The sequence below is a fragment of the Bacillus rossius genome, chromosome 1 (genome assembly GCF_032445375.1).
Source record: "Bacillus rossius redtenbacheri isolate Brsri chromosome 1, Brsri_v3, whole genome shotgun sequence".
NCBI classification, from domain to species: domain Eukaryota; kingdom Metazoa; phylum Arthropoda; class Insecta; order Phasmatodea; family Bacillidae; genus Bacillus; species Bacillus rossius.
Window position 1 is genome coordinate 123,760,764 of NC_086330.1, and position 144,179 is coordinate 123,904,942.

Consider the following 144,179-nt stretch of genomic DNA (forward strand, 5'->3'; position numbering starts at 1 on the left):
CCCCCCCCCCCCCCCCCCCCAAAAAAAAAAATTTCCTGGGTGCGCCTCTGCAACTAACACGCAAAGAGAATATAACGCTACGCTAGAATTATGCGATCTTTGTAAACGATATTGGCGATGTGCGATCTGTCTGAACAACTGACAGACAACTGTCAAACAACTCACAGTTATTTTTAACGTGCTTAGCAAAGAGTATATAACGTTGGGGCTAAAGTTACATTAAAAAAGTTTATAATAAAGGCAGTCGTTAAGTTTTCTTAAATTTTATGTTTCTGCGCAATTGTCTTAATTTATTTTTAATGTAAGAACCTTCTACGAAGTATTAGAAAACATAAAAAAAAAAAAGACGAATGAAATCGGTAAAGCCCTTATCAAGTTATAGCTTGACCAGGAAAAGTTTCATTTTTATATATATAGATGTAACAAAACTGGAAGAAATTATTGCTGAATTTAATAACGTAAAACCATTGATATTTTTTATAAAAATAAATTATTATTAATTTGGAAGTAGGGTTGTAACAACTATTCAAATGGCTTATACTTATTTTCACTTCATTAAAATTACGTTTTTAAAAAGTAGGAAAGACACTGACAACAAAACTGTTGCCAACACAGACTGCACGCGCACTCTTACAGGGACTTTTGTACTACTCGACAGCGAGGTTCGACTCTCCGTGATATCGACCACGGTCGTCGGTGAGAGTGCTGCTGCTAGTTCCGACAGCGGGCGCTAGATGTCACAGCGAGCGCTGCGGCGCGTATTGACGCGAAAATCGAATGTCGCAAGGCGCGCATGTGCGCGTCCCTGACCGCGCAGGCGTTGGGGAGGCTAGGGTCGGCCCTTCCTTCTCCCAGTAGCTCGCTACCCCGGCGGCTACTCCTAGCGTTCCGAGGCCGTTTCGAAACAAAGCGAAGAAGGGACCGCCGACCATGTCGGAGAAGAAAGTCGAGCAGTACTACACGCGGCCCCCGACGCTGGGCGCATGGGAGGGCTTCCGCATCTTCCTGTGGAACTCGGAGACGCACCAGTTCCTGGGGCGGACCGGGAGCAGCTGGGGTGAGCATCTGCCTGCCCTCGCTACTTCAACCGCACCGAGCACGAGTCCACTGTCGCATGAATCCCAAGCACGTTGCCATTCCTACTGAAATGCATGCAGGTACATGTTGACGTCTATGCGGGGGTGGTTTGCCGCATATACGACACCCCTCCTCCCCCCTTCCTGCACCACTGCACTCCCCCCCCCCCCCCCCTTTATTTCCCTCCCGACCAAAGCTGCTGACGATAGCGCTGGTCGATCGATAAACGCACGGCACCAAAGCAAAGTCAATACATCTGCAGGAACACTCCTGTGGATAAAACCAAACGTCACGTACCTACAACCTACAACCAGTGCAAAATAATTTACACAGAGATACCAACATAAATAGATCACATTTAGTTTTTTGTAACACGTACTGTCATGAAACCAAAGCGACAGATAATACAGTTCCTCGTAACAGCAACTTACCTTTTAGAAATCTCTTTCTTAAATATTTAAGTTAATCAATATGCTCATTAAATAAAATAAGTAGATTTGTTTTGTAACAAATAATTTACTGATAACAATACATAGTATTGGTGTAATGTGTCAAAACCTTAAAATATAAACGTATTGTAATTTACCTTAATGAACAGAAATTTTAGTTTAAACTTTCAAGCAAATGATATGAGCAAAGATGAACCAAACTATAACTTTTATTGTGCAGGATTTGATAAAAATGTAAGAGAATTGTTAAAAAACGCCGCACTTACAGCAACTACAGGGGCGTAGATGTACTTATATAGGGGGATAGACACTCAACCGAATAACGGGGGACCGTGATTGGCAGGGTTTGGGCCCTCTGAGAGCCAGACTTCGCAATTGATTGCTAGGGCGTAATTTTCTTTATATCGGCCAGCTTCACCGGACAGATATAGGCAGGAACTGAAAAAATTCGCGGTTTCAATGACCTCTAGGGTAGACTTCAGGATCCTCTAACATACTCGGGCAAATGTCATATGATGAGACCTGTCAACTGGGACGCTTCCGATTGTATACTTCTTTCGGCTGAAGTTTTTTTTCATTGGCTCATAACCCTTCAGATAAACAGTGAGCCAATCACAGAAGCAATATATGAAGTTACGAATGTTTGTATTATAGCCTATGGCGAAATGAGTCTGCGAATTTTTCCGGTCTCTACCCATAGGTGATGATTGGCCAGGTATTTATATGACAGTCTATCCTTCAAACGCGCGACGAAAAAAAAAAATATAAATACAAAATTAACATAGAATTTTTCAATTTTTATTGAATTTTTTTTATAAATAAAACATTTTAATTTGCAAGTGGTTAAGGCTGGACCCCAAAGTAGCAGTTGCGTGATCGGTGTCGCCATGATGCACGAAAAATAACTATCATATGTATTTGATTCACTTCACGTATCCACATAGGAAGAAAACCGTACAATGTTTTTTAATAGAAATATTCACTGCAGTTGCAAATACGAATAAAAATCTACGTGAACTATACCCGAATCGTACGCATTAATTAATGTCATTTGTTACACGTTTTATTTCAAGCTCTAGGCTCTCATGGTTAGTAAACGCGTAATTTCTTTAACTAGTAAATCCATGGGAAATAACTTTCCACACAGGTCCAAAACGCGTGTTCAGTGCACTTATTTTATAGGATAGGGTGGAAAAAGCGATACGCCCACGGCTTATAAAAGTATTGAGTGTATTTTTTTGGTCATTTGAAGTAGGTACACACATACAAAGCATCACTCTATTTCTCTATAATTCTCCATCTCTTTATCTATCGCTTTATGTATATCTCTGTAGCTCTATCTACATATTTATCTACCTCTATATCTTCATCTCTCTATATGTATATATATATCTCCCTCTCTCTCTCTCTCTCTCCTCTATATACCTATATCTATATTTCTCTCTGTATGAAAATATTAGTAATATTAAAAAAAAAACTTTATGCCTATCTGTATTTTATTTATTTTTTTACCTGTAACAGGTGTGACATAAGTATATAAAAACATGCGCGTATTCGAATGGAACGTTACAAAATTTCAAAGCAGTCGGTGAAGAACTTTCGGAGATTTAAGATTTTTTAAAGAACGAACATATATTTTTTATTTATATAAATAATAATAAATAACGAACAGTTCCTACGGAATTTAGTTCAATAAGCGTCGATTAACAGTATATAAAAAATCACTGCATGTAAAACATAATATGTCTCGGGGAGGAATTACTACAGTACAAAAAAAACCCTTTCGGCACAGCCTACAGGCGTAGGTAGATTTCGAAGTACCTACATATTTATGCTGGAAATATTTTGGAAACTTCTATAAACTTCAGGAAAATTTTAAGAACTCAATGTACATAACATATTTATGTAGGCTATATATATTAAAACGTTATCATTATTTTTACTTTCAAACCTTGTTTGCAGTACCTAAGGGTTGGTTAGATAAAACATTATTTGAACAGTATTTTTAGACAATATTTAAAAGGTTAAACAAAAATGTGAGTGGATTCGATAGTGCACATGGTCGGGAGGTTTTATTTATTTTCTTATTCCAACCGCTTGCAATAATTGTTTGTATTATCAAAAATTGTTTTAGACAAAAGTTATTGATAAAAATTATAAACTTTGAAAACAATTCGAACGGATTTGATAGTGTGCTTATTAAGGGATTTATGCATTTTTTTATTCAACCCCTGTTTATTACACCCCTTGCAGTCATGATATGTCGTTAAAAAAATTATTTCCATTTTTTTAGATAATAATTTAAGGATTTTCAATAAATTAGAACGAATTTGATAGTGTACATGGTAAGGAAACGATGAATTTTTTTTAAATTCTACCCTTTTTTCTTTAAACCTTCTATAGCAATGGCTCGTCTTAACAAAAATTGTTTCAGACAAAATTTTAAGATACAAATTATAAGATTTACAAACAATTTGAACGGATTCGATTGTGTCCTTACTAAGGGAATTATAATTTTTTTTTACTTCCAACCTTTTTTTCCCCCACTCTTTGCAGTTATGGTTGGTCGTATGAAAAATTATTTCCAAGAAAGTTTTAGATACTATTTGTAAGGTTTACAAACAATTCTTACGGATTAACTAGTGTCCCTATTAAGTGACTTATGACATTTTTTGTCATTCAACCCTTGTTATTTTCCACCTCTTACAGTAAAGGTTAGTCATATAAAAAATAATTTCGGACGAAATTTGTAGGTAGTATTTTTACGTTTTACAATAAAAAGGAATGGATTTAATTGTGTAAAAGGTACGGATTTTATGATTTTTTTTTTTATTTCCACCTACTTTTTTAAAACTCCTCGCAGCAATGGTTTTTCTGATCAAAAAATTGTTTCAGATAAACGTTTTAGATAAAAGTTATGAGATTTACAATTTGAACGAATTTGATAGTGTACCTATGGAAATTATTATTTTTTTTTAAATTCTATCCCTCATTTTTTTAACCCCTTGCAGCAATGTTTCGTTTAATCGAAAATGTTTTCAGAAAAAGGTTTTAAAATAAAAATTATAAGATTTACAAAATATTCAAACGAATTCAATGTTGTGCCTGCGAAGGGAGTTATGATTTTTTTTGTCCACCAACCCTTGTTTATTTTACCCCTTGCAGTAATGGTTGGTCGAATAAAAAATTATCTCAGACGAAAGTTGTAGATAATAATTTAAGGATTTACAATAAAAACTAAAAGGAATTAACTGTGTACATGGTATGTAAATTATGACTTCTTTTAAAATTGCACCCCTTTATTTTTTCAACCCCCTCCAACAATGGTTCATCTAATCAAAAATTGTTTCAGACAAAAGTTTTGGATAAAAATTACTAGATTAATACACAAGTCGTACGAATTCGATGTTGTGTCTAAGAAGAGAGTTATAATTTTTTTTTGCCCACCAACTCTTGTTTTTTTCAACCCCTTGCAGTTATAGTTGGTCGTATCAAAATCTTGTTCAGACATAAAATTTCAGTATTACTCCTACGAGCTGTAATACGTTCAAAGGATGTGATGTTTTCCATATTATGGTAGTTAAAGCGATTTTTATGTTTTTTTTTTAAAAAAACCTTCCCTGTTTCTACCCCTTTGGTTGGTTGTTGCCCATTAACGAACTCGACCGAGATTTTCCACTACAAGATTTTATGTATCAGTTTGGAAGTGATTTGTGAAAAACTGCGACAATTATCGTGCCCACAAAATTGTGATATATATATGTATATATGTATGTATATATATATATAAACTTTTGAGATGACGATGGTTTTTGGACATGAAACGAACAACTATATAAAATTTTCCGAAAGTCGCACCATGGTAACGGCTACAATAGGTAGTATTCCTTTGAATTATGCCATAAAAGCTAAGGCTTCTAGGGTTATAGGCTTCTCGGTTAAAGTCATGTCCTTGGTAATGATGTGCTCGACGTTTCGGCACGCCAGGTTGCTGACATCTTCAAGGGTGGATATTTTCACAAATGTGGTCTCCACCTAGAAGTCATTGAGCCTGGCCACAAAAACCTACGATATAAAGACCCAAGCCAAGATTAGCTATCTATTTAACTAAAAATGTAAATAGTCGTTCGTTCAAAACCTTACATCTCCGTAAGTTCTTCACCGATAGCTTTGAAATTTTGACACAACGTTGCATTCGAATACGCGCATGTTTTAGTGGATCTATGTCACATCTGTGACATAGGTAAAAAGATAGATAAAAGTATAGCTATGTAAAACATATATATGAATGAATGTTTGCGTGTGCGTATTTGTTTTGTAAAGATAGAGATATAGATAGGAAGCTATAGACACAGAGAGATGGAGATAAAAAGAGAGGTATAGAGAGATAGCGAGAGCTAGATACGTATATTAAGAGATGTAGAGGTATAGAGAGAGGGATATATATATGTGTAGAGAGATGCAGAGATATAGATAGGGTGATATATTGAGATATATATAGAAACATAGTTACACAGAGAGATATAGAGAGATAGAGTTATATGGAGAGATATGTATAGATATAGAGAGATAGAGAGATATATAATAGAGAAATATAGTGAGATTTATAGAGTGACATATATATATATATATATATATATATATATATATATATAGAAAAATACCTACCTACTTCAAACAAATTGCAAAACATTGAAAGAGGCACAGCTGCATGCTGGGCATTAGATAGTTGTAAAAAACTTAATTCCAAAGAAAAATTCCATGTATTTATTCGTCTGGCAATAGGTAATCTTATTCTGTTGCCTATGTTCCTCACATATTTAAATATTTAATTTGACAGTCTTGGTTCAATACAATAGCGTATGTTCAATATTTCTCACAAAATTACGTACGCGCTTTGCAACAAAATCTCAAATAACACATTGTCGGTCTCAATTCGGCTTACTTCCATGAAGTTGCTGGTGTGTTAGTGAGTAAATGATCTTTAGTTGTAACAAATAAACAAAAAAAATAAAATCGCAAAAGTTTGCACTTTTATTTGTGTGCAGTAAATATTTTGGCCAAAAGGACGTAAGGTACGGAAGTACTTTAATGATTATTTATCTTAGTTTTACTCGTGAAAGTAAATGTATCCACAGAGTGACATTCTCTATAATTGTATTGAAAACTGCAGATTTTTAAGGTTGCGGTGTCAGTGTCATACATATCAGCAACAGTTTCAATACGTGTAAAACAGTGACGCAGCCTTGTTGGTTTGCAATCCACATTAATTAAAAAAAAACTGCGGATTTGCAGTAAAAAAACGCGTTTAACTCGTGTTTCTGACTTCAGCGCGCCATACGTTGATTCATAATTTCCATTCCTCTCGACATATAGGCCTTCATAGGTTCGGACAACCCTAAATTACACAATAATTTTTTGGGCGAGTAAACTCATAGCACATTTGAGAAAGGCTTGCAAGTGCTATATTTACTTGTGAAACAACTTTAGTTACTTGGCGGGACAGCAAAAAGGTGGCTTTTTTAAAATACTTCTACTTTGCTTGGAAATAGTAATCGATGCCCTGTTTAAATTGTCTTATTTTGAGCTATAACTAGAGACTGGGGAAAAATTCGAGGGTTCAGTGACATCCCAGATAGACTCCATGATCCTCTGTACACCTGGGCACACGTCGCCTGTTCATTGGCTGTTGACTTGTGAGGCGTCTCCGCTGGGTGTTACTTCCTTGATTAATCGTCTCCAACGGCCCAAGAGTCCCTCAGATTATTAGTGAACCAATACCAGAAGTATCACAAAATTTTTTTTTATAAATTTTAGTACATCACAAATTGAATCTGCGAATTTTTCCGGTCTCTAGCTATTTTTATTACTTATAGTGACGATCTCTCAAGCGAGAGAATGACGGAAAACGATATTACTATAATTTTTTTACTAAAATCACTAACACTCCGCCTTAATTGAATGAATTACCTTAAATAACTTAATTACCCATGAATTTAACTGATAGCTAACCAAGACTTAGACAAAATATCGTACGACTTCGTTTTTGAAAGATTGTTTCTTTGACACAAAAGCCATTTTTGTACAGCGTGTGTGGAACCTATAGGACCGGGCTGCTTCTTATTTATGGTCATATCGCGATACGTATTCGTCACTATTTGATGATGTTTTGATGCAAATTTTGGTAAGTTTTAAAGAAGTGCTGAACAAATATTTACCATTATACTATGTGACGCAAAGTCATTCCCCGTACGGTATTTATTTCTTTATTATTTACCATAGTATTTAAATATAAAATTGTGTAGAAATAGAAAGTGATAGGTTATTTGAATGGTTATTGCAATGAGCTAGGTAACTGACTGAAAAGTTGAGGAAGCATGCACCATGTCTTGTTTTGTGTCACCAAAACCTCAGCAGGCTATTCGGCAAATATACACATAAAAAAATCAAAAAAAGGAGGAAAAATGCTAAGTTTGGCTGTTGCCTGTTGTACAAACACATACAAAAACAGTACCTACAGAAGGAATTAAGTCAGTAATTAAAAAAGACACGAAACAGACGAACAACAAAGGAACTGTAAAACTTGCAGAGCAGTCATATATGCATCTCAACATATTCCGTGTGAGAGGGAGAGGAGGTAAAAAATAAATAAATATTAATTTCCGTTAACAAAGATAGCCTAACCCCTCGGTGACCAGGACCACAATAGTGATATCAATAAGGAATATCCTACTGCCTACGTTTAAACTTTCAATTAATAACTTAAATATATATTTTTATTTTTTATAATAAAATAAACAGAAAAAAATATATATTATCTTGTCCTACCATTACTGTGTATGAGATGATACTGCGAGGACGAGTTATGTTCATAACGATATAGATAAATATGGAACTGAGTGCCTCAGTACGCTTTGCGACGAAGCGGGATTCGAACCTATCAACGACGGGGGCCAAAGATAGTATGTATTTGGTATATTTTTTCACACACGTGAGATAGAAATATATTATTAGATGCATGAATGTTTTGCGAAATAATCTGAGTGATCGCTAGATTGCAATAAGGCATAACTGCGCTAGCGCGATTATTTCATTGCAATTGGCGGCCAACTGCAAGAGAAGACAGTGTCTTACTTGGCCAGGCCATTCAGGACGCGTTTGCTTCCGCACTGGGTGCTTATACCAAATGAAGTGTTTTTTCTTCTTCAAATAACTTAAGCCTCCACCACTTTGGAATCTAGTGTCTCACCTCACCAGGCATCAGGGGTGCCTACAGAACTAAATACATACTTACACTGAAATGTTTGTTTGCCTGAACAAAAAAAAAGTATTATATATATATTTATTTATTCAGACAAATATTTTGTAGCAGGAAAGATTTTGTTGACCAAAAAAAAAACTGATCTGCTCAACTCAACTATATGTTTTGTCATGTGTAACAAATCAGTTTTGTTACTCACCAAATTTTGTTAGTCCAACAAAATATTTTGTTACAGCAAGTAAATATTTGTTTTGCACATATTAACAAATATTGGTTTGATTCAAACAAACCTTTTTTCCCCGTGTAGCACCGGGGATGTGTGCGAGAGGGGCACCAGAAACGCTTCCAGAACTGCAGGCAGCCTGACAGGACGGAAATGTACCTGCACCTGAAGTAAACCCAGCCAACCACGGAACACACCGCTGGTCTGGAAGTCATCACGCGGAAAGCACACGGCCCTACGTATTGGGACGGGACGCCAGGGGAGTTACGCAGCGACCAGAGGGCGCGGCGGATGTCTGCCGGGGGGTGATTAGCACTGATCAGCGCGGCGATTAGCGCGCGCGGGAGGAGCACGGCCGCGCCCCAGGTGCCTCACTGCGACCCCCGGGCTCCGCGAGCCAACACCATGTCCAGCGCCAAGAAGGCGGCGGCCAAGAAGATGGAGGCGGAGGCCGGCGAGGTCCCCGAGGGGCAGATGAACCTGCGGCCGCCGGAGTACGGCTTCTGGAAGTCCCTGCGCATCTGCTGCTACAACCCCGACGGCAACAAGATACTGACGCGGCCGTGCAAGAGCTGGGGTGAGTGGGGGCCGGGCCTGCGACTTCGCGGCCACAGAATAGTTCACATGGATAAGTTGAACAGTTCTATAAATGGCTCATGCAATGGGGAATTTTTGATTTATTACAATTTTTTTTGGACATACGCCATTGCAGTTTTGCATTATTTGTCATGGAAAAAAAAATCAATAATGCAAAATAAGAAATAAAAATGAAAACATAAGACCACAGAAAACAAGCCTGAATCAGCTGATGTCAAACAAATGGACCCAATGATGAAACTAAAACAGGTATTATGGACAACACAATAATACCTTTTTTAGTTTCATCATTGATTCCATCTATTCGACATCATTTGATTTAGGCTTGTTTTATGTGAGTTTATGTTTACATTTTTATTTCTTATTAGCCGTGTGCCAAATAAGAAATTATTTGATCCTCATATTTAATGAATTACAAAAAACACTGTTAACTACTGATTTTTATTTATAAACAGAACCTTAACATCAATTTCCACATTTCTTACTTAAAAAATGACAAAATTATATACAAACTTTAATCCCCTATTTAACCTCCTTAGGGGATAAATTTTCAAAAATTCTTTCTTAGTGCTAACGTACGTTATACCTAGAAGGAAGTCCTAGGCAAAATTTCATGTTTCTAGACCCACCGGTTAAGGTTGTGAGTTATCTGTGAGTCACTCACGTTATAGTCTTAATAAGTAGATTTTTCATTCTTGAACGTTTTCCATGGCAAACAGTGCAAAACTGCAATGGCGGATGTCCGAAATCTGTATTAAATTTAAAGTTGAACAGTTATTGGTAGGGGCAGGTATATTTCGCGAAACAATATGAACGCCTAACAGACTGCAATATGGTAAGACTTCCTTGTAACGGGCGGCTGCAAGAGAATCCATTGCCTTATTGGACTGTGTCATTCAGGACGCGTTTGCTTCCGCCCTGGATGGCTGTGGTTGTGTGCCCACAATAAACACGTACCTGAAAGAAACTCGACCAATCACAAAACACAGACGATGCTGCACTGTTTCAACTCTCAGCTAGTCTCGAAATATTTTTGCTACAAATACATGCCCCTGGTTGTTGGTTACCAGCTAACCACTCATAGCTTAAGGCGCGCGATTCTCATCTAACACTGAAAGAAAAGTGTGTTATCAATTCACCAACATCCTTAAGTAAAGAAAATCACACAATAAAATGTCCAGTGTGTACAAGAATTCACTCGTGATGAAACCACTCAGGGTTTTGCATTTTGGAATTATTGATGCGTTAGTATGTTTATTACTAGGGACAGGAAAAAATAGTGAGTTCAGTGACCTCCAGGATAGACTCTACGATCCTCTTTGCACTTGAGCAAACGTCACCTGTTCATTGGCTTGTGGGGTTTTTCAACTGAGTAATTTGTAATTCGAGATTCTTCCTTGATTGAGGGTCTCTTCTGATTGGCCCATAGTCCTCCAGATTAATTGTGAACAAATAGCAGAGACAGTACAAAGGTATAATTATTTTAACTTGAGAATACCATGAAACGAATCTGCGAATTTTTCCGGTCTCTATTTATTACTAATATAGATTATTCTTGCCGAATTTAATCGAATATTGAAAATAATTTCTTAAATTTGGGACACGGACTTCTCCTTCCTGTAGAATCTACGTACCAAATTTCACGGCTCTAGGCCTTCCCGTGTCCGCGCTGAGCGAACACCAGACATTTCAGACAAGCGCGTACACTAAAGTTAATATTACAGCAAAGCTTTCCTGCGCACTTAATTTTTTTGTCGTAACGCAGAGGCTGCTCCACTCTCCGTCCCCAGAGAAGGGGACTCCATATGTGCGCAGACACATCGCATATTAAACATCCCGAGTGATCGCCTTCAAGTCGACCATCTGGCGCTCGCCTATAGTCGAGAACAATAACATATGTGGCCTTCAATGGCGTATGCAGAATCTTGTGAAAGGTATGGTTTGTATTAGAAACTAAGGAGTTTTTCATATAATTTACAACTGCCCCTCCTCCATTCCCCCCCCCCCCCCCACTTTTCCCAGAACATTCCGTTTTAGCAAACGCATACACTATAAAGCAATACCGGACAGTTCTATGCTACCATTACAAACTGCCGTGCGACAAATAACCTTCACTGTAATTTTTTTTTGTACTTTTACAAAGGATAGCCTAGGAACTGAGTTGCCGATATCTTTTGTAAAATTGCAAGGCTGAGTTTAGTACTGTATGCAATTTTACAAATCTCTGCCTTGCAGTTTTCCAAGTGATATCGTTGGCAACTGGGTTTTCAGGGATTTTCCAACAATATTTTATTAAGTAATGACTAAATAATGTATTTATGTGGCGGTAGTCAATTTACGAGTTTCTGCATACGCCACTGAATGTCACAGCTAGTCAGCTTGTTCTCGACAAGAGGACAACGCCAATGAGTCACCTTCCAGAAAGTCTCTCCTCCCCCCCCCCCCCCCCCCATCATCAACATTTTGATCACAACCAAAACCAAATACACTAGAAACCAATACCGAAGGGCTTTATGATTTCTGTGTGAGAAATCTGCTGTTGTCATACCAGTTCAATAGATGACAGAATATATGTGCAGTATTAACACTGTGTTTGTGTTATGTTACAAAACTAACGCGACCAATTGTAAAACTTTTGAAAATACGGAGGGTCAGTTTGTAACTTTGGTCATGTTTTCAAGTATCAACATTTAACATCGCTATAATTTTTGTATGATTAGTTTTTAACTTATTTTGTTTTGTGATAGAACGCAAATACAAGAAACTGAGCATTATATCGGTAGGCCTAATATTACAGATAAAAACTTATAATATATTTACAAATTGAAATATGGGCAGAATGTGCTATCTTTTTTTTTGTAGTCGAGCAGTGAGTTACTGTTAGAGTAACCTTCCAAAAATTTGCCCTTGGACTCAATGTTAGCCTCCACTGGTCAAATTTTACTGGAATAATTCCAGGAAACCTTGGGATACCATAAATCAGTGGCTGTCCTAGACTTTGTGGAGCCCTGTGCCTGATATTTGGCAGATATGTCAAACTTGGGTAGCCTGAGGGCTAAAGAATCACTTCCCGAGAAAAATAAATTCGAAAAATTAACTCTTCAACATTTTAAGATAACCTGGAATTTAACTTCAAAGATTGTTTTTTTAATTTATCTTGATAAATGTCGATATTCTTATCAAAAATCGAATAAATTACGTTCACGCCATATACCTAATGAACTAGCCCATGCACATTTGCTTCGATACGGAAGGATACAGACATAACACACTCGCACTATTCATTATACAGGCGGCCAGACAATACAGAGATAAACTATTCCTTGTTTTAGATGAACCCATAATATCAGAGAGTGAGCATTAAAGTGCCAATACTGAAATTTTAACCGTCTCACACGACTGAATCGAAGAAAGGACTAAAATATTTAAGTGAAATATGTATTCTGCAAATAAATTCTCACAATTTTAACAAATATGACGACACAAATCTGCAAAGAACTCTACAATGATTCACATGGAATAGTAAGGGTTTGCACAGATGAAAGGTGACCAAAATATCCTTTATTAGGCTGCTCTACGACCTACTTAAAACCTGTTTTCATATTATTAAGATATTTTTGTATTTATATATAGAGTAATCAATCAGTGAATGAGTGGGTTCATTCTTTTGTGATTAGGCTATATAATTGTATTTAAGACAATTTTCTCATTAGGAATGCGTCCTTAATGTTAAAATGATCCGAAGCCATATTTATATAATATATATCATTTATCTGTTTACCCAAAACATCAGACCAACCTGGTTTAAACAATTGCAGAGCAGAGTTGAAAACAAACCTTAGTTCGACACTATATACTAAGATAAACCTACCACCAAATATTAACTTTTTAAAGTCCTTTTGAATCCGCAAATATGGAAAAAAGTGCTCTAGTATATTTTCTGTGAAGAAAATAAAAATATCGATATCAAATCGAATGTACTTTAACTGTGTTTGACAAATCAGTTTTCCATTCAAAATAATTTAGACAAAGTATGATTAGTATTTTTTTACCAATATAATTTCAAACGAATGCAAGATGTTTCTATTTTCTGTTGAATTTTTAAGACTTTTGATTGTAAGATTTGCTGATGCGCGTTAATGAAAAAACTGGCGAGAGTGTTCTTTAGAAAATCGGAGTCAAGTTATAAATACGGAACCGACTTCAGTTTACTCACGCCGTCGATATCTAGATAATGACACGAAGATCGTCATTTAAAGATGTTAAAAAGCAGAGATTTTTGAAAACAATATGACCAAAAATAGCTAAAAGATCAAACAAATAAAATCATTTCAAATTATGAAAAAATCGTACAAACGGACCCCCTTGGAGAATATATATGCACAAAATTTCACTTCTCTAGGTCTTTCCATTAGACATAAGAAATCTCTCTTTTATCATTATAGATGTATGAGGGACTACTGTGGTATTACAAACATGTCACATCACAGGTGCTAGGGTGACCGAGCCACGACGTGGAGGCCAGCTAGGAGCGGGGAACCACCCCTGCCATAAGGGGGACAGCCCGGGTTCGGTTCCCGGCGTGGACTGTAGGTTGTCTCGGAGTACTCCCATTCCGTCGCTGCTCCATACTCATCTAACCTCACCTCAAATATTCTTCATTCCATCCATGCAGACCCTGCCTCAGCGGGAAACCTCATGTCGATTTTAATTTTTTCTATGGGATTCCGGGATTTGAACGCGGGACCTCTGGAATGCGAGGCCAATGCCTTACCATCGCCACCTTGTTCCATACATTTAAACCAACTGTGCTGTCGTCCATAAAGTCATCGTTGTCGGCAAGAAATCTGTTCTACAAAACAAAATCTGTACTTAAAACCAAGATTCTTTTGGAAACCAGTCGCCAAGAAAAAGTTTGTAATACTACAAGAAATATATTGAAAAATTTTACAACACATTGCTAAAGTAATTTTTGCATTTATAAAATACGTTTATTGTTTACGAAAACTGGCAGGTAATTTTATATTTTAATACCTTCAATCATAGATTTACAAACTGTGGAAAAGATAATAGAAAGTTAAAAAAAAGTTTTTATTTTGTTTTATTATGCTTATGTGCTCAGTTAATACTGGAAAGCTGTTCAGGAATAGGCTTACAAATAACGTTAATTATTTGAGGTACTGGGACAACACAAAGCATAAATACCCGGGTATTACTGAGAACACTAGTCTGTGGTTGTTTTCAAGTAAATGTACAGTTTTGAAATTATATGTGAGTTTACATGAATATTTCTGTTCTATTAAAAAAAAAAAAAAAACAGTATAGCGGGGAGGGGGTAGCGAGCGGGCACTTGTGGGGTTTCAGCGACACCCTGCCCGCCTCGCCGGAAGTTCATCGATCCTCGCTTCCTGTCTCGCTGTCGCGACCACGCGGCGGGGCTCGCCGGGAGGAGGACGCACCACAACGCCGAAATACCTCAACGCCGAACGTACAATAACGCCGAAAAATGTCATTGTAGGACTGCCACAAAGGTTAGGTTAGGTAAGGTAAGGTAAGGTTCGGTTAGGTTAGGTTAGGTTAGGCTAGCCTAGGTTAGGTTAGGTTAGGCTAGCCTAGGTTAGGTTAGGTTGTGGTACATTTTTCGGCGTTACTGTATTTTGGCGTTGTGGTACACAGCAGTTTTCTAGCTGTCGGCGTTGCGGTCAATTTGGCATTCGGCGTTATGGTATCCGGCGTCATTGTACGTTCGGCGTTGTGGTATTTCGGCGTTGTGATATTTCGGCGTTGTGGTAACGACCCGCCGGGAGACGGCGTGTCGTGACGCACAGTCGGAGTCATGTCGCCGTGCTGCGTGCGCCCAGAATAGAGCTCCAGCAGGTCCGATGTCGGTCAGTAGGGAGGAACAATGCTCGAGATAGCCGAGTGGTCTCTGTTTACCAAAAGCATTCAAGAATACCTCGAGAGAGGATGAGTAGTTCTGTTCCGTGTTTCGTTTTCAAACTGTAATTTTATAAGAGTGACAACGGCTAAAACACGCGTGTTCACGATAATTTTTAGACAGGAAACGACCGGTACAGACAAACGAAAGCACTCAATGAACTTACATTACAACACTATCTTCATTTCTCCGCCATGTAATGTTATGGTTGCCGCTCGGATCTCATCGTTACCCCGTGCACGACGAGAAGACTGCGCGCCAGTTCAGAGCATTGCGCTTAGAGGCGATACTACGCTAGAAGCACCAGCGAGAGTCGCACTTACCATCCAGCCTCACCAACACAAGTAACCCTCAATACCAAGGTTGCATCGTCCTTTAAAACTATTTCCAAATGTTAACACTGCACTTGACTAGATATTGTCACTTTGTACAACCCATCGCTATTGTTTATTTTGTCATGTATGAAATAAGTACTAAGTATTTAATTGAAGTTTTATTCAAGTATAATTTTTTTAAACCATTGAAAAGCTGATCGAGTATTCTACATTTTGACTTCATTATGATTTATTATGCGTATTAAAGTGCGCAATTAATACTGGAAAGCTATTCAGGGAACGGTTTACAAATAACTGGATGTACTGGGACAACACAAATTTGAACACTTTGAATGCCTGGTTAAGATTACGAACTCAGTGTTATTGCTAACACTATTTTGTAGTGATACAGTTGTTTTCATGTAATTTTACAAATTGACAAATATCATTAATTATGAATATTTTTGTTCCGTTTACAAAAAAAATATAAGTGCAGTGACCGCAGCAAGTATGATTACAAACGCACTTGCTAGACCCTTTGCACAGTTTTATTCAAACCGCAGTAAGTACAACATTTCAAATGAATCAACACCTAATTATCACCAGCGCACTCGCTCATCAAACGTTTCAGAAATTCAACCTTTCAACCATCGCTTGTATTCACAAAGGTAAGTTGACAACGAGAATCGTTTCATGGCTCAAGGCTTGGTGGTATGACATGCTATGTTGGTTGATTAATTTTCATGACATCACTATTCATCAAAAAATTATACTGTGAATTTATTCCGATAATTCTTTGAAATTAGGTTTTGGGTAACACATTTTGTCACCTGATGTAAACTAAGCTAATTTTCGAGTTGTAAAAGGTCACGAAAGTTACTTTTGTCACTATTAGATTCTATTTAGTGAATATCTGCTAAGAAAATTTGAGACGAAACATAAATCTAAAGAGCGATATCATAGTTATTCACAGGAAAAAACCCTAACATATTGGCCTATCTTGAATTCTTATTTAAGGTGTAATTTATGTATTTATAATCAATTGCACCTGTTGATAAAATTAGTTCTATCGTTTCAATCGATTGTTCACGTCTTCAAAAAAAATGTAAATTATATTTTGAAAATAAATTACACTCGTGGCATTTTTTGTTTTTTGATTGAAGCCGCGTGCTTTATTGCCACACAATGATACTAACTGCAAGGTACAGCGACGCTATTACATGGCTTCAGTTCAAAAGCTAAGTTTTCCATGACAATGGCCGTCAAAGATTGAAACAATATTTAGTCTTCCAGTGGCTGTGTAGTTCGTTATTACTGTTATTTTTACGTTAGAGCCTAGTTAATAAATTATTTACTACCTTCTATTGGAAGCACATTGCAGCATTTATTTTCGTGAAAAAAATTATGAAACTATACGTGTGTGTTAAGGCTTGGACTCAAACCACCTAGTTAATTGTCATTGTCATTTTCTTTTAGTTACAATTAACTATAAAATGGCTTTTCCTGTAAATTTATTTTGATAGCACGATTGCATTTCATGTTTCAACTTAAAACCTTTTAACAAATATATTTATATATATATATGATAAATTAATTGACCTTTTAGCAGATATATGTTAAAAAAAATTGCGACTGAACATCAATACATAAAATGTACATAAAACCCCTTAATTAATAGTTATGAAGAACATTTTTGTGCGTGGAGTCAATGCACGACAGAAGTGAAACTTCTTGCTTATTAGGTACAGATAGAGATAAATTATTTACATCTTCAATCACACTGTTCACATAAAAATGAATGATACTTATAAAGTTAATTACACATATAAGTAACCATTTTCCGTACGAATAAATACATTGTGGATACTTTAAATAAAATAAAATAAATATGATAGCGTAAATCGTTAGTCGTTAAGAGAACTGAGGAGAAGGCAAACACAAACGGCGTTACGAATTCCGTAGCATCACTGCTGCGTCATTTCTACCCCCCCCCCCCACCTTCCTTTCTGGCCTATACAACAATCATATAGCATGCTCCGCTACGTACCTATTCCTCTCCCTTCCCCCTTTTGCGTCATCCCATTCGACCGCTAGCGCATGCGTTGGAGAGGCGTCGCCGCTGACGCACTCTCCTCTTCTGCTGGTTCCCCCACCACGTATCTAACTATTACCCTCATGCAATCGGAATTTTCGTAACGCTAGAAAATTGTAGTAGCCCCCTCAGCAAAGAAGTTTCACTTCAAATGTGTGTGATCGGGCCTTAAAACGCTGTAGCATCACTTGTGTTTCGTGGTTGGTTGAGTTTCTTCCAAGTACATGGATTATAGTAATTCTGCGTGGAACCAAATTCGTTTTGAATGGCTTAGCCAAATAAGGCACTGGCTTATCTCGTAGACGGCCGCCAATCATAAGGAAGAACCCGCCTGCGTGGGCATGCCTTATTGAAGTCTAATTACCGTTTAGATAAACAATGTAGAAATCCTCCACAGTTACTGCATCTCACCTCTGAAACAGCCGCGACTAGGATGTTAGACACCAAACACGTAATTTAGGGAATACATAATAGATGTGTGTGTGTGTGTGTGAGAGAGAGAGAGAGAGAGAGAGAGAGAGAATGACATAATAATACGAACTTTAGTTATATTTTAAAGTTTTTCTTTTGAAAATCATATTTAATATGTTTCAGGTTAGTTTTTCATTATATTTTAATATTTAATACCTTATTTTTAAATGTTATATGTTCGTACTTAACTTGAATGTTAAATTTGTTAATGATTAGTCAGTAAGTACTGTAATTTGTAATATGTTAGTTTGTGATTTTAGGTTTGATTCATAGATATAAATTTTTATAAGTTATGTTTCACGGTTTAGTGTAAGAGGAGGCGTGCAAGTCTTTACTTTGCTAAACAAAAGTCGATAAATAAATAAATAAATAAATTCCTACGAGGGAATAATCATTTCTGTGCTTACATACAAGCAGAACAAAATTGTTTACGAAATTGATAGTGATCGATGTATTTGTTCCGAACGAAAAGCTTGGGCACGGAGCGTGTCATTAGAGCGGAAAGTAGCACGGCTAGCGGTCGAAGGCGATGGACAGGCGATAATGAGGGAGTGGCGCTGCCTGCAGATGGAGCGATAATGACACGCACGTGCGAGCCACGCTGGAGCCCGCGCCGTCGCCCAACCTCATTGACCTCGTCGTGACTACAGCTCGAGCTCAACCGCTAGCCACACTGCACATGTTACAGATGCTTGTGCATTTACATGAAAAATCACTTCAAAACATTGTTCGCTGAGAAATACTGGGTTCGGATTCTCACCCGGACACCTATGCTTTGTGTTGCCCCAGTAGGCCTACCTCCAATAGTTAAAAGTTATTTTGAAACCGTTCCCTGAATAACTTTCAATAGTAACTGCGCATATTAATAAGCATGATAAAACAAAACAAATTTCGTCAAATAATTGAATATTAGATTATCTTTTCAGTAGTTAAAAAAAAATAATTTGCTTGGTTGAAACATCAAATAAAATATAAAATTACCTAAAGGAATATTATGTAAACTTACAGAATTTTTTTGTCAGTGTACTTAATAGCTTACGGGTGCAGACCACGTCCGTGCTAAAAATGGACACACCACCGTTTACATGGAAGTTGCCTCAAACCAGAAGCCAAGAAGTAGTTGTTGACTGGCCACGAGAGCCCACGATCTAGATTCAGAAACTTAGTTGATTAACGGCAAATTTTGATTCTTCCTCATCCTCCAGGAATTAGGTTTTTATTTTTATTTTCCCCCACATACCGTAGAAAGAATGTAGATTATAACAGCTCTGTTGTTAGAAAAAAATTTCAGTTCAGTTTCAGCGCATCATTGTAAATGTCTGCATTGCACTATTTAAGTGCGTGGACTCTGTGAGCAATAAGTACTATTTCATGGGTCAGGCGATTCCACCGCCTTTCCATGTCGACCATGCTGACCACGTCGAAATTCATTTTCTCGTGGGATGCGGGATAGTAACTAACCCAGATCTATAATTTGGTATAGTATCTCTGTATATACGTATCGAATGTTAATTATTTTTGATGCATATTCACGGATTTACAGATTGATAGAATTTTACGATTTAACTACCATATTGGCTTCAATTAAACTTGAGTATGACAAAAAAAAAGGAATTAACTTCAAATAGCAAAATTAACAATGCTGTTTTTGAAAACCTTTGAACGTCTATTTGATATCAGATACTAAATATTTTATTTACTTAATAATATTATCATACGAGTAGCATACAAAAAAAAATTAAAAATGGCAAGTCATTCAAATTTGTCTAAATTTTATTTATTAGAATATTTTTTAAAGTCACGTTCCTACTCATCTTAACCACACCCTTCCCACGAATACATATTCACCAAATACTCACGCATGTACAGCGTTGAGTCTGAATTCGACCGGCAAATTTCGGCTGCAGGTTCATTATGAAAAATAAGTTGAAAAATTTGTACGTGACTTATGGTCTGAAGTGCTTTCCAAGGCTGATACGTCTTTGAAATTTATTGGAGCCGAACAACATTTTTACTATAAATAATAGAGCAAGTATTTAAGATAGAAATCTGGATGGTGTTTTCCCGAAGAGTGATCTATAACCAACGCAAAATTGGTCGCTGTCGTAAAATGATTTCATTGAATTATTTTGGGTAACATCTTTAATTCCACGTATTTTGGAGCTTACTACCCTCAATTATTTGAATAAAATAATTATACGATAGCGACAAAATTATCGATGGTTGTAAAAAATCGTCAATTAAACAAAATACAGACGTCCAGTTTTCCATCTTAAATACTTTCTCTATTATTGACAGCAAAAATGTTGTTCAGCTCCAATTTCAATGACGATATACCATCCTTGGGAATCCCGCTTGACCGTAAGTCATTTAGATGTTCTCAACTTATTTTATCATGCACAGAAAAATATTTTATGAAATTGTAAAAAGGTTTGCTTTTGAAACCCGTTCCCAAAGAAATAGTTGGTAATAATACAAGCAAAGATATTGTAACGCATGGCTATGGTTATGTTTGCATATATAAAATACGCTTTTAGAGATAACAATGAGTATTCTTACGAAAATAGGCACATAAGTTATATTTTAATTGAGGTATCATTCAAGCATGTTTATTTTAAAACATTGAAAAGCTAATCGAATATTCAACAATTTGACTTTATTTGGTTTTACCGTGCTTATTAATATGCGTAGTTAACATTGGAAAGCTATTCAGGGAACGTTTTAAAAATAACTTTAACTATTGGATTGGAGACACTGGGACAACACAAAGCATAAATGCCCGGGCAAGAATCCGAACCCAGCATTACTGCAAACACTTTTTTTTGTAGTGTTAAGAGTTGTTTTCATGTAAATGTACAAATGTACAAATAACTGTTAGCTTACACGAATACATCTGTTCAAAAAAAAAAAAAAAAAAAAAAAAACCAAAAACCCTGCAGCGTGAAGAACCTGCGGTTGAAGTTTGTCTGTGTGATTCAGACTCACGCTGTATACACAAGCACAAGCTGCAGCGAGTGCGAGGGCCCGTCGCAGACCCAAGGCCTTGTTTATCTCGCCGCACGGGTCGCCGATTGCCGCGCGGCTGGCGCACCACTTGACCTCGCGCCTCGCAGCTGCGCCGCAGGATCCGAGCGGAGTGCGCTCGCCTCTGTCTGTCCGCCCGCGCTGTTCGCCGGGTGTCTCGAGGGGTCCCAGCGTCATGTGGGAGATCGGAGCAGTGCTGGTTAGCTGAGTGTAGTAAAGGGGCTGAGGCGGTGACTATGCTGGGATGGTGGCCCTAGCCGCTGGTCATTGCCGAAGCTCTAACACCCTCCCGATCAAACAACAGGGAGTGATATCTAGAGACCTGCAAAATTCGCGGATTCATTGACCTCTAGGATACACTCCACAGTCCTTTAAATACTCGCGGAAATGACACCTGTTCATTGGCTACTGACGCGTGAGACGTCTCAACTAGGTTGTCCATAATACGGCACTTTCTTGGTTTAGTGTTTCCCATTGGCTCACAGTTCCCCGGATAAAATGTGGGCCAATCACAGAAGCGGTACGAAGGTATAGTTGTTTTGATGTTAGCCTATCGCGAAATGAATCCGCGAATTTTGCATGTCTCTAGTGATATATAACAGTTCTGTTTAAATTATGCTCTGGAATGTATATAAAACGAACTGGAAGTTTCTCCCACCCTACCCTGATAGGGCGCGTATGTGGGAGGGGAACGTGAGAATGCCGGCCGTAGGTCGGAACAAACTGTCCGCCCGCACTTCCGGAGGGACGCGCCGTGGCTGCCGTCCTCCAGACTGCTGCCAACAATCCACGTTTTACTCTCGGAGATTCATACAGACGTTGTTTGCTATCCATGTCGTTTTCATGCACGTATTGTACCAGCAGTTTCCTCGAAAAAAAAAATCTGAGTCGTGAATAAATTGTTTGGACATGAGTTTTAGGAACCGCAATGTTATCTGAATGATTTGCACAAACACCACGGGTCTGTGTTCAAGGGGACAATTGACTGTTGCGGCCGAAACCACAGATATAATAATTATAAAAAAAAGCTTTTCAAGCTTTACGTGGACGGACGGATTAATATAATTTTTTTTTTTGGCCATCCGATTGGCCGCAGTTCACGTGACCGACGCGACGGACGGATGGACGGACCACAAATAAAAAAAAATAATTGAGCGAGGCTTTCAGTAATCGCCAGTGATGTGTAAACATCTAACCTCGCTAACGAGCAAATTAATATGTCCTCATGTTGCAAATAAACTTATAATACGAAACTCGGACACGGAATTTAACATAGAATTCTTTAAAATAATGCCGAGCGTCATAAATGTACGCAAATTGTTTTTTCAACTACATTTCTGGACGCGAATCACACGTAGTTTCCGCACATGCCTCTAGAATCCACTGCCGGAGCAGCTACGTCGACTATAGAACCATTAGTTTCCAGAGAGAAATTTTAAATTACATAATGAAACGGTTCCGATAAAAGCGAAAAAGACTTAAAAAAAACTTAATCCCTGCTTTAGAACTGATTTCCGACAGTGAATTTTTATTAAAATCCTGCCCATATCGTTACAATTCATTAAATAGTTGATACTACGTATAATGTTTCCTTTTGTGTTTGTGAACTTTGGTCTGCACCATCCGTCACAGATGGCAGCACCGTGGTGGTTACACATTTCTGTTCTTTGACTTCTCCCGCATTCACGAAATGGCTCCCAAAAATGCTGAATACCGAGAGCTAAAAAGTCAGACATCAAAATCCAAATACTGTCAACATTACCGTGGCCATAACTGTAAACCTGATATGCGCTAATCGCATTACTTGTAAGGTTTCCTACAAATTATATAAACAATTTTATTATGATTTTTATCCTGTCAGGGTAAACCAAAGCATTAAAAATATTTTGAAATCCCGACAGCGCCGCCCTTATCCCCCCAGGAGCCAGGGCAAACGGGAATTTCCCTCTTCCCCTTTCTTGACAGTCTCACTAGATGGTCCTGTACATGCAAACTTGACCCTGTGAGTGTACCTTCATCACAACGGCTGTTCGCATTTTGAAGTAAGGTTTGCAGGAGTGCAAGTAAACGAGTACGTACACTGCTCGCGTACTCCCAAGTAAAGAAACGTTGCCATTTCGAAAAGCGTTTTGTAGCACATTTAAATTGTTTAAACCCCAGTAAAAGTATTTTCAGTTGGTATTTTATTAGTTGGGATCAACACACGGAATGAATAAGTAAATATTTAAACATTTTTATAGGGAAAGTTCAACAAAAAACACGTACTTATATGTAGGGGCAGGCACGTTTCGTGAAAGAATATAAACGCCCATTAGACTGAAATACCAAATGTCTGCGCCGGTTGTTTCTGCATTGTAACTGGTGACCGTCTGCAAGAGAAGCTATTGCTTTAATATAATTTTTTGGACACAAACCATTGCAGTTTTGCACTGTTTGCCATGGGAAAAATTTCAATAATTAAAAATATTAAATTAAAATAAAAACACAAACCCACAGATAACAAGCCTAAATCAGCTGATGTCGAACAGATGGACCCAACAATAAAAATAAACAGGATTTGTGGACAGCACAACGACGACAGCACAGAATAAATTCCTTCCGCGGAATTCTTTTGCTGTCTATTTAAAATTTGAGTGTGTTCAAAGTGTTGAATGCGTTTCAGAAGCTGTCCTCCACTCAAAAAACTTTTGGCAGGATCTAGCGCCATATAATCTTTACTATGGCTGGGAAATCCAAAATTAGCTACGAGAAGTTTGAAAAGAAAATTGGGCAGCGCGACAGGTTCTTGAGGGTTGTTTTAGTTAGCAGTTGCGAAAGTTATAGATATCCTTCCGCTCGAAGTGTCGTTTCTTCTGACGTCGTCATTTCGCGACGTGATGAGTTTAGAACAGCTGTGCTTATTAACCCGGGCCTCGTTCAGCGAGGGATACATTAGCCGGCCTGTGCGAATATTAGGAAGCAAGTGGCCACAGACGCCGAGTAAACAAAAGCGCGGATTGGGAACGCCATACGTAACCAACATTTTCACCCAGCCACAGCGCCTGTTCAGTTACTTTCGCATTGTAATATACACTGAAAAAAAAAGTAAATTTACACCGATGTCGGTGGCAGCAGTTTGTCTACCGATGTAGGTGTAATTTTGCCCCACATGTGTGTGTGTTTTAACTTACACGGGTCCGTTTAAGACACCGTTTTGTCGTAAAAAAATTGGTTGTCTGTAAAGTAGGTTTACGGACGATAGTTTAACGTGACAACGTCATAACAAAACATTGATGAAATTATTGATCCAGAAGAAAAGGAAATATCATATTCGGTCTGAGACTGAGCCGTAATAGGTTTTTGCAACCAAACCATTTAGGCATTAAAAATATTATATTCTTTGGGAATAATTTTTTTTTTAATTTTTCTATCTTTTGTATGATACAATCTACCTCTGCATACTTTTATGAATAAAATTGAATCATTTTTATTGAATTACCACTATTTTGTATGGATACAAAGGAGTGAAATGAAATGTACAATTTAATTAATAAATTTACTTTTATATGCATTCATTAATTCAAATATATTTATTACTTTTGAAATGTTGCGTGCGCCGTATTTATTTTTACAAGTACAAAAAAAACTTTGCTGTTGCCGGGAATCGAACCGACGACTTTTAAATTGGATGTTGGCGTTGCAAACTGCCCGGCCACGCGGCCATACTTGTAAATAATATATATATATTTATAAAAATTTTGTTCACGGTAGGGGAATAATATTATTTCGTTTTTATAACACGATTTTATAACAAATACGCATCCCAAATACACCAAAATTGTGCAAAAGATCCCGGGTGTAATTTGAATTATTATGTGTAACTGTACAACACCATTGTTGGTTCAAAACGTATTTGAATATTCAACATTACTTTTAAATAACCGTACCGATTTTCCTGAAAATCGGTGGATGATCGTTAAATTACATAATATTAATAATTCAAACGACGAAAATATGATTGAAAAGTCAAATCGATGGTTGTTCCAATCGAGTAGAAGAGAGATGTCACGCATGCGTACAATGAGCATGAAGAGAGATGCCACGCATGCGTACAATGATCATGAAGAGAGATGCCACGCATGCGTACAATGAGCAAATAGGACACATCCGTAGTGGGACACTTTTTCGTGCGTGCAGCCGGCGTTCATCGATTTATTAGACGTTGTCACGTCTATAACACCAACTAAACAGGGTGTAAATTTTTCCATCATTGACTGATAATTTAATAATATATAATTGATAATCACGTATGCGTAATTTCAGACAGTTTGAATGAGTAATTCTTCTAATTTCAATGTAAATTTACACAAACATATTTATTTGTGTAACTATACAGTGTATGCATGTATACAGTAATACCTTACACTGCATGTATTATTTTTTTTACATCTTTAAGTAAAATTATGCACACACTACCTATGTAATTTTTCACATGGAAATATGAATTGTATATCATTAAATGTAAAATAACATCCATAGTGTGGGTGTAAATTTAGCCATAGATTTTACGTACTGCTTTTAGACAGAATTTACTTATATATACATGTGTATATATATATATATATATATGTGTATATATATATACATGTGTATATATATATATATATATATATATATATATATATATATATATATGAGGGAGTCTTTCAGTACTCTCCAGAGATGTGCAACATATACCCTCGGAAACGAGCAAATTCATATGTTTTCACGTTGCAAATAAACTTATAATACGAAACCTTGACACGACATTTAACTTAGAATTCTTTTAAATAATGCCGAACGTAAATTGTGTTTCCAACTACATTTCTGGACGCGAATCAACCCGACGGCGTCGCTAGAATTCGTTGCTGGAGCAGCTACGTCGTCTATAGTATCAATCGATTTGTAGAGCGAAATATTAAACTTTATAATGAAACGGCTCCCATAAAAGCGAAAAAGACTCGGGAAAATTACTAAACCCACATTTGGACTTGATTTGCAAGGAATTTCATTAAAATATTGATCATCTTGTAAAATTTACTAAACAGTTAATACTATAAAGTTTCTCTTTGGCTTTGTGAATTTTGGTTCACGCCATACGCTACAGTTGGCAGCTCCGCTCCATTACATTCACGAAATTGTTCCTACCAAATGTCGTATACCAAGAACTGAGATGTCACACATCAAAAGGGAGGAGGCGAAGCAGGGGAAAAAAATTTTCGGGGCCCGGACACCTATTGATTTATCAATCCTGTTTTTAAGTATGAGTTTACACTTCTATAAGGAAGAAAATTATAAGTTTATTGCTAATAGAATTCATTGGACACTTTACAAGTTATGCAATACACGCAGGTCAAGTTTACAGCAATGGCAAGGATAACTTTTCCAGGATTTAATACTATAGGATTTGGGATATTGTACGTAAAGGGACTGGATGATAAGTGCGACGTTCGCTGGTGCTTCTAGCGCGGAATCGCCTCTAAGCCCAAGGCTGTGGTCTGGCGCGCAGTCTTCTCGTCGTGCATAGGACAACTATAGCATTTGTGTGATCACCATAAAGATATATGGCGAAGAAATGAAGATACAGGTGAAATACAAGTCCCTTGAGTGCTTTCAATGATATTTACCGGGTGTTTAACGTTTAAAAATACTGTTCAAAGATGAAATACGGAAAGAGAAATACTCATCCGTCCTCAGATTTTCGTAAACTGATATCTTGAGCAGTTTTCTAATAGCGTGGTATCTTCTGGAGCTCTGCACACCGTACATGAGCCCGGCTACACGGTTAAACATATTCACCTCCAATTTATGAAGAACTCTGGTTATACATTATCCAGGGATCTTCGTAAATTTACGGACACTGAGTTCACTTTATTTGAACATGATTCCAAAAAAAAAAAAATCTTGGTATATTAACAAAACCTTTCAAAAATGGTTTAGAACACTCATCTTTAGTCTATCTTAGTTTAAAACGAAATATATAACTAGGGAAATCAAAATACGGTGTAGTTTCTAAGAATATTCAGTTTACAATTACGAAGAGCTATTGGTTTATTTGAAGTAAATTCTTCGTTGAAAAGTCCGTAAATTTGCTGTAACTTCTGACGGTGTAGGCGGGACCCTTGCGACGGCCTTGCGTGCAGCACCGGCACAGACAAACGCAGGGACGAAACTACAGCGAAAGTGGTGGTGAGGAGGGGCAGACGGGGATTGTGCCTCGGGCGCCTCATTTGGGGGGGTTAACTGCCAAAGTAATATTTATTTATTTGAATATCGTAGTGTTAGAAACCACAAAAAAAAAGTGTTGGAGAGCAAGTGAACTGAATTATTTGTATTGAAAGATACATGCATGTTTATCGTCCAATACAAAAAAATAAACTGGTATTTTTCGCGTACTATCCAACTTGCAATGTGCAAGCAAATATATATGTTTATCTACCACCTAAGAGGAATATAAAAATATATTTGTAGCAGTGCAATGAATGTGAGGTGTTGTCGGGAAAGGTTATGGTTTGGGGGTGGCAGGATGAGCTCCTGCCCCGGGTGGACAAACGGGCTGATTGGCTCCCGGACCTGGGAGGACCGACCCTCGCAGCGACGGCGGGCAGCCGTGTGACCGAGGCCCCCGGGCGGGGCTCGTTATCGGCCACTTAGCAGCGCAGGATAGCCTGTGCGCGGCCAATCAGAGGCGATTAACAGGCGTGCGGATGCTGAGGTGGGTCTGGACGGATACCAGCCGTCGGCGGGCTGCACTTCCTGGCCCACGACACGGACATCGAGGCCTCCCCCTTGCCTGCCCGGGCACACACGGCGGTGTTGTAGAGGTTCAGGAGAAACAACACACGAGATATCAGACTGACTGGTGCATGTTTGTAAAGCACTCAAAAACACACCTCTGCCATGTAATTTTACGGTCATCGCTCAAATCTCATAGTTGCTCCATGCACGACGAGAAGACTGCCGCGAGGCGCTTAGAGACGATACCGCGCTACACTGTATATATTTTTTTGTACTTTTACAAGGACAGTCTTTAAGAATTCAGTTGCCAACGATATCACTTGTACACACAGAGCTTTGTACCGTTTGCAATCTTACAAAACCCCGCTTGCACTTTTAAAAGTGAGGTCGTTAGCAACTGAGTTTCCAAGGACTATCCTTGTTAAAGTATAATTTTTTTTCTACAGTGTAGTACTTCTTGGCTTCTGAGTCGAGATCACGTGAGTGGGAATGGTGGAGTATCCTACGTCTCGGTATGCCTTTTACAGCCATCTTCAAAGGCGATTAACAAATGGTGTTGTGGCACAGTATTTACGCAGTAGTAATTGTTCCAATTACTACTTTGTAACATTTGTAAATGAAACTTTTTTTAGATGATATATTTTATAACATTATTTTCTCCAAAGGATGGGCATAATGCAAAATTTTAATTCAGCAAGGTGAAATTAAATTTTAGAATGAAATGGCATATTTTGAGATGAAATTCCAATCCACCATCTGATTCATGTCCAATAGTCACTACTATTTTTCTAGTTTCTACGGGTGGATCTAACTAGGAAGCTAATGTTGTTCGCTAAATCCGTTGACTTTTAAATATCATTTCTTTTAATTATTTGGCATTTCCTTCCATTATATATTTACACATAGTAAATATCAAACTAAATGTAGAGAAGATATAAATAATAATTACTTATCCTATTATTGTAACTTTTGACATATTTTCATGACAATAAACTAAGGTTTAAGTTTATTGGTGATATTCAAACATTTCCTTATTATTTAGTTTTTTAATTGATTCAACGTCGGTTGATGAATTAACAGACAAAAAATTTGCCTGAAACGTCTTATTTCGAGCGGAGAGCACATGGTGTTGTAACATCCTCATAATATGTATTGATATGACTAAACACCAAAAAACGTGTTTTATAAAACTTAATTAAATTTTTGAAACCTTATTGTATCTATGCGAATCGTCGTCTTAGATAGCTATTTTAACAATTAATGTTTTATATTCAACGGAAAAACGACACAAGATAGTTTTTTAGAATTTTTATGTATCAGATGTATTATATATTCTATAGTTCAACAAAAATGTATACCAAGTATACTAACTTATAACCTAGTTAGTAATTTAGAAGTATGTCTTTATTTACGGATCACTCAGTGCACCAATCTGCTATAACTCGTTCTGTATATTATATAGATTATTCATTACTAGTGATGGGTTGAATCCAATTTTTCTGGAATACGAACCTCGAGAGTTTATTCTTAAAATAGTGCCTCGAATCCAAATTTGAACCCTAAGAGCCAGGAATAAATTTAAGCGGAAATACATAAACTTAAGTTTCGAAAAATAATTAAATAATTGAAATTTAATCAAACAATAATATATAGATAGAATTAAAACAATTCCTTTTTGCTTTTCAACAAATATGTCCCTGAATTTGCCTAACAAACGTTCTGAGAGTGCAGTAGTTAGTTGGTTGAAAAGACAAATCTTTATTTGACAGAGCAAAATAACACAGTGCTACTCTGTCATTTTTTTTTGTAAATGGAACAGAAATATTCATGTAAAATTACACTTATTTGTAAATTATATAATTTAAGTGAAAAAAAACTACATCACTACAAAATAGTGTTCGCAGTAATACTGGGTTCGTATTTATGCTTTGTGTTGTCCCAGTACTTACAATAGTTAAAATTATTTTTAAACCGTCGTAGTATTAACTGCGTACATTAATAAAAATAAAACAAAAAAGTATAGTGACTGCATATTCGATTATATGTTTTATGGTTTAACAAAATATGCTTAAATGAAACATGAAATAACATAAATAGGCCTATAAAATTATGAGCCAATTTTTGTAAGAAATACTATTTATTATCTTGATATTTTTTCATATATACAAAAATAATTATAGTTATGTGTTGTACAAAGTTACAATATCTTTCTTGTAGTATTACAAACTATTTCTTGAAAATTGATTTCCAAAAGGATATTTTTGTAAAAGTACAGAAAATCTCTATTTCTTAGCAGTGTTTGAAACTCTGGATTTCAAATTCCTGGAATATGTTTCCTTGAATATAAAATCTTTCTATTATTACAGAATTTATGTTAAGTAGTATGATTATGTTTTGTCCGGGGGCAAAATATTGTGGAAGTATTCAGGATTCGTGACATTTGACCCCGACGTCAAAGCCGCCATATTGGATTTCGACATTTCCGGCAGCCATGTTGAAATACATAATTTCTGGTCGCCATATTGGATTATGACATTTTTGGCAGCCATATTGGAGTATGTCATTTTCTATGGCAATTTTGTTTTCTAGAACCTTCTGCAATGTTGAATTCTAGAAATTTCTATCTTAGATTACATCACCACTAATAAGACTTTGAGGATTGAGAATTCGGATTTCTGATTTTCATATTACCATTATGCAATCGTCATTTGGTTTTATACAACCTTATACCATCTTGGATTCTATAACGGTCTACCATTTTGGATTATGTCATTACTATGAGACCTGGGGACCATGTGGATTGGGATTTTCACATTATCGTTATAGAAATGCTATTTTTTAGAACATTCCGCCATCTTGGATTGAAATTTTTCATGCTCTATCATTCCATTATTAGTATGCAGTCACATTGTATTTCATGACAACTGAGACCCGTGGCTTTGGATTTAGGATTTTTGCGATAATTTTTGCTATAAATTATATAGCCACCATCTTGGATTATATAGTTAATGTCTTTAACTTTTATTAGTAAATGTATCATTTATTTAATTCGTACATCATTATGCTAGAGCACACTATTATCGATACCATCCATGAGGCACTAGTTTCTAGGTTGAATGTCATTTAATGCTTATGATAGTATCGTCGTTAATGATATAATTTAAACTAAAAATATTGTAGGAAGAACCTTGGCTTAGGTTGCAAAGACACTAACCACAATGCTACCAGAATTTTTATAAAAATATATTACACGCCTAGTCTAATATTCATTCCACTCACCATATTTTGACTAGTTATCATTCTTACGTACAGAATTTACTTAATTTCACAATATCTATAACTTTTACAAGTTTCAAGCATACTTATATAAAATAGATATTTTTTCAACCACTTTTTTATATATCAAATGATTAATCATGGTATTAAAACTACGAAATAACATACAATGGGTTTCAACAATTACCATATTTATTAATAAAGTTTAACATATATACATATGTAAGTACAAATGCAAATTATTATTTTCGATTCGTATTTTTTTCTCGACGAATCACATCTTGGAGATATACTTCTTTCCGAAGTCTTCGGAGTTCAAGCATTACTGCAATTATATCTATGATCCATGCCTCTTACATAGCTATTCTTTCTGCTAAAACTTCTTCCCGACACTTCCAGGCAGCACTGCACCGACCTCTCGCAGCACAGAAGACATATCTTTATTGAACAGAATGCCTGAAAAAAAAAAATCTTTGCATTTGTTCGGAGGCATTATCTCAGCATTTTCACGGGTTTGGAACCATCTACACTTATTTAGACTTATGACACCACCTTTTCACTGATGTCGTAAATGTAAATATGTGCAGGCTGCATTACAACACTGACAATTAAAACTTCCCAAAAAAATTATAAACAACAAAAATGTCATATATATGTCAGAATACAATGTACGGAAATGATATTCTTACACATATAAGCTGAAAAAAAAAAGAATACAAACAAGACAACAGTCTAGAGTAAAAGAGGAAGGAAGAAGAAAATTGGAAGGAATGTAGTATTGTTCATTAATTTATAGAAATCTTTCTCAAAATCGTAGGCTGAGACAGTTTTCTTCTCAGTATTCATGTTTATGTACAGCTTTAACCAGGCTTCCTGTTTCAACTTAAGTACTTGGTGAATCTTTGTCACTCTGAGACCATGTTCCATAGCTTGTTTAAGGTTATGGTAATGTATTATGTATTTATTCTTGTTTTTTAATGTCGTCATCAATTTTGGTTGTGTCGAGCCAGGAGCAAACTAAAATATCAGTAAAAATTACAAGTCTTTGTGGGCACCATGTAGTTCTGTTGAATAATCAACATTACACACCAGACTGTACCATGTTGAGTCTTCATTGGGTACTGCCATGATGTCACTTTTTGCATCAGTCCACTTGAAGCCACATAGGGTCAGAGGTTGTGACATGGCCCATCCATATAGATAATTGGCATCCACATACTGTAAATACATCAATGGTTCGCTTTCATCATAGGTCTCTTGCAGGCATTTATAATTTGCTTTGCATTGATTCTTAATGCATTTGGCTACTCATACCTGTATGCCTGTCTCAAGAAACATGCACATATCGTAGTCTATTATCAAATCTAAATAAAATTGGTTTTCTTCAGCATTGCAACAAATTAAAATCCTGGAGTGCTCACATAGTGGACACAATACCATCCTTATGTGTCCAAGCATAGTCTTCTGAAATTTTCTAATCCATCGGAGAGCAGGAGGACATCAGTCTTCAAATAAATATTGCTGTACTCTCCTAATATTGTACAGTTGAATTTTTGCCACACAGCTTGTGCATGTTCAGAATCTTCTTTGGTGATGTCAGAATTTGTCAGCCTGATGTGAAAAGCATCTATTGAAGGGACTGGGGCTCGTCAAGTTTGTGAAGATCTGTGATGTAGTCATAAGGAAATATACCTTTAATTGTAACCAGCTATAGTTAGTTGTTCAGAGGAAAAATATTGAGAAGTGTTTTTGAATTCAGCAGCAGGAAGATTGTTGACTAGGGAAGCAAGACTGGCGGACATTAATCTAAAAGTATCTATGAATTGTATGGAATATCTGTCATCAAGTTTTTTGGAGAAGGTGATGAGCTTTCCTCACTATGTGGAATAATGAAAATGTCTTTGTCATCATAACCCAAGTTCTTGGTAATTACATTTTCCATCATAACCAAAATTGCGGAAGAAGACTGGCTGTTTCTTCGTAAGGCGACGGAGCTTGTGGCATTCGTTACAAGAAGGACCTAAAAACTTCCCAGTGAAGTAGCAGTGATCATGTACTTTAATATTGGTTTTAGTGAAGGTAATTAAGCAGTAGCAGCAGACATTGGCAAGTTAAAAACTCAACATTTCCAGTGGTGTTAGCGGTCCCATCGGTTCAGTGATAGCCTCTTGTAAAACTACATTGCGTGTTAATTGTCTGTGGTCATTCAATTATCTTCCTTGCTGTTGATTCGATTCTATATAAGCTTACACCAGGATGGCAACCATATCGGCAGTGCGATTCGTATTAAGATATAAAATGCTAAATTGGGTAGAGTTCGCAACAACATTAGCATGAAACAATTGCATTTTGACCTGTATACAGAATGGGCTTTGTAGGCAAACTTGATGGTTTTGTTGCAAGAATCACCTCATTATCCACTTGCACATACAATCAATAGCTGTAGGCCTCATGTTTTTGGTACTTGGAAGTATATGACTTGTCTGAATTTGGCTGGCATTACTATTCTGGTTCTAACATTGCCTCAACATCAGCATAAATCACTATAGACATATTTTTTGCATGTTGGTAGTTCTTGAATTTGAGAACTGGTGGCTTGCCATCACTTCCTGCTTGAGGCATTTCGACTCTCACAGGCACAAACTCATTACAAAACTTTTTATGCTCTTCAAGGCACTGCTATGTTGTGAGCCCAGACACTCGTGGAAAATCTTGGAAGAACGTGAAACACCACTTGCAGATATGGATCTTGGTCTCATGTGATATTATTTGAGGTCTCATCAGTCTTGAAAAATTCTTGATAAATGCATAATGCACATTGTCTTCTTCAGTAATATATAGTAGGTAAAAATGCTTGTTCTTTTCTTCTTTCAACACTCGCAGAGGAATTACTTTCTTGTCCTCATTAAGTCCGTAATTATTAACTCCAAGATTGTTTCTCTTGAATAAGACGATCTAGCGAAGAGGAATGGGTAATTTCATCCCACTAAAATTAAACTTGTTGTCCAAATCATTGTTCACTTTCTGGATTCCAACATTCAACAAATCTAGTCAGCATAGCCTACTCGAAACATTTCTGATCATTCTTTGGATTAATTATAGCTTCCCTAGACTTGATGGGAGCTGGTAAATCTATGTAGCTGGAAGCACAGAAGGGATCTAGTTTATTGATTCTGAGCTGAAGGTGCCACACTGCAATGAGGGTCAAGCCATTTCCTTTGTCCTGGTACTTCTCTTCTTCCTGGCAGATCTTCTCGATGCTGGCGGTGACTGCGTCTTTAATATCATCAGTATTGTAGAGTTGGATGTTCTTTGTTTTAAACACACATTGATCTCCTTGGTCTTCATGGGACTCGGGCTTTCCATACAGACAGTCAAACCATAAATTAAATTATATGGCTCCACTTTCTCCAATTTATTCTTTCAGCTGGCCAATTATGTTAGATTTAATTTCTTCTATATATGTACATATATCTGCCATCAGGGCCTTTATATTGCCCCTATATGCAGTTTCAGCCTCTGCAAATCAAAACTGGGACACTACTCCTGCTCCTGCAACTATCTTTGGTCAGTTGGTTTTAGCTTGAGAAGCAGTCGATGGGCCAGGCTGGGGTGAAGCACCTTGTCTTCTTTTGGCTGGTGTAGGTAGTGGACCATTACATTTGAAAGCATGTCTGGCCAGGCTGAGTCCTCTTGTAAATTCTTTCTCACAGTTTTGGCATTTTATTAGCTGGTGATCTGGGTTACATGCCTTCTCATGATGTCTTGGATTCTGTATCTCTGTGAATGATTGATTGCAGAACTTGCCACTCACTATCACTGATTGATAAATTTTACCATTGCATTACCTTAAATGTTTGGTCATGTTATTCTTGCAAGTAAAAGCTACATCACACTTTTATAAAATCTGCTGGTCATCTCTGTATGGGTTGTGGGGGCACTGGCACTCGTGACGCAATCCATTAGAGTGGTTCGTAAACACCTTGTCAAAAACCCCTCACTGTAACCTTGGAGGAAGCATTGGACGTACCCCAGAAACAAAAGAAGATGCAACAGGGGCAGAAGTAACACTGGATGCTTTGCCATCCATGATGATCAAGATTAATTAGGACGTTTCAACAGGAAATCCCCAAAAGAAATCGCGGTGGCAGCTCTACATTGAAAGAGATGAGAAGGAAACCTGAAACCCATGTTGAACTGAAGAAGCAATGATGAAAACTCGAATTCACTGGAACAATGATCCACAAGCTCTCGATGTCGATAGGCAGAAGCGCATGAGCAACGAAGAACTTGTAGTCAGGTCAGCAGATGAACAGCGAATTAACCGAGTCGGTCTAGTGTGCTTCCTTTTATAGTCCCAGCAGTAGTGGTTGAATCACATGTCCATACATGGGCATAAAGAAAATCCAAGCATCTGATAGTCTGAGACAATTTCGGGGAGTATATGATATCATCCTCTTATCATCAAGTTACAACTTGAGCAAAGGTCATGAGTAATGCCCCAGGCAGGGCCAGATGTCTTATCTGTTTACCAATACCATGTTCCATGAAAAGCCCGACATGATAGGTGCCAGCATGTCGCATCATTTTGGCTAGTTGCCACAAGTTATGGTGACTCACAGAGGACAGCTTGCTTGTGTATTGGGAAATACCAATCAGTATATACTTATAAATACTCATCTGACTGCTTGCAGACACTATAGGGTACCAGAATGTCGCATTGATGATGGCTAGTTGCAACAAGTTCTGGTGACTGATTGAGGCCAGTTTGCAAATGTGCTGGGAAATACCCAACGGTGGGCTGGAGCTTATATAACTGCTTTCATAGGGCGCCAGCATGTCGCATAGATGATGACTAGTTGCAAGTCCTGTTGACTCATGGAGGTCGGCTTGCTAGTTTGCTAGGATAAACCCCACAGGCACCAGCATGTCGCATTTCTATAGATTAGTTGTAACAGGGTACCCATGCAATACTTGTTCTAGCTATGAAAATTATTTTTTAATATATAATTAATGCATCATAAATATGTATCCCAACAACCTTTATTTTTCAGATTCTGGGTAAAATGTATCCATACAAAAATTATTCTGATATAAATATATTTAAAGTGATTTATGTATTCTCACACAATACTATTATTAAGTATAATTAATTTTTTTATTACCTTCAATGAATTGTATTATTTACATGTGCAAATCATCGAAAAATGGTTATAGCACAATAGGGCTTTAGTTTTAAGTGAAACATCTAAATTCGCGAAATTCATATTTTTTTTTCGAAAAGCACACGTATTCAATTATAATACATATATAATTTATGAAGAATTCTGCGCGTCTGTAAAAACTTTCTTTAGAATATTTTGGACACACAAAGTAATTATTTCATTATCTGTATTCAAAGGAATACCTTCCTTAGTAATATAATTTAATGGAGTTAGTTGAGAACACATTTTGCAGTCCTCAGAAATGTCCGGCATCTAAGACAGTATTCTTGAGTCCTCATCTTCAGACTTGGGTTTAGATGAGCTGGAATCCAGAATGCTGGTGGAAGCGAAAAGCGATGCAAAATCTTGATTTTGCTGGTTGATGGAACAGTCTGGAGAATGCAATCTCGGCTTGTCATTTCGTTTTGCATGTGCTATTGCTTCTTCTGGCAGGCAAGGCAGATTGGTTTCTTCTCTCATGTAATGAACTTAACATTGGCCATACGTCGAACATTCTAAAATTTCCTGGCAATGTTCAAAAGATGTTGGCTCATGCACATAGAGTGAACGGTGATTTACATAAAATACTTCCATGCATGTACGTAATATTCCTCCATTCCAGTAGCTCTATGGAACTCTGCTCAGCCCAGGCTTTGCCAAAATTTATAAGGTTGGAGGGATGAAATGTAGCCATCATCTTCCTTCTTCGAGAGTTCAGAGCTGAATGATGGATTGAAGGTCTGATGATGTCTTATAATTGCACGGCCTCATTAATTTACTTAATACTTTCTGCAAGTAGTTACAGGATCCACCGAATAAAGTCACACAGAGCCTGCATGCACATACATCTGTTTTGGCATATTACATCACCCACAATCGTTGCACTGTCGGTGCTGCTGCTGGAACTGGATTACATTTTTCTAGTATGCTTATATGTTGTTGGTAGCACTTAGAATAATACTTTCCTGAATGCATGAGGTTAATTTATATACTTGTTTGCATGTCCAAAATATTTGCAGGTGAAAATTTTGCACCCTGCATTATTGCATTTATATACACTGAGCACAAATGATCGACACAGTGCATGTTCAATGGTGCTATACTACATCTTCTATAATGCTGCTTGCCATTGCACTTTTCTTTAAATTATGGATCCACTATTTCCGCTTTGCTTGCATCTTAAATGCATCAAGTTTACATCTCATGGACATATATAGTCAACTGAGATTTATAACACTGTTTTCATTTTCATAGACGAATTTTGCTAATAAGTTAACAGTTTCGAAGGGCGAAAATATTTTCCAGCAGAGGTGAAAATGAATACTGTCGCGACACATTTCAAAATATGTTGCGGTAAGAATGTCTCCTTCATCTTTAAAGCTGAAAATATATTTCACACAATGTAGACTGAAGTTAACCAAGTCATAATTAAATGCACCAAAGTCAAACAACGTGCACGGAGGAGACTGTTTGTTTCTTGGGACTGGGCATAGAGGTAATTTCTCTTCTTCAGGATTACTATCTTCATTCTCAGATGTTTGAAACACAAAAAGATTGGACTAAAATCTTGAAGGTCTACAGCGAAACTGTCATGTCGAGCGCTCTTCAATCACGCTGGGTTGAAACATGGCAGAATACATGCTGGTTTCTTATCGGTGTTTCTTCAAAATGGCTGCCATAACACAATTAAGATAATGGAAATGATAAGAATACAGCACATGTAAATGGCGAACACATGGTTTACCAAGTTGTTTTACCATGATTCAACAGTGTGGTGTGCTTGTACCCATCGCAATATTCTATCCATCGTAGATCGCTCTTGTAGGATGGCCAACACATCTGTACTTGAAGAACTGAAGGAAGCAGGCTACACACAATGAGTCACTCAGATTTAGCTGATAAATTACACAAACTTGCTGGATGTTACTATCCAAGTTGCAAAGTAAGTGTTTTTGGTATACGAGATTTATTCCAAGTAGACCTCGTCGATATGATTCCATATTCATGGGAAAATAAAGGATTAAAGTATATTTTATCTGTCATAGATTGCTTTACTAAGTATGCTTGGGCAGTACCAGTAAAAACCAAGAAAGCTACTGATGTGACAAAAGCAATGAGCTCAATTTTGCAAGATGGAGGATCGCCTAAGTACTTACAAACTGACCTGGGTAAATAATTCTACACTATTCCTTCAGTGCACTTATAAAGCAACATCAAATTAATCATTACTCGACTCATATCAACCTCAAGGCTAGCATAATTGAATGTTTTAATCGAAATTTAAAAGGAATTATTTGGTGGAAATTTTCGTCTCAAAAAAATTATACTAGACTTTTAAATATGCGTAATCACACAAAGCATCGAACTACGAAACTGAGACTGGTGGATATTAAAGATAATTAAATGCTTCAGATATTTTTTTTTAAAAATGAGAAACCACTGGATACTCGCAAAATAAAAGGTGGAGTAGATTCATATGTAAAAATATCCAAGAAGAAAGGAATATTTGTTAAAAGCTACGCTCCAAACTAGAGCACGGAAATTTACATAGTGATTAAGATTCGGTATTATAACCCGCGAATGTACTACCTAGAAGCTATGGAAGGAAATCCTATTCGGGGTGGATTTTATGCTGAAGAAATCCTTTCTACAAAGTTTCCACATACATATCTAGTGGAACAAGTTTTGATATGTAAAGGAAATAAAGTTCTGGTTCATTGGCTTGCTTTTGTCAAAAGCCATGATTCGTGTATACCAATATCTGACATTACAGTTAAGGTTGTTTTTGAAGCAGTCATCGAAATGGAAAAATCATCAATAGTGGGTCAGCTACCAACACAAATAGATTCAACATTGGATGAGGAACAACTTCCTCCGTCACCCACTGCATCTTACATATGTAGAAATCGCTGGTGGGACGATGAAGAATATGTACTTTCACCAGTGCCATGGATCGAATGTATGCTTGGATCGCCTACTATGCAGGAGGAACCTACAGAAGAGGAGGAGGGTATTGCCGAAGAGGAACTAACTCTTCAAAATGTTATTGAAGAAGTACGTGACTTTCGGGAAGAAGTTGTAGCAGAAAGAATAGCTATGCAAGAGGCATAGATAATAAACATAAATGCAGTGCTGCATGAACTCCGGAGACTTCGGAAAGAAGTAGATCTCCAAGATGTAATTTGCCAAGACAAAAATACGATTCGAAAATAATAATAATATTAATTTGTATTTGTACATATGTATATATGTTAAACTTTATTAATAAATATGGTAATTGTTCAAATAGGTTGTATGTTATTTCGTAATTTTAGTACCCTGGTTAATAATTCTATATACATAATTGGTTGAAAAGAAGATATAAGTTTAATAGTAGTATACTTAAAACTTGTAAAAGTTATAAATATTGTGAAATTAAATAAATTGTATAAGTAAAAATGGTATCTAGTCAAAATATGGTGAGTGGAACGAATATTAGACAAGGTGTGTAGTAATTTTTTATATAAAATTCTGGTAGCCTAGTGGTAAGTGTCTTTGCTACCTAATCCAAGGTTCTTTCTTAAATATTTTTAGTTAAAATTATTAAGGACGATACTGTAATAAGCATTAAATGGAAAATTCAACCTAGACACTAGTGACTCTTGGATGGTTGCCATAATAGTATGTTCAAGCATAATGTTGTACGAATTAAATAAATAATACATTTAGTAATAAAAGTTAAGGACATGAACTACATAATCCAAGATGACGACTATATAAGGTTTAGCAAAAAGTATTGCAAAAATCCTAAATCCGAAGCCACAGGTTTCGTTAGTTGTGATGAAATACAATGTGACTGCATACTAATAATGGAATGATAGAGCATGAGAAATTTAAATCCAAGATGGCAGAATGTTCTAAATAATGGCAGTTGTATAATGATAATGTGAAAATCCGAATACACTTGGTCCCCAGGTCTCGTCAATAATTACAGAATCAAAAATGGTAAAAAGTTCTAGAATCCAAGATGGTGGAAGGTTATAGAAAACCAAATGGCGATTGCATAATGGTAATATTAAAATCATAAATCCGAATCCTCAATCCTTAAGTCTAATCAGTGGTGATGTAATCGAAGATAGTAGAAAGTTCTAGAATTTTAAATGGCAGAAGGTTCTAGAAAATAAAATGGTGACAGAAAATGACATAATGCAATATGGCTGCCAGAAATGATATAATCCAAGATGGCTGCTAGAAGTGAAATAATACAGGATTATTGCAGGAAATGGTGTAATACAAGATGGTGACCGGAAATGATGTAATCAAAGATGGCGGCCGGAAATGACATAATCAAATATGGGGGTGGTGACATCAGGGGTCAAATGTCTCGAATCCTGAATACTTCCACAATATACTGCCCCCGGACCTACCTAATCATACTACTGTGATATTTGAGGTTTTTATAGAACCATTCCTATTAACTACCCATATTTAAGCTCATTACAAAATATGTTAAAACATAATTTTTTTTTTAAAGTATGCATCACAAAACGTCCCTCTTGGAATGGCCACTGCCACGGAGGCCGGGAAGTAGGTCAGGCTTGCTCGACGATCAATAGCAGAACCCACAGAGAGGTACGTGCGTCATCTTGTGACGTCTCTATTGGGCGTCGCTTTGAGCCCTCGCCGGTGGAGCCACTGCTATTTCGCAGAGATTCTTTGAGTAGCAAAGTAGACTTCATGGCCCTATACATCTGCTTCACGTTGATTATTACTACAGTGCGCCTGACGACCCAGAGCCAGTTATAAACAATGATGGCCATAAACTTTGTGGGATCCTGTGCCATTTACTTTTGAGGGGCCTTTTATCTTACCAGGAGGGGTCTTACCGGGAGCCTGGGAGGGGGGAAGGAGTATCCCCCAGAGAAACGGACGTTTGGGGGCTGCACCCTGAAAATTTTGAAAACTAATCTCTTTGGAATAACATTTTTAAGTCAAGTTGGAAACTTCAATTTCGACAATTTTTTTCCTAATTTTTCTAAAGAAATTTAAATTTTATATCCTGATAAATTACACTATCATTAGTTTTTTTTAAATTCTGTTGAAATCGCATCATCAAATTTAGTAATAATATGTTTCAAAGTTTTTTTTCTGATATACAATCATGAAATCTCAATTGAAATCGAAAGGTATTAACCAGCACATTAAATTGCACGCTAGTTACAATTTAATTTTTCTTTTTTTATTTTTCACAGGAAACTTGACAAACAAGGAAAATGAAAAGGGTCCCTAGGTTTGTCCTGCTTGCCCTGTCCTGGAGCCGTCCTTGGTTATAAACAAGGAGAAGTGTCCACCCAATCACGTGTAACCTCGTTATCGACCAACGAGCATTCTAACAAGTATTGTTTATATACAGTCAAGTCGAGTCTAGCCTGTGGTGGGATAAAAACCGCGAAATAAACGTGGCTCTACTCACCAGTTCACCGTAAAATATTTTCACTTTAAATTTACGAAGAATACTGATTACAAATTATTCTGGAATCTTCGTATATTTTTTTATATACGAGTACTTAGTTTACTTACTTCAAATATGAATTCACAAGAATTAGTAAAATTAGTAAATATACCAATCATTCAATAACTTGTTAAGTATACAGCAAAAAGATACTCTTCCTTCTTCCAGCTTACCCTGAATTCAGTTGAAAACGAAATTTGAAGACTGAATCCAGCATAGTTTATACGAAGAATCAGTTTTTGAAATAACTTAGTACTCTTCGTAGCATTCTTCGTAGAAAACTCCGTAAATTCACAGTAATTTCTAACAGTGTACTAGGTAGGAAATTAAACAAAAAAATAAGTGAAAAAATAAACGCATAAACTAAAAATATTTTCTGAATTTTTTAAAATTAACGTTGTTTAATTATAATTTTTGAATTTTCATCAAGACTGCATCATCAGTGAAAATTTTCGTCTGCAAAAATTATATGCATTATCAAGAATTACTTGATATGGTTTCCTGATTAACAATGGGACCTTTTAAGTTCATCACTTCTATGTCTGTGCCGAAGAAAAACTAGTTGTTGTTTGTGTGTAACTCTGCCACAGAATGCTAGCTTTTAACGGATAAAGAACAAAAGTTTAAAAGTTCAACGTATTGATTCGAACTTAATATAAGATTCGTGTTAATATTTTTTTTCCAGTTTTGAAGATATTTTTCTTTGAGTAGGCTATGGATGATATGGTGACTTAAAGCTCGTTAAGTAAACATCATTTTATTTTTTAATATTACTTTTAAAGCCAGTGATTAGTCTTCTGATTTAATTTTTTTCTGTTTACTAGTATGTATCTTGTGTAAAAATATACTCTATAGTTCTGTGCATTCTTGAGCAAATGTTACGATGTCTTTGGCTCCTGACTTCCTAGACGTCTCAAAGCTGTAGTAGGCTGTGATTCGCTACTGTTTTGATTGATTGTTTCTCAATTGTCCTCATGGTGCACAGAGTCTTTCAGATAAGTCATGGGCCGATAGCAGAAGTAGCATTACATTTATAAGTTTCCGAATGTTAGCCTATCGCGAAATGAATCAAAGAAAATTTCCTGTCTCTAGTACACAGTTAATGTAAAGTAATTAAAGCAGTTTTTATTTTTTGTTCACAGCTAAAATCCTCTTTTTCTACGTGCTGTTCTATGCCGGACTGTCTGGCTACTTCGCCGCCATGCTGGCGGTGTTCTACCAGACACTGGACATGTCGAGCCCGAAGTGGCAGCTGGACTCTTCTCTCATCGGGAGTAACCCAGGTAAGAGCCACGCCGTGCGGCAAACAGGCTGCTCGTCAGAAACTACTCATTTGCACGAAAAAATTAATGATTCGTAATAATTTTTCCTGGACACCGAAGCTGATAACAAAGCCAGGCTGTTTATTCTTTTCCCTCACCCTTTATAACCTTTGCAGGGGCGTACACACACACACACACACACCTACACACACACACACACACACATACATATATACACACACTCCTTTCCATAAATCCTAAAAAATACTATTTTTTTTCACAAAAAAAGGGAGAAAAATTTGAAAGCAATCAGAGGGAAAAGTTTCTCTACTACCTCCCTTCACAACGAAATGAAATTGTGCGTACGCTCCTGCAACTCTGTCCTTTCTGAGGGGTTACATGAAGTACGGCGTGTGTATGAAATCGCATTTTTTCCCAACAGACATAGTTTTTCTTAATTTATGTAAACAAATATGTATCTTGTATTAAATATAAAATGCTATCATTTTGTTACTTACTGTCGGTTAAAAAATTGTACAACGTAAAATAAACGTAAAAAAAAAATTAGCTCGTTCAGTGAACTAACTCCCTAGGTTAGAATCCATAGTTCTCTGTATACTTGGAGAAAATGTTACAAAGTCATTAGCTGCTCACTTGTTAGATGTACCAACGAGGTAACCTCTGATACGATATTGCTTTGGTTGAATGTTTGTCTTCGGACCAGACTCCCCGAGATAAGTTTGGGCAGGGACGTAACTAGAGAGGATCAGATGGGGCTGGTGCCCGGGGTGCCACACTGCCGCTAAACTGAAATAGTAATTTTTACCATAGATATTTAGTCGAATATGGTAGTGTTAGAACACAAAAATAAAGTGGAGGACAGAATTGAATTATTTGTATTGAAAAATACATACATGTTTATCGTCAAATATTTAAAAACTGGTACTTTTCGCGTACTATTCAACTTGCGATGTATTAAACACGAAATAACTGCAAATAAATCTATTTATTAACCATATAAGTTGAATCACAAAAATATTTGGAATAAAAACATTAATATGCGGTGGCGATGCGAGGTGTTGTCGGTGAAAGGTTTCGATTTGGTTGGATTGAAAAATTCTTGACCCAGGTGGAAAATAATCTAGTGACGACCCTGATATAGTGGGCCAATAGCAGAAGTAACATCACACATATTAAGTATCTGATGTTTCTGAACGGATGATGGTATTGGTTGTTCCTGTGGTTGATGTGTGTTCGTGTCGCGCAGGTCTTGGATTCCGCCCCATGCCGCCGGAGGAGAACGTGGAGAGCACGCTCATATGGTACCGCGCCAGCGACAAGAACTACGAGCACTGGACCAAGGAACTCACCAATTTTCTCTCAGGTAACCGACGAGCGTAATTTTTAAATGACAAATTGAAAAGGGTAGAAAAGGGCTGTGACAGACAATGAGCGATCAGATCGCTCATAGCTCGCCTTCAACCGAGACGTTGGAATTTCGGATTCAATTACTTCTTGGATAGAATCCAAGACATTTATCTCGTGCAAAAAACTTGCTGCTAGTTGTAGATTCTTGCAACAGTTAGCGCCACATGCTGTGTTGTACAGACAGCCGCTCTTTCATGTGGGATGCGGGCTGCTCACTCACGATAGCAAGAGGAGGAGGGGTTTGCTAGACACCAAGGAGAAGGAAGTTCGTCTTGCATGATAGTGTTTCTTAGACGTCTTAAGACATATTATTTTACTGAGTAACGATTTTTTTGTTTGATTTCTACCTGATAAAATTATTGTAAATACTGATTTGGTAACAGGAATTCACTAATTAAATATAACTCGGAATAAAACTGCATGCCTCATTAAGTAAAAAAAAAAATCATGCAGCGATTAATTTCTCAGATATAACCAGAAGCACTCGGAGAACATCAGCAGAGGTCTCGCCAGGAATAACTAGGAGAACATGGAAAAATCCGGAGTTCTCGCGTCTAAATTTTCAATGTGTTCTGTGTGTCCCGTGTGTGTACTGTGTGTCCATTGTGTGTCCTATGTATATACTGTGTGCCCATTGCGTGTCCTTTGTGTTAACTGTGTGTTAATTGCGTGTCCTGTGTGTGTACTGTGTGTTATTTTCTTTTGTTAACGTATTTGACCGAGATTTTTCCTATTAGATTTGATGTATCAGTTTGGAAGTGATTTGTGAAAAATTGCGACAGTTACCGCGTCCACAAAAAAGTGATATATGTATATATATACATTTTTGAGTTGACTATGATTTTGTGGTCTATGGACCATGAAATGAAAAACTGTATAAACATTTTCCGGAATTTGCAGCATGGTTACTAGGTAGTATCTGTTTGAAATCTATCTAATTGAAAACGTGCATTAAAAATTATTTTACTATTGACGCTAACACATTGACATATGGACGTACAGTAGTAGCCGTAGTTGACGTGGCTTCTCATAAAGAAACATACTTTCTTCACTGATATTTTGCAAATTTTTTCATAACTTACGGTAAGGGGGGATATACTCCTTATCCCCCCCCCCCCTCAGTCAGTCATTTGACCGTTTGCTTTTCAATTGGTTTATTTCTAAGTGAGAACCATTTTGTTCTCTTTAATTGGCACTACCTGATTAGCTTACTTTTCTCCTAGCTAGGTGTCGCTGTCTCACGGTCGTAAAGGGGCGTGTGCAAACAACTAACCAACTGCGGTTCAATCGTGAACATAGTGCAAGAGTATGAAGATTTGCATTTTATCTTGCAACCAAACTGAATCCACGAAAATACCGTCCCTGTGCCATTTACATTCAAATGAATAGCATAGGTATGTCGGAGACTATGCAGTGTAAAGTTATATTTCTTATAATTTTTATGTAAAAACTTGAAGCATGTTTTGACGTGATCAAAGTTGAAAAAGTAAACATGCACGTTTATAGTTAACAAGATTAAATCACGTATCAAAAAAAGTGCCAGAAAATGAACACATTCGTGCTGGAATGGCATTTTACCATTAACATAAAATAAATCTGAAAAGCATATCTGACTCTTATATATTCTTTGTCGTAGATTGGAACCAGTGGCAAATAAAGAGGGAGACCGAATATAAAAAGATTTAATAAATCCATAGTTTAGATACCACCCACCATAAAATAAGCGCAAAAAAATTGCATATACTACAAGTCGTAATTCCTAGCTTACGTGCGCTCTCTATATTCATGCTTGCGGTAAATTCACAATTGAAATAAATAACAGTAATATAGAACATGAGTCGTATGCACAACATTTTACCGAGGAGTTAAGAATTGTAAGGAGACGTATGCTGAGAAGTAGTTGAAATAATTTCTATATCTCACCATCGCCATATTGTTACGGCCAAGATTTTGCGCAAATGGTGCTTGACCACGTCTAATGATTATTGTTAAGTACAAGCTAATGCCCGGCATGCGTTTCTTAGTCTATTTCATTTTTTTGTAATTTGTTTGGTAGGTACACATCTACCAAGCATTGCTCTCTATCTCTCTTTATATTTCTCTCTATAAGTCTCACTATATTGCTATATTCATAAATATCTCTCTATATCTCTCTATATATCTATTTATACATCTCTATCCATATTTCTCCATATCACTCTATCTCTCTATGTATATACGTTTCTATAAATACCTTAATATCTCTCTCTACATATCTCTACACATCTATATACATCCCTCACTCTATCTCTATGTATTTGTAGATCCCCTCTATCTCTATATACCTCTCTCTATATTTATATTTCTCTATGTCTATATCTTCCTATCCATATCTTTATCTTTACAAAACAGAAAACGAACACACACACGTTCATATATATATTTACCTATCTATATTTTTATCTATCTTTTTATCTGTCACAGGTGTGACATAGGTACCTACATAAAACACGTGAGTATTCGAATGAAACGTTGTGTCAAAATTTCAAAGTTATCGGGGAAGAACTTTCGGAGATTTTAGATATTGAACGAACAAACATTTACTTTTGTATTTATGTAGATAAATTAGAATATCTTCTTAGAACCATTACATACAGTAAATTAAAACAGTTTCCACCATGAAACTCTACACCTAGGCCAATTTTTTGGGCTTCTAACCAACATGACGCAGACCAAGAGCTGAAAAAATAATCGGTCTCACTCGGTAACCATGTAATCATCCAGACTTGGTCACTTTCTGGTCTTGACCGCGATGGTTTCCAACCTACCTTTTATTCTTTGGAACCTACTGATTCACAACCACGCGTGGTCGTGAGCATGGGAGACGAGATCAGTACAGAGTAGGGGGTAATTTTGGCGGGAGTTGGGACTTGTTTTTTTTATCTGTCATGGCGTAAGTATTTTCCGGGATATGTAATTGCTCAGATAACTTCTGCAATAAAAATATAATTAATGGAAATTATCAGGAAATAGTGACTAGATAGAAATGTAAACAAAAAAATAACATATGAGTGAGTCTTTAAATATTCACCAGAGCACCTCGATAACGAGCAAATTCACTTGTTCTCATGTTGCAAATACATTTATAATACAAAACTAGGACACGAAATTTAACGTAGAATTATTTAAAATAATGCCGAGAGTGATAAATAAAAACGCAAATTGTGTTTTCAAGTACTTTTCTGGACGCGAATCACACGTAGTTCCCGCACCTGCCACTAGAGTTCGCTGGTGGAACAGATACGTCGAATACCATTTCAATCGATTTGTAGAGCGAAAGGTTAAACTATATAATGAAACGGCTCCGATAAAGGCGAAAAAGACTTTAAAAAATCATAATTTTAGGCTTTAGACCTGATTTCCGACAATTTTTTTTTATAAAATACTGTCCCTCTTATTAAAATTCACTAAATAGTTAATACTATAAAGTTTTTCTTTAGGTTTGTGAAATTGGGTTCGCGAAATTTGTTACAGATGGCAGCACCGTAGTGGTTACATATTTCCATTCTCTTCACGAAATTACGCCTTACAATTGCCGTAAACCAAGAACTAAGATGTTACACATCAAAATAATTGTTAATTAAAATTTTTACATATCCTATTATAACTTAAATTAATTTATAGGTTGAAGGAAAATAAACTGTGTTGTCGCACAACAATCACCAGACAGTTTAAATAAATAGTTATTTACTAACACTACCAATAGATGTCGTATGCATTGTGAAATTTCACTGTCTAAAATTAATGCATACGAAGTCAATCATGAAAATACTTCTCACAGGTCTAATGCACAGTCGTGGGCACAGCTTGCTGTTCACTTTCTTAAGTTTTTTGAAGTGAAACTACATATGTATTTATTTAAGCCGGTACTGGTATGTTGAGCGATGACGTCTTTACAGGGGAACCGATGTGAGTAGATAAAGAGAACAACGGAGATAACGGAAGTTAGAAGTAACGGAAATTGATAGATGGCGCGGGGCACGAAACATATTTGGGTTGGGGGGGGGGGGGGTGGACGAAGAGAGGATAACATTTATATTAGATAGTAGGTAAGAAAATATTGTAAAAATCTTTGCAGTATTTTCGTTGCCATGTTTGTTACAACTATAAACCTTCACTTCGTAGGTTTTCTTTGTGTGTTTTTAATTGTGAACCAAGCCTTGGGCCCGTTAAACAATGGCACAGAACGCAGACGGATCACGTGACCGGAGACGGATCTCACGGAACGGACGGAGAGTCTACAGTGGCACGCATGCGGACACGGGCCCGTACGCATTAGCTCGGCAATGCTCAGATATTTCTTTTTCGTTAATCCGTGCGACCAATAGAAAGCGAGTATTTAGTTGCGGCGGTAGCCATTTTCGTTTAAATTAAAAGTATGTTAAAAATTGTTTCAAGCGTTTCTAGTGTTCTATCGTTACTTTAGTTTTTTTATATATGTAAATCCAGAGCGTGTTATGTATGTTCTCGGAGCGAATTTTTAAAATATTCCGTTAAATGTTTTGAAACCGTTAAATCCAATCTCTTTGGATTCATTTGCTTGCGTCTCCCGCATTGTGGAAGCGGCAGACGCGGCAGTGGGGGATCCGTCTCGTCTCCGCGTGATCGCGGAACACGACGACGTCGCCGCTGTGGTTCCTCCGCAGGGTACAAGACCAAGAACCTCCTGGAGAGCGGCGGCGACAACCGCGTGGTGTGCAACTACAACATGGCGCCGGACCCCAAGAGCGTGTGCGCCGTCGAGCTGGAGAAGTTCGGCGCGTGCATCGAGGAGAACAACTACGGCTTCCCCACGTCGTCCCCGTGCATATTCCTCAAGCTGAACAAGGTGCGTGATCACCAACACCCCTGCCCCGCTGCCCTGCCTGGCCCGCTTGGAGGGCGAGCACTTCACCGAGCTTACAGTTAGGCGGAGACTTCGCCGACGTTTCGGTCGACCTTGCAGTCGCAATCTTCAATGTAGGAGAAGTGGGCAAGGATGGCGCGCGCGTTCTCAATCGGTGAAACGTCCCGTTCAGGCGAGGTCCAGATTTCCTTGAGAGTACCTCGAATATATCCCTCGAATCCGAATCTAGGTGTCAAGGATCAAAAATAAAATAATATACAATATATAATGAAAAATATCAACTATGGTGTTGAAACAGCTTACCTTTTAAATTGTTGTAACCTAGACAGATTAAGTTTCAAGAATTAATACATGTCGTAATTTTATTTATTTAATTACATGTTTGAAGTATAATATATTGGAAATAGTAACAGGACAGGAATGAAGAAAAAAGTTGGCGTAGTAAACTTCAGAGGTTATCAGTGTTGACTTTTTTTAAATTTACTTTATTTCCTTTAATATTTTCCTCGGATATCTAATATTTCGAATACTAAGGATCTGATGGTATTTGAGGATTTGAGGATTTGATTGGCCCATCCCTAATTTAAAATAATAATTTCATGAACATAGGTCATTGCTGGCGCACACTGGTTTTCATAGAAAAGTCTCAAGAACCAGAATCAGAACGGAAACTCAATTTAACTGCTTAAATTATTCTTAAATTCTATATATTCAGTTACGCTCATCACTGAATTTATGACGGCACAACGCTGTGAGATAGCGCCTGCCTGCAGAATGCCAGCGTGCGGCGGGAAGTCGCCCACCAGGAGTCTGAGACCGGCACTCTGCAGGTAGCAGCACTTGCTGCTGTACACACAGCAACACTTTATCATTTTTATATGTGTATTGTGTATGTGTATTTGAATTTTACACCAAAAGATTGCGCTAGAAGTTAAACAATATATTTTATTTTTATTTTATTTGTGAGATTTTAATCTTTTACTTTTCTAATTTGAAGAATTAACATCGAAAAATAAGTAAATATTCGCTTTTTCGCTGAAAATCAATTTTGATTACGTGAGTATGACGTTATAATTTAATTAAATATTACTGAATGAGAGACTCACACGCAATGTAGTGAGGTTCTTCATTAAGAACTATTCTTTGTCAAATACTATTTTATAATTTTATATATATATAATACATCGGAAAAATTTTTAATTTGCACAATAAAAATAAATTGAAATTTTAGTAAATATTTCGTGTATATTAAATTGTTTGTAGTTCTCATAATTTTTTCAACGGGTGTGTTAGGCGCCGTACAACTATCCAGTGTAATCTAACCAGGTACAATTGATGCAAGGGGTGTTGTTTGTTCCAGATCTTCAACTGGCTGCCCAACTACTACAATGACACGGACTCGCTGCCCGAAATCATGCCAGAAGACCTCAAGACACACATTCGAGACCGGAAAGACACGCCGGAGGTAACTGTTAGGGTCGAGCCCGGGTTTGTAAACTACGCAAGAAGCAAAATGTTCAACAACAACGTGTTCAAATACCCGTTTACAAACCACGCATGGCTCAAACACGCAACGTCAAGCATCAGCCAACATTCAACTACACTTGAGTTTCGGCTTGCCTTCCATACTTAAAGGGAAGTGTTCCGAAAACTTTTAAAAACGAATATGTTATGTGCATAGAAGGCCACTGTGTGGTTTTTATTATAAACATCACGTTTTCACTTGTTAAACTGTCTGTCCGTTAAGTGATATATTTAATTTTATAGTGACCTATGCTTTCTTTATGAAAATACCCACGGCAGAGATTAAATTGCACTAAACAGACCGAGAGTAATGTGGCAAAAACTGAATTAAAAGAAAAAAGTGGTGTTTTGAAAAAAAAACTGCCGGAAGTTTGAAAAAAAATAGTTGTCAAAGCTTAAGATAAACCTTATATTTCAACTGTTTACTGTATTGTAACTGATGAGGTAACGATATAAAAATATTAATTCGAAATGACTGCAGTGTCATCAAGTTACAAGTAACAAACATTTCATTCCAACATAGAAAGATTTTATAAAATATGAATAAAAAACCTCTATGGGGTTTCTTTCAATAGAACTTTCAGTGAAACATTTTAGGTATATTAAAAGAAAATTACGGTAAATTTCCAATTTCTTTTTTGCGCGTAATTTCTAAAATATAATATAAAGCTTGTTCAAGGTTTCTTTATATTCAACCAAAGTGATGTCTGATATTTTGCTAACTACATAGTATATCTTTAAATGATCTTCTCTTGCAAAAACATTCCAGGAAAATAAAAAAAATTGTGACATACAAACATCAGGCACAAAACATTCCAGGCCACAGGAAGCTGGCTTATCTCCTGAGAAACTAGTGTTCTTTTGTAATAAATAAGTTAAATGAAAATAAGGTAACAGTGTGGATCTAGTTCCGAATTCCAAAGGCTAAAAAGTACTGTGATCATTTGGAATTTGCAGTAGCTTTATTGAGAAAATTATCTTAACACTTAAATGGAGACATTTTGAAGCAAGATAAAACCTAAATTATCTTCTGTATTTGTGAATATCTTTGAATAAAGTAAGACAAATATTGGATATATGCCATAACGAAAATTCTACACGCATAGACACTTTGATACCGGAGGGAAAAAGTTCTAGAGAATTAAACGATTTCATAGACAAACGTTGTATCTATATCGACAGAAGTTCTGTAAATTTTGCGAAAAGGGTTTACGATATTTGAATTAAATTTTTTAGAGAAATTATTCAAAAGAACCAGCACTATTCCTTCTATCGTTAATATTTTCTCTAAAAGAATAGTTTTTCAGAATTAAATTATTTTTAAATCTTACGGCGAATACTTATGGATAGTTATTTTAGAGAAAGATCTGCGGCGTATTATAACGTGTCATTTAATTGAGATAATTGTCAACACTCGATATATTGCATCTGCAAGTTATCAACATAGAAGTCACGACGTAGAGTGCCTCATGCGGTCAATATTAGGTTTAAACCTTTGGATATGAGTCTTTAGTCTAAATTATTTTAACAGCAACTCATAGCAATAATATTATGCTAAAATGTGATCAGTAGTTGTAAGCAAAGGTATTCGTAATTTAGTAGAGTAGAGATTTCGAGGCAAATAAAACAAAATCAGGAAAAATTATTTTTTGAATCTCTGTTATCATGAAAAATTGTATTTTTAAATTTATACTAGATTCTGAAGTACTGAATGTCACTGACCAAATCAAAACAACCTCCCGCATGACTTTACACCATTTAAAATGTCACTTACCGAATCTGACCAACCTTCCACTACTGACGGTATTATAAATGTATAATCTGACGTAACGTAACCAAACTTTCACACGATTTTACAGAATTACACATGTTACTGACTTAACACAACATTTCATTCTCGAAATGTTCATGTTACCGCTCAGGAAAAAAACTATTGACAATCAATTAAATGGTAAAATCAACAAATGTATACAGAACTTCAAAAGTAGTATTTATAACAATTGAGAAAATCATGTGTGGAATTTTTTCTCCGTTGACAACTTTAGAATATTAAATTTTATTTTACTATTTCGTATAAACCTGTTTTGCCCTTTAATCACTTGTGTTTTTACTAACGTTTGTGTGATATATTTTGTTTTGAGTGTTGTGCAGCGCTGTCTTGCCCGCAGATGAACACCGTGTGGGTGAGTTGCGAGGGCGAGAACCCCGCCGACATAGAGAACATCGGCGCCATCCAGTACTACCCTTCCCGCGGCTTCCCCGGCTACTACTTCCCGTTCAGGAACACCCCTGGCTACCTGAGCCCGCTCGTGGCTGTGTACTTCGAGCGCCCTGCGAGTGAGTAGTGCTTCCACGCGCGACACTGCATCGTCTCGCTTTAGTGTTTGGTTTTGTGATGCATGGAATTATACACACACACACTCACACACACACACACTAGCCAATAAACCGCGGCTACGCCCGCGAAATTTCAGCAAGAATGATTAAATTCTGCTTAAGGGGTCGTTTTTAGGAATCTAACCTAGCTGTGACCTTCCTCGTGTTCTGAAGGCCAGGTGTGCACAATTTGATCGAGATCGAAGCCAAACTGTAGATTTGTATAAGAAAAAAACAAACGGAAACTCAAGGAACTTTTTTAGGAAATCTTTTGAATATTTTTAAATATTTTTAATCTTTTAATCTTTAAAGCATGTACGACAGCTCCGCCCGCATGGCATCTAGTGCAAGAGCCAATCAAAACTGACCCCTCTTTTAGTATGAATGTACTTGGTATGGGAGCTGACATTATTATGATTGCACTTGATTGTAAAAAAAATGTGGTTTTTATTGTTATACTTTCGGCTCTCGTCATTGTAACGAGATAAAATACATACCAATTTTTAAGTCTAATTATTAACTTTTAAAAACACAAAATGTTTATCAAAATTGGTCCAGTATTTTTTGCGTGATGCTCGTACAAACAAACAGGCAAACACACTTTTGTTACATTTTATTATATATATATATATATATATATATATATATATATATATACACACACACACACACACATATATATATATATATAAAGCGAAATACCACTCACTGAGTCACACATCACGAATTTTCTGGAGCTGTAAGACCTACAGGTTTGAAATTTGGCACGTATGTAACTCACGTTCTATGAGAATCCAAACACAATTGATTTAACGGTATAAACTCCCAATAGGGGGAACGGGGGCTAGGAAATTGCACAATTATATTCATTTTACTTATATGTATAACGAGCCATTCAAGAGTGTTGTTCTACATGTAGACTTCTGTTGCGAAGCATGAGTGCATACGTTATAGTGTTATATGTATCTATATACCCTACAGCGTTGTTAGCAGAGGGGTTTGAAACATATTTTCCAAAATACATATTTGGGGACACTCTATGTTATAAATAATTCATTGGGTGTACAATGTCAAAACTCTAACCACTTTGTTCCATATGTGACAACAATATATAACCCTTTAAAAATTCTCACTTGTGTTATGTCCCAAAGCTCATTGAATAGCAAACATTCTGAAGATGGTTGAAACAAAATAAGAACTGAAAAATCTCTTTTAGTTTCGCAGACTTATATTCCTAAAGTTGTACGTGCAAATAAACTGATAGTATAATGCATGTTCCACAGTTGACTGTTAATATTAATTTTTCGCCTTTATTCTAGGAAATCACGTGTTAATGAATAAATTCAAGATTAATAATGTTATGATATGCTTAGATAAGGTTATTAGATTAATCAATCATCCCCATTTGTTCTTAAATCGCGACACATAACGTAATTATAAAACGGCTCAAAATATCTAAATGGTGTCTGTTTACAAAACGCATTTGAGAATACGTTGAGCGCGAATGAATAGTTCTGTTTCCGTATTTTGTTTTTATTCTGTGTTTTCAGCAAAAATTCAAGGCATGCAAATCTAGTACAGGTACTTTAAACACTCAAGATACTTTCGTTACGCCTTTATCTTCATTTCTCCGTCATGTAAAGTTATGGTTACCGCTCAAATCTCACAGTTGCCCTATGCTCGACGAGAAGACGGCGCGTCAGTCCACAGCCTGAGAGGCGATACAGTGCTAGAAGCACCAGCGAACGTCGAACTCATCAACCGTTTCACTAACACAAATATATTCAAACCAGGTGGGCCGCTTAAGACATCAAGAGTTAAAATTTGTTTTTGGTATTACACATTTTGTTTTTCCATAAAAATGGTCTGGGAAAAAATGTTTCAAAACGAAGCCTAGACCTACTGAAATCCCAATAGTTACTAAGAGAATCTGCTACAAAATAAGCGTGGATATTAAAACTCAGCAGGAGCATATATAGTTATATTTGAAATAGGAGAGATATTAACAAAGTAAGGTCCGTTTGGTCATTAAAGCAAATAAACTCGTAAAAAAAGGTTTTTATTGGCAGTTATAGTTTACTACATATCTATTTCAAATTTTCTACATAATCATCATTCAGTTCTAAGCACTTTTCGTAACGCCGCACCAGTTTCTTTACCCCTCTGCATGGACATTCGCCGCCTGGGAATTAAACCAGTTAACAACGGCAGTCTTGGGTTCCTCGTCGTCAGCTTGACAACAGACCGTTCGTAGTCAACCACAAAGCGGCCGCGGCAACATCTCCAAAGACAGTCCAGCAAACAGCAGTCAGTAATAACAGCAGCCAGTCTCTCGGATCGCCGAGGCGAGCAGACGAGTCACGCGCCAGGAAGTGCGCCACTCGCAGCGCAGACGAGTGAAGCGGGAAGCCTGCACACAGGGGAAATTGATCGCAGCATCCCAGGCCCCACGACGAAGCTGAAGCCATCTTCGCGTGTCACACGCCGGGCAGGGATAGCTACTCGCCGGCAACCTCAGGTGACAAGGAGAGGGAGGTCAGACGTGTGAAGACCAGCCCCTGTGTGCGGGCTTCCCGTTTCACTTGCCTGCACTGCGGGTTGCCGCAATTCCAAATACAATGGTTTCAGGAGGCACAAACATGTTAGTTTGTACTTAAATTTTACGTAACTGATCGTATGCATATATTCTATTCTTCCCGTGCATTACTAAAGGCAGTAAGCACAAAAAACCGATTTAATCACAGCTAATTCGTAAAATGTACGTCACATGAGTTTTCCAACTTCTAATATTTGAACTTTATGCTGCAATATAAGAATAAGTTTCATCTATTTATTTTTATCTCCTTCGCACACTTAGCACGTCAATATCTCTTCTTATATCATGCATAACTTCAGAAAATTCATAAAACACAAACTTGGGGATATTTTATTTAACACATTAAAGTAATAAGACACCACTTTAAAACAGACTGGTTATCCCATTAGGAATTAAAATAAAACAGTCATACAAAACAAACAGATGTGGTTGGAAAACAAGTAGGTTGGAAAGACTCGTTATGGCCAAGGAAATTAGAAACACTGTCGACCATCGACCCTCGTTCCTCCACCACTATTGTTCTGCTGACCTCATTAAAAAAAAAAGTGGCCATGTGTATAGACGTATGGGCGAAACACTTTTTTTCCGTGGAAATATATAAATTGTTATTTTATAACTAAACTAAGAACTAAAATTTGTTACGGCTCAACATTTCAAAACTTACATCTGCTAAGGTAGGATTATTGTTTACACCAGAATCAAGCTTTCCAAATCACAATTCAAAATATTTAATGTTTTAAAAGAACATATAACAGCATGCAATTAACTTATGTAATACGTTTTAAAAATATTTTCTTTATTTACTAGACTAATTTTCATACTATTATTTCTGGAGGAAAAGTATATTTTTAGAAACCGTAGTAAGTGGGTACACTTATTCACTCTTTCTACAAAATACAAACGTTTAGTTACCACTATTTTCTTATATGAAGTGAACTGTTTGTTTTTAAAATAATAGTACAGTATTGTTTTCATCATGCATTGTTATATTAGTCTGTTTCTGTGTAACGAGTCTGTCTGTGTTTTTTAAAATAATAATTCGAGACGCAACAAAGTTTTAAGTTTTAATAAGTGGATATAGAATTGTAATAAAAATAATTTTCAGAAATTTTAATGTAATTACATAATGGTTTTGATTAGAATTTTGTATGTTACATTACTATAACAAACATTAAACGTATAAAACGTTTTGGGGCCTCTTCCAATTTTTTTGGCTAAGTTTCTTAGTGATTGAGTTGTATCGTTGTAATGATCAAACACTTAGTTGGTTATTTTATTTTCTTGCCATTACTATTACTTAACTTATTCCAATAGCTCTCTTGAAATTGTGGTTGGATCAAACATTTTATCACACGATATTTAATAAACGTTATTTTCTAGCTATTAGGTAATATATAGTTGATACAATTTAATATGATGAAAAATTAAATCCAAGAAAGCTATCATAATAAATTTACAGGAAAACTCTTCAAATAATTGTAATGTTAAGGAAAATACACGACAAACATGACGTGTGAGATACACCCTTAAAGGTGGGTCTACGATTGAAAACATTAAGAATTAAGGTAAGTAATAATCACTGCGAATTGCCAGTTTATGATTGAATTAGTGATCGTTATTTCTAGCCAATAAAAACCGGAAGAGAATGCAGCCATGTTATATAAGCTGAAATTTTGTATTTGTAGGCATCGTCTGCATTTTGAAGTGCATTTCGGTTAGAAATTGCTGCTGAGTGATAATTTGTTCAATGTAACATTTTTACCCATAGTGACATTGATTATGTAACAAATGTACCTACTTTAAATACCAATGATACGGCTACCATTGAACCTAAAAATTGCAGCCTTTCAGCTCGTAACCTAGATTTATGCACAAATATTTACAAATATTTAACAATAATATATAAATACTATTTCCTGAGGTAATGCTAATATAATCTATTCCAAGCCAACATAAAATGCTGGTAGAGTTAAAAAAATGCATGAATTGTGATTAAAGTTTAAAAAACTCTTATATTATGAAAACATTAACTAGAAACACGCCAGAATAAACAATTCTCGAAATCAATAAAACTTCGAATCAGAGCTTTTATTAATATTTTGTTCATTTTTCTTCTTGCTATCTTATCGTATCTTGACAACATGGTAATAATTTTGTATATCCTACTACATTCGCACTACATCATAACCTGTTTTTCCCGAGGAAACATGATTTCGTGCCAACACATTATACTGTGCTCTGATTGGTGCTTCCCATAATTATTAAGGAAAAAATAAGATAAAATATAACCATCTCTGTTGATTCTTAAGTCAACTGCTGATTCGCACACGACCAGTTACCATATGTACACAACAGTCGTAGACCTATACCTTTGAATACATATAGTCATATCTTAGCAAACGACTACACAGAATTTTTTTCTGTATTTCTACAAAAGATTCCGTTGTAAACTAGTTTCCAAGAAATAGTTTGTGATCCTACAAGAAATATATGTATCTTTGTACAACACATGGCTATGATTATTTTTGCACACATGAAATAAGTTTTTTATATATTAAACTGAGTACTTCATTGAAAATTGGTGCATGATTTTATATTTTAATTGACGTTTCATTCAAGCATAATATTTTTTTAACCATGCAAAAGAAAATATAATATTTTCATGCTTGTTATGTGAGCAGTTAGATAATACTGGAAAGCTATCGAGAGAACAGTTTACAAATAACTTTAACTATTGGAGATAATGGCACAACACAGAGCATAAATGTCTGGGTAAGAATCCGAACCCACTATTACTGCGAACACTATTTTGTAGTGATACAGTTGTTTTCATGTAAATGTACGAATGTATTCATATATTTAATTTTACATGGATGTTTATGTTTCATTTACAAAAAAATAATTTATTGTAATTTTCAATCCTTAGTTTTCAATAGTAAACCAACCTTCAAGTCGGCACGAGCGCCGCCATTTTTTTTACCCGCAATAACGGTTCGATGTTGTTTTTCCAGCTGGGGTGCTCATCAACATCGAGTGCAAGGCCTGGGCCCGCAACATACACCACGACCGCGCGGAGAGAAGAGGCTCCGTGCACTTCGAGCTCATGGTCGATTAGTCGATAAAACGATAACAAGCTTTCATCGACCATCCACATAGCGCAGTGTAGTACTTACCGTGTTTGAGTAAATAACAGTTAATACATTTAGAAACAAATGTCTGCAGCTTGACGGCTTTCACTCACTGGGTTATTTGTAGGGGCATGTTTTTTTCCCTTCTTCTTGAAAATATGTGGAGAGCAGCTGTGTGTTAAAACACCGCAGCATTGTTTGGGTGTTGTGGTTGGCTGGGTTTATTTAAGGTTCTTGTCTGCTGTCAGCTCACCAATCACAGCCATCCGGCGCGGAAGGCAAACATGTCCTGAATGGCCCGGCCAAATAACAATAATGAAACTGCTTGGATGAGAGATCAGAATTTTTTTTTCTCGCGAAAAATGCCTGCCCCTTGTTATTTGTTATTACTTTTTATTTGTGATACTTTTTTTGTGTGTGTATGCTTTCGAGTGTAACTAGCATGGAGTTAAATGTCAATGGTTGGTCTTCCCAACCATTGTCTCGCGAATAGATAATTGCATCCGGCAATTTTTAAACCGCATTGATATTTTATCTCAAAAGAGCACTGCCAGGTTTAAAGTAGATAAATTATTAAGAATTCTTACCATGATTTATGTTTTTGTAAGCTCAAAGGTATAACATATTGGAGTCAGGGGCAAGGGTATTTTGCCCCCCCCCCCCCCTCTGAAACCTTGAAGTGGGGGCAAACGGGGGCAAAGAAAGTGCTGTGTAATCAATTTGTAGATAATAAAACTGCTTAAATAACACCATTTTCCACCTTGAAATACAAATTTTCCCTGGGGAGGACCCCCGGACCCCCCGCTTCAATAGGGGGGATAGATGATTGGTATAAAGGTATATATTGCCCCCCCCTCCCCTTTGGAAATTTAGTTGTTGCGCCCCTGATTGGAGTCACATGATTTCCTTAAGTCTGGTCAGTTACCTATATAAAAGTGCATATATTTGTTATTAACTTAAGTAAAATATATATGTAAATATTCAAGAACTGTATTATTTAATGGTAATACATAAAATGTTGATAGAATTATGTGTGTTATATTTTTTAAATATTTTTTTCTTACTTAAAATCATTACATACATATAATTATCTAATATATAATTTATTAAGTTAAAAAAATTACTTGTTAAGTGAAATTTGATACAATTTATGAATTTTCAATCAGTTAAAAGCAAACAAACTTATACTGTATATTAACTCGGTGGTAAAGACACAGTTTGTTTATAATATTTTAAAATTTATCAAAAATATTAAAGCTTGAAAGCTGAGTAAACTATCCAGTTTCTCTTACAATTAAAAAAAATATTTCACAAATATTGATAAACTTCTAAAGAATTAATATAGTTAACAAAAAAGTGTTAAACGAGTTTGTTAACGAGAGTAACACGGTGCAAATAATGTTTCTTAAATAACATACAGATATTATTGCATTAAAACAGAGAATATTGCTACTAAAAAATTTCAAGTGGTACATTAGTATATTTAAAGTGAAAACTTACAATTTGTATTTCATAAAGAATAACATTTGAAATGTTAATTTTATTTATAGTCAATTTTACATTCTAAAAAAAAACTAATTAACTATTTGTTTGCTTATGAGTGTGATTATATTTGTTGTAAAATTTACTTAAAAGAGCAATAAAAATTCTGGAATTAGCTCATCTTTTAGTTTAAGTATTCAGACGTGTACATTGTGGTTAGTTTTATTTATATCACAATCAGTGTAGATGTAAAAATAACCTACTCACAGCCCGTTAGAAAGTTCTTTATAAAAGACGTACACTAGACAGGGGTGTTAATACCCTGTCACAGTGTGAAATGTTTGTCTCCAGTATATTTGATAATATAGTTGGGAGGGAAATAATGGACGGAAAATGGCTTCCCTCCATCAAATTAATTTGGACAGATAACCTCAAATATGTTTTGAATCATATTACACCATCAGAGTTTTATTTTGGGTCTGAGATACATAATAATTTTCAGGTTTAATCTCAATTTTGAAATTATATAATGCATCACAGTGTTGGATGGAATTTTTGAACATGTTATTGCATTTGTGCATTTAATTTTTTTGAACATGTATTAATTTAATTCACAGTAATATTCATTACACAATGAAATATATTTTCGGTGATTTTTTTAAAGATATAGAAAATAATATCATTTTTATACATAAGCTTATTTTGCATACATCAATATTAACGTAATTTTAGTTATTTAACTTTTATAACCTCTTTGAACGCCCATATGTTCTTCGCCATTTTAAAGAATTGATATTATAGAAACGTATGTTATTTCCGTTTTCTCTAGGCACGATTTTGATCGGCAGATCGCATCCAACATTCAACATATTTTAGAACTTATCCTATATGCAAACTATTTGATGGAAACTAAAGTCGTCCAACTTGTCAAACGAACATTGTTGCGCTAGTGACGTGTTCGGTGACGTCACGACCCTCCAACTTTATTTGACACAACATACTGGAAGGTGTTCGAAGCGAAAGTTTGACAGTGTGACAGCGCCTTCACACATCGTCCTCGAGGCCACAGCTGCATGCTAAATGACCACCTGCGAGACAATGCGGAGTTTGTCCAGGTTAAGCGGTTATGCCTCGTTCCAGGTGTGCTGCAAATCAGAGACTTCTCGGCACAGTTTTGCCCTTTTCATCTATTCAAGCGATTGACGAGCATTAAGTGGCTCAGATTTTAATATTTTTCTACTGTTTCTTATGGGTGACCTCCCAATTTAAACTTTAACCAGTCGGTAGTACCCGGCTGATGCCTCAGCGCTGAGCGGCCGGACACGCTGCACTGTCCCACACTGGGTTAGCAGCAGGTAACATTTCCCCCGCCTGTCCTCACGCACAGCCTCAGGCGACCCGTGCAGGCACAGCGCTTCCAGTCACGCCACCGTGCCTTCCTCCGGTACGATTAGGCACGCCCGCTACTCCGGCGTAGCCGTGCCTGAACGCAGCCGGCGTAGCGCAGCCAGAGCTCTTCCGCCCCTCCCCCTCCCCCCCCCGGCTGTTCCACGAACCCAGTTCTGTGCTGAGTGTCCTAGTGTCGCCCGCCATCTTGTTGCTCCCGTCTCTCTGCAGCACCACGCTACCTGTTGCTACACCCCTTCTCTTGTACTTACGTTTTTATGCGTTAGGAAGCGCCACCTCTCAGGCCATACACCACAGTCTCTTCAAACAAATAGTAATCTATAAATGTAATGTTCAGTGATTTTTAAAGTTATAGAAACATAATTTTCTTTTTACACATAAAATTATTTCGCATACGACATTCATATTAACATTATTTTAGTTGGTCACATTCATAACAACTTATTACCCTCAATATACTTAAGAACCAGTTCTATATGCAAAATATTTGATGGAAAACAAAGTCACCCAACTTGTCAAACTAACATGCTGGCACTAGTGACGTTTTCGCTGTCGTCATAACCTCCAACTATGACACAACATATTGGAATGTGTTAAAAGCGAAAGTTTAACAGTTTTTTTAGCTGTTTAGTTTTAAATAAAGAATCATAGTGTGTAAAGATTTAAATAGTATATGAACCGACGTCATCTTGATTCAACAGTTTTTAATTCAAGGCATTTTACTACTCTTATTATTTTCGAAATTTGGTTTCGTTTCAGATATTTTAATGTTTAATGTAATATTTGAGTCTTATAATGACTAGCTGCTACAAATAGTTTTTCTTGTGAAGTCTTTGGCATTGAGTTTTTAATTCATTGTAGGAATGATTACACCAAATTAATACTTTATACTTACTCACAATATGTAATAATCTTAGTTTTTAAAATTCTTTTAATATGTGATCCATGATTTAACGAAGGAAAATTCTCAATAAAATATTGTAACCAATTTTTGTATTGTAACATTTGTTAAAACAAGAACATTTTATCCTCGGCCCCCTCATAAGATTAAATTGACACTGCATTTACCACAGACACAGCAGACAGTACCTTCTCCAGAGGACCACATTCACCTGTTTGAAAAACTGAGAGGGACCAGAGCAGCAATATAGCAGTGAAAACAAGCATTTAAACAAGCATGCCATACATCAGGCATAATTAAAAATGAACAAGCCTACCTAAAATAATGAATTGTAAGTTTTTAAAAGGGGGTCATATTTAATACTGTCTAAAGTTTAACATAATTTAAACCTTAAAGGCACTCTATTCAGCCACAGACAAAAAGAGGAACAGTTAATTCCTGATATCCATGAGCGATTTAACATTATAAAACAACTATGTACACAGTAAAAAATCTTCAGACAGTATAACATTATCGCCCCCTTTTTAAATACATGTGATTCAAATTATTTTAGGTGGAATTGTTCATAGCCGTTTAATTAAGCCTTATATTTGGCACGTTTGTTTATCTTGTTGGTCTTCATTGCTTTCTTGCTGCTCTGGTCCCGTCCTCATCTAAAATCCTAATGCGGGCGATGAATGTTGTCTCTCTGTCTCTGGTAGTGACAGTTGTGTCTCTAGAGTCTTGGTTGATAAAGATGGGAGAATTTATGGTGCTCGGGCATTAGGGGGGCTCATTTGAGTTTAGAAATGGATTTAATACACGAATTTGCTATGATGTATGTACGATATTATAAATTTATTACTAATATTCAAGTGATGCAATGCACATAGTTCACACTAACAGTTATGGCCATGTAAAGTTTAGAGTCTTTACATTTTTTTTTTAAATTTCAGAGTTTGAAAAATTATACATTAAGTAGTAAGGAGGAGGTCTGACCATTTTGTTTGCTCCTGGGCCCTTAGTTTCTCTTGACGGCTCTGGGTGCGTGTGAGACTAGACGCGCAGCCGGTGAAGGATGATGGTACACTCACTCGGTGGCGATGATGAAGATGTGGCACACAGCGAGGGTCTCCGTGGTGCATGAGCGCAGCTAGCCCCGCTGGTGGCTGACTTCTAGTGGACGCACGCCTCTAGGGGCTGTCTTTCTGCCTCAACATGCAGTGACCTGCGGAGTACTTCAGGCCTTGTTACAAAGGCAGACATGCTAATTCAGAACGTAATCATAATTTTATAAGTGTCCAATGCTGCAAAACAAGGTATACATTCATAATATTATTAAATTAACAATTTTCACATACCTATAATTAACAACCTTGGTAGATTGCCTCTGATGCCAATTGCCAAAGTTGCTCCGACTCCATATTTTGAGGCGTCACACTGGAGTTAAAGCATCTGCTGGGTCATATTGTGTAAACACTTGATCAGACTCCATCAAACCTTTAGTTTTCCAGAATGCCTGAGAATGCACTTGTATACTTTTTAATGGTGTTATTTGACCTAACTGCTTATAAAGTAGTTCCAATAATGACGCTTTATTTAATAAAATCTCCCTAGTTCAGAATGCCTAAGAAAGACAGAATTTATTTCCATGATTGTTGCTGCAGTGCCCTGCTAACTTTCTCCAATTTTCCTGTGGTTTTAATGTACCCCCTTGCCATTAATTGAACAACAAACAAACACTCGGATATGTTTAGCCTCAAAAACTTCATGAACTCTCTTCTAATTTTTTTTATAATTTCTTTCTATATCTCATATATATATCATCCGCTAAACCTATCCCTGCAATCTCCACTAACAAAGTTTCCATTAGCTGGTGGAAAATGACAAAGCCAATAAATTACTTTGATTGACATATATTAAATTTCGGACAACCTTTTCATCATATTTACCACCAATACTTGCAAAGCTGTTTTTATCAATAGACTCTCATAAGTACCCCACCTCCAAATATAGCTTGGTAAGGATAGTAAACCCTTCATTTATATTTGGTGGAGAATACCCACTAGTGTTACACATTTGATTGAAAATGCCTTTGTAATCCATACATATTATCCATGCCACTTGCTATCCGAATGGACATTATGCACGTTGCCCAAGGCAAAAAAAAAAACAAACTAGTTTCATGAAATCTTCACTCTACCAAACTGTTTATTTCTTCACTCACCTTGTCGCGCAGTGAAAAGTTACTGGACGACTTTTCTGGAGCACTGGTGTAGCTTTGTATGAAATTTCACTGCCAGGAATAGTCCCACTTATGCCGCAACTCTGCACTGTCAAACATATTTGATACTGATACCATCCTGGCTATACCTAATTGCACCCAAATTGCCAAGTGGTCAATCCAGTTTCGGCTCAAAAGGCTGGTACCTTATCCGTTGACTATTACTAATGCCAGCTGAGTGTATGTCTTCGGTCGAATTCGATAATGGGTAATATCCGACCAAAGAAGTAGACATGGGGATTTTTTTTGAAAAATAGTTAAATCGCTATAACTCATATAACACAGGTAAACAAGAAAAAAATATATTTTAGTGCCTAGGATTGGGAACTGATTTTAGGTATATTTGGGGCGCTGAATCTAAATTTGAAATTACATTTTGAGATAAGCTAAACTTGTAATGTGTTTTTATACACAATGGGAACAAATATGGTTCAAAACCAATTGCTCACTCAACGAAAATGAAAGAAAAATATAGCACCATAGATTTGGTATTGGAGCAGATAAGTTATCGTGAACATCAATGGGTAATTTGTGTAGACTTAAAAATTGTAAACTTTCTCCTCGGAAAGCAAAGTGGCCACTTCAAATATCTTTGTTTCTTGTACCTATGGGATAGCAGAGACAATACACACCACTGGTTTAGACAAGAATGGCCTAAGAGATAATATATGTTCGTTGGAGGAAAAAAAACTTTATTAAGGAACCCTTGGTTGAAAGAGAGAAAATCACATTTCCTCCACTGCATATCAAGCTGGGCCTTATGAAACAGTTCGTAAAGGCTCTTGTTAAGGAAGAATCATGCTATGCATTTATAGGAGAAAAATGGCCCACTAGAGTACGGAAAAAAATTTAAAGCAGGAAATTATAACGGCCCAGAAATAAGAAAATCCATTAAGGACCAAGCCATGAATGAGGATGAGCAAAAATCCTGGACTGCCTTTGTTGCAGTTGTTGGAAATTTTCTTGGCCAACGAAAAACAGAAAACCATGTTGATCTGGTAAATGATATGCTTAAAAATGTCAAATCCATTGGGTGCAACATGAGTATTAAGTTGCAGTATTTACACAGCCACCTCGAACGTTTTCCTGAAATTTAGGAGACAGCAGTGAGGAGCAAAGTTTAAGATTTCATCAAGATATTACAATTATGGAGGACTTATATCAAGGAAGATGGGATACGCACATGATTATTGCTGGAGTTTAAAAAGAGACTGTTCCAAGATATTTTAAATAAGTTCACGGAAAAAAAGTTTTTAAAGTGTTGAGTGACTAGTTGGTTACATCGATGACTTGGTACTATCTTTGTATATATAATAATATTAGTATAAACTAATAATATTTGTATACTATAATATTATTTGTGTAATTTAATAATAATTTCATGTTTAATTTTTAGTTTTGATTCTTGGATTTAACCTAAAATAACGTAAAACTTTCATTTCAATAAAACGTCATATCTTAAAAAATTGACCTCCTAGGCAAAAAATAATGTCACATTTGAATTCAGGGCACCAAATTCACATGAAATCAGTTACAAATACACCGGCACCAAAACCATGCTTGGCCTGTGTACCTACTATGATGGATATTGCATTCGTTTGATAATACTAAAAACTTTTGTTTAACTACATTTTTTATACGACTAACCATAACTGCAAAGTGTGGAAAAAATAAGGGTTGGAGGACAAACAATTCATAACTCCCTTAGTAAGCAAACTATCTAATCCGTGCAATAATTTGTAAATGGTACAATTTTATCTAAAAAAATGTCTCAACCATTTTTTGATGAAACTAGATTAAAATACAGGGCCAGATTAAAAAAAATTCATATTATCCGTACCATGTACAATATTTAATACATTCTAATTGAAAAACCATAAATTATTATCTACAACTTTCGCTTGAAATAATTTTTATACGACCAACTGCAAAGGGTGAAGAATAAAAGGGGTTGAAGGACAAAAAAAGTAATAACTCCCTTAGTAATTAAATACTGAATCCGTTCAAATTTTTGTAAAACTTATAAATATTATCTAAAACTTTTGCCTGGAACAATCGTTGATACAACTAACCATTGAGGCAAAGGGTGGATAAAGAGGGTTAAAATACAAAAATAATTTCATAACTAGCTTTGTAATAACATCAATAAATCCGTTCAAATTTTTTGTAAATCTTATAATTTTTATCTAAAACTTTTATCTAAAACATGTTTTGATAAGATGAGCCTTTGATGCAGGGTTTTTTAAATAATCAGGGAGAGAATTAAAAATAAATCCATAATTTCCATCCCATGTAAACTATCAATTCGTTATAATTTTTTTTTGCAAAACCATGAATTATTATTAACAACTTCTATCTGAAATAATTTTTTATACGACCTACCATGACTGCAATGTGTGAAATGAACAGAGATTGAATAACAAAAAAATTATAACTCCCTTAGTAGACACACTATCAAATCCGTTCAAATAGTTTGTAAATATTGTAATTAAATTTCTAAAACTTTTATCTGAAACGATTGCAAAGAATAAGAAAAACCTGGGGTTTGAATAAGAAAATAAATAAAACTTCAGTACCATGTACGCTATCGAATCCATTCTTATTTTTGTTTAACTTTCTAAATATTGTCTAAAACTATTGTTAAAATAAATTTTTATCTAACCAACCATTACTACAAGGGGTATAAATAACAAGCTTTGAAAGTATGCTTTGAAATCTGTTATAACATATTGTATGAATCCTAAACTTTATTTAAAACTTTGGCTGAAACATTTATTGATGAGGCGACTTATTACCGTAAAAACTGGGATTCAAATTTAATAAAATAAAAACTTTCTTAGTATCAAATCAGTTAGAATTTATTTTAAACCTTGATGCAAGGCAAATTTTTATACGGCCACGTTATTAGCGCAAGGGATGACATATAGTTTTTGAATGTAAAAAAATTGAATAATTACCTTAGTTGGCATAGTATGTAATTAATTCTAAGCTATCAAATTCTGGATGCATTTAGTTAAAAACATTTTTAATATTTTCGCTGCATGGAAATGAGAAATGTTTAATCGATCATTTTGTAGTATTGGAGTACATAAATATTTTATGTACATAAAGTTCTATAAATATTCCAGAATTTTATAGAAGTTTCAAAAATATTTCCAGAAGAAATAGGTACTTACGCCTGTAGGCTGTGCCGAAAGGAATATTTTTTGTTTGCAGTGCATTTCCAACCAGGGAATTCTGAAGAAGAGAAACTTTTCCAAAAAATTAAAATCCCAAAATGTATTTTTTTCTCACTTTTGTTTATGACTGGTTTTAGAACACATCTCTAAATAAACACTGTAACACTTCAAGTAGGTAGTTTACTAGTAGTTTGCCATTTTAATAATTGATTAGTTAGGTTTATATATTACAAATACGCGATATTGTGAGTAATGTGAGTTGAAATATTTAGCTATATTTAAAATAGTTTGGACATTTTGGTTAGGTTTACTAAATTAAAAATATAGTAAATTAATTTGATTAGTTGGTTAGGAATTACCAATTTAAAACATTGATAACTGAACCTAACAAACCATCCTTAATATTTTGCAGTATTTGTAATGTAGCTAACCTAAACTAGCATACCATTCTAACAGTTTCAGAAATATTTTAAATGCAGCTAACCTAACTCACACTTCACATGATTTCACGGTATTTTTAATGTTGGTAAGCTTACGTATTCACACGTTTACATGTTTTACAATATATTTCAATGTAGTTAATATAACCTAACCAAACATGCTCACAGTTTGAGGCTATTATTAATTTAATTAACCTTATCTTACTACTCGTTAAACTACTTGAAGTATTACAACATCCTCTTAGAGCATAATTTGAAAATTTTTCATAGGTTAAAAAATATTTCGTATTTTAAATTATTATTATTATTATTAATTTTTTTTTACGAAAACGTGTCTTTCGTTCAGAATTACCTCCAAGCAACCCAGTATTTGAGGTTTTCACGTGAAAATCTTTGTAGCACTATATTTGATTCATTAATAGGTGGTTCTTCTGTTTAGGGTTTTATGTATATCTCTCAAATAATCATTATCATATGGTAATTTTCATGTTTATTTTTCCATCCATCCAGGCATAGGTCCCTACTTCCATCACCGTTGGTGATTTTGAGTGAGAATTTGTAATATTACTGAACCAGCTGGACTCTCGATTTCCTGTTCTTGTTTTTGACTCCTGAATATTAAAAATTTTGAAATGTCCTTAAGATTCAACCATGATATATTTTTTATTTTTGATAATGTAAAAAAATTAAAAAAAAAGTGTGCTGATGTCGGCAAATCATCTTGAGAATACTTTCAATACCAAAATAGTAAATTAAGAAGGAAATTCACTTTTGTAGTTCACTTGTTGATTAATATAGTTTTCTTTAATTTCATTGACAGTCATTTATTTAATAAAACAAATATGAACTACCCTCGAAAACACTTTACCAGCGGCAGATGTTCGCAAGAAGCGCTTTTTCTAAGCCAGTAAACGATGTGCGCGTAGTTTAATCTCTTGAGAGTCAAGCCGGAATTACAATAGTCTGTCACCTCCACCCGTTCTTCATCCGTCCGTCAATTACATAACCGGCAGCCAATCATATGGGCCGAAAAATTCCATCTGCCCTTTCGCCAAAAGCTTGGTAACTTCATACTTTTAATGGGCGGGCGGATTTAATTGTAACCTCAAAATGCCTGCAAGGATTTTCCGTGTCGAATTTTAGCTGAACCTATTAGAAGTATTTGAAGTTATTTTAATTCTTTATATGCTTACATAATTATTATTTTAATTGTGTTAGAACTCGTTCTGAAGGTTGGATTTTGAAACGAAAATCGTTGGATTATCAGAAGTGTAATTAATTACGTATGGTAATTCTTAAAATGTTGAAATAAATACCACATGAAAAATATTATGTTTAATGAGTTATAAGTGCAGAGCTCACTTGATTGTCAAACTAATCTAATTAGTATACAATAGATATTTTCTCCCAAATCTAAGTTTACTCAACAGTTGACAGCATGTATAAGGGAACATATTATGATGGATGAACGGACAGTTATAAATCACTCGACGGCTGACGGACGAAAGGATGACGGACAGGCGTCGGAAGAGCGTCTAACGGACGCGACTCGCTATTGGGATTCCGGCTTCACACAGGCTGGTGGTTGGCTGTCTCAGATACAGTGGCGAGAGGTACTCCTCTGTGATTGACAGCTACGAAACTGCGATCTGTGAGAATTTTGTGGAACTACTTGAATATATTTTACACGCCCCTTTAAATAGCTTTCTCTTCATTTGAATGCCAGCATTCACATCTTTTTAAGTTACCTTTATTTATTGTTGTGACTTTAATAATGATAACAAAAAGCATTGAAAGATAGTTTTACTATTAAAAAGGTTTAATTTTTTAATATCTACTGGCTGGGTATGTCCTACGATGTTGTGTTAGGTTGGCCATGCATGTCCATTTGGTGGTCAGTCATATAGTCAGTAACCAAGCGGCCGTATTTTCGATACTCGGTGGATATTTTAAACAGGCCATGTACAATATCAGACGTGTAGGCCAAGCGTCTCCGAACCAAGAGGTATTTTTCATCGATACTCGGCATACCTTTCAACCAGACCAGGAATGTAGGTCAAGCGACCCCGAACCAAGAGGCCATCTTCGTCGATACTTGGCACACCCTTCAAACAAGTAATGTCCAATGTCAGGTGTATAGACCAAGCATATTCGAACCACGAGGCCTTCTTCGTCGAAACTTGATGTATATTTCAACCGAGAACTGTGACGTATAACCGGAACTGGATAGCCAAAAGCGTTCACAGGGTTGAAAGCCTCAACCAGAGTCCTAACAGTTCTGAAGTTTACCGAAGTAAAAGGTCAGGTACTGTCAGTGTAATAAATAACAGTATTTTTTTTTTACAGGAGGGTAGGTTAGGTGAGGCTATGTTATCCTAACAAAAATGAAAGGGTAGTTAGATTCGGTTAGCGTTATTTAAAGTACTGTTACGAGGCAGGGCTGCGAGACAGGCCAATGGGCCTCATAGCAGTCAGTTGGACCGGCCCCTGGGTTGGTCCCAGCCCGTCCTTTTAGGATAAGTGGAGTCCTCACTACCCCTTCCCTCCCCTCCAGCTTCCTTCTTCCTCAGCGCTGTTTCATCTATCCCTCAGCCTCTGAAGCCGTAACTAGGACGCCATTGTTCTGGGATATCGGGTGTCATATCGACCCTGATGACGCGACACGTCAAAGTGGTATGAGACCCTTCCAAAAGGGGGGGAAGGGGGTGCTGAGGGGTATTAAAGCGGTGACGCCAGCCTCCAAGTGAGTGAAGGGAAGAGCGCGAGCGACTTCCTGGCGAGCGATAACGGGACGACGAGTGACGGGCCCCGAGTGCGGAGACTGGTGCATCGGGAGTGTTCTGGTGCGACGGTCGAGCGAGTAGTGCGAGGCAGTGTGTCGGCACCAAGGTGCGAGGTAAGGGACGAGTGGAAGGAGAGCCACCGTCGAGTCGAGCTCCACAGGGGAGAGTGAACTGTGAAATGGACGAAGGAGTGATTGATTCGTGGAGAAACATTTTAAGCGTTTTAATTTAATTAAGAGTGTAAATATTAGAAATAAATAAAACTGCAATTCATCAATTGGGCTATAATTTCCGAACCTAGTTTCCTACTCGTAACAATACTCTATGACCGTAAAATATATGAATCCTTTCAATAAGGTGTTTTTTTCACGAGCGATCGGTAAACATAGGAGAACTTTAAACTTTTCGTATGTTGCTCTCGTCCCTGTGGACTGCAGGCTCCCCCCCCACCCTCCCGGGGCCACGGGAGATGTCTTGGCCTGCAGTTAACAGCACCACACCATCGAACTGCGAGGGCGTGAACGAAGACGAATTGGATGACCTGAAGGCGACCGGAATAACAAGCAACCTTTAATCTATTTGTGTGGCTTCCATGTTTGTTGTACAAACTATAATTTTGTTAATAAATATTACAATTATTAAATAATCCATAAAATAGAATATTGCAACACGTTAAAAATTTATTCAATTAACATAGTGTTGAAAATTTATTACATTATGATCCCTCGTATGTGGGGCAGACGCGATATAATAAAAGAGTCCATAATCTGTCCCACGCTTGGATTGCAGAACAGAGTAAATGGCGAACACTGTCGCCAGATTGATACTACCTGGCAAGCTAACATTCAAAATATTGTTTTGTATACCATCGTTATTTATTATAAGTTTTAAATTTTTTTAACTTTACTATTTGTTGATTTTTCTGAGACCATAAATTAATTGTCATTCTGAAAGAAAAAAATAATTCATTGCTAAACACCAATTATTATTTCACAGAAAAAAGATTTGTAGCAGTCTGTCACTATTATTAACAAGGCTATCCATAAAATTATGTAATATTAGCAAAACAACTATTTTTAAAAATATTAAGTTATATAAAACATTAAAAATAATACAGTTAAAACCCAGATAGAGTCAATACATTATGTATCTTAAGAAATAAAATAAAAATATTTTATCAAATGATTATCTGATGAAATACCACAGATAGGCCCTAAATGTATTTTCAAAATTCTCATTACAAATTTTTCCTAAAAAAATACAATGTTTCAGATACATTAAAAACTTTTCATTACATTAAAAGTAGTGTCCAAATGGTTTTTCTCCACGGCGCAGGCTATATGTGACACCAGACAACACCGAAACAAGGGCAGCGCTAATGCAACAATGGAGAATTGGAAAGAGAGAGAGAGCAAATGGCCATTTAAATGCACACTACAATCTAAGGATGAGAGACTATAGTTTTACGTGGTCTGTCGTACGAATATTTTGTATCCAAAAGTATTATTGAAACGGGAGAGGCTCGAAAAGTGTAGATTCTATGGCACCGAATTGCGTGCTGGTTTACGGTATGTAACATTTTTTAAGTGAGCGCAACAAAACGTTTAAAGCTCAAGGGGGTAACAAAAATTGCACTACGAATTTATCATATTTTAGCTATGGAACTATTCACCGAAAAAAAAAAAAAACTGATGGAAAAAGTATTTGCTGGTAAGATTTCATTGATAGCATACTTGTGCAATTGTAAACATGAACTTGTGTGCACGCGTACTTGCGTACCTGCGCACTCACAAACTTGCTCGCTCACTCGCACACCTACGCGCTCGCACACTTAGCACTTAGTGCTCGTGTTTCAAATGTTTGTGTACCTACCAATTTCCCATCCCTCTTATCTGTGAAGTTTCATTTCTAACGCGCGTGGCAGCCAAGATACCATGTAATTTTTTTGTGAATGGCATCCAGCAGCAAGTAAGTCCTCTGCATCACATTCCATTCCGCTTCCTTTCGAGAAAAAAAAAACTGTTCCTCGCAAGCGAGCGGGTTTTATCCATTGTAATCTGTATGGAATTGGCAGACTCATTCAATTTCCGTCGCTGGAAGTGAAGACGCTGAATGTTTCCGCTTGCGAACACGGCGGGCTGCAGCGCTGCAGTCGCGCCACGGGACTTCTGTGCGTCCGCGGAGATTTCTGCGCAGCTTTCGCCCGCGCGCGCTACGTCCGCTACGAAAAGGTCTTGTTAAGGTACTCTATTTTAGTCCAGGGGCGTACTAAAGGAGGAGGGATATCATAAGAAATCTCTCTCTCTCTCTCTCTCTCTCTCTATATATATATATATATATATAAATAAATAAATATATATATTTATTTATATCCCACCAACGAAAGGGAAGAGCTTGAAAGCCATCAGCGGGCAAATAGGTTCCATTCACCCCCCCTCCCCCGAAACGAAATTCTACGTGTTCTACTGTTTTAGTCCATTCGGCCATACAAATGTTATCACACCCAGATGTAGGACATGGCAAAATATAAGTTCTTCGTTACGAATAAAACTACATAGACGTAAAGGTGAAACGACAATACAGACAGAGAAATAGCTTACACAGACAAAATAGACTCGCACACACACATAAACAGTAATATAGATTGTGAAATAGATCATACATTCCTAGATAATTTGAAAGTATTAAAAAAGGTGGTTTTAAGTGTCAAAGTTTAGTTTGCATTAAGATATTCTGCTGTGGAGTATAAAATATTTATGTAGTAGAAAGTTAAGAACACCCCGTTTACATAAGACATTTTAAAATTTCTTTAAGTTCCTGGGGTAATTTATAAATTAGTTTTCCCTCATCTGACATGTAATGCATTAAAAGTGGTGACATATAATGCCTAAGATTCGCTGATGTTTTTCTCAACCTAACTAAATTTACGTGTATATGTAGGAAGGGCCCAGTTTAGGGAGGGATCTAGGTGCGTCTCAGGCCGAAGCCTACACGCCTGGTCATGCTGGGATTAGCCACGCAGGATTGGCCAGCCATGGCAGCGATTGAAGCCATGACGAACACCACTATCTTATATGTACTTTAAAAATATGTTAATTGGGCCCAGGTTAAACCTGCGAGTAAGCAGGTAAAACCCTGGGCACAGACATGCAGGGTGCAGTGAGCATGCGCCAAAGCTCTGTCTCATACACCAAGTAAATTTTATCGTTTTTTCGTCGTTACTTTTATTTGAGGGCTATTTATAAAATTTGAACTCGATACCTCCCTTGAATTTTTTGTTTTACCACCCATATTTTTAACATATATTACACTAAGTGAATGTCCGTTGAACATATTTGTGACAGAACAACAAATGCATCAAAGGTATCAAGAAACAAATTATAAATACCCTTAAATAATAATATAAGTTGGAATGTCTCTGGTTTTGAAATTTTTAAATTCAGTAAATTAACATGTTTATGAAGACATTACATGAAATTTTGTATATATATATATATATATATATAGATTTAATTAAAGACAAATATAATATACGACTCAGCGATAGGTCTACCTACATTATCTCATCAGGTAACATTTGAACAAACTTCGATGAATGGGATGAAGAATAATTTTGTGTGCTGTATTAAAATAGTAAATTTAATCATGCATTAAAATCCACTGGCAATTCCCAAATAGTCTTTATCACTATCACTGTCAAACAACTAACCTCGCCTAAATAAAAGTAATGACAAAAAAAAATGATAACATCAACATGGGGTGTGAGAACAAGCCATGTGTAGTAGTGTAGGAGAATACAGGATACAGAGGATGGTTTTGATGAAGAGTTAGTCGGGACAGAAAAGATTGTACCATGTGTATGCTAGGTCCGCTTTCATAATTTAATCCATGTAGGCTATGCATTGTTACGAGTGGGGAAAACTGGTTCATTAGGATAGCCCAATTAATTTTTATACAGTTGTATTTATTACTAATATCTACATCACTAATTAAATCACCACACTTAATGTCTGTTCACAAATCACTCGCACTTAAAAATGTCTGTTCATAAATGACTAAATGTCTGTCCAGTCCACAGTTCACACTCCTCACAGGAGCTAGGCTCATCAGTGGTTCTCCCCTTACCAAGCACCTGTCCGCACACACAGTCTTCCGCTACTCGGTAACACACGCACGGTTAAAGTCCCTCTGTGTCTGTGCCGCTCGCAAAGGGGTAGCTTTCGTCCTCCTCGCCGAACTTGCAATTCACTAAACTCGCCTGTACAAACTCTCGGGACAGCCACGGAGGCCAGCGTCACCGCTTTTATACCCTTGGTAGTCTATCTGAAACCTACTGGAGTGTTTGCGATGTGTCGCGTCATCCCGGGCCGACCCAATGCTCGAAGCATCCAGAATAACGGCGCATACCCACGCCACTCCACGCCGAATTCCCAGACCACAAAATGATAAAGAACAGCGCCGAGGAACGAGGGCGCGTGGGTAAGGATGGGGGGAGGGGGGTGGCGAGGCCTGGCCGCTATAATTCCCGAAGGTATGCACGCGTGACGTCAGTGGCCGTGCGGTGCCGCCAGGCACCTAGCGCGCCTTGTTCGTAACAGTATTTTTGCAACCAGGGGTGCGTGCGTCCCTGGGTTGGGTAGCTACACGAACCACACGCCACTCACCAGTAAGAACACCTAAACTCTAAGAGATGATACATTATTACATATAACCTTACAAATTAGGCAATTGATTATTAATTTTCACATTGCGCAGTGCGCCCTGTAATTTTTGTGAGGGCGCACATTTCGTGAATATCCATTGAAATGGAATCGTACGCCCGAAAAGTTCTGAACATATCCGCAGGTCACCGATTACCGAGTGCAACTTCGTGGACGGAATGATAAACACTTTACTTACGATCACCTAGACGTGGAAAAAGCTGCTCTTCCGAAAATAATTTTTTTTTAGTATTGGTTTTATGTAATACACCAAATCTTACATTTCACTTTTACAACCAAAAAGAAAATTCTAGGATACAAGAAATCTGATTATTCGACTGACTGATTCAATTGTAGTGAACTTTATTTATTTTTGGTAAATGGAACAGAAATAATCGAATCTAGACTGACTAGAGCAGATCTCCTTGAATCGCGTCCCGAGACTCACTGGAGCAGATCTCCTTGAATCGCGTCCCGAGACTCACTGGAGCATATCTCCAAGCATCGCGTCCCGAGACTCACTGGAGCATATCTCCAAGCATCGCGTCCCGAGACTCACTGGAGCATATCTCCAAGCATCGCGTCCCGAGACTCACTAGAGCAGATCTCCAAGTATCGCGTCCGGAGAATCACTGCAGCAGATCTCCTTGTATTGCGTCCCGAGACTCACTGGAGCAGATCTCCTTGTATTGCGTCCCAAGACTCACTGGAGCAGATCTCCAAGCATCGCGTCCCGAGACTCACTGCAGCAGATCTCCTTGTATTGCGTCCCGAGACTCACTGGAGCAGATCTCCTTGTATTGCGTCCCAAGACTCACTGGAGCAGATCTCCAAGCATCGCGTCCCGAGACTCGCCGGAGCAGATCTCCAAGCATCGCGTCCCGAGACTCACTGGAGCAGATCTCCTTGTATTGCGTCCCAAGACTCACTGGAGCAGATCTCCAAGCATCGCGTCCCGAGACTCGCCGGAGCAGATCTCCAAGCATCGCGTCCCGAGACTCACTGGAGCAGATCTCCTTGTATTGCGTCCCAAGACTCACTGGAGCAGATCTCCAAGCATCGCGTCCCGAGACTCACTGCAGCAGATCTCCTTGTATTGCGTCCCGAGACTCACTGGAGCAGATCTCCTTGTATTGCGTCCCAAGACTCACTGGAGCAGATCTCCAAGCATCGCGTCCCGAGACTCACTGCAGCAGATCTCCTTGTATTGCGTCCCGAGACTCACTGGAGCAGATCTCCTTGTATTGCGTCCCAAGACTCACTGGAGCAGATCTCCAAGCATCGCGTCCCGAGACTCGCCGGAGCAGATCTCCAAGCATCGCGTCCCGAGACTCACTGGAGCAGATCTCCTTGTATTGCGTCCCAAGACTCACTGGAGCAGATCTCCAAGCATCGCGTCCCGAGACTCACTGGAGCAGATGGGTAGCGAACTTGCAAGGTCCGCTTTTCAAGCCGTTGACTCGTTCCCCTATCAATTTCCACCACTGCAGATCTGGATTAGTTCCCCGAGGCAATGGCGTGCCAACACAGTACGCCAATGCCAGTTATAATCGTTCTCAAGATACTCGTAACTCCTCAGCCAAAAGGTGACGTCATCAATTCGCATAACTTCTGAAACTTCCGCCGTAGGTATTCACTGCTGCCAGGTGAAATGACAAATCTGTCCGGTAACGCGTCGTTAACACTTCTCAATCAGATATATAATTCCCAAATCCAATTTACTGTTCCAAATTATGTTAATGGTCAAGAAAATCTAAATCCACAATCATGTGTCAATTGTCACGTCCGCCTTATGAACTACGCCTTCCCCGAAAGCCAACCTCTAAATTCCCTGGTACTTAGTAGTCCATGCCAAAGTCATGTACTCGTAGAGCGAGTTCCATCAACTACTCGCCTAGCTACTTGTACTCGCGTAACATCACTTTACTCCACTAGTCTTCCAACATCGGCAAGAGGTTAAGTCGTTACTGTAAACATCGAAGAAACGCAGGGTCCACCAAAGTTGAAGTCCAAGTGCGTATAGGTAACGTCAGCGGCGTGTCGAGACGGTGGCCTCTGTCTCTCCTGGCTTCGCTGGAGGGTTATACACACCCCTGCAGTCCAACGAACACGAGCCCGAGAACCTTCTTTACACTGCTGGCTTCCACGTCGCTCGGCTTCCGGCCACACGACGGTGAAACCATCCTCGCCACAGCTGCGGGCAGGTATGACTGACAGGGATGAATAAAGGCGCTCTGGCTGGGTGCGTCGACGTTGGTATCCGTACAGCATCAGGCGTTAACAGCAGTTAAAGCGTCACACAAGTATTTTCTTAGCTAATGAAAATTCACTATCACCAATTTTCAGGACAATCTGTGATGGAGTGGAAATCTGTATGGGGTTATAAACCTGCATAGGGCTAGGATAAATTATTTTATACTTTTGAGTCCCGTTTTTAAAAACTGGTGTATTATAAATATTTTAAAATTATAATTTCTACTAAATTACACGACTGAGTTGATCCATGGAAAATGTTCACATAATATCATAAAATTGAATTTGGTTTCCCCAGAAAAAAAGTTCTTCTTAGTTCGGAATCGACACATGGCACGTGCTTGACAGATGCACAAATGAACGAAATACGCGCCTTCTTGCAAATCTAGTGATAAGCGAATCGGGACGCGAGGTCTGGAGCGCGAACAAGAGAATCCTTGGAATTCCTTCGCGGGGAAACGGGGCAGTAGAAGAATTCGCAGTTTGTATGCTAATCCTGATGACTAATGCGAGGTGTCAGGATGTGGGTGTGCCCTCGGTGGCGGAACGTGGTAAGGGTATTTTTCTGCGCTTTTTCACGTTTTCACTCTCCCAGTGTAATTACTTAATGTATTTGATTAATTTACGCTGTGTTCAATGAGTGCATGCTATTTAAGGCAGCACAATTAAAATTTATTATATTTTATAAACTGTGGTAAATATTATATAAACTCAAAAGCAAATTAAACTATGCAAATAAATGTTAGTGCATTACTCAATTCGGTTCGATCACACCTCGTGGATGACAGTAGTATATATTGGTTCCCTCTGGCCCAGGTTCCAGGTTGAGGATTGATGATGGAGTCAATGACCGACAGCCTCTGACGTCACGGCGGCCATCTTGAACTCAAAATTCCTCAAAATTTCCCTATTTCGAGGGAAAAATTCCCTTTTTTATTCCACAAAATTTCAAAAAGTCCCATTATGGCTTAAATTTCCCATGGGAAAGCCTCCGATAAGCCTCTGGTAGAGAACTTTGATCATGACCTTGACTTAGAACGCCTTCGTAGCACTTTTCGTAACGGCCGCCATATTGAAAATCCTTCAATACTATCCGATTTTAACAGAAAAAATTTATAATTTATAAAAATAATAATGATGAAAATTTCAATAAAATAATCGGCCATTTTGAAAAAGTTCCTATTTTTTAGGTAAAAATTCACAAAAAATATGCTTGGTAAAATTTTAATTAAAAAAACGCATTTACGTCATGAAGTCCTCAGTTCGAACCGAGCGAGGTCAATCGATTAAAAATGACAACGATCATTTCTAACCGGAAGACACCGGCAGAGTGACCTCTCACCACAAATGCCAAAGCAGATATAACATCAGTTGGTATGATTCAAGGCAACCATCTTGTTTTCGTCGGTTGGAACCCATCATCTTGGAGCCTAATTCATGTTTTTCTTCTGCTAGATGGCACTGCAGCCATATTAGTTTACTTTTTACCTGCTACAGTGCAGTATTAATTTATTACTGAGACGTTCGCCATATTGAAATATGGCCACCATTTTGAAAATCTTTCATTATTAAATTAGAAATTCGAAAAAAAAATTACTTGTTAAAATTACGATTTATTCGATCACCTCGGTTCTATCCTTGAAGGAAAAAAAAATTAAAATTACCAATATGGTGACTGGTTCAAGAAATAAAACAACTTAATTACAAAAAAAAATTACTTTGTAATTTCTACACGTACAAAAAAGCAAGCCAATTAGACGCGTTTCTCGTTTTCTATAGTCTTCTTAGAAGGTGAAGCGAGACCTTTACATGCCATGACATATGTTTTCAGGGCATTTATACATGACAGTCGATTAACCAGGCACGTTCACTTGTTGGCTAGACACCTCCAGTCAGTGGCCAGACACATCCAGTTGGTAGCTAGACGATCCGATCTCCTCAGAGGGATACGATCTCATCAGTAGGATATGATCAGTCGCAAGATGCGATAAAATACAATGCCTCCAACAGTCTTCGACTCCAGATGTCTTTGGCTCCAACAGCTCCAAATGATCCAAGTACTCCATGTGCTTCAACAGCTTCAAATGTTACAATGCACCAAGTGCTCCAACAGATCCAATAGCTCCAAGTTCTACAAAGCTCCAAGTGCTCCAAGTGCTCCAACAGCTCCAAATACTCCAATGCTCCAAGTGCTCCAACAGTTCCAAGTAAAATAAATTATTATATGTAGCCAGCTTCCCTCAGTTATTTTAGTATTGTGGCTACTTCTTTGAGGTGCGAATAGTTTTCCTGCCCTAAGCGAAGCCATCAGTAGGTTCAGACGATCGACCAATATGTTAGGGACTTCCCATGATGTGTAATCGATCCCTTCTGCTGCTGCATCTTCCTTCCATGCTTATTATAAATATATTTGAGATCATTATCGTCCCAATGATCATCGTAAATTATATCAGAATAATTTATTTTATCTCGACATTTTCATCATTTTGGTCTCAGAAGTTTCATCACAGTCTTCGATCTTGTCAGCTTTAGCTCGTTCTCTATTATTCAATATTTCACGAAGGCGACTAGAATTTGGTGTAAATATCTTTTGATTTCCCAAGAAGATGCCACTTTCTTAGTTAGTTTTAAATTTTAAATCATTAGCAAGATCTGGGATAGTATTTTTAGGATTAGAATTTTTACATTCTTCAGCATCATTAATAGTCGTCTAATATTTTGCCTTCATTCCAATTCCTCGGTGTTGTAGACCCGTTCATGTTATATTTAGTCAGCTTAGTTGTACAGGTCTTACGATGTTTATTCAAGAAATATCTTCGACCAAGGGATTTCTGACACTGACTGCAACTAAATGATTTTTGGTAAGGACCCAGAATACACTCGTTTCTCTCATGATGTTTAGCATCTTTTCTCAAGGTAAACTTCTTGATGCAGTATCTACAGCGATGTCCTTTTGATACAGCTACAGGCAATGAACCAGGATCCATGTTAGCTTCTGCGACTAATACCAGATGCAAACTGAGAGTTTAAAATTGGAACATTTACTTAAATATAAGTTTTAATATTTCGTCAGTGAGAGTTAATTTATCCCATATAAGAAACTTGTCGCAAGTAGTTCCTATTCCTACCAACAGTTTTTCGCAACATGTTGTGCTGAGGTAAAAATTATTTTTTTTTTAATGCGGGATGGGGAATGCTCACTCATGATCGCAAGAGAAGGAGGGCCTCGTTATACATCAAGGAGAAGGAAATTCGTCTCTTCGTCTCGCATGTCAAACAATGAGATTCATTACTTAGACGATTACTATGACTTGAGACAGCTGTGAAAAGTGAATAATAGCAAGTCATAACGATAATTACTGCCGTGGTTTCTTTTCGTCTTGAAAATTAAACCCCACGATATTTTACATACTTCGGGTTAGTTTCTAAAATTTGAAATAAGTCAACAGAATAAATTGGTGCAAATTCGTGGGTAGTAGAACCTCAAATTTAACGTGCTTCTCTTCTTATTGAATACGTAGCCTAATTATGTAATTCATATATTAAAAGTTTGAAAATCATCTTCCTGAATCATTGCAATTTTTATACAATGTTACTTACATGAACATGTCTGAAACGTATGGTGTGTGTTGTCAGTAGTAAAAACATGTTAAATAATAAGGTTTTTCTTGTGGTGAGGGTCGTGGATTCGATTCCAATTCCCTTGTGTGACACTGATTAAGCAATTGAGCCCACTATAATCTAGAAGGCCCGAATCCTTAAAAGTGTATTATCTTTAATTGTTTAGCAAATTATTTTAAATAAATTCGTTATTTGTTTTTAAATTCTTTATAATTAAATAATTCCCCATCCCAGAGTTTTAGGAAACTTTATGTCATATTTATATTTCAATCTTAGCATTAATTGAGAACATGAAATTGCGTGGATTTGGCCGAAATGTCGGAGAAACGAATTTTGTTCAAACGACTTTTGTAAAACGGTCTGCTGCATGACGGTTAAAAGAATTCAAAGGTACGCTTCTACCTGGGCACACATGCAGTAGGCAGAGCTTCAGGGAAAAAATAAATAAAATACGCGAATTGAAAACTGCTCAATATATCCGAGTGGTGTCTGTTTCCGAAAAGCATTTGAGTATATGCTGAGGGCCGATGAGAAGTTATGTTTCCGTATTTCCTTTATTTAAACTGTACATTTTTGAGGGTGAAATGGGTAAAACGCTTGTTTTCAGAATAATGTTTTGGCGTGAAATAACCGGTACAGTTCCTTGAAACCGTTCAAGGAACATGCACTACACCTTTACGTTAATTTCTCCGGCATGTAATGCTATGGTCACCGCTCAAATCTCAATAGTTTCCCCGAGAAGACTGCTGACAGTTCAAATCCTAGCGCTCACGGGCGAAACCACGCTGGAAGCACCAGCGAGCGACGACCTTATCATCCGGCGAACGACTTTCGGGCTGCTGCCGAGCCCGCGCGCGTGCTGGAAGGATCGGTGATTCCTGCGGCTCGTCGGGCGGGCTATTTCTTATTCTCGCCGCCCGCCCCTGACATCCCCGGCGGGAATTGCTTACATTAGGCTAATAGATTCCCAGCGGCTGAGCGGCCGCCGCCAAGCCCTCTTAGTACCCACCTCTTCTGCTCCCCGCGCCCACTCACCTTTCGCCCCTCCCCTCTCCGTGACATGCCTACATCACTGATATATCTGGCGCGCGGAATGAACACTTTCTGCCCGGACCTGATTCCTCTTCTTCTTCTCCTTCTTCTCCTTCTTCTCCTTCTTCTTCTTTCCGTGCGCACCGCGGGAACCACTTTTACACTCGGAGGAATAAGAAGGAACGTCTTCCACTTAGGTCGCTCAGATTACAGGGAGAATTCTTCTTTTTTTTCCATATATATATATATGTATGTCAACCGTTATCTACGGCGAACAGTGAGAGTTGCACGATTAGGGGATTGTCGGAAGTAGGCTCCGAGGAGCCGAGGCCAAATATTAGCCAAAACCTCTTCAAAAAAAAGAGAGGGAAATATATTGCAATTAAGAGAATGGAAAAGTTTGCATCGCGCGTGAATGACGATAATATAAAAAAAGTAATAGAATCCAAAACACTTTAACGAATTCGTAGTGATTGGTTTTGTAGGCTAGATATTTTCATTATGGAGACCTGAATATAAAGAATAACTCAATACAGTGTAAAGTTAAAAAAAAAAAAAATTGTTTTCCATAAAATAAGAGCTTGAAACAAAAAAAGAAAAATATTGACTATAAAATTATTAAAACCAAAACATAGAAAATAAATATAGGTATTTAAATATAAATGAAATTGTAACCTATATAAAATCTATTATGCAATTGTATAAGAAAATCATTGAAATATATTTTTTTTATATTTGTTATTTTTTTGGTTTCAAGTCCTTATTTTATGAAAACCGTTCGCTTTTTTTTATTTTTTAACTTTACACTGTATTGACTATTTCTGTACATTCAAGTCTCCTTAATGAAAATATCTAGGCGAAATAAAACCAACTCAATCGAATTCCGACAAGTCGTTCACATTCTATTATTGTTTTTATGATCTCGTCATTCATGCACCATGACTATAATTGGTTGCTGACAGTAGACAGTACCTGACATAAACCCAGCCACCCGCGAAATACAGACAATGCTTCAAAGTTTTAACATACAGCTGGTCTGGAAATCTGAAAATCTTTTCGCAGAAAATAGGCTACATACATCCTAATAATTCCAGGTATATTTAACACCAAGCTGGACTAAAAATTTCGCGTGAATTCGTACGTCTTGTGTGCTTGGGCCATCCCAGAAATGTGATAGTCTTGGTTAAGCGCCTCGCGATACTCGTACGATGGGGGACTCCCTTGAGTCAACCACAGGTTAACTAAAGGGTTGAGGAGTGGTGGGTGGCAGAGATGCTGGGATGGACCACCTCAGCCTATCATGGTAGCTCCTCCTCAACCACCTCCAAGTCGCGATGGAACTGCGTATCCATGTCCCTGCTGCAGCTCTTCTGCTGAAGAACTGGGCCATCTTTAACGTGACGCGCGCTTAAAGACTTCGAGCCAATGACCATTTATTTTAGCCACCAGTCGTGCAAGTCCCACGAGGATTAGTCAGAGACGAAGATGACCAGTAACTAGGGGCAGGTGTTTCTCGCGATGAGAATTCAAGCACTCGTTAGATTGCAATAAGGGAAACCTGCACCTGCGGATTCACCCTTGCAATGGGCAACCGGGTTGCTCTGCTCCCGTCTGCATCCGCACGAAACAGCTGTGATTGGTGTGCCTATAGTAGACAAGTGCTTGCCAATAGTAGACAAGTGCCTGAGAGAAACTCAACCAAACACGAAACATGTATGATTCTACAAGGTCTCAACTCACAGCTGGTCTCGTAATCTATTTCGCAAAATACACATGTCCATACAAGCGGCAGTGGATGAACAGATTGCCTTCTGTCAAGTATTTGTAAGGGTTGCAGCGTCTATAGCCCTCACCAATATGACGCAAAAACAATAGGGTTACTGATTGCATGGGACACACTTATTCCACGGATTCTTCTTGCTCCAGGCTAGAATCAGCTGTTATATAAGTGCTCAAGTAACATTCGCGTGCTCATTGGCCGATACCAAGGTCAGAGACGTATTGTTGGTAGGGACTGGGGAAAGTGGCGGTTTAACTGACCTCTAGGATAGACTCCATGATCCTCTATGTATTCAGGAAATTTACACTTGCTCATTGGCTAATGCCTTGTGAAACCAGTTAACTGAGATACTTGTGATTCTATACTTCTTTCGATTAGTGTCATTCATTGGTTCAGAGACCTTTAGACCAAGTATAGTCCAGTCATTGAAGCAGCAAATATTATAACGCATCTGAATTCTAGCCTGTCGCGAAAAGACACCACGAATTTTTCCTGTCTCTAATAATTAGAGGCTCCCAAATTTCGCGGATTCGCTTGTTTTTAGGCTGAAAATCACAATAATATGTATACTCCTTCCACCCAAATATGCTCTTCTATTAGAGGATTCCTTACTGTAGAACCTCCCCTTCTTTATAGTGGGTCGATGTGGTTCGTTATCTCTACTGTAAGCTGGTAGTTGACTGGCCCACAGTCGTATAGGGGAGTGTCCAAACATTCGTGATCCAATTCAAAGCAATGCCAAGGTATAGATGTTTGCAGTCTAATTGGAGACCACAAGAATCCGCGAAATTTTTGGGCCTCTACTTATCACCCTTTTGTACTGAGCGACACGTGTTTTGCGCATACTGTTTCTCCCTGTTTAGTACTGTCTTTGCGTGTTCCAGTGCATGTCAAGAGAACTGTGGGCAAACCATCAAAGTAAAGCAGCTGTATAAGTGTGTCAAGTATACTTTGCTGCCGAATTCTTCTCTGCTGATAAGGAGGTGGATAGGTTTTGCAATTCGTACTGTACTGTTTGAAAGTCATCATTTGCTCTTCCTTTCTTCCTGCGTTCCTTAAGAAAATTTGAAAGTGATTTTAAAATAAGCAACTAAGAGTTTTTACTTTGTAAAATTAACAAGTCTGGCAATATTGAAGTCTAAATAAATTTATACCTTATGCTCCACTTTAAATACAAAATGTACTTTGAGAGTAAGAAAAATGGAAGTTCTTAAAGGTAAGCATATATATAATTTTTAAATTTTTAATTTAAGTGTAATGAATGTGTTGACACGTTCTGAAGCTCTTAATGAATAAAGTACTTCGATTAATTATTTTTTGTGTAAATCAAACAGTTTTGAATTTTCATATCAATTGTACTGATAGGCCTACTAAAGTAGCTGTAATCTATGCAATATAATAAGTGCCTGCGGAATCGTAATTCCTAAAGCCTACACTTTTAAGGTGTAAAATATGTGTGGTACTGTTCCCTACTTATGATTCGACTCCGAGACAAGAAAAAAAAATTTTAAATTTGAAAGTTATAAAAATGTTTTGATGCTTTCTGTGGTTTTCACGAGCAAAGCTATACTCTTTTCCAAGTCATAAAACTTTGACAGTGATGATGGAATTTTTATACTGGAACGAAGAAGCCCAAAAATGGCTGAGCAAAGCATGAAGAAAGCGAAGAGGGGGCGACATGAAGTAAGTAATAGCGGAGGAATAACATGTCGGGATATAATGATTTCAACTTGCATAATAGGTCCAATGATTTTTGACAAACGTGCATGAGTATCTGCTCAAAATCTTTAGTTATATTAAGTGAGTTTGTAACATATTACAAACTTATTGATTTGATGTACTTGCTTTTAATATTTATCTAAGAAGAGTTAGAAATGACTGAAACAGTGTGACGATGATCACTCAAAGAGAGATAACTTGCCCAGAAGTGACAATGAGCTATCCCACACCACCGAATCCGTTTCAGGTTTTGGCAGTCAAAAGTTCCCGAAGTCGTAACGAAGCTTCGGGCACAGTCGCGAACTAAGATTTCGTAAGTAGATGGAGTTGGAGAGGGGGGGGGGGGGTAAGGAGTCTGCTATAAAACTTAACTCGCGTCCGAAACAGATTCTCTGGCCATTTATCTCGAGCGCCCAACCAACTTCGCAATTGCATTTGTGCTGCAAAGTTAAGCTCCTTCTTAATTTGATGTGAAGTTATTCCGAGGAAATTTAGTGGAGGAAGTCGCTGCCCCAATCTTCGAATCACCCCACGCAAAGTTTCGCTCGGTCATAATTTCATTATCTGATATCGAGACTGCAGCGGAGAAACATTCCTGTAAATGCTACATAAATAATTCACGGGACGGTGCTCTTTCTTAATTTATTACCGTCGGGTCGTGGAGGTTCTTGAATTAATCATCCCCAGGAAACATCGCGAATTATTTGAAAATATTATTTAAACTTAAAAATCACTCTCTAGGCTATTAAAAGTATCACATTAATTAATATGATCGTAATAAGTAGTTTATTTTCTTCTGGGGAAATATATATGTATGTAATTGGTGGTAATATTTAAAAAATCTCTAAATATTCTTGTCGGGAAAGGGGCCGAGGGGTAAGGGGGGTCGGTTAAAAGCCATTTTTACGTAATATTTTACTACGAGTCGAAATTCGCCTGCGCGGAAAACATTTTGGTGACTAAGAGTTCAAGCAACAATATCCCAGGAAGCACCAGGACGCATAAAATCGTACCTTTAATAATAATAATTATTATTTTCCAAAGACTAATATTGATTTAAAAATAAAAATCTTATATTTATATAAAATAATAACTTCTTTTTAGCGTAGCTGAACCTTTTTATAACGGTATTCAACTATTTCACTAGTGTTAGGTAAACTCTACGTAAAATTTTATGTAAGAAGGGGTGGGGGTCCCAGAAATCTTATGTGTCCTTACATGATGGTTGGTTAAGGAGGGGGGGGGGAAGTATATACAATTGCCAAAATCATCATTAATGAACGGTACCTAACAACACGTCACAAAAATGTATGGAAAATAAATGTGTTACTCTCTATAAATCCAATGAAATAATTGTAAGATATCTACAGTGGTTGTATAAATTGTTTGTCTCTCGAATTATGATTCAACCTGTAAACAGAAATAATTCAGTTAGATATGGCTGTATGTTAGTGTTGCACAGCAGTGTTTTGAAATTCGAGCAAAAAAAAAAACCCTTGCTATTCTGCTACGGTTGACACATTTTAGCTGCGGGCGTGAGAAAATACGAGTGTGTTATTGTTGACGCCACTAATACAGACGGTACATGGACAGTATTGTAACATACAAAAGTATATTTTTTATTTTACAAATCACTTTACAGGATGTCAGGTTTTAAACGGATACGGAAAAATCCAATCTATTCCATGGATGATGTTACGCCACGGCTGGAATCGGCTCCGTCACTGAGCTACGAAGCCAGTGGTACCTACAGAAAAACGAAATGTGTATTTTTTTTTTATAAATTTGTGAAACATTTTCTCTTGTTTTATTGTGAAAGTTTTCATGCGTAGTGTTATTTGTGTGTTTCTATCAGCCTTCGTCTGTTATTATATTTTGTGTATTGCATTGCATATTAAATTAAAAAGAGAGACAAAAAAAACCGCGATACCACCCAGTTTTTACAAATAATTGAGAGGATTGTTGAAACGGGAATTATTATGTTTTATAAATATATATATTACTCGGTTGTGTGAGTTTAAGAGTTGGTACGCAGAACATAATACTGTGGAGTATATTGTAAAATAGAGCAACAAACGACAGAAGGTAAAATTTCGAGATTTGCTAATTAGAAAAACCATTTAACCTGTTTCATTTTTTACGAGGTGAGACGAAAAATATGGTCTTTGTCTCTTAGGGAAGATAACTGAAGCAGATTTACATAATGTGCACATACCAAAGACTCACGAAGAAACAATAAATTTAAGAAAGTCTGGCGTTAGTTAAAAACGTTTTTAACTTGGTTTGTGCGAAAAAGGGGGGGGGGGGGTAATTGTGGTGCTGCCCTTTGAGCAACTCGCTTGTGTCCCAAGTGTTTGTGGTTTTTTTTTCTTTTCTGTCAGCCACATTTAATGTGTTGCAAAAAAAAAAATGCCAGAGCTGAGCCTCCAGGTACTTATAGCGACAGTAAGCAGCTGGAGCTCGCGCCCCGAGGCTGGCTGACTAACGGGAGCGGTGGGCCGCGGACTCCGCGACAGCCGCTACGCCGGCCGAGTGAGGTCCGCTCTACGAGCCGCGCGCCGACCGACGCCAGCGAGCAAGGCAACACAAGGACAACCACCATGTAATCCAGAGCTACAGTTTACGAGCTACGTAAGACGCAAGCGTTGTGGCGCCTTTAATCAGGATCAAGTCGGACAGTTATTATTATTTTTTTTACAGATGAGTCCGCCATCGTGACTTGGCTCGGCAAGAAAATGAATGAATAATATTTAATCGAGGCTTAAAGTCTTGTAAACATGGAGGTCATTAGAGAAAGAGAGAGAAAGAGAGGGAGAGAGATAACGGAGGATTTACGTGTAGCAACCCAAGAAAACCCACAAGGACACGGAACTATCCGAAACGTTTCCCACTTGCGAAAAAAAAAAATCGTTTTGACCCCGCCGGGAGTCGAATAGGATCTGGGAGGTAAAGGTGAGTAATATATGGCTAGTTGAAAAAAGTTGAAAATTATTGGCTCTGTCAGTAATGTTTAATAACAAACGATTTAACCATCATTCCCTAAATGAATAATTTTTGACAATGTGAAATTTTCATTTTGGCAGTTTTAGTGATTATGACAATAGTTGTGCTCTAAGACCAGCCGCAGCAACAGAGTTAAAGCGTGGTCTCGTTCCATAAACTGGTTTGTTGATGGTTCGACCACAATTTACATTCCATCATTGTGTTTTGAACATTGAACAAAGATGACTGGGAACTCTGAAATGAACCGACGGTGCTGGTATTATGAATGATGATGATCTCAGATCAACACAGTGCAAGCAGACATGTCTGGTTTTTTTTACGGGCTTCATGCAGGTTATTATTTTTATCAGGCCTAAATATTATATAATGATTTACATTTAAGATAATACCTATATATTTCATTTATGAACATTTCTGCTATTTCTAGTGTTACCACCCCTTGCCACAAGAAATACCCTTATTTTAAATGTTTGTAATGACGTTCTTTTTAGTTTATTGCTTAACTAGCGACTCACCCCGGCTTCGACTATGCGATCTGCTAATGGCGTCATTTATATTTAATGAGTAATTACTTATAAGTAGAGACCTACAAAATTCGCAGCATCATTCGGTGATAGGCTAGAATACAAACACATATACCTCTAAGATAATTTTGCTATTGGCTTACTGTTCAGCTGGACGAATCTCAACCAGTTATAAACCCTCAACCAAAGAAGGATAGAATCACAGACAAACCAGCTGAGACGACTTACAAGTCGGCAGCAAATGAACTTGCGTTATTTTCCCAAGTGTATAGGGGTATGTGCAGACTATCCTGAAGGCCATCGAAACCGCGAATTTAGCAGGTCTCTACTTATAAGTATCAGGTTCTCGTGAGAGTACATTTTTTCGAAAAAAAAAATTCAAACACCTACTAACACGTACTGTCCATAACTAAAGAATATATTACTAAACAATGTGGTCAGTTTTATATTATGAGATAACACGAACAGATTTTGTTTAGAAGTCCCACGCTGTCCATGTGAAAAGCACTCAACGTTCAAATATGTTCCTGCAAATTGAATATTTGACCCTATGGTTTGTTTATGTAATAAATATATCAAATAGTATATATTATTAAATAGTATATATCGTATAAGTATAACAAACATTTATAAATATTTTCGCATGTCACGTTACGCAAGTAAAACATGATTATTTTATTGGGAGTAATTTTTAAACCTGTGATATCTTCTGAGATATTGATTTAAATGATAATGATGTACGGTAAAATTTGATCTAAATTGAATGCCTAAAATATCTAACATACTTAATTGTATGAGGATTAATACTATGTCAATCAAAATTGCTTCTAAAATAACTCATTTTCTAACCAATTTAAATATCAAAATGTTACTGTGGGTCATTCTTAGAAGATAGAGGTATGGAATCGCAAAATTTTCTGTAGGCCTTTTAAAGTCGTATAATCCTGTAGAACATTAATTTGATGTATCAGTCGTGTATTAAGTCTGCGTAAGCCATGAAAGCGCCCTAAAAGCGTCTTTTTACGACTGGATTACAAAACATCGAGATCTCTCTACTATCCTAAAATTTTATATTAATGTTGTGATTATACAGTATTACCGAGTACTGAAACTGTGCTGATTAAGTTTGTTTACGTTTTGCATTACCGTCGCCTAGCGACAAAAACATCATAAGTGCTCTATTTACATTCTCAGGATGTTTGTTTACAAACTGTGTTTTATATTTAAACTGTATTTAATGACTTTTGAGAGACGTTGACACTACACATTTTATTTAAATGAATATTTTATGAACGTTTTAAGTTGTTAAATTCAATTTCCCTTTGATTTCTCGGAAGGAGCTTCGTGACTGGATGAGGCTTGTCGGCGCCTGTAACGAAGCGACTGGCGCAGAGGATGACGGGAAATGGAACGTTTCTGCCGCTTGGTCCAGCGAGACTGCCCGTCAGGAGGTCCTGGCGGGAGGGATAGTTCGAATTGTAATTCGCGAGTGCGGGCGCGATCGTGGTATTTTGTTGAACCACGACACTCCCACGAACATTTCGTGGTAAAAATCGTAGCGAAATTCTACCGCAAACGCCTACAGTGAACTGATATGTAACTGGTCCAGAGACAGCACCAGGTAGGCCATACTGGAAAGGTCCGTTGTTGCAAATCCTAGTGACGTCAACGCATTTTAGGCCCTATTGCACCTAGTGCAAGTTATTAAGTGTAAACATTGTTTTACGCCCCGTGGCTTTATTATTAATGATTTCAACATATATGTATACATATGCAGACAAACCTCAACATCTAAGGCTGTGCCCAACTTATTAGGAGATAATGTTTTTTTTAGATTTATGCCTATTTTTTTATTTGTATTAACCATTTTATTTTCTGAGAGAATTAAGATATTGGTCTTTGGCATAACTGAGTGTTATTATTTTTGAAACAGTAATTAAAATGTGACATTTATTTTCTAACATAATTTTCGTTGCGATTGTGTTCTCCACCCACCATGACAGAGTCACAGTGTTACTGTTTTACTATCCACAGTTTATTACATTTTTCTTTTTACACATATTATAATGTTTTCAGATTGATAAAAAGAACTATGCTGAACGTAGTTCTATCCACCGGCTCTAACCGGCCGCCCAGAACGGAGAGCTTAGGACAACAACAGCATAAGTCATTACACGCAACTACGGCATTTTCCACTCAAGTTTTTATTTTTTAAACCCACTTTACGAACTTTCTCCAACATAGCAGTTACATAGCGTCCTTCATACACATGTGCGCTATCAATAAAAAATAAATTTAGAGTGAGAACCATCGTACAGTTTAATCAGGGGCTCCAATAGCCTCCAATGTGTGATTTTAATGGTCTCTGTCACACGTGTATGAAGGACGCTATGTACCTGCTATGTTGGACAAAGTTTGCAAATTGGGTTTTAAAAAATAAGTTTTGTGACAGAGACCATGAAAATCACACATTGGAGGCTATTAGAGACCCTGGTTAAACCTGTACGATGGTTCGCCCTTTAATATAATTTTTATTGATAGTACACACATGTATGAAGGACGCTGTGTACCTGCTATGTTGGAGAAAGTTTGCAAAGTGGGTTTAAAAAATTAAAATATTGGGTGGAAATTGCCGTAATTGCGTGTAATGACTTAGACTGTTGTTGTCCAAAGCTCTCGGTTCTGGGCGGCCGGATAGAGGCGGCGGATAGAGCTAAGTTCAGCACAGTTGAAAAGAGGTACGTTAAAGCCTCACACATACTACCTTTTCAGAGTGACACTGCGGAATATATGTATATATATTACACAAACGCAATCTATTTATTATCCTCTTTACAATGTTAAACACCCATAAACCTTCCGGAAGAAATTCTCTACATGATGTGAAAACCGCATTAATATCCATTGAGTAGTTTAGAAGAAGTAAGCGAACAGACGCGGATAGGACTTCAGTTTTAAACAAGTTCGAAATAGGGCCTTTTATTTCATCTAAATTACTTTCCATATTAAAATAAATAGGGCGTCTTTTTTAACAGAACCGCTGGGACTTTAAGTTAAGACTTTAACTTTTAAGCACTAGTATGAATTTTCATTTTAGTAAAAATTTACATATGAAGCATCTGCCCCACGAGCTGCTACCTTGTGGCAACTGCATCAACCATTCGCTCGCAGCGTCACAATCGATTGTAGCGACTTCATGTCGTTCCAACACACCAATAAAAATGCATCTATCTTTCTTCAACACTGCTGCTGCCTGTTGTCGCAGAATTGAAAATGTTTGAACTTCGTTCACGCGTGCGACGATCGTAGTTCCAGAACGTGCTGGCGCAAAGGTTTAGATGAATCTATAATTCTCGGGGCTAAGAACATTTAATAAAAAATCAAAGAGCAGAATGGTACAACTGGCCGTTAAGTTTCAGCTCCACACCCATGCCTTATCCGGGGTTCGAACCCAGAACCCATCGCATCAAAAGTCAGCGTGCATCCAAACTGGGCTTCGGAGGTCGGCTCTACCTTCACATTCGATTTTATAAATATTTCTCAATAGATTTTCGCTGGTTTTTCAAGCTTCAAAAATTTTCATCAACCGTGTTAAGGTTTAAAACAAACACAACAGAATGAAAGGCATGAACTTAAAACAAACATAAAGAAACCTCCTGCATTCACCGGCTGAATGGCATTGCTTCATCGCTTTGTAAGTGAGTTCTGAAATGACCACGTGAGGGTATCAGCTGAAGGAACAGCACGCCCGTGTGTGGCGGGGCAGGAGGAGGCATCGCGCTCTGTGCCTCTCGTCGCGGGAGGGCGCAGCGCGAGGGGCGACACAGACCCACAGCGAGTCTGCCGAGCGCGCGACCAGCGTGCACCGCGGGATCAATAAGCGGCGAGGAGGCCGGAAACACCGCCTCGGATCCACGCCTGGTCGGGGGCGTAACTGCGCCGGTGACGCTCGCCGGGGCTTCTGGCGCGGTGTCGCCTCCAAGGGCAACAGTGAGACTTGGGCGGCACCGTTACATTACGTGGCGGAGTAGTGCTTTCAAGGATCTATACTGAATGTTTCATGCCTGAAAGGTTATTTCTAAAACTCGCGTTGTAGCCATTTTCACTCCTCTAAAAAAAAAAACACAGGGTAAAACCGAAACACGGAAAAATAATTTCTCATCCGCCCTCAGCGCAGTTTAAAAATCGCGATTTTTTTTTCTAAAATTCTGCGCAGGGTATGTGTGTGTGTCTGGGTAGGCGGGAGCCGTAACGAGTTCCTGGTCGTCATGATTTGTGGTTGGTTGTGTCAAAGGTACCGGGTTTAGATCCCCGACCGTATCGGGATTTTCCCACTCGTGGAAATTTTTCCTCGCCGGGTCGAGGTCTGGGTGTTGTGTTGTCCCTTCACCACCGCGTCCAGGGAGGCTGTGGTAAGGCCATCGTAGGATCCTCTCTGGCACGAGAACCTGTCGGAGAGCACAGATTCTTCACTTCTCTGCAAGAATCAAGCATAGTTCCCGACACTTTTTCAGACTTTTCCTGCTCTGCACGCACATATCAACCATCGAACCCGTAACTCTTCCAGACTTTTCATGCTCTGCACGCAAGAATCAATCATTGGGTCTGACTGGTGTTGCCCCTACTTTTGGGTTGTCGTGTAACGCAAGCAAGGTGCTTAAGCAATGCTTCCGAAAAGCTTCCAGTCAAACGCGAGGTACTTCCGAACGCCAACTGCCTTGCGTGTTACGTGACGGGTAGACTTACAGCGAGAGCTTTGTGAGCATGAAGCAATTCCCGGAGAAAACAATCGATAAGCGTAATGACGAAATCTCAGTCGCTTCCAGACATTTCACTCTCTCTGTATATACAGAACATTTGTGCAGCTGGTAAGGGGGGGGGGGATGTGAGTAGAGGGGGTGAGGATAGGAGACCGTAAACTTTTAGGAAAGATGGAGATCACACACATGTAAAATTCATGCGAGGAAGATGAGCTTATCGACCGGATCTCCCTGTTTTCGTCCGGGAGTAACATTCGGTGTAAATGCGGAACGAAATTTGTAAACTTGGAACTTTTTTTTTGGTGCTGGTGCCACGGCAGAGTTTCGAATAGCGGGAACATATTATAAAATCGTTTTTCGAAAAAAAAAAAAAAATATTAGATAGCGATTCCGATATCTAAAGGAATCCCGATATCCAGAGGAATAAAACAGTCACCCCTACGGACTCGAGTGGTTTGTATGGAAGGGCCCCAGCGCGATTAGGGTGGTGAGACAGGTTCTCTCTCTTCCTCTCCCCCTTAAAGCGTTACGTGAGAGCAGCGTATAACCGACGTGTACCTACCGCCAGGGGCCCCTCCCAGCAACACTCTTTTCGGCGGGCGAAATTGGTTTTCGCGAGCTCACCAAAGAAAAGCAAGGCGTGAGGCAGGGTGATGGAGAGGAGAGGAGAGTTTAGAGAAGTGGGGGAGAAGGATAGGTTCCACGGAGGGGGTGGGCAAGGGGAAGGGGAAGGTCGGAGCCACGGGCGAAGCGAAAAATACGGCGGCGGCACAAATAAAGCCGTTCCGGAGGAAATGTTTTATTTATCCAGTTTGCCGAACCAGGCGGCTGAGGAAATTTAGGACGTGTCTGTACCGCGTTGGCGCGGGCTTGCGACGTAACATCACCGACCGCGCTGTATTATTCGTGCACGGCAACCTCTACAACTCGGAGGTGAAAAAAAAGGTACAAAAACTGTTTTACCCGCGGCTGTAGCTCAGGTGTGTTTGCATATGCTAGCCGGCCAATTCGACCTGTAACATACGTCCACATTAGTTTATCCCCCGCTTTGGAGGGTTGACGCAGCCGATTTACTTTCTTTTTGTGCGCGAGAAGTCAACTGGTACTTTTTTTTTTAAAAGTGTTTATTTGGAAAAGCTATTTGATGAATCTTTATTGGTTGATGTAAAAGCGGCGAATAATAATAAAAAAAATAAAATCTTTAATGAAATCTTTTTGCAAAGGTTTCATCGCATTGTATGGAGATAATAAAGATCAATAGTAATGGAGGTAATTAATTAGTTTGTTAGCTATGTTCTCTCACCGTGCAAAATTGACCAAAAAATAATTAATAAAATTTCCACAGGATCGCTGTTATTGATATTATATTTTTTCCTGTATCAAAAGAGGAGATTTTAAAGAAGTGAAATCCTAAAAGTAAATAAATAAATCGGATTAAGAGCTTTCTTTACCAATTTGAGAAAGAAAAAAAAATTGATTCGTGTCCCAAATCAGAGCATTGGTTTCTAAGGAATTATATGTATATATGATCTGTCAATTCCATTATAAACGTGACCCCAAAAAATACCCAACTGAAAACCAACTGCAACTAAAGCCTGCCTGCCTGCCTGCCTGCAAAAAAAAAAAAAAGACAAGGAAAAATTCAAACAAATAACTTTGCAAGTGAAAAAAATGGAGCCGGCTTAAGGGAATGACAAATTGCACCCCATTGTTATTTCCTGTAGTAGTACAGTTACGCTTTGTGAAGGCCATGTGGGTCACCCTCCTACACTCTGTTCACGACAAGGCGAGACTTATTCTCATGGTGCTGCAAGGAACATTCAAAAGTTAAAACCTGAATACTGTGATACAAAAACCAACCCACACAGATACACGCAGCCTAAAACTAGCTAATCATTTATCAATACATATTTTGTTTATTTCATGCTAATCTTCAGCTGTCAAAGTCTAATAATTCATTGCAGCAACCGTACAAAATTAAATCAGCTTACACTGTAATATTTTTTTAGAAAATGTATTCATATAAAATGGCATAAATGTGTAAATATGTACATTAAGATGAAAATAACTCTTAACACAAATACATAGTGTTAGCAACAATACTGGGTTAGGATTATCATCCGGGAATTTATGCTTTGTGTTGTCCCAGTACCTAAAATAGTTAAGTTATTTATAAACTATTCCCTGGATAGCTTTCCAGTGTTTACAGCACAACTTAATAATAATAGAACAAAATTAACTCAAATGGATGAATATTCGACTATCTTTTCCATGGTTAAAAAAAAATAAATGTAACATCAAAATATAAAATTATGCGCCGATTTTCGTAAAGCACACTCAGCATGATCTTGAAAAACATACTTCATATTTGCAAAAATAACCATAGTCAAGTGTTGTACAAAGTTACAACATTTTTCTTGTAGAATTACAAACTATTTTTTTTTTGTAAATTGTTTCTAAAGGAATCTCTTATAAAAGCACATAATTTTTTTCTTGTGTATCTTCACCAGAGTGTAGCCATCCTTGTCAGTGTGTTTCACGGGCCTCCCACCGGTGAAAACGAAGACCAGGTAAATCTCGAACAACACGCGTTTGTACGCTCTGATTGTCGGAAACACGTCCTACTCACAGATTTTTTTTTCTTGGTTTTTGCTGCAGGATTTTGAAGGCTGGGATGACGCCGGCCTCTACATCCCGAAATCCTGATGCTGTCTCGTGCGTTCATGCGGCGCGTGCCAGTACCGTGCTGCAGCGTGGGGGTGCAGACAGATCAAGAATTCGACTAAATCGAAATGGAGAACCAAATACGGTAATTGGTACGCAGTTCATTAATTTAATTATTTTATTTAAATTTGTAACATGCTCACCAACAGTTTGGGAACTTTTTAGGTGGTCACGACATACAGAACGGTACAAAGGACAGCGTAGGCCCTGTAGGCATGCAAGCACCTATCCCACCTGCAAAGAGATAACTTGAGGCACTACCAGCAGATAGTTGGTGACCCGACTCTGTGACTCTGGAAACTGTAGCTTGCAACACCTCAAATAAAGTTAGTCAAACAGCGTTGGAGAGCTACGAGGACACCGAAAACGTCACCAGCGTAGCCATGTTTGTCTGACAAGTTGGATGACTTTATGAGTTTCCATAAAATGTTTTGTGTATTGGGCTGGTAATAAAATATGTCGGATGTTGAATGAAATCAGCCAATCATAGTCACGCCCAGCGAAAACGTAAATGGCTGGAGTTTCTGTCTCAAGCAATCATTAAAATCGTGATGGACACATAGGAGATTGTAGAGATTATATAGGTAAAAATATATAATAATTCTAATTTTAAATACGTTGAGTGATTTACCTGTAAAAAAGTTCAAATATGTCTATAACTGTAAAAGATCGCAGACTTTATTTAAGTCTGCAAAGAGCATTAATTATTTTAAAATTACAGATGATTTAAAATTCAAGAATATGCACAAACATTTCAAATTGAAATTTACTATCCAAAACAATATATTGATTTCAAAATAAGTTTTAAATCTAAAAGTTTGAGCTAGATCAGTATAATAATGAATTTTGCCATTATGACAGGATGTTAAACATGTTTGATATTTACTTTTCAACTTTTTTTGATGGAGGGAATTGTAAGTCATATATTTTAATTAATATAACCCCTCAAACTTTGAAGTAAAACATAGTTGGACGCGTTAAGTTGGATATTTCATTTTATTGTAATGACTATTAATTAAGCATTTTATTGTAAATTTATAACGATAAAGTTATTGCATTACTGGGTTTGTCTATAATGTTCTGAACAGATATTTCCTAAATGTTATCTAATTACCGTAGAAAGGTCACGCAAGTTTTAATAATCATGATCTTAAACAACGTTTAGACAATATTTGGTTGTAAAATTTTTCAGTCTCAACCATAAATGCAAGAGAGCCTTGTAATCAATGCCTTAGTTAATGATATTGACAAGAAAATGAAATAACATAACCAACCCCCGCTTACAAGGGCACACATTCGGGTTCCAGAGCTTCAGATATAACAACGCTATTCGAAAACCATTCAAGATACCCCGGGGGGGGGGGGGGGGGAGAGGGGTGGGGGGGGGGGGGAAACATCTGTTTCCTGATTTCGTTTTAAAACTGTATTTTTGGACGAGTGAAAATGTTTTAAACTCGTGTTTTGGAATAATATTTAGGCATGAAACTCCCGGTACAGTTTCTTGAAAGCACTCGAGGGGCTTGCATTACAATCAACTGGATGATAGGAGGGGGTCGTCTCGGACACTTGAAATGACCGCCTCGGCGTGACGTAGTTTCGTTCTGGACTGTGCATATCCCATCCCTTGGTTCTCTTCTCTTCTTCCTTCCCCTTTTGAAGCGATTCTCTTTCCCTGCGCGCACGCGTACTTGGCCATTTATAGTCTTAATATTAGGGAGTCAGTATTGTAAATAGTTCTTGTTCAGCGAGCTCTTGATTGAGTACGTTGTAGGCTCAAGAGTAGGCTACAATAGCGGGAATACCTGTTTTGTGTGGGCAACTCGCGGATTAACTTGCGATCGTGATGATATTTAGATTATGGTCGTTTGGTAAGCCCTTTGAAATTTCGGTGCATATTCTGTTGGTGCTTTCGCATACTGAAATCACAGGGCTAGTGAGTGACCTTGGAGCCAAAAGTATAGCTTTGATCAGTTTTTCGGTAAGATGTGCGGAGTTGTGAAAAAGGCATGACGATTAATCTGGTACTTATTGGTCCTACAACTGACATTGTTTGTGTAAGGCTTAACTCTGACATGTGACATGCATGTTTAGCAGTGTTTGCTAATGCATGGACCTCGCAGAGCTTAATAGACAGAGACGCATTGGAGCCAGTGCAAATCTACCTCATGCCGTACGACCCTGAAAAGTTTCATTGCTCAGGCTAACGCCGGTCGCGATAGTGAGCGCGAAGGTGTATACTCAACAGTTTGTGCAACGAAGTTGCAGAGAGTATCAATTTTTATATTTGTTATTTCCAGGGTTCTTATGTAATTTTTACTATGCAGAGGTTACTGCAGTTTTCTTATGGTTTACCTGTAAAGCAGTAAAATGGGTGGCGCGTGTTAGCGTTGTTACATGGTGCCAGTTGTTGGATCGTCACGAAAGTTGTCGAGTGTACGAAATACGTGGTAAAGCAGTTAGGCTGTTTGACCATGAACTTGGTATTAGTCTTTGCATAAAGTCACTTTAGGATTTGTTGTGGTTGCAATTTAATTATTTTGATCTGAAACAAGGCAATGACGTGTAAGGAATGAGCATACAGCGTTAACGAACTTTAATATTGGAATATTATTAATAATTTTATAAGGTAGCTCCTAATGTTAATCTTTAGTGTAATTGAGTCTTGGAATTTTTCTCTGTAGAGAAAGATTAATGTGATATATATATTTCAATTTTGTAACTTGATTGAGTAAGCCAAACATTATTGTATTGTATGTGAATGAAAATTAACTTTTCAATTGTTTTCTCTAGCCTACGCGAACTTCATGTTATGAGAGAGTATTTACTGGAATGTAATTTTATAAAGAAAATATTTATACCTGTTGTTTTTTGAAAAGAAAGTATATTATCCATCGAAGTTGCTAGACATAGGCTCGATAGTTAATTTTCTGCACGTATATGAAATAACTATGTTTTCCTCATGTTACAGCAAGGGAGTGACGCTTGGAATTTAACATCATTTTGTAGAGGAGCAAATGTGGGAGAAACCAGTGTAGCATTAAACACAATTACCTTAATTTCTCAGCCATCTAATGTTATGGTCACCGCTCAAATATCATAGTTGCCCTATGCACGACGAGAAGACTGCACGCAATTTCGCTTAGAGGCGACACCGCGCTAGAAGCACCAGCGAGCGTCGCGCATATTATCAAGCCTCACTGACACAGATACACCCCTAACTAAGCGGACTCTTTTTTTATTATTTTAAGAACGCGGCCTGGCTCTTTTACGTCACAGAGTTTGCGTCCCTCCTCCCCTCCTCCGGGTACATTCCGTTCTCCAGTGGCTTGTCCGCGGGAAAGGGGGGGAGTTTGTGGGTAAGGGAGTGGGAGAGGTAATTCAATTAGTGCGGGAACCCCCCTCGATGGTGATTAGGCAGGCGGAGTCAAGCGCGACGCGAAAACCGCACAAGAGATTCCTCCTCCCCCTCCTGTCGCCCTGCCGACACAACCAACCAATCAGGGCGCGGCCCCTCCGTCACCCGCGAGCAAACACTTGTTCCGTTTCGAGCGCCGGCGCCCCGCGCCACCAACCTGAGAGCGAACAGCTGTTCATTTTGTTCTTTGCCGCGGGGGCTACAATTTTCGAGTGTTACGGAAGAAATCGATCGCATAAGGGAAGTAGGTATGTGTGGTGGAGGGGAGTGCGTCAGCGGCGACGCTACTCCAACTCATGCGCTAGCGGTCGAATGGGAAGCTGAAAAAAAGGCAGGGGGGGGGGATAGGTACGTAGCGGGCGCATGCTATACGTATGTTAGTTGGGGCATGTGTCGTTTTGCCTAACGGCGTTTTGCCAAATTTTAGGCAAAACGCCATTTAGCAAAACGCCATTTAGCAAAACGCCGTTAGGCAAAACGCCGTTAGGAAAATCGCCGTTAAGCAAAACGCCGTTGGCCAAATAGGAGTTAGATCAAACGCCGTTAGGTAAAACGCCATTAGGCAATTCGCCGTTAGGCAAAACGCTTTTTCCTCTTTTAGGCAAAACTCCATTAGGCAATTCGGCGTTAGGCAAAACGCCGTTAGGCATATCGCGGTTAGGTAAATCGCCGTTAGGCAAACCGCTGATAGGCAAAACGCCGTTAGGCAAATCGCCATTAAGCAAAACGCCGTTGGCCAAATCGTAGTTAGGCAAAACGCCGTTAGGCAATTCACCATTAGACAAAACGCCGTTAGGCAATTCGCCGTTAGGCAAAACGCCGTTTGGAAAATCGGAGTTAGGCAAAACGCCGTTTGGCAAATAGGAGTTAGGCAAAACGCCGTTAGGCAAATCACCGTCAGGCATAACTCCGTTAGGGAAAACGCCGTTAGGCAAATCGCCTTTTGGCAAATAGCCGTTAGGCAATTCGACGTTAGGCAAAACGCCTTTAGGCGAAATGACTTTAGGCAAATCGCCGTAACTAATTCATGTTTATGCAAATCGCCTGTTAGGTAATTGTTAGTTGTAATGACCGAAAGGTGAGACGGCAGGGGGAGGTAGAAATGACGCAGCAATTATGCTACAGAATTCGTAACTCTGCTTGTTTTCTTGTCTACTCCTCAGATTTCGTAACTGCTAACGATTTACGCTACAATATTTATTTTATCTAATTTAAAGTATTTACAATTTATTTATTCGTGTGGAAAAGAGTTGTTGATTTGTAGGATTAACATTATAAATTGATTTTTATGAGAATAGGGTGTATGTGAATAAATGTAAAAAAAAAGTATAGACTTAAGGGGTTAGCGTTTTAAGTATAATTCATTTTTGGTATGTGAAATTGTGATCTGAAAAGTCAAAAGTTCTTATAGGCTCGTGAAATAGACTTTATAGGTAGAATTGATTTTCGATTTGAGTTTTTTGTTCTTTAATTTTATTCAGCTGGAGAACATGGTTTTACATCATGCCTAACAATAAAAAAAAGAAGCAGACAAAAGGCATTATCAAAGACAACGTGGGAATAAACCGCCAAAAGTGTCACCAAAAAGTTCCAGTGAACAGATGCTAGAGTACTGGGCGCGGAAAAAGGATTTTTTTTTTTTTCATTTGAGATCATACCCGCATCCTTACTATTCTCAATTATTACCTAATGTCCATTAAACAAAAAATAATATTTTTATCGAAGCGTAAACTTTATTGCAGACGGCAGTGTAAGTCAAATAGATGACTCATCGGAGTGTAACGAAAAGTGCAACGCTCTTAATATAGGTTTTTTTTTTTCAATAGTTTGAATAAATAAATAATGCTTGAATGAAACATTAATGAAAATATAACATTTTAGTAAGAAATACTAAGTATTATCTCGAAAAACTTTAGATATGTATGCACAAATAACCATAACCATATGTTGTACAAAGTTGCAATATCTTTGTTGTAGTATTACAAACTATTTGTTGGCAACTGGTTTCCAAAGTAATCTTTTGTAAAATTACAATTGTTTTTTTCAGTGTGTACAAGATCCGACATTGCTGGTCGCCCAACCTGTAGCTCGGCCCCTGGCTTTGACAAAGAAGGGATGGTTTTGTGTAGGTTTACGCGCTCAATCGAACGCAACGGACGGAAGGAAGGAAAAAAAAGAAGGAAGAGGCGGCCATTAGCCGTAACTCGGTAACGGGCCAGCCAGACTTCAAAAGGGTCGGCAATCAACCGCTAGAAAAAGGCGTAAGACAAGTGAGGAAGAGGCCAGAAAAGGAAGAAGGCCGCGTCTCGGAAGCAGCTGCAAGCGGGAGTCGGGAAAACTGCGTAAATGGCACCAGGAAGTTCTCCTGTACAGATCATAAGCCAATAACGTGACTTATTGTCTATAGATACAGGAAAGCAGGCTGCGAAAGAGAAATGCCATTTAGGGGCCCGCCTCGTCAGGGGTGTATGTGTGTTAGTGAGGCGGGATGATAAGCGCGACGCTCGCTGGTGCTTCCAGCGCGGTATAGCCTCTAAGCACAAGTCTCTGAACTGGCGCGCATTCGTCTCGTCGTCACAGGATAACTGTGAAATTTGAGCGGTGACCGTAACATTACATGGCGGAGAAATGAAGATAAAGGTGTTATGCAAGCCCCTTAAGTGCTTTCAAGAATCTGTACTGATTGTTTCTACTGATTGTTTATGCCTAAAAATTACTATAAAAATACGCGTTTTAGGCATTTTAACGCTTCTAAAAATACAGTTTAAAAACTTAATCCGAAATTAAAAGTACTTTTCGGCCCTCAGCGAACTCTTAAATGCTATTCGTAAATAGGCCCCACTCGGATATCTTGAGTAGTTTGAAATCGCGTTGTTTTTCCTGAAGCTCTGCACACCGTATGTGTGCCCAGGTAGGCGGAGCCCTTAAAGGAAGGTGGAGACGAAAGAAAAAAAAATGTGTTAATGGGGTTAGTTTCCTTAACTATTGCCTGGCTGCTATTAATTTAGTACTGTAGTCCATTGATTAAGTTAAGTTCTTGATTTACCTATTGTTAATGGTGTGGTCTAGCGTACTCGATAAATAAATAGAGCGGGGCGAGTATACAATATAGTACTTTTATTATAGCTTAAATGTAATGAACAAAGGAAACATGAAAATAAACCAGAGGCTCTGCTACAAGCTTGTTCCTCAGATAGTGATGACAAAAAATACTGTAACATATAAATTGGGCATAAATAATGGGTATTACAAAGATAATATATCACAAAAAATGACTACTATAAAATTAAACCTCCTTTTAAAACCACGAATGCCAAACTACTAAGAACTTTTATTAACATTAACATCATTATTAAATAATTTTGTATGCATTCATAATTTGCACGGAAACAGAAAATAGCAGCTAGCAAAATGACAAGAAAAATTTCTAAACAGTAAACGAAAACAGTTAGCAAAAAGCAGCGAGCAAAATGACAATAAAATATATTAAAAGGGTTGCTGAAAGATGACTCAGGTAAAATATGTATCAAGGCACTGTCTTTAGAACCAATTATGATGTGATCTGCCTAGAACAAATCAAAATATCATATTAAAACCTAATATTTAAAATATCTGTTGGCTAACAATATCAATTAATACACAAGCAAAAAGAGAGATAAGAAAATTAATGTGTATCGCTGCGCCCAGTACTGGTGCAATTATTAAACACAGCCAATTAATTCGCCTCAGAATAGGACTCCATAGTAGATGCAAGGAGTCAGCATGAAGCTCCTTCTGGCTGAGAGACTATGACCCGAGTCTATGAGCCCAGGGATCGCAGCTCACACCGTAGTTTCGGCGAAGAGGTGTTTTCCTCGGAGAATCACCCCAAGGTAAACTTCTGGTTCAGCGGCTCAACACGATTCTGCCTCCTGTACAGCTCGTAGTAACTGACAGGACTTTACTGAAGGACACACATTCTCTTTGAACTTCACGAGCACTAAGTCCCAGAGTAATCAAATATTTTCAAGGTAACATCTTCGAACCCGCTGTTACACCATCTCCAGAGACTAAGTCCTACTACGTATCTAACGTAAGTAATTGTGAATGCCGAAGTAAATTTTGAGATAGAGTCCTGGAATTGATGAATGTAATATAGCAGGACAAGAGGATCTCAAATATGCATAGCACATTTTCTTACGTAAACGTAACGTAAGGCTGTTACGCCACTTACGTGTTATTGCCAAGCGTTTCAGTTTAAATTCCAGATACAGTCAAAGTCGTTCAGTTGCTACCACTCTAGCACATCCAGCTCAACATAATCGAAAACTAGTACTGATGCCACAGTATAGTAAGTCCTTACGTAACTCGTTGGTTGTCATTCACTGGATTCGAAGATCAAAGCAAAAATGTCTGTCATCACAAGACACTTAAGTCCAAAAATATTCTATCACTAGCGTTCGACGAAAATGACTAAATCCCACACTGCTGGCTAACACAGAATTCTATCTCCACACTTAACTTTAGCGATGAAAACACACTTTGAGTCCTAGTCGTTAAGGACGTAAGTGGCAGCACGGTGACGGACTTAGCTTCGTTCTGGAGCGAGGACGAGTGTAGCGGTCTTCAGTCAGCGAGGCTCTCCGAGGGCTTCTGCTGGAAATCTTCCCTCTCTACAACAGCTCGAGGGGGTCTATGTATACTCGGCCAAGTCGCCCAGAAGCATGAAGGTGGGCGTCCACTTGCGCGAAGCGAAGAGAGGAGAGGAGAAGATGAGAGACTTTTCCGCAAGGGATAAGTTCCATGCTCTCAAATGCGTTGACGCCCACTGCAGACGAAGCGAAGCGGAGCGAGAAGAGCAGAGGAGAGGAGAAGGGGCGCGCGCCTCGCAAGTAGTCTGGAGGGCAAGCGAGCGGCGAGTCGCGTGACGCGGACTCCTCGACTCCCTTCGACTGCTGCAAGGATACCGGGGTGATGAAGACGAGCCTTTCAGACCTGATCCAGATACTGGCGTTGCCACAGTTGTACCATTTCCAGGAATACTCTTATGAACACCAATTCATCGTTGTATAGAAACAGCCGCACAGCAGGAGCTTTACATGTCTTCATGTGTCATCTTTTCTGGCAAACTCCTTAACAGAGAACGATTATCGTGATTTTTTTTTCAGCCGTTCTCATTTAGTGCAGCTTTTTGTCGATGACAGCGGTACTTCAGTAGCACCGATGCTTCCGAATCTCTCTAAAAAAAAAATACAAGCTCACGCAGCTTTTTTCTGACCCCATCTTCAAAAAAATTTAATAAAAATTAATAATATATTTCATAAGCAATAAAATATGTAATTTGTACCACAAATGATTCTAAAAGAAGAAAATATAAATCTCAGATTATAATACAACACTCATACAAAGCGAGGAATGACAAAAAATAAGACAGCACAAGGCTCAGACTCAAGTCAGAAATAACGTTGAACAAAAACCTAAATTTTAAGTGTAGAAACATTGTAAAACAAATTGCTACCATATATCAAGGTCCTCTTAAATATCTAAGACAACTATAATACATGCTATTTATCAAAACCCTAATCCAAATTCTCAAGCATATGTAACTAACATATTAAAATATATATGCATATATATATATATATATATATATATATATATATATACATACTTCGGCGTTCACAATTACTTACGTTAGATACGTAGTAGGACTTAGTCTCTGGAGGTGGTGAAACGGACTTAGTCTTTGGAGGAGGTGTAACAACGGGTTTGAAGATGTTACCTTGAAAATATTTGATTACTCTGGGACTTAGTGCTCGTGAAGTTGTTACCACTGGGTTGGTATCAGCGTCACCCGTTTACCTTTGTTTTTGTTAACGGAATTTATTTGCTATGATTAGTTAATCTACATTTGTTTATTTCTAGTAGGTGGTATTTTTTTTTGTTCCGAACTTTCCCGTGTTTGTGCGGCCTGGACGTGCGGACAAGTTGTGAATTTGGTAACATTGTGACTGACCCCTTCGTGGCTTTTCGGTGGAGACGAAGATTCCCGAGTGAGAAGCCACGAGCGAGTGTGCGGTGAGCGCCACTGAGGAGAGACCTGGTTTGGACGCCGAAGTGGGCACATCGGGAAGTGGCGGCGAGGTCTGCAGGTTGCGGCCGAGCACTGTTCGTCTTCCCGGCTACTGCAGTCCGAGGGTATGGCGAGAGGCACCACGCGACACCAGCTATTTTTTGTAGCCCCGGCCTACAGCTCGACTTCACACAAAACTACCGGGGATCTTCAAAAAACCTTCCACACTCCACTGTTACAGGAAAGCAAAAAAAAAAAAAAAAAAAATTCCAAAACGTCGCTCTTCCCTGTTGTGTGGGTGTAGGATCCAGTAACAAACAACAAACTAATAAGGTGGCATGGGAGTCTATGGGGCTCAACATCTAACAAAAACTCTTCTTTACTAAAAAAAAAAAAAAAAAAGATTTTCTTTACTAAATAATTACTTGCATAACTAATTTGTATAAATACTTTGTATACCTTTTTCGTTACGAACTATAACTCTATCCATGAATAACCATATTACCTTCCTCTTACTCATAGGTAATACTATACACCAAACTAGTAGGTAATATTGTAATACATAAAAATTTTTTTTTAGAAATTACAGTCCACAAATAAGTCCATGTGGCCAACGTAAAATTACCAAAGCGCGCTTCTTGATTGTAGTTATGGTACCAAATGTTATCTCTTATTTGTTCTACGAAAAAGTTATTATCCATTGTCTTTAATGAAGATTAAATGCAAGGTAACCAAAATACGTAAGTTTCTTCCCCGTGACTGAGTGCACACGAGTCTCAAAGTACTTCGTGTCCGATTCAACTCCCGATATGTCTTGCAACTGGGGAAACTCTCATGGTGTGGAATAATGCAGCTATTTTGCCTTACTTTGCGATGCGCTACCTCGGCGCTCGCCCGGGCCCGGGAACTCGACGACGCTGCTCGCGTCGCGTGATGCCTCTCGCCATACCCTGGGACTTCCACTAGCCCCGAAGACGATACTTGCTCGGCCGCAAATCTGCAAGGCCTCGCCGCCACTTCCCGATGTGCCCACTTCGGCGTCCAGACCAGGTCTCTCCTCAGTGGCGCTCACCGCACACTGGCTCGTCGCTTCTCACTCGGGAATCTTCGTCTCCACCGAAAAGCCACGAAGGGGTCAGTCACAATGTTACCAAATTCACAACTTGTCCGCACGTCCAGGCCGCACAAACACGGGAAAGTTCGGAACAAAAAAAAAATACCACCTACTAGAAATAAACAAATGTAGATTAACTAATCATAGCAAATAAATTCCGTTAACAAAAACAAAGGTAAACGGGTGACGCCGATACCAACCCAGTGGTAACAAAGTTCAAGAGAATGTGTGTGTATATATATATATATATATATATATATATATATATATATATATATATCGACGAGGGTATAGGGAATATTTGGCATTGGAAGTTGGTTAAGGATAAAAAATAGTGCGTGTACTTACGAACACGCATTAGAAGTTAAACCTATCTGGCATGATTAAGAAACTGAGAGTTAAAATACGTGCTAAAAATGTATTAAAGTAAAACGATAAAAGAAGCGAAGTGAAATAATAAAAATTAATAATATATATTATTTATCCAGTGTATCGGCTACATGCTTAGGTAAAAGCCACGGACGTTTATAGCGACGTTAGCCCGCGGGAGGAGATAATTGCCAGGCCTGTCAACCATCGTCGGTGGCAGTGTTACCAACAAGGGCGAGAGGATGAGGGCAGTCGTGCACCTGGTCGCATGCTGTGTACTAGCTACTCAAAAACATGTCTTAGCATGTCAGGGTAACCAAGTCGTTCTTCCTTATGTTTGTGGCGGAATAATTTATATCTGATCTATAGAAGGTTCCGTCACCACGTTTTGAACGAGCCTTAACACCGGGAAGGCACTGCGTTGTGCGTGTGCTGTTTAAGACACACGTGTTTGCAACTGCTCGACTGGTTATCTCCTTGGCAAACCACGGCAAACTACAACCGCGGGTGTTAAGTATGTGTCTGGACAACAATCCAAACAACCTTTCTCTGTTTTAGTTTTCGTTAAATTTCAGTCGCTGGATGTAGTGAAAATTTAAAACCTTCCAAAAAATAACCTTAAAAAACCAACATATTTTGGAAATTGTTTTTATCACCCGAAAGAAAAACATATTATAATTTATAATGAAAATAAATAATACATACGGGAATATAACCTCAATTATATAAATTTACTTGAAAAACCCCTTAAAATTTTTATAAAGACTATTTCTATCACTTATGTTTACAGTGAATAAATATTTTTAATTATATGGATCTGCATTCAATATCAATCACTAAGGTATATATAATTTTTATTTGAATGTAGAATTCTTTCATCCCATACATTTTTGTTGTATGCGGCGTACGTATCGTATTAATTCACTATCATTTTTTTCTTAAAGGGCCTAAAGAAGTATAACTTCAAAATTTTCCTACCAGTCAGCTATTATTAAACTGCAAGTATTTTAATTTTCTAATAGATATTAAAATACTCTTCCCTAGAATGGTTCTAGTTAAATTTCATGTTTATATGTTTTTAGCTATCACTTTATTTGCCCTTGTCTATACATTATGCTTTTATGATGCAATAATGCATTTGATAATTAGTTTTATTCTTGATTTATTTTTGGAATTTATCATTTTGATTTTGATTTGCTATTTTTGAGCAAGATTTATTTATGACCATTTTTATTCACAATCGACCTGCAGTATAATATTTTAAAACAATGAAACAAATAATATTTAATTTAAGTGCTGAAAACTTTCCTACTACATTTACATAATTTTTTGATGATTAAATACTAATAACTCTACTAATTATTTTGTTTTTACTCTCATATATTTTTACTTTGGTCAATTACATAGTATTTAATCAATTTAAAAATTGTTTTCTTATTTTAATTTAAAGGCTTTCTCACAATTTTTTGCTGTGCGTCGTATTGCCCGATATGCGTCTTTTTACCAGAAGTTGCGAATAAAAATACGCATCGTGGCAAGTCTAGTTTCTGTTCATCCACTGCAGTACTAACGGTAAAATCCGTACAAGTTTTATATGCAAGAATAATAGTATTAAAGTGGAGTGTGCACAACTGCAATTACAGCTCAACATGTGGTTATTTAACAACATTGTAGGCTTTTGCTGTAAGGAGCGCCCCAGTACCCTCACTTTCCCCTAAGCAGTGGCGCTAAGCGAGATCCCTGCTGTGTCGCTGGTCGCCTCGCGGCAGTGGGTGGCAACCCTGACGCGGCGCTTCGCCTCTCCTCTCATCGCTTCGCGCCAGCGCGCGCCTCGAGCAAGAACCTTCTCAAACATTCCATAGACGCGTGGCAAGAGATAAATTCCCAGGTCTCGTGACACACGAAACACTTTTTTTTTTTTCGGTTAGCGAGGCTTTTTTTTCCTCTCAGTAGAATTTTTTTTTGTTGAGGCCTTTCCAGTTGCCGAAATCCCATGGATGACGCACAGCACTAGCCAAATTTAAAATCATTTATGCCACAACAAAAGACAAAACTGATAAAAAAGGTTGCGTGGGTTGGTACAGGGGGACAACATGCACAACAATCTATTGCATATTCCTTTTATAAATCCAACAAGTGACTTCTAAAAAAAGGTTTTAAGAAACTTAAAATATCAGTTTATTTTTCAATCCTAGAATGAACTGAGATTCTGAAATCAGGTGGTTTACAGTTTTCAATCAGCCATTTGTATGTATCCTTGGCCGTAAAAACTTAAGATTTACAACATCATTAAAAAATATATAAAAATTTCTTATAAAATTTTTTTGCCAAGTTATTTTTCATATTTTTGCCGGCCAAAAATACTGTAGATGATATGAGTTTTTAGTAAAAAAGGTTAACGACAAACGGACAATTAAAAACTGTATACCACACGTTTACAAATTATCAACTTATGTTAATTCTTAAAATCACTAAAAAACAATTATTATTTTATTATTAATTAAGTATAACGTATAAGCAAACTTACACAATTATTTAAACATAATTTATTTTGTTGCTGTAGCAAAATTATTTTATTAAAATAATTGCAGGTAGTAAGTAACACGTCACAAAAATAATTTAGTTACGACAAAATTCGCGGTGGTTGTAAAACTTAATTGAATCGAAAATAATCCATTCGCTTAGTGTTAAATACTTTCTCTATTATTTGCAACTAGTTAGTTGTAAGGCAGCTCAGGCGCCAGTTGAAAAACGATGAATATAACAAACACTTTAATATACACGAAATATTTATAAAACAATAATTTATTTTAATATTGTGTAAATTAAGATTATTTCTGATATATATGAAATGATAAAAAAAATACTTGACATAAAATTGTTTTTAATGAAGCACCTCTTGGAAAATCTACATTGGGTGATAATTGTATTTGGTTAGTCAATGATATTCCTTGCTGTAGATTCGATTAAATATACACCACGATGGCAACCATATTGGCGGTGCGATTAGTATAAATAGAGTTTGCAACAAATTTAGCACGCTACAATACAAATATGCATTAACATCTGTTCACGATCAATTTAGCGCTGGAAAAATGACCCAACGGTGGTTGGAAGATTAATATGTGCAAGTGGAGGCCAAGAACTTGTATTATATTAAACAGATAAACGCTGCCAAAACGTCGCAAACTAAGCCACGGCTCACTACTTTATCACTGAAAAATACTGAAACCATCGGACTCGTCAAAATACGACGCCGTGCCCACACGCATGTTATCTTTGCGCCACGGACTCGGCAGCAATGCTAGGAGGAGCAGGTTAGCAAAGAACAATGGAAATGTTACACTGTAAGTGCGTTACAGAGTCAGTCAGTGAGTTAGTGACTAGCGTATTTATATTAACAATAGCGCCAACTTCAAAGACGTACCTAAACCAGCCTTGGAAGCACTTTAGACTATAAGTTCACTACGATGAAGGAATTTTAATGTTTTATATCGCAAACCAATGTTTGTTTTACATATATAATAATTTTAATAAATATTATCGAGCATGTCTCTCTGGTAAACAATTTAATTTCTTCTTATGAATTTATTTGTTTGGAATTTTTTTGGCACCACACCAGGTGGAACCATTTTTTACCAGTAATTAAAGACCGGGCATGATCGTGCAATTTAAATATGTGTGTTTACAAACTAGAGGGATTCTCTGAAAGCGAGTTATAATTAACTCCACGTCAGCTGGAAACCATTAACGACCAGAGCAAACACGAAACGGGGAAAAATGAGCAACGGAAAGCTTTATCCAGAGCAAACTTGTGAAATTGGTTCATAAATAACTAAACCAGTAAGTGTAGAAAAATTAAACTGCGTCAGCTGCGAATCGTAATTACGCTCATAATTATTTTCACGAAATGAATTTTCTACTGGCAAATTTTGCTTGCATTTCTAGCGGCTTACATTAGAACGAGTGGCTTTTAAAAGAATTCAAGTACATTTTTAGAGCTTATTTAAGTATCCCACTTTCATTCCGGCAGGGTTAGTGGGATTAGTCTTACGAAGTTACAATTTTTTTTTAAACAGGTGTCCACCTGTTTAGTTTCATTGTTGGGTCCGTCCATCTGTTCGCTGTGTTGTTCAGGGTTGTTGTCTGTCTGCGTTCACTGTTTTTGTTGGTACTGTCTCGTCATTGTTAGCACATTGTGTTTGTCTGTGCTGTTATTTTTTTCATACCTAAATTCCTTCCACGGAATTTTCTGTGCCGTCTAATAGTTAAAGTTTGACATCAGCTGACTTAGGCTCTCTAGGTTTATGTTATCATTTTTATTTCTTATTTTGCATCCTTGAATTGTTTTCCATTACAAACAGTGCAAAACTGCAATGGCGTATGCGCAATAATTGTATTAAATAAAATTTCCCCATTTATGTGCATAATTTAAAGTACATATATGGACCTAATTGTTTTTGAGTTTACATTAGGGCCCTATCTTGCATGTTAGCAATCTTTCATTCTCTGCGATTATGCACCACAGACTGGCAAAGGGTTGATGAAGTTGCAATGGCAGGAGAATACATTGTTTTGCTGACAGGTGAATATTAATGAAATTTTTTGGTATTTATAGTGTGTTTGTAGAATTATTTTTTTAGGCCATTCTGGACAAGAAATGCACAACAAATGCCTTAAGTATTTTACAACTGAAAACATGTTGAGTACAAGTAATTGTATATTTTGATGCCTTCTCAGCTGAAGGATAACATGTAGTGAAAATTAAAATATCTTCAGATCAGCTGGGTTGCACTTCTCCTCTACAAAAAAAAAAAAAAAAAAAAAGAAAAAAAAAAGTATTGTTCCCGCAAATTATCGAACTCGCACTCTTCCGATTACGAAACCGATTAGCGCCTACGCGTTTGCTCGCTGCAGGTAGCAGTAATTCCCGCAACTAAAAAAAAACTCTCAAATATGTCCTGTATGTAGCTGTTTTCTCAAGAAAAGATTAGTCGCAAAGAAAAGGATTGAGGGGGGGGGGGGGGGGGGTGGCGCATGCCTTTAGGGTTGTACGGATTAACTCTTCGGTAGGTTTCAAAGAAAAAAAACTACCTATTAACCGAGTCCTGGAAAATTACCATATTTATCAGATGAAAGATTTCAATGCCTTCCATTTGGCATTTGAATTTGAATTGCATCCTCATTATACCATAGGTAGTTTTGACCCGCCCCGAATTAGATGAAACCAATAACAACGTGACAAAATTGACTCGACCCAACCGCACGTAGTCTGTCCGAGTGGTAAAATGTGTCAGCAGCCAATGCATAATAGACGTCGACTTGTTTGTGCAAAAGTGTGCGGAGTTAATCCCGATGCCGTCGCCTTACGTGCCACCACAGGTAACGACGGACGTGCGCTGGCCAGTTGGTCGCATCTCCACAGACGCGGAGCTGCCTGCCGTCAGCTGGCCGAGTCCACTGTCCGAGCCGGCCGCCGCACACGGCTCGCGCTGCCGTCGCGTGACGTCACAGTCTCACTCGCGCGCCCAGCGGTCGCCCCAGGAAACAACGTCAACAAGACAAATCTGAATCCAGAATAAACTAATACCAGAACACTTCTAAACAAAAAAAATAGATATATATTAGACAGTTAAAAAATTACGTTAAATTAACCAATAGTCATAAAGAAAGGTGAAATATTAGCAAACGTAAAATAATAAAGACTTTAAAATAAATAAAAAAGTATTACCAATTTTAAACAATATAATAATAGCCAGAAGGCTACAAAACTGAAAAATTCTGCGATTTATGGAGGTCTCTGCTAATTGCAGTTGTTTCCATGCTGCCACTTCGGAAAATGTTTATCTATTTTTTTTTTTCATGATCCTTAGACTCCAAAACTGTTATCAACTCAAAAATTTTTGTATATATTTTTTATATGTCTATATCACTCTTTATGAACGTGATAACTGCCGTAATTCAATATTAATATATAAAAACAGGGATGGGAATTCTCATTTAATTGAAATTGAAATCGAATCAAGGGGTAGAAATAGGAGAGAGGTTTTGAAAAAAAGAGAAATGACTAAGTTAATTAAAAAAATATATTGCATCCGTTTTATGTTACAATAACTCTAACGTTAAGTTCCAAAAACTTTCGTTTTAAGATTTTCTGATAACCCCAACAAATTGCTCAAGAGGTAGAAAACGCAGTGGTTAAAGGAAAAATAAATATATGACTTCATTAATATTAGTGTAATCTTTCAAAATATTTATATGTGTGTTTCAAAAGTAAAAAATTGCCATAAGTGTTTTTTGAACCCGGTGAGAGTGTTTCGGTCAGCCTTGTGGACTTGTTCATTGAAATCTTTAAATAACACATTATTTTTGATGATTTTAAATTTATAATAACTAAAAATCATAAAAAACAAAATAAATTCACAAAACCCTAATGGAATACTTTACTGTGCAAAGAAAGCATGATTCTCAATGTACTTGAGCTTTGTTGCGAAAATTCACAAAGGCTCGTGGCAACTAAATGCGTGAGATAACACTGAATCATTCGCTAGAGTGCGCGTAAAATAATCCAGAGAAAGTATATATAGCTATATAGACACACACACAAGCCAAGTGGTCCCAAACTTTCACCCCCCATTTAACCCTTTATGGGATAAATTTTCAAAAATCCTTTCTTAGTTCTCACCTACATTATATGTATAAGGAACTCCGGTTTAAGCTGTGCGTTGTTAGTCTGTCAGTCAGTGTTAAAGTTTTATTAAGTAAATTTTTAAATATGTCCTTTAGTCTTAACGTTCGACGACAGCGAGTTCATATGAGATGGTAGCACACAGTCACGGAGAACAGGAATGTTGGGGATGTAATCAGCCAAGGGCCACCCCAGATATGCTTTTAGGGATCTCGGAGTAACACGTGTGAAGAGTCGAGACCAAGATGGTCGGACCGAGATAATGGTCTCGCTATACACAGTAAAAATAAAAGAGCGGTTCTATCTGTCCTCGCCAGTGATGTGTAACATGTAGCCTCGGTAACGAGAAAATCCATGTGTTCTCATGTTGCATATACACTCATACAACGAAACTCGGACACAAAATTTAACGTAGAATTCTTTAAATACATATACGTGATAAATACACGCAAAATGTTTTTTCAAGTATATTTCTGGACACGAAAGACACGTACTTTCCGCACCCGCCGCTAGAATTCGCTGCCGGAATCGTAAATGTTGGTTTGCCACCATCACACGCAGAGATAAGCTACGCACGCTACGTCGACTATTGAACCATTCGATTAGCAGACTTTCTGTTACACATTTCCGTCACATTCACGAAATTTACTCATCCCAAATGGCGTATGATGTTACACATAAAAATTTTTTAACGTTACAGGATATTTTTGAAAGTAAAAGAAAATTGAATTGGAACATTATTTTGGTTACACGTCATTGCCAGCAATGGCGTATGTCAAAGATTTTCCTGATGCAAGAATCATTTAAGTAACGTACAATGAAATAGCTGTAAATTTTACAACATATTTATGGGGGAAAATGCTGCATTTATAAAGACCTGTTGGTAAGTTATACCGGCAATATTTTGCATGTTACAATATAGAATATATGGCCTATAAAGTCACAAAAATATCGCTGCCAGGAGGGAGGGCAATTCCTATTGGAGTGATCCCGCCTGTCGAAAGTAAAATTAGCTGTCTGTCATTTTTAGTTATATATATATATATTTTGTCATAGGAGTATGAAATATGATACCTCATCAATATACATTTATTCGTGGAATGGTAATTACACAATATAGAGATAATTTAATCACTTGGTACTAAGTCTACGGAAATAATGTAGGCTATAATTAGCTACACGCTGGGTTTGGCCGGTGAAAAGTACAAAAAATTGCAATACAGTATAACATAAGCATACACAAAATTTTTACATGGGGGGGGGGGGGGGGGAAATAAGGCGGTTGATCCATATTTTTAAGAAAAACTCCATGGACGGCAAAACTGAATTTTTACTCTAATATATAAAATACCACAGATTTTTCATCAGTAATTTTTTTTTACCATATATTTTTCTTCGATGTAACCTATAACATAAACAAATAGCATTACTTATAACTTAAAAATAAAAAAAATACCGAACATAAATATTAAAAGTTTCATTAGTTTATATAAGCAGAGCGGTCCTTGGCTCACCTAGCTGGAAAAAACCCTAAGCGGAATAAAACATAATAAACTGGAATAAATTTAACTTAATGGAACATCTTTTCAACCTTTTATTTTATGCCAATGAATTTATTTATGGTTTATGTAAATAAATATAATAGTAGCGAATATCATTTTTTAAACTTGGACCATTATAGGTTTGTAGATTGTATGCACTATTTATTTCAATTCATTTAAGTAAGTTTACATTGCAATATTTAAATACCTACACATACTTAATAAAATATAAGACCTACATCAAAGAAGTAAATCACTATTACTACTTTTGCCCAAATAATTAATAACATAACGGATCTAAGTAGCCACCTTACAAAATTATCCCTAATAAGTTGAAGTTGGTAAGACAATACAATTAACTTATAGTTTTATTGTAAGGGTGTTAACAACTAACAGTTGAAGTTCTATAAAACAGAATTTTAAACAAAGTTTTGAACCTAACCTCTCTTTCATGCGCCGGGATTTAGAAAGTTTTTAAGCGGAGAGAGCCAATGCTAGACTCTGAATTGTACTATCATATAAATATGTATTAATATGTTAAATATGTATGTTCGAATACATACTTACGATCGCATGGCCAATATTTTTACACTGTCGCATGAAGCAGTTAAAAAACCATGCGCTTTGAGCTGAGGCCACTGAACTACTGACTCAAACACTTCACACCGCGTCGCACTCAATGTGGCCAGTTTCATCTAAGGCGGGAAACTCAAGTTTCAGTTTTTCCAATGTTTGTAACCATTGTTTAAAATAACGCGTCTCGCGATAATCGAACGTTCTTCTTCTTGTTATATGTATCTACTTTATTTAAATGAATGCACCTGACTTCCCTCTTTTTAAAACTTATAAATAAATAATTCTGTTTAACATATGGTACTATTGATATCTCAGGGCTAGCAGAACAACAGGAGTACCGAACGCTTCGCATGTAAATGTTTTAACGCTTAACACGTGACGTTTTCCCCCCTAGACCGGAATCATCATTGCTTGCGTTTTTGAGGTTATACTTCTTTAGGCGCGTTGAGGGTGAAATTTTAATATGCACCAGAAATGGAATGAAATAAGCGCACATTACACGACGGAAATTTAAAAGGCTGAAAGTCTAATGCGCATGCCTGAAGCAACTGCTATAGCCACGAGCCGAAGTCGTCAAGATGGCGGAACCACGTGTGGCAACATGCACACGTGCATGTTTCACGTACATCGGGGGATGTTATAAGCGTATTGGTGTGACAAAGTAAACATTATGGTAGTGAAACTGTTCTGGAATACATTTTGTAAACTTGAATAGTCATAATAAAATATAACAGAAACTTTAAAAATTCTTATAATTTGTTATCCAAGAAAAATTTTTTGGGGCGAACATGGCGTCAAAGATATTTAAGTTTTGTTGGTTCTCCAAAGCATTACGAACGTGACGCTCTCGCTCTCTTTCAAGTATTTTTTCAAACTAAAAGTTGTTGTCCAATAGATCCCGGCTTTGGAGATGATTTTCGACAAGGAATGTTTTTGTAATACTGTCCATATTGTTAAAATTCACTAAATAGTTAATACTATTAAGTCTCCGCACATATTAGAAGTAATAATTTTATGGAATTATTAAAATATTAACATGAAACATTAAAAAATACATATGATAACACTGTTGTATATGTTTGTGAATTTGTTTTTGCTTAAACGCCTGAAATGTCTGTAAATACTTCCTACAAACAAATTTATCGTTATTAAGCTGATTCAACATTAATATATAATATTATTATATTATGTTATTAAAAAAGTAAATAAAATTTACCAGTGGCGAGATGTGAATCCCGTCCCTTCAAGTTAAAAAGCGCACGCTCCATCACTAAGCTATTGGAACAATTTGTGCTTAAAGAGGAGACTATGTATTATCAATAGTGAATTGCCATTTTCCTTACGTATCTTAAAACTTGGAGTTACTTTTTATTATGAATATTTTACTTTGCCAAATATTTTCCAGGGTAATTTCACTACCATAAAGTTTCATTTGGCACACCAATACGTTTGGTATGTGACACAGTATATACGAAATTGACTTCATACGGGTTTATGTTACTACACGTGGGTTGGCCATCATTGTTCCATATTTCCGTTCATCTACTTTCGTTTCATTTTCACGAAATTACTCATACTAAATGCCGTATACCGAGTCCTAAGATGTTTAAACATCAAAAACTTTACATATTACATGGAACCTGGAAAGGTACCATTTTTATTCGAAGAAAGATTTGAATGCATAACAATTTTTCATTTGAATGGTATCCTAATTGGACCCTATGTAGTTAGTTTTGACCCACCCCGAAGGAGAAATAAACCTATAGCTACGTTACAATATCCGACCACCACCTGCGTCCCCCAATGAAATGGTAGGGTCACCGCTCAAATCTGTTGAAACCAAGATGGCATCCTATCTCCTACCCTTAAAGCGTCTGAGGTTACAGAAAGGAACGAGGACTCGCTGATTCAATGAATGGGTTAATTATGGGTTTATCGTAATGGCCAGACATTAAGATCATTGGAAACAAACGAGAGTTTAACCGGCGAGACAAAGGAGTGCCGAAAAGTATGGGTAGTGAGTTTTTTTTGGTGGAGGGGGGGTGGGTGGGTGGGGGGGGGCAAAGTACGCAAAAAAAAAAAACACCTCATTCAGACTCATGTTTCCCATTACCGAAAATAAAAGATTCCTTGGCGGAACCCACCACACACCGTGAATAGGAAACGGTTCGTATTGGTGAAAGCGAGTGATCTTACTGCTTAACCACCGCGGTTTCAAGAAGAAAAGATTTTCATTCTGTTGAATACACATAATTTTCTTTATTCGCGATCAAGTTGTTTTAAGAATTATTACCCCACCCCCTTTTCAACCTACCAGTAACTGATACGACTTTTTGTAATGTTTTTATTGCTGTAGGGCCACGATCGCGAGAGCAGCTGTTCTTCAGTTCATTACAAACATGATTGATTAATTTATAAGATTATATTTGGCACGCATATAGTTGCAGTCCACTTGAACCTTTATTTTCTGGCCGTCTATAGCCTTTATGTGTGGAACCAGAAAGTATACCTACGTCAACACGTCGATTCTGACCTTTTTTTTCTTCGGCGTTTTAGTACTGAAATAAATCTCGCTAGACTTAATCAATAGTGTACAACCAGAAGTTGACTGGCTTTCAAATCGAATTGGTGAACAACTGCGTTCTTACCGTTTGTCTTTAGTCTGGAATGATACGTTTCATTCTATTACAGGCGCCCAAATGATGAAATATGCCGTTTCGGAAGCCTTTACAGGTGTAATAAGATGATAAGAAGCAACAATAGGCCTATATTATTTCCGTACAGTGAAATTCTGCAGATTGTTTAACACATGTAATATAATTTCAAGTTATATCACCTTACGAATGAATTTTAGTTGTTAATCTAACATTTCTCTCCTTCGAATATTTAACAATCTTTTTTGCTAATTGCCTATCTCGCACAGGTAGGTTTCTCTTTGGATTTTCGAATTGTTTTTTGGAATAATCACAGCAGTTCATTCCAACTCACGTCTTAGCTCGCAACTCAGTAAATAAAAAGAAGATTAAAGCTTCAGCTGCAACAAAGGCAGGAACTAAAGACGTTCTTTATGGACGGATGAGCGAGATAATGAAGACAATGCGATTATATTCTTGCATTTAAGTCCTGGAAACGCAAAGGAAGATAGGAAATGAAGCACGGACCACTTCATATTTCTGCGGTTCTTTTCAAATAGGCTATCTCTCTTACTTAAAAAGACTCCTTTATTTACAACAAAAACGTTAATTAAATTTTTACATTAGAGTGTATAATTAATTCAATAAAAATTAATTTTTATGATTAAAATTAAATTAAAGCACTGTTAACAAACCAAATTTATTGTGTGATAATTTTTTTGTGTCAAAGAAAAAAATTTAAACAAATATTTTGTTCAACTTCAGTTAATCTAAATTACAATCAACAGTTTTCAGATTATTGCTAGTAAAAATTTCTTTGAAATATTTGGTTTTATTTTGGAAAGTAATATTGATTTCAGGGAACATTAGTTTGGCTTGCAACACAGACTTCTCTTTACATAAATGGTATAGTATTTTGACGAGAATGCAAGTTGGCTTTTTGCTGTATACTTTCATGTCAGTCAAAAACTTTGCTGTCAGAAATATACCTTGGCAGTGGCTCATGTCCAAATCAAACATAAGTTGCAGCTGCACTCAAATGCGCTTCAGTACAATTTCCCTCGGTACAAATCACTTATTCTACATTGCTCCCGCAGATGGGAGAGCTTGGCGTCTCACTGTGAAAACATGACATATATCTCAAATTTCAAACAACAAATGAGTTCACATTCTACGAAAGGGCCATAAAACCTGATAACTCTGGCAATAATTTTATTCATTTAAATCTTTTAAACATCAAATTTTTCAGGTACATATAATAAACAAGGTGAATTAATAACTTTAATATTATAAATTATAACAGAATAGATACGTATACCAACAACTTTGTGAAAGTTTCCAATTTATTATGAACATACACTCTTCAAAAATATAGTAAACATGTATAGATTACTCAGCGCAATTACAAGCAATGCAAAGCCAAAAACATGTAATACTGAAGATACATTTATAGACAATAATCACGTGCAAATAATCTTAACCATGTTTCCCTTATATGATATCCATCATGGTTACATCAAAACATTAATGGTTTACCTAATAGATTTAGAAAACTTTAAATAATTTATCAATTATTAACTCTTAAAATTTAGATGTTTACAAAATCACTACAAGTAAATCACGCCTTACAATGCACTAAAAGCCGGTAAACATGCTTGCGTTCAGTCGCACGCTTTTACGACGTACCTCATCGCCGACTGCGAAATTTATCACAAACAATCACCTGTTAATAGTTACCCTTCTATGCTCCATACTCAAAGCTACTATATATATACATATATATATATATATATATATATATATATATAGTAGCTCAGAACAATTCAAGCTTACAAATGCATTTAAAGAACAATTACCAAAACCATAAACAAAGTGTTAGGTATACATGATAGCAGTCCTACACAAAAAAGACACGCTCGAATGTGTGCAAAGTTTAAAACGGCCAAGGCATTCATTGGCAGCATATAACACCAGAACTTAGTATCGGATATCCTTGTAGTATAAAATAATCCTAACATATACTAAAAATTACCCTTTTTTATATCTCAAATTCAGCTAGTAGGAGAAAATACAAGACTTGCTATAAAATTACAAGACCTGTTTACAGCTTCAAAGATTACGTCGAAAGGCTAGTAGCCCAAACGAGCACCTGCTCAGTTTCACTGCCATACCTTCCGAAGCAAATGAAACAACACAAAAATTACCTTACTCAGAAACCAAAACAGCAATTTTTAAGGGCGGTCCGAATCAAAATTATTAAAAGGGAAATAGAATATATATTTAAAATCATTATCTACTTACGCTAGTGCAGCCCACACACACACGAAACGAAAAGGTTCAATCCAATACCAAACATTCTTAATGCAAGCTGCCTCGTCAAGAGCTTATAAATGTAGAAGTTAAAAGGCTGATGGCCACAGTCAATTCGCTTCCAACCGATGTGCGCCTGCGTAGAAGGGAAGGGATTCGAGGAAAGGCAAGAACGGGATGATATGCACCCTCAGGGAAAGGGGAAGCGGAACGGGAAGGTCGTTTGACCTGTTAGTGATGTCACGTTGCGGCGGGAAATTTCAGTATCTCTGACCTCCCTGCACTACCATCTCATGGCAAAGAAAGTGAGATTTAACGTATGACGGCAAGGTCTATTGGAAGAAACTTAATTACATAACTTTATTCTGTAAACATATGTTGAAATCCTAAATATATTAAGAGACGCGCGAATGATTAAGTTGCATTTCTTTGGGAATGATTGCTATGTCTGGTAAGCTCTGTTCTCCGGCTGTTCAAGCTTTGTAAAGTGATGGAAGTTTGCGATACAAAAAGCACAATAATTTCTGGCGGTTCATCCGTAATTTTGCCTGTGGCTAGCGCCGAGGCGAAACGGTGACACGAAGTGCGGCACATTCATTATGAAACAAAACTTTTTTCTCACAACACCTCTTCCTAGAGTAAAAGTTATAAAATAAAGATGAAATAATTCACAGAAAGTTTTCTAAATTCACGGAAATGTTAACGTAGTTTTTGCAAGGTTTCTAGAGGGTTTTTTATTTCCAGAAATGTTTCGTCTTTCCACCAAATATTTTTCTTCTTGCTGTGAAAGTAATGGTGCCCGGAAAAAGGCATGAAACAATTTTAAGTGCTGATAATTCATCGTGCCATTCACCAAGCCTGAAATACAGGACTAAACTCCGTACACAAAGGAAAGGAGAATGTTAATTTAATAATTATACTAATAGCAAGTGGGTGGGAATAATATATATTTTTTTGCATCGTATATAAGCCACCAGGCTTATATTTGGGGAAGTGTGTTGTTGGAGTTGAAATATAACTAATTAATTAATGAAATAGTACTTTGGAGATAAACATGGATAGAATGCAAGGGTGGGGGAAACGGGAGTAACCCGAGATAACCAACTCGCTCATGTAAACAACCACCACGTTTCCAAAAGGCAGAAAAAATTCCGGGTTTAAATCCCACCGGTAATCGAACCCAGATCGGCTTTGATTTTAGAACATGTGATAAAATAAAAACAAATCTCATGCCATATACAATAGAAACTAAAATAAACTATTTCTCTTTATAATTAAGTTTAAAATTTTGCAACCTACATATAACAAACAATTTAAATAAGCACGCACGTGGTTCTCGACCGGCCAAGATGGCGGTATTCCGGACGGCTGTCAAAGGACGCTGTTCTAGACCTGCAGCAAGAGAGGCAGGTCAGCGCGAGGGCTGGTTAGGGATGTAAGGAGGGGGAGGGGGTTATACACATAGTTGTTGGCGAGTTCCCCGTACGACGTTCACGAGCGGGTCGTCAAAAGTACCCTCTCCCTTTTCCTCTTTCCTCTTCCTTCGATGAACTTTTTTTTTCGAGCTTTTTAACGGTCCAGATTTCTCTCCCTCTCTATTTTTCCCCCGTTCTTTTCCGCTAGAGTTTCATATATATATATATATATATATATATATATATATATGAAAGTGTGAGAGAACTGTTTTACGTCCTCTATGTGTTTTGGAATCCAATTTCAAACTTTCAAGAGCTTTCAGGAAACCTCCGGCGATCACAAAATATCACATCTCTCTCTTTCACCTCACCCCCCCCCCCCCCCTCGTCTCGCACCAACACGAAATTTGTTCGCACACACAATATGAAATGTGTGAATATAGTTCGAATATTCTGTCGATAATGGAGTGAATTCATTCAAGGCGGACAAAGAACATTATAAGCTGTTATGCTCCAAAAAGGTTTCGCTGCGCACTGTTTTTAAAAATCTTTGGCGGCTGCCGCTCATTTAGCGAGTCATGTGACTAATTGATTTCTGTAATATGATTTTTAAGCTTTTGAAGTCAGTTACTTTCAAATCAATAAGGCGTAATTAAAATTATAATTAAGGAGCTGTTAAAGACTTACTGCGTACGTTCATTAATTTAGTATCACTCCTAAATTCAATTCCTTACGGAATTGCCCTATACATTTAACTTTGTCATATTAAACAATTACAATTATCCGTCACATTAATAACGTGTATTAGTTAGAACACATCTGTTTCTAAGTTCACCAATACGCTTACCATACGCGAGAAAAACCGTGCGCTCAGATTTTAACGTCGGAGGTTTACATGCTGAGTTATTGATGTTGCCCATTTGCCTGGACAGTCGACGTACGGATGATCGGTTTCAGAAAACAACGTGCAACGTGGGTGGTCGGCGATCTATCTTCGCCCGAGCCGACATCCCTACTCTGCTAAGTCTGTCATGTCTCTGTTCACCCTTCCTCCCCTGCGCGCATGCGCTCTGGCACATGCACAGCATTTACAAGGGCGTGTAGGCTGTGGCCTCGGGTCTGTTCCTGAGAATAGGCGTGGGTGGCACGGCTTGATAGTCTTCGCTGACTATTGGTACGATAGGGAACCCCAGGTCGGCGTGGCCCGGCAGAGTACGTGAACTTCGCTCGTCTGTTCTTCTGGCTTGGTGGACGCAAGTCTAACTTTATTATTTTCCAAAATAATAGTTTCGACTTCCGTCTGGGTGAAAATTCTCAAGTTTGGCTTAAACCCTTTTGCTGTGAAGTAATTTTTTTTTTTTTAATTTCTGGATGGGCAGTTTAACTTATCTTTATTTTGCACAGACGAGCGGAGGCTAGGCCATGTCTGACATGTCTGACATGGCCACCGGTGTCCTTGAAACTTTTGAACCCCCGCGACAATATTGTTTCTCTCTTTTGTCTAAATTCTCTTAAAGGCGAGCCGTGTCAATTTTGCTCTTTCCCTCGTCTCGCCTTGTGTAACCTGTCCCGCTTCAGGCCAGGTCGAGTGGGACGTGTGGGGTCTCCACTTTTGGATTTCTGCAAATGAGTATCATGGCCGCGCGCGCCTTATTAAGTGTAATTTCTCCCAGGGCGTTACTGCCGTATTTGTCACCCTCGCGTGTAGACTGTAGATTTGCGTCTCATGTCTGGTACTTCTGACAGACTTAACGTAATGTTATTATGCACTTCATATTCTTAAGATTTCTGTATTTTAATGTGTGCTGGTAGACTCAATCGTCCACGAAACGGCTTAATAATATTTTTTTGTATCCCATGTTATTTCTCTTAAGAGGTTGTTAATGGAGCGGATAACATATAAATGTTTGCTTATATTTCTGCCCACTGTTTGGGCTTACGTAGTACTGCCTCTCGCATAAGTGTGATTTCCACTAAGGCTGGAATATATATATATATATATATATATACACACACACATATATATACACATATATATTAAATAGTTAAGTAGATTTTGTGGGTATTATTTGTATTAGCATTTCTTTTGAATGACCATGCTCATTATATTTGTGCTTTACAGTATTGTTTCGAATGTAAGATTTGGTCTTGGATGTGTTCCCTTTTGCAGAACATCTAATATCAGACGCCATGTTTAAGTGTTATATAAAGGTGAAGGAATATTTACAACGTGTTTTGGTTGAAAACTTTCACTTAATAATTTAATCTGTTCCACCAAAACCTTTTTACTGCTTTGCCTGGTCCTTATTCCCTCACCACTGTTGTGATTCTCCTCGCATCGGCGCACAGTTTGGAGGCTGTCCGTCCAGAGAGGCTTCAAACGAAACGAGCTCTGCTAGAAATGGAGTATTTTATCTTTGTTGAGTTTACTGCACGGAATGTTTATAATTTAAATAAGCTTATTAAGTTGAAATTGTAAGAGGTAAACGAGGTGCGATACAAATAAATACTTAAGTTATTGCTACATAAAAAGTACAAATTGTTACATTTTTAAACAGGCAATTACAATTGTTCATTCATTTATGTCTTCAATTGTCATGCAAGTCATGGATTCTCTGTCAAATTCAACCATGGACAGAAAAATATTTTCCGTACTTTTACAAAAGATTCCTTTGGAAACCAGCTGCCAAGTAATACTTTGTAACACTACAAGAAATATATTGTAACTTTATACAACACATGATTATTTTTCATATTATAATTTTTCATAAACGAAATATATTTTTTGAGATAATACTGAGTATTTCTAACAAAAATTGGCACATAAGTTTATAATTCAATTGATATTTCATTCAAATATAATTTTTAAAACATGAAAAAGCTATTCGAATATTTAAAAATTTGACTTTATTTTGTTTTGCCATGCTTATTATGCGCGCAGTTAACACGGGAATGCTATTCAGGGAACGGTATACAAACAACTTCAACTACTAGAGGTACTGGGACAACACAAAGTATAAATGTACGGGCAAGAATCCGAACCCAGTATTACTGCTAACACTATTTTGTAGTGATACAGTTGTCATACAAATTCAAATATTTACAGATATATGTAATTTAACATTGACATCCATGTCTATTTACAAAACAAATTACAGTGAGCCATGCATAATAGCGATTTATGAACAAACAGTTGTAACTCACTGTTTTATGTATTATCTATATCACCAGATGGACATTTACCTTAATTTACTAGCTTAGCAATACACTATTTCTTCTGGCGTTCGGAGTCAAGGTTTATAATATCGGATGTTTATAATATCGGGTAAGTCTGGGATATGCTACATTATTAACATATATGCATAAAAATCTATAAGAAAAAAATAATGTTTTTCCACACCTCTATGATAGATGAAGTTAAATATAAACAGTCATAAATTTGCCTGATGCTTATTACGATTAAAATATGTTACAAGTTTACTTATAATTTAACTGAGTGAAATTGGGTTATTCAGTGGATGTTTCACTAGGTATTTAAAAAAAAATTGACTAAGGAACTTAATAAAAGTGATAACGTGTCTAAAGCAAAATTTATTTCGATTTAAAAATAATTACAACTTGCAACACTGAAATTTGCAAAAAAAAACTATGTACAAGTAAACGACGAAATGACATAATTAATTAAAAACATATTTTAATTAAAATTTTGCACATGACCAAAAGTTATTTTCTCGAAAAATATTAAATTCAGAGATGATGTATATGTAATTTTAAGCTCTGAATAGAGTTCAGTACATCGAAAAAGAAATTTTCAATGAGAAGAAACCTTTTTCCCCAAGTGAAATTATGCCTTTAAAATTTTTGTATTGAAATCTGCTCAGCGAGAGGCGAATTTTCCAGAGGTTCTATAGACTTCCCTGTAAATTTTTTTTTTCCACATGCTCCATCTCGTACCTACTCTTGTATCGGTTGGCACGTTATCGCACGCCTTTGAAAGCATTCATTTAGCGACGTGGAACACTCTGAAGACCGGAGGGGGGACAAATGCGGGTGGAGACGTAAGGGCGCAAGCGGCCTGCCCGCCGGAAAGGGAAGGTGGGCCTTTGAGGCGTCAGCGCTGGCCGCGAGGGAGGGAGGAGCCGGCGGCGATCACTCAGCGCCCACAATGGCCGCGCGCGGCGCCCGGCGTTGTTCTCGCGCGCCGCGCCGGGCTGGGCGTCGACTGCCCACGACACCCCGTCCCCACTCCCCCCCCCCCGCCCCGCTGGCCCGCGGCCTCGAGGTCGCACCGCGCTCCAACACGTGTCCCAGCGGCGGGACTAGACATTGGCATTACGGAGAGCTGATTGTACAGAAATAGTCAATATCGTGTGTAGTTAAAAAAAAAAAAAATGCAAACGGATTGTAATAACACAAGGGCCTGAAAACAAAAAAAACAAACATGGAATCACATAAGAAAAACTTCCATAGTAACAAAAATCTAGAGCGAAATATATAGATAATTTCTTAGGTAATTTTAATAACTTAAGACCATTTTTTTCCATATTTGTTTATTTCTTTTTGATTTCATGCCCTTATTCTATGAAAAACTATTTTTAATTTTTTTAAATCATAATATACTGTATTTAATATTTCAGTACATTTGGGTCTTTGTAATGAAAATATCTAGCCGACTTAACAAACCTAATTGAATTCTGTCTAGTCGTTCAGATTCTAATATTGTTTTTGTATTCCCATTATTAATCACGCAGCAACTTTTCCTATCCTCATAAGCTTCTGTGCATAACCACACAATGAAAAGCCCCACATTTACCTATTGAAAACGTCCGCAGCTAATAAGTGCATGATGGCATGAAAGTCTTTCGAAGTGTTTAGAAGGTGGAGTAGGAATGCGAAATCTTGGAATTAAAGTGTGGGTTGAGATAATAACTAATTATTAGGCGAATGATAGAAAGAAACCGATGTTAGTACAATTTTTACTAATTTTACGTTTTTTTGCATGGTTCTAGCAATGGGAAAGATTGATACACCACTGCTGTTTACACCGTATACCTCAAGAAACCTCAATAATGGACAAAAAAGAAGATGAGTGTGCACACATAGGAAAAGAGCAAAAACCAGCCAATGTCAAACAAATATGACAATTCCGTGGAAGGAATTAAAAAAAAAATTACAGCATAGATAAACACAGTGAGCTAACAATGGTGAAAATTTCTGTGCTGTCTATATTTGTAACTATTGACATCGACTGATTTTGACTTGTTTTCTGTGTGTTCGCATACTCATCTTTTTGTACATTTTTAAGCTTTATTATTATGAGTTGTATAATTTAATAGTGTATGTCTCGAACATTAAGTTCAGACATGATTATACAACTACATGTCAATGAATGTTTCTTTAAATTGTCATTATTTGCTGTTGAACTGTCTTCCACAATCTCTGTAGCATTTGTAGATGGCATTGTTGGGGGCGGGACGAGGAGTCAGCCATGGCACTAGTGCTTGGACGACGAAGATTACTGGTGTTGTTGGCTGCAGCAGGTTCGGATGTCAACGCTTGGGTGACTTGCACCAACACTCACCGCTCTACCATGGTGGCCGAACTGGTTGCCACTCACAAGTCGGAACTACTCGTGAAGTCAAGGAGATTCTGCAGTGTTCGGGATAAGAAGAAGGCGTTGTCATTTCTTTACGGATCCTTTCAGGGACTGGTCACTCAGCAGAGGCGACGAGACGTGGAGGCTATATCTCAGATCCGCCTCCTTCAAGCGAATGGGAATGAAACGGCAATGACAACAGGAGAGCATCAAGGGTTGGTGCTAATCACCCAATATTCGGCACATGAACATACTGCAGCCCATAACACCAAAAATGTACGTCGTTCAACCACTGCTGCCATTGTGACACTAGTCAGCGTCGTAAAAATTATTTCATGTAAATCGCAATTGGGATGGAATCATTATTTTCCAAACGAAATCACTTAAGAGACCGACAAGATTTGCACTAGTTGAAGACATTATTTCAATTAAACATCAACCAGACATTTAATTTCGCCTGAAAGCTGGTCGGACGCCTCCGCTATCACGGTACCCGACGACTCCCACCTACAGGATGCAGAAATTGACGGACATTTTTTGACGTAAGTTCAATGACCAACATTTTTCGAGTGTAGATTCATCACGAAAGGATAGGTAGAAAATTTATGTACGAATTACGGTCTAAAGTACTTCCCAAGGCTGGAATATGCCTTTAAAGCAGGAACTGAACAACATTTTTATTGCAAATGATAGAGAAAATATTTAAGATGGAAAACTCAGGGTTTGAATATTGTTCAATCAAATATCTACATTACTGAAAATATTTTCCGTGTCGTAAAATGATTGCTTTGAAATAATCTGCAGTAAAAACGCAACAAAAAAGTGGGAAAAATAATGGTATCATTCCAAATACGATTTGGTTTTGTGAAATTTGGTTCAACTAGACATTATACAGACGCTTAGTGTTCAATCACACATACTTTTCTCTATTAATTGTAATAAAATAAGTTGTTCATCTCCAAACTTCAAACGCGTATACCAGTTTTTAGAATCACTTTAGCCCGTAAGTTTTCCCTTTTTTTTTTTTTTTTTCCTTCGTGACAAACCAGCAGCCAAAGATCGTCGGGGGTCGAACCAAGCACGGCGTTAGGAATTGTCAGAAGACGGCGTGCCAAGACGTAGCTGAAGTCACTTTTTTTTTTACCTCGGTATCACCATATCGTTCCGCACAAAACACTGCGGAATTTGTTGCTTTATAATGTCTGATAATGGTTAGTAAGCATTCGTTGTTAAGAACCATCACTTCATAATAAAGAGCACGTACAACTCAATAAACATGACAGAAGTGAAACTTATTTGACAATTCAAACCTCGACTTGAAAGTATATTGTAAGGGGTAAAACGGCAGAGAGAGAGAGAGAGAGAGAGAGAGAGAGAGAGAGAGAGAGAGAGAGAGAGAGAAATATATAAATAATACAATTTTCTAATAAACATGAATTAACAAAATTATTACTTACTTCAAAATAAGCTCACACCCTGTTGTGTTGCCTTCTGCCCAAATACTCCCTTACTAGATGCCAGCAAGTCAGATGGCCGCCTATCCATGCAGCATGGCAGGGTTCAACCTGAGCCACACGCCGCCACTTGGAGCCCGCTCAGGGGAACGAGGCCAGGGAATTCTCTGCACCGTACGCTTCATTTCAGCGTCAGAAATCGTTTCACAACAATGTTTCACGAAAGCGTTGCATTGAAATTCGGCCTTGAAATCTTACTCCCTTCGCGTCCAAAGAAGTTTCACTTAAAAAAAAAAAAAAAAAACGGCTTCACGCGGTTGCCATGTAATCATGCGGACGGGGCATCCCGTGGAACTGAGGCACGCCTCGACCTGCCACTAGCGGAGCGCGGCGGTCACGTGTGTGCCGGGGGCATCTTCCCTGGGGATCCGCCGAGCGCCAGGGGGTGGCTGGCTTGGTCCGAGACCTCGCACACGCAGTTACAACACAGCTCCCAGGAATGAGACAAGGATAAAAAGAAACATTTGAGGGAGTCTTTCAGTGCTAGCCAGTGATGTGTAACTGTAACAGATAACCTCGGTAGTGAGAAACTTAGCGTGTTCTCATGTTGAAAATATACTTGCAATACGAAATACAGGGCACGAAATTTAACGCAGATTTCCTTAAAATAATGCCGAGCGTGATAAATATACGCAAGTTGTGTTTTCAACTACATTTCTGGACCCGGATCGCAAGAAGTTCTCGCATCTGCGGCAAGAATTCGCTGCCGGAGCAGCTACCTCGACAAAGCATTCCATTTGCAGACCGAAAATTTAAACTATATAATGACATGGCTTCAATAAAAACGAAAAAGACAAAAAAAAAAAAGAAAAAAAAACTAAACCCTGGTTTTGGACCTGAATTTCAACAAGAAATTTTAAAGCAATACTGCGCATCTTGTTAAAATTCATTAAATAGTTAAGACTGTAAAGTTTCTCCTTGGCTTTTGTGAACTTTGGTTCGCGCCATCCGCCACAGATGGCAGCACCGTGGTTACACATTTCCGTTCCATGCGACTTTCATCGCACTCACAAAATTACTCCTACCAGAAGCTGAATACCGAAACTAAGATAACACACATCAGAATTATTTCGCGCGAGGAAAGTGAAAAGTTGGATAAGTTGGATAAGAGGTGGATTCGTTCAAAAAAGGAAGACCACGATGCAAAAACGGAGCCTCGTGACTGCTGCACGAGTCGCTTATGAAGGTGGGTCCCTAAATTATAATGTTTTAATAAATTAACGTTTGATTGTAGTTTAAATAGAATTCGTAAAATGATAGTAATTTATTGTTTACATTTAATGAATTTAAAAACCTTAATGAAAATTTATATTGCAAAAATTGTGTACTGAAGGCATGTAATCGTGTGGTGAACAGTTTCTAATTAATCGTCTGTTTTTTGCCTTTGTCGTAAATCTATTAAGTTATAAGATATCTTCCATGATACTAAAAAAAAATAATGTTTCCAAAATATAGGGTAATCATGCTCTTTCAAACTGAAGATGCTTATGACAAAGACTATGTTAACCAAAAGGTTAATATTCAAAATTGGATATGGCCTTATTTCAGACATACAATACTAATTAATTTTTATAGTGTTTTTCAAAAATTAAAACAACTTTTATTCAATAGATAAAACACTTAACCCCTGTTATATTAAGAATTAATTTTTAATAATCAGTAAAATCACAACTTACAGGCGCAAAACAACTAAGGACACTATTGCCTTAAGGAAGTAGTGTCCTAATTTAATTAGCTTCTATAGTATCATGAATTTTCTTATGATATTTTTAAAATCCATAAAATTTGTAGGAAATTGTAAAAAAATATATAAATTAATGTCTATTTATAAAAGCTAAAGAGAATTCAAAGTGTAATTTATTTTAAAATCCTATCATGAATGTTGAAACCATTAAACCGTATGTTATACAGTCTTTAATTAATCTTTTGTGTGTAGCCATTGTCATCGATCTCTCTATTTTAATACATCATTGAAAATTTTCAAAAATTATATCCCTAGTAAAACTCAAGTTAATTTCTCTCTCTTTCTCTCTCTCTCTCTCTCTCTCTATATATATATATATATATATATATATATATATACATATATAAACATATATATATACATACATATTTACTAAAAATTAATAGTTTCATGACAAAACTGTATGCTATATATACCAATTGATAACATGCTAGTTTAAAATTGAATTGACCTTTAGGTTATAAAAACTATTATTTTAACACTTATCAAATTGAGAAAACATTTTATAAACCACTAACGATAATTATATTATGAATTTATTTAGAATTATGAAAAAAAAACATTTAAAAATATACATATTGTTTTTGATGTGTAACATCTTAGCTCTCGGTACACGCAATTGGTGGGAATAATTTCGTGGAAGGAACGGAAATAAAGGAACGGAAATGTGTAAGAACCACGGTGCTGCCCTCTGTGACGGATGGCGCGAACCAATAAGTCCCAGAGAGCACTCTCCCTGCAGATGTCGTGTGCACTTTTCTAACAACGGTTGCAAAACTCGTATAATTCGTAATAAAAATAACCGATGGAAGGAGTGGGAAATACCTTTTAAAGTGCTTAAAGCAGCTAAGTGCATCGGAAAGCTTTGCAACGTGATCGGAATATTTCCTGTCACTGGATATATTCTTTTCCATTCTTCTCGCACATTCTCTGCCTTTCGAATTAAAATTCACATTGCCTCTCTTCCCCTACCATGTTCACGGCAGACAGTGTAACACGATATAATCCCTCTGATCCTAATTCCCTTCCCGACAAAAAACTTAATAATACTTTGCCCCGCACGCAGCAATTATTTTAGCGCTCACATTATGGCAGAAATTCGTGCAGTTCATTAACATACGAAAATTTATTTCATTTCAAATTTTCTGTGAAGGAATTTCATTAATTAATGGCAAAACAGAGCAAAAAGTTTGTGTTCAGTTTCAACTAATTTATCAATTAATAGTTTTGAATATCGAGAACGTTTATAATTATTATTTTACACACTTTATAGTTGTATTTTAAGATTGCGTCGACTTTAATTCGTGTGAATAATAATGAATGTGTGAACATTTATGTTGTGTGATTAATAACGTCTTTTTAATATTACAGAGTATTCCATTGAGAAAGGAATCTCAGCAACATATTAAATAAATAAATCGTCATACCTTTAAAAATATAAATACATCAGTGCGGTAACTTCAGCGTGGTTTGCCTACTACTAACCAGTGGCGACACACAGAAATATATGTCGGAATAAAATAAGAATTTTTGTATTAAAAAAAAATCTTGGCGACAAGGGCTATGGACAGTTACTTCACTGCCTTAGTAGTTCGTTATTCCAGATATTGCAACCTCGCCTCACCCACTGCCCCTAGCCGGCTGCAGGCAGCGCGGCGGGCTCGCAGCTTTAAGGGAGCGCGCGGCGCGCTGGGGTTCCGGCGCCCGCCGCCAGGAGCGCCGCGGGAGGAGAGGGCGCGAAGGACGCCGGGCGGCTCCAGTTGCGGCCCGCGCCCCGTCGCGCGAACCTCGGCGGAGCGCGCTGTCGTGTGGCGAGCCGGCGAACCTCCACCTCCAGCACTCTGCGCTCATCCTCGGCTCTGGTGCGTATTTCTGCCGCCCCGCAGTGCGCTGCGCTCTTAAGGCGCTCGCCTGCCCGGGCAGAGCTTCAGCAACTGCATCTCGTGTTTAAACTGCATTTTCAGAAGAGTCAAAATCGCTATACCGCGTGTTTTCAGAATAATTTTTAGCTATGAAACTCCAGCTAAAGATTATTAAAAGCACTCGGGGTACTTGCATTACGCATTTGTCTTCATTTCCTCGCCATATCAATTTTTGCGGTCACCGCTCAAATATCGTAGTTGTTCTATGCACGCCAGTGCAGAGCCTTGTGCTTAGAGGCGATGCCACTGCTAACACCAGCGAACGTCGCACTTACCTATCATCCCGCCTCACTTACACTAATGCACCATCGACTAAGCGGGCCCCTTAAGAGGTACTGGCTTTTCGAATGTTCACAATTTAAATAAACATACTTTTATTTACGTCGAGTGTATAAAGTCTACCGACCAAATCTGCAGCAGATTCATCACGAAAAAAAAAAAGATTGAAACTTAGATACGAAAAATGGCAATAAAGTGATTCCTTAGACTGGTATACACATTAGAAGTTACAACATTTGTTTTTCAATTGGCTGTTTTCTAAGTGAAAACCTTTTTCTTCTATTTAACAAGCACTTCCTGATTCGCTTACGCCTCTCCTAGTTGGGCATCGTTGGCTCACGGCCGTCGGGGGGCGTGTCCAAACCACTGCGGTCCAATCATGAACACGGTGCGAGAGTATGAAGGTTTGCACACTAGCTTGAGATCAAATGAATCCGCGAAATTTCCCTGCCTCTAATCATCGCCTCTTCGACCAAGTCTTTCTTTAGACTTCCCTCTGAGGAGTTAAAGTTCCGTCTCATGGCGCAAAGTCAGTTATTTCATTTGCTTTTCATAGCTGCAATTTGAGTCGCGATAGCCTTTTATCATTTATTGTTGGACCACGCATTTTCTCTATTGACCAAACTCTATTTTCTATCTAAAATAAAGGGTCAAATGTGTGATCATAATAAATTGTGAATATAACTTAAATTCCTATACGAATAGTTCTTAGTAATTTCAACTAAATGAATCTTTATAACAACTGACTGCTCCGTTGTATATTTAGTTATAAACAAAGGTAAATACTCGAGGGGACAAAATAAGTGTGTTCTTGCTGTACACTCAACCAGTAATTGTTTTGCTTATATACCAATAATATTCTTTTGGATTCATGTTCAAGTATGCTAAGTGAACTAAGTGTCCGAAAATATACTAATATATATATATATAATATACTTGGAAAATTTGTAACCAGCGTTCTTTTTAAATTTAATTTGAAAGTTTTTAACAGTGCACTTGCGTAACCTTTTAGTGCTATCAAATGAATTTTAGTAAATATATTTTCAGACAATCTGAGACCAATTATAAAACGTAAGAGAGCTATCATGAATAATTTAAGGTGAAAACCTTAAGTATAAGTAATGCCAAGAAAATGTCGTAACCAACTGGGCATGTGAGACCGAGCCCTATGAAGGCAACCTCTTCACTGTATTGCATAATAACAAACATAGATACAAGTGTCCTCTCATTACGTTAAAGTTCGCGTAAGTTAAGTCTTAATACCTAGCTTCAGTTATTATAACCATCAAATAAAGCACTTTTTAGAGACAAAGTCTAAAATAGTTATCATCTACACGCGTTGACATTTTATTCATGTTCTTAAAGAGACGCCACTCAAAATATTGAGAAGTGTTTTTCCAGCGGAACACTTTCTATTCAAGCTCTGCACATAAATTAGCAAACAAATAAATTTGTGGGTCTAGGGTATTTTAAGGCATTTGTATGAGCAGCCAGACAGTCAAGTGCATTTTAGCTAACAATAACTGTTTTGAAACCATGATAAGAGGTTAAGTTTTGTAAACAAGGCGTTTATTAATAATTATGAAACTGCTAGTTTCAATACAATGTCAGTTGAAGCATAGTCTTGGTTAGTTAAATTTCAGAGTATGACCCAACATTCAATAGGAATTCTAGCCTAAACGTTTGCATTGGGATGGATATTTCCAACTTGAAGATTCAAGTTTTGACAAGCCAGTTATGAAAAACTGCTCAATATTTAAGATTTAATTCTGTTTACCAACAGTTAACAAACCTTATCGCAATACCTGCATCTAATTCACCTTTCATTTATAAATAATATTGTTTAGAGTGATCCTATTTTATACTCTTGAACTATACATTATTTCGCGGCTTCATTGGGTAGCAAAGTATACTTGAAGCACATATACATCTCCCTCACGTTGATGACTGGACTGCAGTGCTCTTCACACCTCTTTGACGACACTGACAAGTTATAAACAAGGAGAAGTTGTTACCCAATCGGGAGTAACACACTTATGGATGTGACCTTGTTATCGACCAACGAGCATTCTAAAGACGTTTGATTGGATACAGTCGAGTTGAAGAATAATCTTGTGCTCTGTCCATGGTTAAGGCTGTGTGTATTTCGCGGAAAGATTTCCAGGCCATCTGTGCAGAAAGTTTTTGGGTTTTTCTATAATTCGTGGTTGGCTGGGTTTATTCCAGGCCCATATATACTGTCAGGACACCAACACATTGCCATCCAATGCGGAAGCAAACCCGTCCTAAATGGCCCGGTCAAATAGGGCAACCAAGTAGGGCAGACGGCCGCCAATCACAAGGAAAAGATCTCTAACGCCGGAATACCTTATTTCCAGTATAATGAGTGAACAGGTTTTTTTCACGAACAATACTTGCACCTATCCATAAGTCCGGACGAACGGAATAATTATCTACAGATACTGAGTCACAGTTTCTGGCGAACTTCTGGAAACCACCCCTTTCCAGTTTTCTGCCCCACTTAACGGACATTACCACGACTGAAAGTGTCAATTGGGCCGGGGAAGGGCGAACTGAAATGCAAACGCGAGCCATCGATCTCTTGCGTTGTCGTGGCAACAAACCAATCTCCAAGTGGCGTGTCCAAGTAAGTTAGATTGCATTGCAAACTATTTCCGTCCCCGCTGTAAACTGTTTCGTAGCAGCGATGCAACCGCACTGCTGACATTTACGTAAAATAATGACTGTTTGCCATTTACACATTCGGTTTCTGGCTGACGTAATATCTGTGAAGTCGGTTGAAAAAGATCGAAGATGTCGAAAAAAGTTTTTAAAATGATTACTTTTTTTCCATTCGCAAAAATTTTTGACACTTGTTAAAAATAATACCTATATTATAATTTGTATCTTAATTATTTTTTTTTTCAATTTTCACTCACATATTTAATTGTTACAATTCTTAGCCCATAAAGGTTTAAAAATCTTAAAATACATCAGTTTGAAATAATTGCACGAATAAAGTCCTTAAGCGTATGGCTAGCAGCACATCACATAAAATAAGAAATATGAAATTGCTTTTTTCCATTAGCACAAATTTTTAACACTTGTTAAAAATAATACCTATATTATAATTTGTAGCTTAATTATTTTTTTTTTTTCAATTTTCACTCACATATTTAATTGTTACAATTATTAGCCCATAAAGGTTTAAAAATCTTAAAATACATCAGTTTGAAATAATTACACGAATACAGTCCTTAAGCGTGTGGCTAGTAGCACATCACATAAAATAAGAAAAATGAAATTGCTATACTCAAGCGGTACCTACACTCTTGTTCGTGTATGAACACGAACATGTAAGAATTTTGAGATTCAGAAGAATTAACTGCGTTAAACGTTTTAATGGAAATAATCAAGGTGTCTCCACAACGAGACGAGACGGAAAGAGAATTATGAGTTGCGTCTAAAAATGCTTTCTTCTCCAAGTTCCCCTCTGTATGGGGAATGTGGATTGTGTTCGAACGAGAATGCAGTGATGTCAAGACCAAATGAAACTAATGAATAAATGAATGATTCTAGTCTCTCTGAAACCACGTTCCCTAGTGACAAGTACTCAGCAATAACATATTTTACACACATGTACCTGGTACCCGTTTGCGTTCACCGCGCACGACCTCCCACGAGGCTTGTACACAGGTATGGCCTACCTAACCACGGGGGACTGCAGGCCAGCACCACAGTCATATTTAAAAATGGCGGAATCCAATATTACAGACGTGGCGTCAGAATTGAAATGGCGGAAAGTTCTAGAAAACAAAATGGCGGAATCCAAGATGGTGGCATACAAATTGGCGGATTCCAAAATGGCGAACGGGGTCAGTCATCTAATGTCCCTCGGAGTCAAGGTCAAAAGTCAAGGTCAGCCGAGATGTCCGTCATATTACAAAATACGTAATTATTTTTGAAATAACTAATAATGTTAAAAAAGTATCTAATCAAAAATGTCATAAAATTAAAAAAAAACGCACTTCATGGAGCTTGGAGTCCTCGGTTTAAACCAGGTCACAGCAGCTGTTCTAGCTGGATTGCTATCCACACCGCTCGTACTTTGTAGACATAGTTTCATCGGAGGCTTATTTTAAGGAGAGGGCTGCCAACACTTACAAACCCTAAATCGACCACTGTGCCGATCCAATGCCAAGCAATGAAACCTCAGCGGGATTCCCAGCATCTTCACAAGTGTGCCCGCGGCACTCCCAGCTTTCGACTGCACTACGCACGCTCTCGCGGGACTTCTACCACTTCCCTCCTGGCGTCAGTCTCGCAGCCCCACCCACACACGCGCGTGTGCAACAGTCCGCAGCACGCACGAGAGGACATGACACTGTCGGGAATTGGCATAGGTGACTGATCTGACCACTCCACCATCGTGGTTATAGCCACTTGTCACCATAACAGACGCAATTATATATATCTTTCTCGCGACAGTGCACGGAAATACTATTTTCTGTTCTTTTCCAAAAGATTCCGTTAGAAACCATTTTCCAAGAAATAGTTTGTATTACTGCAAGAATGATTTTGCAACCTTGTACAACACATGACTATGGTTATTTTTTTGCATATACGAAGGTATTCGTAAAGTAAGTTCCGTTTGATCATTAAAAAAAATAAACTTGTAAGAAAATGTTTTTATTGATAGTTTTCTACAGACATAGTTTACATTTTCACATAGTCGCCATTCAGTTCCAAGCACGTTACGCAACGGTGCACCAGTTTCTTTAACCCCTATGGATAGAAATTCGCCGCCTGGAAATAAAACCAGTTAACAATCGTAATTTAAATTTTTTTTTCTGTAATTGTTGACCTGAGTTTCATTAAATAAACCAAAATGACGCCATTTTCTTCCCATAAAAAGGACAGCCAACATTTTTCTACCCGAGTACGAAGATCGCTTAAATGTTTTCCGGAGATGTTGTGTGCTGAGCACCTGTACTTAGGCTACACGCATTTCGTATTCGAAGTCCATGATGCCTATGGCCGAGGCGTCGGTTCAATTTCCAGGCGGCATCTTTACGAGAAGTGTTTGGAACTGAATGGAGATTATGTAAAAATTGGAAGTAGACATGCAGTAAACTAAAATTGTCAATAAAAAACTTTTTCTCAAGAGTTAATTTCTTTAATAACCATACCGAGCTTACTTTACAAATATCCTTCGTATGAAATTTTGTATTTCCAGATGATACAAGTATTACTTATATAAATTGGCGCATTATATAACTTTTCGATTGATGTTTCAATAAAGCCTAATTTATTTAAACCACGGAAAATATAATAAAACATTTAATAATTTGGCTTAATTTTGTTTTATTATGCTTATTATGTGCGCAGTTAACACTGGAAAGCTATTCAGGGAACGGTTTACAAATAAACTATTGAAGGTTCTGGGGCAATACAAAGCATATATGCCTGGGTAAGAATCCGAACACAGAAGTACTGTTTTTATACAGTGTTTTTCATGTAACTGTAAAAATGTACAAATATCTGTTATTTTACATGAATATTTCTGTTCCATTTACAAAAAAAAAAAACATTACATTGTACTCTCTTACATCGTACGACACTATGTGGTTGACAGTTATTCATCTCATTTATTAACCTTTTGCTCCATAGAGAATCTTACAACATAATTAAATAAATAATCAAATTAACATTTAGTTTCCCTGTAATGAACAGTGTTCTACCAGCTCAAAAGAAGATAATGAAACTTTAATTTTGTTGCTGGCTCTTCTAGCAGTGTACTTAAAATATAATAACCTTTTTCTCTTCGTATACAAATTTAAAACACTGTATAAACCCTTTGTTCTTTTCCATTTAAGAGGAACATTTTCAGCAGGAATGCACATTTATGAAAGTCAACGTTGCAAATGTTCAATCAAACATAAACATTTGACGTCTGCAAATTTTTTGATTTTTGTTTTGTTTTCAATTTTAGAAGTTTTAGTAAAGAAAGCTGTTATAAAAGAACAATGCATAATATGATTAATGTTTTTCACATCGTGATAAGTTCTATAGGCAACAAAGACTATGCTTAAAGAGCTGCTATAAGTGGGTTTGCCTCCCAGAGCTATAGTCAGTGGTTTAGGGTTTGAATTCTCCTTTGTGAAATTGATGATTAAGGCCCCCGCCTACCCGGGCACACACTTGCGGTGCGCGGAGCTTCAGCAGAAACCACGTGATTTGATACCGGCTCGAGATATCCGGGGGGGGGGGGGGGGTGTCTGTTTACGAAAAGCATTCACGATTACGCTGAGGGCGGATGGGTAGTTCTGTTTCCGTATTTATTTTTTAAACTGTATTTTAAGAGATTATAAAGGGCTGAAACACGTGTTTTCAGAATAAAATTTTTAGGCATGCGATAAAGATTCTTGAAAGTACGCAAGGGCCTTTCATGACACCTTTATCATCATTTCTCCGCCATAAACGGTTATGGTTACCGCTCAAATGTCATAGTGTCCTATGCACGACGAGAAGACTGCGCGCCAGTTCAGGGCCTTGCGCTTAGAGGCGAGACCACGCAAGAAGCGCCAGCGAGCGTCGCTCTTATTATCCCGCCTCACTATAAGAAATGCACCCCTGACGAGGCGGGCCCCTTAAAGGAGAGAGAGAGAGAGAGAAAGGATCGGGGTTGGGAAGTTTCCTATACCGTGTCTCATCTTTTGTTTGCAGTGTGCATTTAAATGGGTATTTACGCTCTCTCTCTTTCCGATTCACGAGTTCTGCCATTATCTCTGTCCTTGTTTCGGTGTTGCCAGATATATGCAAAAATTGAGATGCACCTTCATAACGAATTAAAAAAATCTTAAATGTAGTTGCAGTTTTTATTTTTTAAGGAGAATCTTTAATGATTATTATGTAAATGCATTTTCTTATTGTATTTCATTAAGAACATTCTATGATGAAATTAGATTTTTACTGCTAAGGAAACTTAACGGAAAGACGCATCTTAGTTTAGACAGTTTTTGTCATCAAATTTCATTACATAATTTAATATTAACAATTTTTTTCTCTGTTTGACCATATCACATAATTAAAGAAATGCCTCGTTATTAATAATGACATAATGTTCAAAATATTTTCGCATGTGAAATAATAATTGGTGTTAAGTGTTGATAAATTTTTCTTTAAGAATATATAAAATTGTACTAATACTATCAAAATACACTATCTTAAAAATATATTAACACGTAGGTACTATTAATATGTGGATGTACATAATACGAATCTTGATGCTATCAAGCCGGTTAGTATCAATCAGGCAACAGTGGGTGTAATTTTCTCTGGACTGCAGTCTAAGCGTGAAGCAGATAGACAGTTCACAATTTTTTTTCTGACGTCATTTCAACAGTGATCATGTGAGGCCATTGTTGACCGGTGACATGCAAAAAAAAATCACAATGATTGAAGGGGTAGGATTACCACGACGTTCATTAAAAAATATATATATTCCAGAATTTTCGAAGTGATTTCTTGGGAAACTAATGGGAAAAATCTTAAAGTGAGAATGGCCGTCATCAGCACGTGGACCTTGGTTCTCTGGATCGGGGGTTCGGTGTGTTACCACTGCGCCACCTCGGCTGCTGCTTGCAGGCTTCTCTCTTCAGGAGTTCTGCCTCGCATCCTCTCATAGTGCAGAGGGTCGACAGTCTAATACTGTAGGATGGGCTGATCAGCCCTGAGTCTCTGGGCGGCGGAGGGGGTTGACCACACCGCCACTGGGCGCGATAGTCGAGGCGATGCCTTCCGCAACACTCCGGCAGAGGGACATCGCGACACCCAATTCTGAACGCGGTACGAATATTTTCCATGATTGAAAAAAAATCCCCAACCTGACATAATCGAACCAGGTACCTATCGCACACCAAGTAAAAACATTTAAATTTTTATAAAATAATAAGCCCATTATTCATTTTTTATCATCGAGTCCATCGTCTCCCTTCAAGGGCCCCGCCTGCCTGTGCTCACATACGGTGTGTCGAGCTTCACATAAAAGAAAATACTACGTTATTTAAAATCTGTACAAGACATCCGAGTGGCGTCTGTTTACGATGAGCGTTTAAGAATACGCTGAGGGGGAAATGGTTAATTCTATTTCCGTATGTCGTTTTCAAACTGTATATTTAGAAGAATGAAAACGTTTAAAACTCGTGTTTTCAGAATATATATATATATTTTTTAGTAATGAAACAACTGGGGAAGATTCTTGAAAGCACCCAAAGGCCTCTCATTACGCCTGTATCTTCATATCTCCGCCATCTACTGCGATGGTTATCTCTCGGATGTCTCAGTTGCCCGGAAGCCTGCGCGCTGGAAGCACCAGCGAGCGTCGCACCTGTCATTGCGCTCCACGAGCATTAACACGCCTCTGACTGGGCGGGGCCCTTAAGGCATTACTGTCATGTGTACATGCAGCTGCTAATTTGACAACGTGACGTATTTTTAAACATCTAAGATAAGTACAAAAGCCAATGAGAGTCTCAAACCCAGAACTCCGTCGCACAGAAGGTCGGCGTACATCCAACTGTGCTACCGAGGTCAGCTCCGCCGAGACATCACATTGGACAGCAAATTATTATAATAAGTCGAAAAAAATACTAGCAGTGTTTATTTGTAAGTTTTTTAAATGATTTATGAAGTAAAAAAATTTGTTCATATGTACGCCATTGTAGTTTTACACAGTTCCTTTTCATGAAAAAAATTCCAGAATGCAAAAATAAAAAATAAAAAAATTGAAACATAAATCCACAGAGAACAAGACTAAATCAGCTGATTCAAATAGATGAACCCAACAATTAAATAAAACATCTGTCTGTATGTTTGACATAAGCTGATTTAGGCTTATTCTCTGTTGATTTATGTTTTCATTTTTATATCTTATTTTGCTTTCTTGATTTTTTTTATATGACAAATAGTGCTAAACTGAAACGGCATATGTCCAAGAAAATTGTATTAAATCAGTATTTTTTTGTGCTACAGTTAGCATTTCTATGAAATCATTGCGTTACAGGGGG

The 144,179-nt window shown here is 37.5% G+C and overlaps 1 protein-coding gene across 2 annotated transcripts; it reads left to right on the plus strand.

The window, feature by feature from the left end:
• Positions 1 to 715: 715 nt before the first annotated feature.
• On the plus strand, positions 716 to 60,399 carry LOC134544687 (sodium/potassium-transporting ATPase subunit beta-2-like). Of its 2 annotated transcripts, none has more exons than XM_063388504.1 (7): positions 716 to 1,057; positions 43,316 to 43,456; positions 44,703 to 44,819; positions 49,549 to 49,730; positions 51,109 to 51,213; positions 53,441 to 53,609; positions 59,256 to 60,399. In XM_063388504.1, exons 1-7 carry the CDS (start codon positions 931 to 933, stop codon positions 59,357 to 59,359), a joined length of 945 nt encoding a protein of 314 aa, XP_063244574.1. In that variant the 5' UTR covers positions 716 to 930; the 3' UTR covers positions 59,360 to 60,399. The 2 variants fall into 2 exon arrangements, with proteins under 2 accessions (XP_063244574.1, XP_063244575.1); XM_063388505.1 differs by lacking the exon at positions 716 to 1,057 and adding an exon at positions 9,320 to 9,587.
• Positions 60,400 to 144,179: the final 83,780 nt, after the last annotated feature.

Bases quoted from the DNA above. Each gene is read 5' to 3' on its own strand.
- LOC134544687 (XM_063388505.1), top strand. From the start codon at position 9,416: ATGTCCAGCGCCAAGAAGGCGGCGGCCAAGAAGATGGAGGCGGAGGCC. The intron at 9,588-43,315 runs GTGAGTGGGGGC...TTTTGTTCACAG, and splicing joins GCGGCCGTGCAAGAGCTGGG to CTAAAATCCTCTTTTTCTAC. The intron at 43,457-44,702 runs GTAAGAGCCACG...CGTGTCGCGCAG, and splicing joins TCTCATCGGGAGTAACCCAG to GTCTTGGATTCCGCCCCATG.